General features: G+C 38.2%; 3 protein-coding genes across 4 annotated transcripts; 1 reads left to right on the top strand and 2 right to left on the bottom strand.

Moving 5' to 3' along the window:
- Nucleotides 1-26,288: 26,288 nt before the first annotated feature.
- On the bottom strand, nucleotides 26,289-37,339 carry LOC111148814 (mitochondria localized glutamic acid rich protein). The gene is made up of 4 exons (XM_022505632.1): nucleotides 37,258-37,339; nucleotides 32,885-32,988; nucleotides 28,794-28,887; nucleotides 26,289-26,737 (listed from the first exon to the last, which is right to left on the bottom strand). The coding sequence occupies exons 1-4, from the start codon at nucleotides 37,337-37,339 to the stop codon at nucleotides 26,289-26,291; spliced, it is 729 nt and encodes a 242-aa protein (XP_022361340.1).
- A 7,634-nt stretch (nucleotides 37,340-44,973) lies between these two features.
- On the bottom strand, nucleotides 44,974-56,050 carry LOC111149131 (NADH:ubiquinone oxidoreductase subunit C1). The gene is made up of 5 exons (XM_022506066.1): nucleotides 56,004-56,050; nucleotides 50,381-50,631; nucleotides 49,737-49,840; nucleotides 46,758-46,837; nucleotides 44,974-45,133 (listed from the first exon to the last, which is right to left on the bottom strand). Exons 2-4 carry the CDS (start codon nucleotides 50,445-50,447, stop codon nucleotides 46,778-46,780), a joined length of 231 nt encoding a protein of 76 aa, XP_022361774.1. The 5' UTR covers nucleotides 50,448-50,631; nucleotides 56,004-56,050; the 3' UTR covers nucleotides 44,974-45,133; nucleotides 46,758-46,777.
- A 269-nt stretch (nucleotides 56,051-56,319) lies between these two features.
- LOC111149127 (N(alpha)-acetyltransferase 15, NatA auxiliary subunit) lies at nucleotides 56,320-138,832 on the top strand. Of its 2 annotated transcripts, none has more exons than XM_022506061.1 (20): nucleotides 56,320-56,548; nucleotides 89,438-89,522; nucleotides 91,841-91,945; nucleotides 95,213-95,370; nucleotides 96,181-96,315; nucleotides 97,562-97,715; nucleotides 101,901-102,020; nucleotides 103,367-103,462; nucleotides 103,613-103,719; nucleotides 105,986-106,058; nucleotides 108,706-108,875; nucleotides 110,051-110,203; nucleotides 110,728-110,856; nucleotides 111,968-112,181; nucleotides 120,299-120,492; nucleotides 125,244-125,352; nucleotides 127,489-127,587; nucleotides 133,302-133,445; nucleotides 134,616-134,713; nucleotides 136,407-138,832. In XM_022506061.1, exons 1-20 carry the CDS (start codon nucleotides 56,495-56,497, stop codon nucleotides 136,605-136,607), a joined length of 2,598 nt encoding a protein of 865 aa, XP_022361769.1. In that variant the 5' UTR covers nucleotides 56,320-56,494; the 3' UTR covers nucleotides 136,608-138,832. The 2 variants fall into 2 exon arrangements, with proteins under 2 accessions (XP_022361769.1, XP_022361768.1); XM_022506060.1 differs by having other exon boundaries at nucleotides 56,413-56,548; nucleotides 133,299-133,445; nucleotides 136,407-136,905.
- The last annotated feature ends 5,347 nt before the right edge of the window (nucleotides 138,833-144,179 follow it).

The raw sequence follows: 144,179 nt of genomic DNA, 5'->3' as shown, positions 1-144,179 counted from the left end.
TATCTTTATCAATTGTTAACATCTCTCTCCCCCTTCCATTTCTCCCTCTCACTCTTTCTCTTAGAGATATTTCTTATTCTTATGCAAGCTCAGCCATGCATTTAAAAGAACATTTATTATATCTTATCCCACATTTCTAGATATTCTATGGTAAGAAGTTTTTCAAGTTATCTGGTCAACTGTACTTCCAGAAATGGAAGTCCTAAATTTATCAATTTGTATTCTGTTTTTCAGAGAGCATCACACAACTCTTTCATGGTTCCACAAGAATAATTGGCTGTAAATTTATTATTTATAGTCATCTGTAAAATAATTAAAAATAATACATTATTTCTTCAAAAGTAATAATTGCATTCAACTTCTACCGTGACTTGTGTGATAACATCCTTCTTCAGTCTCTTACATGTCTACTCATACTCTCTCTATATATTTAATTTTATTTTCATAAAAACTTTGCCCTTATTTTGCTCAATTAAAAAAAAAAAAGACATTTGGAACATGCTGGATATGGAAGAAAATCAGCAAACACCAAACTGCATCATGCTGTATTTCTGATGTGGAAAAGATGGAGGGCAGCACCCCGGGCAGAGGGACTTGCATATACAACAGGCTTGTGAAAGAAAGAGGCAGGGCACATTTCCTAGGAATAGAAAGTAGGACGTGTACTAGAGCACAGTAAACGAAAGGAATGCAATTAGACTGAAGAGGTAGTTGGGGTGACCCTCAGGACGTTGAAGATAGTATTGTTGAAGTTGCTAAGCTACTAGTTTAATCGAACTTGGGTTTGAAAAGATGACTCTGACTGCATTGGGAAGAACAGCCTAGAAGGCACAGGAATAGGTATGGAAAGACCAGTAGAGACTATTATAAGAGCCTTAGTGAGAACTAATGGCTAGGATTGGGGTGCTGGAAAAAGCTAAAGAGACAGTAGTCAGGTCATGATCTTGCTAAAGTGATGAGCAAACCATTTTCAAGGGTTCACTTGGTCCTCTACCAGGGTGAAAAATTGGCTGACAATGAGAAAACCTCCTGCTGTGGAAGCGGTGGGGGCTCCATGCTTGGATCTCCTTTCAAGGAAGAACTTGCCCTTCAGCTGCAAGGAATTATTCACCTCAGCCACTCTCTTCCTGGGCAGCCCCAGCCAATTAGCGTACATGGCAGGGTTACCAGGACTGATCATTTCTGCCCAAACCTGGGCTCCTCTCACGGACCAGGGGCTCTGTGTGGATTGGCTGAGACCTTATCAGATCTGCTTAGCCCTGAGGCCCTCCCTATGCTAACCTGCGTCCTCCCCCTTTATCTTCCACAGACTTTATTCACAGATAGATCTCAGTCTCATTATCTGCTTTCCACAGGACTCTACTAATCCATCTGCTAAATAATGAGGTTACAGATAGCTGATGAAGGACAGCTGACCATCTTATGACGTTATCACCATAAAGGCCAGAGCTAGGCCACAGCTGACTATCTGCTAAATTTTCTCAGAATATTGGACAACGAGATTCTCTCATGCATCCAACGAGTCCTGCATGTAGTTTTGAAGTAGATACTCAGAGATGCAGAATGCAGAAGAGACAGTCAGGCCTTATCTTTTCTTCAGGCAGAAGGACAGGCTATGAAAAAAAAAAAAAATCACACAGTTCACTGTGAACTGTGTGATTGGTTTCCCACCCATAATATTATTTAACACTATATAACCCAGACTTGTGAAAATGTACTTTTGAGCCTCGTTGTGAAAACCAAAGGTGAGAATTCACACCTATACTTGGGATGAATTTTTCTCTGAAAGAAAATTATGTTCCTACTGTCACTAAGCCTGGGAAAAAATTGGTTCAGGGACAGAAAGCCGCTGAGGATTTAGAGAGGTGGGCTAAGGCTCAAAGGAGAGAAATTCTTCCTCTTCTCTTTGGGACTTAGCAGGGTCTGGGAATTGTTGGGTCTGGATTCTGAGGCAGAGCTACGGAGATTAGAGTGCTGTAAGCAGGTTTGGTGGGGACAAAGCAAGCTGTCCCAGATTAATTACAATAGCGTGGGAACCAAACAGGGGTTAATGTAGCCAGAGGCTCTAGACAGATCTGGGATTGAGCTGTAGTTATAAGTTGTTTTCAGGGTTGCACTCCCTCCTTGAGCCTCCAGTAAAACCATGGCTTAAGTTGTGCTGTGCAGAGTTAGTTAAAAGTTTGTGCCTACATTTGGGCAAAGGCTATGAAAGGAGCACCATTCCCAGGCCGTATGCCCATGTGAACCTCATGCACAAGGCAAGTCAGAATTTTTTTTTTTTTTAAGATTTTATTTATTTATCAGAGAGAGAGAAGGAGAGAGAGCGAGCACAGGCAGACAGAATGGCAGGCAGAGGCAGAGGGAGAAGCAGGCTCCCTGCCAAGCAAGGAGCCCGATGTGGGACTCGATCCCAAGACGCTGGGATCATGACCTGAGCAGAAGGAAGCTGCCTAACCAACTGAGCCACCCAAGCGTCCCGGCAAGTGAGAATTTAGAGGGCCCAATGAATGATATCCCCGTCTCCTGCCCACACGTGGACCCAGCTGAGAGAGATGGAAGAGTAATGCAGGAGAGGAAAAACATATCCCCTCTACTGCCACTAAAAGCGGCTGAAGGATGTGGACTAGGTGTGTCAGCCAAGGGGTGACCTACCACGCCCCGCCCCAACCCTTCCCCCGCCCCCCGAATTGAATTTACCTACCTCATCATCTGCGGTGCTAGACAGATACACAGAAGAGCAGAGAGGATTGTGTGTTCTCTGCAGGCAGAGAAAACTCAGAAAAAGAAAGAAGAACTCCTCCCCTACTCTCCAGTCAAACACCTCAGTCCTCCTGTAGGGGTCCGGAAATAAACGAGGGCGGAGAAAGGTTAGGAGTGTTAGGGAACCAGAGCAAGAGCAACCAGTCCCCAAGTAGTATGCAACAATGAGTGTGAAGGCTAATAATTTCTGCTCAGGGTGTATAAAAACATTTGTTTCCCAAGCAGATCCAGCCTTGTCTGTCTTCTACATCCTGTACTCCGGTTGTTCCCTCTAGTCTTTGTTTTACATCTCTTTCCCGTTCCACCTCTTCAGTGCTCATTGCTTTCTGTCTACCCTTAAATCTCCAGTGTTGCACCCAGGAGTAGGTCTGCTTCCCTTAGGCAAAATTCAGGCTGTTAACTTTATTTATGTATTTCTGTATTTATTTATTTTTAAAAAACAATTTTTAAAATGTTATTTATTTGCTTGTCTGAGAGAGCACACAAAGCAGAGGGAGTGGCAGGCGGAGAAGCAGGCTCCCCTCTGAGCAAGGAGCCTGATGCGGGACTCGATCCTAGCACCACAGGATTAGGAATTAAAGGTAGCCACTTAACCAACTGAGCCACCCAGGCATCCCCAGATCATTAACCTCACAACCTAATGCTTCATTATCAAACCTTTTGAGTGTTTCTAGCTATAAAAAGCTCCTATCTATTCTTTCCTATTAGAAAGAACTGACCAACTTGTACTAAAGTAGTAGCTTCCAACACTGGTCTATAACAGTCAAATCTTTTTTCTTTTCTTTTTTTAAGATTTTATTTATTTACTTGACAGAGAAAGAGCACACACATAGCAGGGGGAGTGGCAGACGGAAACAGAGGGAGAAACAGGCTCTCTGCTGAGCAGGGAGCCCATGCAGGGCTAAATCCAAGGACCCTGGGATCATGACCCGAGCTAAAGGCAGACACTTAACTGACTAAACCATCCAGGTGCCCCAAATCTTTTCTTTTTCTTTCTTTTTTTAAAGATTTTTATTTTATTTTACTTTTAAAGATTTTATTTATTTATTTGAGAGGAGAGCACACAACGGCGGGAAGGTGGGGGGTGAGGCAGAGGGAGAAGCAGATTTCCTGCTGAGCAGGGAGCCTAAACTAGGGCTTGATCCCAGGACCCTGAGATCATGACCTGAACCGAAAGCAGACACTAAACCAACTGAGCCACCCAGGCACCCTTTACCTGTCAAATACTGAGATTTATCAAGACTATAGTGAGGCAAGGACAATGTAGTACATTTTTCATAAGGCTGAGTTAGTTCAAAAGATTCTGCTCTATTCTGAAATTTTATGTTGAGGGACCACATAAATAAATTTTTATATTTATTAAATGTTGGTCATTGTTAACCTATGGTATTTTAGAAAAATGGCCTTAGTTGAGAAATTAAAAGTTGACAACCCTAAGTTGGTGTCAAAATTTTTTTTAATTGTACTGAACTGGGAAATGGCTAAAGTCCTATGGTTTGCCAATTCTCAGGGACTTTTTTTTTTTTTTTTAAGATTTTATTTATTTATTTGACAGAGAGAAATCACAAGTTGGGAGAGAGGCAGGCAGAGAGAGAGGGGGAAGCAGGCTCCCCACTGAGCAGAAAGCCTGATGCGGGGCCTGATCCCTTGAGCCTGAGATCATGACCTGAGCCGAAGGCAGAGGCTTAACCCACTGAGCCACCCAGGCTCACCCCTCAGGGACTTTATAATCTAAAACTTGTACTGAATAAGCACCTTGACCTGACAGAATCATAGAAGTAGCAGGCCTGTCCTAATTTAAATGGCAGATGGGGTTGTATGCCAGGCAGAAAATGGAGGAAGCCAGTAGAACTGAGTAGATCTGAGACCAAGGGAAGGTATCTCAGAGAGGAAGAAACAGTACTTAACAGTACCTAAATCAAAAAACCAAAGATCATGGAAAATAGGCTTGATCAGTTTGGCCATCCATGTCTATTGGGGGTTGAAGGCATGAAGGTAGTTGCTGTTCCTCCTTCCCACTTCTTAACAAATTAAGAGTAAACAAGAGGAATTCAAAACATCAGCTTTATTAAAAATAAAGTAGAGAATATAGATTGACCCCTACTCAGAAATAGAGTTCCTTCTTCCTTCTTTCACCGAATCTGCAGAATGGGCCTACCTGTGGTACTGCCTTTAGACCCAGGTGAAGGAGAGCCTCTTCTTTGGGCCCCATGCTTTGGAGGACCACACATATCACAAAAACACAAAAATTTGTTAAAGACTTCCTTAAGTGCCTCTGCCACGTGGACCGCAGGGTTCAGTGTTCTGGAACCCGTATCCTAAGGATCCACCTTGTAACACACCATTCAGGCCCCCGGGAAATGCTTCTTCCCATCTCTTGCCCCATGTCTTCTAAACAAAAGCCAACTGCTTCTGAGTGCCAGCAGCTCGGTGTAAGGCCACTGGTGACATTGGAGATAAATGCTCTGTGCTATGGAGAGGGTTTGAGTGACAAAAGTCCTTATGTAATAGAGAGGACTTGTCAAATTAATTAACTTGTCAACTCCTTTTTCTCAACAGCGTGAATGCAGTGCAAAAAGTACCGGTTTTCGGTAGGACCAAAAGTTTGTTTTTCCTGCTTTTACTCCTCTTCTAATTTGTGCCTCTGAAGCTATTCATGAACTGGTGTTTTTTTTGTAGTAGCTCTACATGGCAGCTGAAGAACATTTTGCGATAGAAAACAATGTATTTTCTTTTTACATTTTTGAAGTTTTAGTTTTATTTTTATTACTTATTTTATTTTATTTTTACAAATTCGAGAGAGAGACAGCATGAGCAGGGAGGAGGAGCAGAGGGAAAGGGAGAGGGAGAAGCAGGCTCCGCAATGAGCAGGGAGCCCAACACAGGACTTGATCCCAGGACCCTGGGATCCTGACCTGAGCTGAAGGGAGATGCTTAACCAACTGAGCCACCCAGGCATCCTCTATTTTTACATTTGTATGTGTATGGGTAGTATTTATTCCCTAATGTCACATAATGAAATCATCCTACAAGATAGTGTCTTAAAACATCAATAATGATTTATTATGGGGCACCTGGCTGGCTCAGTCAGTAGAGCATGTGACTCTTAATCTCAGGGTCATAGGTACAAGCCCATCATTGGGAGTGGAGCCCCTAAAATAAAAAAAAAATAATAATGATTTATCTTCTCTTACCATTTCTGATTATCAGAAATTTGGGAGGAGTTTGGCTAGGCAGCTCTGGTTCTTGGTGTCTTATGAGGTTGTAGTCAAATGTTGTCCGGGGCTACAGTTATCTGAAGTTGACTGGGTCTGGAGGATCGACTTCCAAAATAGTGTACCCACATATGTGCCAGGCTGATACTGGCTGTTGGCAGGAGGCCTTCATCTTGACATGGGCTGCTTGAACATCACCACTTCATGTCTGCCAGCTTCCTCCAGAGCAAGGAGTCCACGGGATCAAGGCAGAAGCTTCAGTGAGTTCTATGACCTGGATTTGGAAGTCATCAGCATGTTTTCAGCCATATTCTGTGGGTCATGCAGACCAACCCTGATTCAGTGTGGAAGTAGACAGCAAAATGGTATGTATACCAGGAGATAAGGATAACTGGAGGCCGTCTTAGAGCCTGACTACTGCATAGGTTTAGATACATGTGTTAAGCGTGACATGAATTTTTAAAAAGGACAAATACATATTTAACATTAAAAATGTGACTACGGAAGCCCCCTGTTATTCATAATTTCATTTTCCCCGATTTGTTACCTACATTGAACCATGGTCTGGAAACACATGATCTTCCTTCTGACACATCCTCAGAAGGCCAATGGTAGCCTATGCTCTGTCACAATGCCTGTGTCATTCACCTCACTTCATCTCACCACGTAGACATTCCATTATCTCACAAGAAGAAGGGTGAGTATAGTACAATAAAATATTTTAGAAGAGAGAGACCACATTCACATAACTTTAATTATAGTATATTGTTATAATTGTTCTATTATTAGTTATTGTTGTTTATCTCTTACTGTGCCTAATTTATAAATTAAACTTTATCATAAGTATGGATATATAGGAAAAAGCATAATATATATAGGGTTTGCTACTATCCATGGTTTCAGGTGACTTCTTGGAGGTCTTGGAATGTGTCCCCCATGGGAGGAAGGGAACTACTGTAGTTTTATTTTCCTAGAAATATTTAATGTCACTTAATTAAATTTTTAAAAGTAAAATTAAAACTTTAGCTTTTAAAAATCATTTAAATCTTAAGATGTAATAGTCATTCATTATAATTAGCATTTTGTTTTTTCTGCCTTAATAGGTAATTTAAGATATTTTACAAGAAAACAAAACTTTTTGAAACAAGATGGGATTGGGAGGGAGACAAACCATAAGTGACTCTTAATCTCACAAAACAAACTGAGGGTTGATGGGGGGAGGGGGGTTGGGAGAGGGGGAGTGGGATTATGGACATTGGGGAGGGTATGTGCTATGGTGAGTGCTGTGAAGTGTGTAAACCTGGTGATTCACAGACCTGTACCCCTGGGGATAAAAATATATTATATGTTTATAAAAAATAAAATTAAAAAAAAATTTAAAAATTAAAAAAAAAAAGAAAACAAAACTTTTGGGGAAGATATGTGAAAATAATTAAACTTTAATTTACAGTTTTTTATTAAAACACTCAAATTTTGTATATTTTGAATGCAGTTAGTTTGTTTTTTTAATCTTTTAGATCATAGGTACTGTTTTCACAAGTTTTGTGAAAATCTTGATTAAAATGGCATAATTAGTGATTTGCTAAAACTAAGACCAGGGAAATAAATATAAAATATTTATGAATTATGATTGCCTTTATTTTATACTCACAATAGAACACCCAGATGTGCACTAATTAAATTCACTCATCTTTCAAATTTTGCCTATTTTTAGTCATATTTTAGTCATATTTCAATTTTGTCACTCTGAAGGGATATTTTTCAAAGCAGAAGGATAAAATAGATTTTATTAAGCTTTTTTTTCTGCTTGACTTATAATCTATGCATATGTAGACATATGGTATGTGGGGCTCCATTTGAATTCTTGCCCTGCTTTGATGACTTAGCCTAGGAAACCTACAGCCCTCCTGCGCTAAAGTATAGAGGAATGGAACCTGTCCAAATCAGTTTATCATGAGGGGTGTTTTTGGACTGACAGGCCTAAGAGAGAGAACACACCTATTCCTTGCTTTTGTGGCAAAATAAACAGTATCTGCTCCATGGAACTTGGCCAATCATATACGTCCGCATTGAGGGGACATAAGCATCTCTACTCCCCACAATACCCAAGGAGCTCAAATCCGCCAGTCCAGGCATGTCAGCAGGAGTCTCCTGGTGGGGAGCTCTTACTCAGTGAGGTGAGTGGCAATGTTGGTGGTGGTCCATCTAGACTCTAGCAGGAACCCAGGTAAACTATAGAGGATGGAGGCCCAGTCCAGTCTCTTGAGAAGAAAAATGGCAGGGCACCTGCATCGCTCAGTCGGTTAAGCTGATTTCGTCTCAGGTCATGATCTCAGGTCATGATCTCTCAAGATAGAGCCCCACATCAGACTTGTGCTGGGTGTGGCTACTGTTTAAGATCCTCTCTCTCCCTGTCCCTCTGCCCTTCCCCCATCACTCAAGCTCTCTCTCTTTCTCTAAAGAAAGAGAGCCTCTAAAGAGGAAGAAGAAAAGAAAACATGGCAAAACCTAAGCGTGTTTTGAGTATCCCAATCCAATATATTCATAATAAGGAAAGATTGCACTTCTGGCAGAGGATCTTGGTGTCTAAAGCATATATTGTAGCAAACGTTTAGGCACACACATCCTGGGGAAGCATGGTGGGTGATTAGGAAAGGGGCAGCTTAAATGACAGACACTAGGGCACCCGAATTCAACCTGGATGTGTGGGAGTGGCAGAAGTGTAGGGCTGACAACAGAATTAAGCCCAGATACCACCTGTGGGTAAAAATGAGCTCTATTTTATTTTATTTTTAACATTTATTGATCATCTTTTTTTTTTTTTTAAATACTCTCTACTCCCAACATGGGGCTTGAACTCAGGACCCCAAGATCAAGCATTGCATGCTCTGCACACTGAGCCAAACAGGCACTCCCAAAATGAACTTGAGGTATATTTTCTGCCTGGGTCAAGACTATCTCCGAAATTGGGAAGCCCATGCTTAAAGTGTTGCACCTGGAAAGCAAGGATTATGGAGAATCAGTAGTTGACTGCAGGGGAGCTATTTCTGAGTAGAAAGTCTTTCAGCACCCATCACGTACAACATTCAGATTACCCACTCCCACCAAACATGAAATAAATCAATTTTGGTTGCTGAGTGATGACAGTATGCCGGAGAGGTACAAGCAGGGCAAGGGATGGGAAAACTGCAGAACAGTCTCCCTTAGGATCAGTGCTCGATGGTGTCTTGAACTACAGAGGCAGTGGTGGAGATGGAAGGAAGGGGGATGATCTGATAGAGTAAAGGAGGGAAAGTGCTGAAAGAGGAGAAAATTACCAAAGCAGAATCCTTGGGAAGAAAGGTGGGGATAAGAGCAGAGCACAGGGAGGGCTGACTTGGGCATTTATTTTAGTAGGAGAGTAGGCAGAAAACATGGGACAGAGGATACACAAGATTTATTCAATTCCTACTATATCCCAGGACAGTTCAAGGGTATGACCTTAACTCCTTTAGTCCTCCCAACAACTCTATGAGACAGGTATTGTTATCATCCTCATCTTACAGAAAAAGAAATTCAGTCACTGGGTGGGTAAGTTGGCCCCAGTGCCCATAAATAGCAAGTAACAGAGTTGAGATTTGAACTTGAGTTGTTGGCTTCACACTTGGAGCTCTTAACACCAATAGTAAATCCCTGCACTTGGGGAAGCTGACAGGTTTGATGGTGGGAAAAATTGCAGGAAATGAACAATTATACCTCCCAAGAAATTTGCTTTATAAAAGGCCTCCAATAAACAAAAAATAATATTTCTAATCCCCTAACATAGTGCCTCCCGCTTAGGAGTATTTGAAGAATCCAGGATGTGTTCGACTAACCAACACAATATCCTTTTTTCAACTTGGCCACTAGGGGGAAGAGTGGAGTATGGGAAAAAAAAAATTAGTTATCTTCACAGATTCGCAATGGCTGATAATTGGTGTTAGTTCTTTTCCTAACATTAGCAGTATATAAAACTTCTTTTGTGTTTTTTACTTATAAGAGATCATTTTCAAGTAAGACTCATCTTAGAATCCATAAATGTTTTTTTCCACTTTGTAATACATATGCCATATATATATTTATGCTAAGTGAAAGAAAATAGGCACAAGAAACAACATAGTGTATGATTCCATTTATATGAAATGTCCAGAGAAGGCAAAGCTCTAAAGACAGACGTAGATTCGTAATTGCCCGGATATGGGCTCAGAAGATGGGGGCTGAGAGTGAGGGATCTTACTGAGTGACAAAAATGTTCTTAACTGATATGGTGATGGTCACATATGTAGAATAGTAAAATAACTGTACAAAAAATCATTGAATTGTACAATTGAAAGAGTGAATTATGTGATATGTAAAATATGCCTTTAAAAACTGTTGAAAAAAAGAAATGTAACATTTTATGAATCGAACAACAACAAAAAACCCCACGAATTCAAAATGATTAAAAGTATAGGTTTATGTATGCATAGAAATATCTAGAGTCACTCTTAGCAGTGATTAACTCTCGGAAATGCTAGTACAGGGGCACCTGGGTGGCTCAGTCGGTTAAATGTCTGCCTTCGGCTCAGGTCATGATCCCACAGTCCTGGGCTCGAGTCCCGCATTCTGGCTCCCTGCTCAGCAGAGAGTCTGCTTCTCCCTCTTTCTGTGCCTGCTGTTCCCCCTGCTTGTGCTCACTCTCTCTGTCAAATAAATAAAATCTTAAAAAAAAAAAAAAAAGAAATGCTATTGTAGGGGTGCCTGGGTGGCTCAGTTGGTTGAGTGTCTGACTCTTGATTTTGGTTCAGGTCATGGTCTCAGGGTTATGATATCAAGCCCTGCATCAGGCTCCACACCCAGCAGGGAGTCTGCTGGCGATTCTCTCTCTCTCTCTCTCTCCCTCTGCCCCTCCCCACCACTCTTTCTCTCTCTGTCTCTTTCTCAAATAAATAAATAAATCTTTAAAAAAAAAAAAAGGAAAGCTATTGTAGGGGAAACCTGGGACCTGTTTTATATACTCTGTCTTTCTGTATGATTTGGGGGGTAATAATTAAAAATTTAAAAACTAGTTTTTAAGAGATGGGAAATTAAGATGCAAGAAATGCAAAGGAATTATAATTATATACCTAATGATATATATATATATGTAATAAACTTTAGATAGTCGAATGTGACTTATATTTTTTGTGTTTCTGCTTATTTTCTTTTTAAAGATTTTATTTATTTATTTGAGAGAGAGAGCCAGAGAGAGAACAAGCAGGGGCAGCAGCTGAGGGAGAGGAAGAAGCAGGCTCCCCACTGAATAGGAAGCCTGATATAGGACTTGATCCCATGACCCTGAGATCATGACCTGAGGGAAAGGCAGACGCTCAACAGACTGAACCACCGAGGTGCCCCTCTGTTTATTTTCTAATTAAAAAATGATTACATATTACTTTTACAGTAAAAACTGGAAAGAGTTTAATTTAAAAGCCAGAAAATACTGAGATAGCTTTTTTTAAAAATTAACTTCAGCATAGTATTTATTGTATTTCATATGTAACAGAGCACTTTTTAGCTCCACAAAGGCCTGGGGCTTAGTTAGATTAAAACAAACAAACAAACAAAAAAACTGACTTTGAGTTTATACCCTATCTAGTGAAGTTGAAAGGTATTCTCTACTCATTCTTTTTTTTTTTTTTAAGATTTTATTTATTTATTTGACAGAGAGAGAGATCACAAATAGGCAGAGAGGCAAGGAGAGAGAGACAGGGAAGCAGTCTCCCCGCTGAGCAGAGAGCCCGATGCGGGGCTTGATCCCAAGACCCTGAGTCTACTCATTCTTATTTGAATCTACAAATTGGTATAGGGATGGTAGGAAAATACTAATGTGAGATTAGAAGTTGGGATGTAGATCCTTTCTTTGAAGGTTCACACGTATTAGTACATGTCTGATGGCTGTGGGGAGCCAGATAGGAATCAGGTAAACTATCAGATGGTTGAAATGGAAGAGGAAAAAAAATTTTGTTTTAAGATTTTATTTACTTGAGAGAAAGAGCATTGCAAGAGAGCAAGCAAGAGAGAGAGCACAATCAGGGGTGAGGGGCAGAGTGCGAGGGAGAAGCAAACTCCCCACTGAGCAGGGGAGCCTGAAGCGGGGCTCGATCCTAGGACACTGAGATCATGACCTGAGCCAAAAGCAGGTCAAGCTTACCTGCCTGAGCCACCCAGGCATCCCGGAGAAGAAAAAAATACTTAAGAGGACATTTGCTAGAGAGGAGGGACAATCTGGACTGATGACCCAGAACTTTGTGCAGTTTTTGTCCTGAATCACAGGAGGAAATGTTCAATTGGGGTCCGGGGGTAGTTGAGACAGGAATTACTCCCTACCTAGATACTGTTAGAAAGTCTTGAAGAAAATGTCAACTTGTGATGAATTGGAAGAAAGAAATGTGCTGAGGAGGACACTTTTTTTTTTTTTAAGATTTTATTTATTTATTTGACAGAGAGTGAGAGATCACAGGTAGGCAGAGCGACAGGCAGAAGGAGAGGGAGAAGCAGTCTCTCTGCGGGGCAGGGAGCCCGATGGGGGGACTCCATCTGAGGACCCTGGGATCATGACCTGAGCCAAAGGCAAATGCTTAACCGACTGAGCCACTGAGGTGCCCTGAGAAGGCCACTTCTAAGAGTAACACCAGCACAAAGTGCCTGGAAGAAACACTGAGCCCCAGCCATGCTGGTGGAGACCTGTACCAGAGACATGGAAACAGAACAGGGCACCTGGGCTGACATGAATACTCCTTAGAATATAAGACTCTCGGGGCACCTGGGTGGCTCAGTGGGTTAAAGCCTCTGCCTTCGGCTCAGGTCATGATCCCAGGGTCCTGGAATTGAACCCCTACATTGGGCTCCCTGCTCTTCTGCTCCACAGGGAGTCTGCTCCTCCCTCTCCCTCTGCCCCTCTCACTCCTCCATTTTGCCCTCTCTCTCTCTCTCAAATAAATAAATACTAAAAAAAAAAAAAGAATATAAGCCCCTTGAAGATTTTTGTCTGTGTTGGTGTGTGCTTAGAACAGCACCTGGCATGTAGTAGGCATGCCAGAACTACTTACGCATGATGGATGAATGGAAGCGTGAACATACGAGTGGGAGCCCAGACGGACCTTTGGTCTGTGGTGCTGCTGTGGTTTCAGCCCACGACAGATGTTCGGGCAGGAAGGCCAAGGCTCTGGAGGCCATGGGCAAGGGCAGGCAAGGTCTGGAAGTCAGTGATGCATGGGTCACGCACGATTGACACGCAAAAGGAAAACATCTCATCAGCTCATATTTTTATTTATTTATTTATTTCTCATGAGCTCATATTTAGAAAGTCAGGAGTGACGGTCTCTGTCATCCCTCAGAGATTTAACTGACCCTCCTAGCTCATGAGTACTCTCCTTGGACCTGTGACTCCTACCCAAGAGAGCGATCTTGCAGTGTACAACAGAGATGGTTCTAGACACAACATATGCCAAGTTTCTGAAACAGAAATGATAACTTTGTGTGGTCCAGAAGCACGGTTGTAATCTTGCTTAGAGTTTTGGTGGGGGGCGGTTTGGGGAGAAGTGGAGAGAAGGTGGAAAGAATGTCAGGAAATATGCTTTAAATTCATGATATTTTTTAAAAAAGAGGATCTCTGAAGTGAGTCCCATTTACAATTTAATGGTTACACTGTAGATGTATGTGTTACTCTTCCTGGAAAACGAAGACCTAAATTCAAAAAGTCTAATAAAATGCCTTATCATATATCACTCTCTTTTGAACCAAGAAAATGCCCCAGAATGTCATAATTGTCACAACATGTTAGTGCCTTAGAAAAATGGGAAACTTCTGACTGGAAAGCAGAGCAACGTAAAGCAGAAGGCTTAGCTGAGACACAGCAGTCAGGAACATACCTGACTAATGGGAAGAAGCCTTGCCGTAGGGACTGCCGTTCTCATTATGTAACATCCACATTAAAAAAAAAAAAAATTAGTTCATGTGAAAGCATGCAAATGCCTCAGGCATGAATATGGCAGTAACTGTGCAAAGGGACCAGAAAAGCAACGGTCCTATCCGAAAATGTCCCTCCTCTGTGATTATTATGGTTACATTCCAAGACGATAGATCGCCAGAGAGCGTTGAAATTCATCCAGCAGACACACTCGCATCCGATGTAACGAACAGTAATGGTGCTGACAGGAGTCACCTACAGACCCTAACATCTGAGACTCTGAACAGTTACCTCGACCTCCTCTCACCAGGAAGGCCCACTGACCCCAGTCTCCACTTCTTCATCTGGCCAAGGGTACTCACCCTTCAAAACTAAGGTGAGCAATCATCTTTGCCTGGAAGCCCTCCGTGACCACTGTTTCCTTTCCCAACTTTCATAGGCTCCCAGAGCTACTTTAACACCATGTGTCATATTAGTTTTACAGCCCATTTTGTCTGTCTTTCTCTCTGACTAGAATGTAAGCTTTTCCATCTATCCAGGAGCCTGCTGTGATGTCGGTATCCTGGTAGGTCTTTCAATAAATGCCCATTAATAAATGTTATTCATTGTCTTGAAACGTAGTGAATGGATTTGGCCAAATAAAAGTTATTGCTTTGAGAGCTCCCCAGCAGCAAGCCCTGATACTGCAAAGCTTTTCGTTGTTCATTAAAAGAGAAAAAAATTAAGAAGCACTGTTGAGTTTTCTTTCCATTTCTTCTCACCAAAAGCACAGTAAGAATTTACTATGGCTTTCTCCTTATACTCAGAAAAAAATTGAAAACTGAGAATAATCACCTTTCTTTTCCATTTTCAGTGAGGGCTCTTGCTGTGTGGCAAGCATGACTGGCAGGGATTGTTCTGGAGAACCTGGACCCTTTCCTTCTCTTCCAGGTTCAGGACGGCACATTCTCCATTCCCTCCTGACCACAAAAAAGAAGAATCTAGCCTCAAATCTGTAACACCTATCGTTAATGAGAAAAGTTGTTCTTAAGTTTCCATTTGACAGAGAAATACAGATGTGAGGCAGCAAAACCACGGGTCTTTGAACACTTGGCTTATCACAGAACCTGTAACAGTTCCCAGAAGGGAATCCTAGGAGAGCATTTGGCCCTACAGGCCAAGCAACCTCAAAATGGAGCTGGAAGATTTTACCATACAATCAAGTGACGGATTTTTAGTTTTCAGTCCAATCTTTTTAATCAATTGTAAAAGATGGTGTGTACTTTCCTTGGAATATTTTAGACAGGGCCTTTTAAAAGTATTATTTGTTCTAAAGTCAGGTAAATCTTCCTTTATCCCTAACCCCCATTTTACATATCTGAAAATAAAGCAGGAAATTACTTCAAGAAAACCCCTGGCAGAAAATAAAATATTTTCAAACCATTCAGAGGAAAGGAATTTTTTTAAATTAAAAATTACCAAGGGGAGAGGGCAGGAAGCAAGTAATGTCTAATTCTTAATGTCCTAAAGGAGGGGGATCGGGGGGGACTATTATTATCCATCATAATTAGGCACAATTTATCATTTGTGCCTGGGAACACACTGGGACCCCCTCTGACCTCCTACAGACCAGCAGTCCAAAGAAGGTGAAAAGGCAGTGTTTTGTCTGCATTTTCTGTCCATGGAGAATACTTTGGCTGTCACCGGCAGCTTGACTTCCACGTCTTTAGTGACTGTGGAGGTGCTTAGCTGGTTTCATCTTTTCCAAATATGGGGGATACAGTAGAGAACTAGAAACACCTTGCAGAAATGCCATTCATTTGTGCAGTCTGGGTATCTCTTTTCTGGAGACAGAAAAGAATTCTATGACTTCGACTAAGTCCTAGAATTTTGAGAGGTAGTGTATCTCGTTCTCATTTAATTACATTCTCATTACTGTATTTCTTTTCTATGTTGAATATATGCATGCTCCTTTAAAATTAAAATTACAACTGAAGTCAGTGTAGTGAATGGTTAACTTTGAAGAAGGTTTAAAGTATTAGTAATGTTTGTATTTAATAAAATTACTCACAAATCTATAACTATTGCTTCTTCTTTCTTTCGGGTTTTACATTTCCTCACACGGATTTTCACAGTGTGGATGTGATTTTATTGCAAGTTACTCTATTTTTGGAAGTCCATATAAATATTATAAGCAAATAACAAATATAAAACTATATTTCCTTAATCATCCTTAACTAACTTTGAGTATACATGTATCTTGGCACCTTTCTGTAAGCTGTGGAGGAAGGCTAATGACACATTTTGTATCCTTATGTAGGTTGTAACTCAAAGTCTCAGATAAAGAGTGACATCCTCTTATATTATTTATCTTTCATAAGTCAGGTATTACCTTTGTGATGCTTTCCCAAGCATCACATTGTGTTATACCAACAATCTTTTTCTAAGTGGCCCTTTCTTTGACATTTTCTTGAGACCTTATACTTGAGAGTGTGGGTTTTGTTCTTCAAGCAGAGCAGAGATAACTAGAATACAAGGGGAACTAATTCATAAGCCTGGCCTGATTTCCCTCATCCTTTACCTGCTAATTACATCTACATACATATGAAGAAGGGAGGGGTGCCTGGATGGCTCAGTGGGCTTAGCCTCTGCCTTCGGGTCAGGTAGTGATCTCAGGGTCCTAAGATCAAGCCCTGCATCGGGCTCTCTGCTCAGCAGGAAGCCTACTTCCCCCTCTCCCTCTGCTTGCCTCTCTGCCTACTTGTGATCTCTCCGTCATATGTAGAAAGAGACAGATGCAGAGAGGAACATGTTTTCCAATTTTAATTACAACAATTATATATTAGTGTGTGACACTAAGCTCTAAGAAATTGACAAAGAATAAATCAACAAATACATAGCATAATATATGATGATATATGATAAATATAAAATGCAAGTTTATTTTATTTCTTATGGGGATAATATTGAATGGAAGAACAGAAGTAGATTAAAGGGAGAATATAAGTTACTTTCAAATGTACAGATGTCCTCCAGAAAGGCCAAGAGACAGAGAAAGGAAAGGGAGACTGTGGAAATGATTTTTACAAAATAAGGGAAAAAAATTTCCCAGTGGAATCAGGGACTGTGAATCAGCACAGAAATAATAGATAATGAAGACCATTTGGGCAGAGGGAAAATGCTGGAGCCTGGAGTCAACACTTTGAACTTCATTTAGAAGAGTGCTATAGAATTTTTGAGGCCTGAAAGACAATAGATGTGACACATTTGAGGGAAGGGTTTTAAGATCAGTAAGAAAATAAACCTAGAGTCATTTACATTGATAAATAAAGAACGGTCATACCAGGGCACCTGGGTGGCTCAGTGGGTTAAAGCCTCTGCCTTCCGCTCAGGTCATGATCCCAGGGTCCTGGGATCGAGCCCCGCATAGGGCTCTCTGCTCAGCAGGAAGCCTGCTTCCTCCTCTCTCTCTGCCTGCCTCTCTGCCTACTTGTGATCTCTGTCTGTCAAATAAATAAATAAATAAATCTTTAAAAAAAAAAAAAAAGGGTCGTACCATGTTTATGGAAGGAGAGCTCTGAGAAGGTCAGAGGAAGAAACTGTATTTAATTACTAACCGTAGGCAAGGGGAAGAAAATGGTCAAAATTCCTCAGAAATTTGGTCTATGATGCATGTTACTTTTTGGTAGGACTCACAGACACTGTCGCATTACAGAGTCTTGGATCAGAGGCCACATCTGCCTGTAGGACAGGGTCTGCCTAGAGGTTTTCAGTCTCCTGACAGCCATCTAGCTTGAGCCCAGGCCCCTTATGACACCAAGGATTCTGTCTTCCTCCATTCTCACAGGTACACGGATCTCAACTTTTTAGAGTCAGAGGAAACTTAGAGGACATTCCAGTTCAGTCTTCTCATTTAACAAGTTAGCAAACCGAGGTCCAGGGAGGATGTAGGATTTGTTCAAGCCCACAGCTGAACACTGAAGGAGGGTAAAGCCCAGGCTCCCAAGGTCATGGTAGTGCTGTATGCCACATGTATTCTTTTTTCTCTCTTTCCTTTTAAAGATTTATTTACTTATTTGAGAGAGAGAGCTCGTGCCCACGCAAAGCAGGGTGGGGGCAGGTAGGCAGAGGGAGAGAGAAAATCTCAAGAAAGAAAAGAATCTCAAGAGAGAAAATCTCAAGCAGGCTCCTCACTGAGCATGGAGCCCAGCACCGGGCTGGAACCCAGAACCCCGATAGCATGACAGAGCCAAAAGCAAGAGTCAGTTGCTTAACTAACTAACCCCAAGTGCCCTGTGTTCTTTTTTCTGTAGCAGAAGAATCAGTTAGCTAATATTTTTCTAGCTTTGGAAAAGAAGAATAAGGTGCAGTGAAACACAAAGCAGTGAGGTTTCTTACTTTTAGCTCACATTGTAATTTCAAAATATTTTAAACATACAAAAAATATACCAAATAGTATAATGAATACACATCTACCCACTATCTTGCTTTGAAGTATAACATTTTGCCATTTTTGCTTTACATTTTTGCACCCCCCAGATTAATCTTTTTATGCTGTTTTGTAATGTTGTATCTAAGGTATCCTTCACTGGTCTAAAACCAAAGAAATATTTTCTCCCCCCAAATACTAAATTTTTTCTCTCATTTTACAATTATTAATCCAGGGGTGTCTGGGTAACTCAGTCGTTAAGCATCTACCTTAGGCTCAGGTCATGATCCCAAGGTTCTGGGATCAAGCCCCACATTGGGCTCCCTGTTCAGAGGGAAATCTTCCTCTCCCTCTCCCTCTCCCATTCCCCCTGCTTGTGTTCCCTCTCTTTCTGTGTCTCTGTCAGATAAATGAATAAAATCTAAAATTTAAAAAAAAAAATTAATCCAGGGGCAGCTGGGTGGTTTAGTCGGTTAAGCATCTGCCTTTGGCTCAGGTTATGATTCCAGGGTCCTGGGATCAAGTCCCACATCAGGCTCCTTGCTCCACAGGGAGGCTGTTTCTCCCTCTGCCTCTGCCTGCTGCTCCGCCTGCTTGTGCACTCTCTCTCTCTCTCTCTCTCTGCATATCAAATAAATAAATAAAATCTTAAAAAATAAAATAAATAAAATTATTAATCTACTTGGAATTTTTTGACTATAGGTTGTAAGGTGATGGGCTAATTTTGTTTTATTTTTAAATTTGGATACCCAATAATCCCTGCACCATTTAGTAAAGAGTTCATTATTTCCTCACTGATTTCTTTTTTTTTTTTTTTTAAGATTTTTATTTTTATTTTTTTGGTAAGCAATCTCTCATCCTATGTGGGGCTCAAGCTCAGAACCCTGAGATCAAGAGCTGTCTGCTACACCAACTGAGCCAGCGAGGTGCCCCCTCACTGATTTCTAATCAGTCATAATTCTTTCCATCCTACGTGCAGCTTATTTCTCAGTTCCCCATTGTTTTCCATCGGCTACTTGTTTATCCGTTCACCTAACCATCTTAACTGCTATAGCTTTACAGCTTTTTATATCTAGTAGAGTAAGTTCCCATACACACCATGTTCTCCCTGTCTTAACCATATGTTTTTAGCCATATATTTACATAAGACTGCAAACGATGGGGACTTGACACATCCCCATGTTGACATTCCACACAGTCCAGATGATGGCCAACTGGGTGCTCTGACAAGAATATGAGAAATTCTGTTTCCAATTAATACTGAGTTCTGAGGAAACAGGAATGTGACTTTTAGGGAGAAGCAGAAAATATTACTGCAACCCGAATAGCCCATAGGTAAAAAAGAGTTATGGTGGTACTGGGAACCCTGCTTCATTACTATTATATTCGTGGGTAAGTTTTGTTAAGCGTGTTGTCACTGGACAAGAAATGTCTTTGCAAGGATTTATATAAGCTCTCATGTCAATTTCATTATCTTGATTTGATTTTTGAGTGAGTTTTGAGGAATAATGTGAAGATAGTTCTGGATGTTTCTGTTCAGCTTTCCGCTGAGGAGAAAGCCAGTGACTGTCATGAAGAGTCCTGTTTAAACACTTGGGGAACAAATTCTTCAGGAGCAGTGAAGCTAGAGTAATGTGAGGCGGCACCTGTGATTGCACTGGAATCTGCCTGCGGCTACAGTTCTCATGTAAATTGATTAATGTGGCGATGCTTGTTCTAAGGCCGCAAAGGCTTCCGGGAGGACTGTGAACCCAACCCCTCTGCTCATTCTCTTTAGACTATTAACAAAGACATGATGGGAAATTGTCTACATAGAAGCCTGAGCAAGATATCTTATAAATGAATGCTTTGGGGGAGGGGGAATACAAATGGAGTAAAAAATCCATTCAGAATAACAAGTGGGCTTTGTACTATGAGAAGAAAGATGTAGGCTGATTTCTTTATGAAAAAAAACACACATTTATATTTGAGAATTTCTTCACTCCAGTTTCCATACAATCTGAGAAAATTTTGTATTTACCGTAGAAGCTACAATTATTTTAGTCAAATTGACCCTCTGAAATTTTCTCAAGATTTACTTCTTGGAACATATTTATGAAATTGCTGTTTTGAGGGGCACCTGGGTGGCTCTGTCAGTTAGGCCTCAGACTCCTAATTTCAGCTCAGGTCATGATCAAGGGATCATGGGATTGAGCCCCATTTTTGGCTCCACACTAAGCGAGGAGTCTGCTTCTCTCCTCCCTCTGCCCATCCCCTTGTTCTCTCTCTCTCTCTCAAGTAAGTTAATTAAAAAAAAGAAAGAAAGAAATGGCTGGTTTTGTAGGTCAAAATGGCCAAATATCAACCATTCATAGAGGTCAATTCTATATACCCAGCCATAACTCTCTGAGCTTCATGATTTCATTCAACAAACATTTACTGAGGGCCCTAATATGGTCTTCTCTTCTTAGGCAATTCCCATTCTATTTGGAGATTCTAAAGTGTAAACAAATAATTGAAAAACAGAATGATAAAAGCAATGATAGAGAAGGTACAAACTGACACAAAGGAACTTATGAAAGATTCAGCTCAGTCCAGTGAGGAAAGGTGTTGCAAAGCCGATGGTGTTTGAGCTGAGTAACTGGAAAGCAGCTGGGCCAGTTGAAGAACTGGGAGTGTCTTTCTAGGTGGAGAGAACTACATGTACAAATCTTTGAGGCGTAAAACAAGATGCCAAGTTCAAGTAACAATGCTGTTAAATCATGTAGGCTCTTTGGGTCAAAGCTAAAGGCTGCAGGAAAATAGGAGTACCGACAAAAGATAAGAATGGAGAGAGGTTGAACAGGTGTGGTTTGTGGTGGGTCTCGGAGTAGAATATTGACTGTGAAGTAATATCAAATTTAAATGTCCTCAATTAGATACTGGTGGGCTAGTGAAAAGCTTTAAACTGGGAGGCAACATGCTCAACTTATCTTTCAGAAGGAAAACTCTGTAAATGGAATGATAGGGAGACTCACTGAGGGGCTACAGATATGAGGAACTGAGCTAAGGTGACAGTTTGGAGACTGTATGGTGATGGAAAGGACTTCGAGGAGTGAAAGGTGTGATGGCGGTGAATTCAAAAGAGCTTGGTTTCAGAATATTTTCTACCATTTGAGTTCTTTTTAAAAATGTTACATTTTCCTGGGGTATCTGGGTGGCTCAGTGGGTTAAGCCTCTGCCTTCAGCTCAGGTCATGATCCCAGGGTCCTGGGATTGAGCACCACATCTGGCTCTCTCCTCAGCAGGGAGCCTGCTTCCCGCCCCCGCCCCCCTCTGCCTGTCTCTCTGCCTACTTGTGATCTCTGTCTGTCAAATAAATAAATAAAATCTTTTAAAAAATGTTACATTTTCCTTATTGAATGTTTTAATTTGAGCAAAATAATGGGTTAAGCCTTTGTAAAATCTGCCTAAGTATCTTTTTTATTTTTTTTTTAAGATTTTATTTATTTATTTGACTGAGAGAGAGAGAGAGAGCACAGCAGGGGGAGCCGCAGAGGGAGGGAGAGCAGGGAGCCCAATATGGGACTCGATTCCAGCACCCTGGGATCATGACCTGAGCCAAAGGCAGACGCTTAACAGACTGAGCCACCCAGGCGCCCCCTCTAAATATCTTAATAATAGAATAAAATCACTGAATGATTAATTCAATTAATTATCATCTAACTGAAAGATTAATTTTCTTTTCTTTTCTTTTCTTTAGACAGAGCACCATGCACAAGGAGGGGTGGGTGGGTGGGGGCAGAGAGAGAGAGAGTGGGTTCGAGAATCTTAAGCAGCATGGAGCCCCACTGGGGGGTTGATCTTACGACCCTGAGATCATGACTTTCATGATCTGAGCAGAAACCAAGAGTCAGGCACGCAACTGACTGAGCCACTGAGGCGTCCCTGGAAAAATTCATTTTAAAAATCAGTTTAGAGGTGACTGCGTGGCTCAGTCAATTAAGCATCTGACTTTGGGGCAGGTCATGATCTCAAGGCCGTGGAATCAAACTCCATGTAGGGCTCTTCTCCGTGCTCAGGGTGGAGTGGGCTTCTCCCTCTCCCTCTGCACCTCCCCCTGCTCATGCTCTCTCTCTCCCAGATAAATAAATAAAAAAAAAAAAATATTTTAAAAATCAGTTTAGTTGGTCACTCTATGTGGCTTCTGCTTGAGACATAATAGATAAAACTACAGTCTACAAATCTTCCTCTCCAAAAAAACGTTCTTTTCCTAGTTCTGAGGGAAAGGATTTCTGATGTGAGAAAGGATTTTCATTCTTAAATGGGAGTAATAATGCCTACAATGTTCTCATCTTCATGTCACCTGATAAAGGAAAAAGCTAATTTCTCTTCATTTTCTTCCTCCACCCCAGAAACCACCATCCATAAGAAATAATCTCAGAAAATAAAAGGTAAATTTTACATTAGTTTAATTATTAATTTGGGCAGTGATTACTTAAAATTATACATCCATATGAAAAATTTGAATAATAATACTTAACTGGCCAAATTCCTCCCATTTGTTCATGAAAACTCACCCCAAAATAAAATCTTTTTCTAGAAATTTCTTTAGAGAGAACTTCAACTGAGGAAAAACATTATATAAATGTGCTTTATTATAATGGACAGTATTGCTTCTGGTCAACAGATGTTATCTGACAGGACAAATACTTGGCACAGAAATTACTAACACATTCAAAAACTAATCTTCCCTGAATTCAGCTTTGACTCAGAAGCTGGCTGTGGAATACACTGCATTAGAAAAATCACATTAAAAAAAATAGAGTAGTTATTTCATATTATTCAAGACTGCTCCATACATTTCTTTCAATAGTGAAAGTAGTGTTTAAATTTCAGGGGCATGTCGTTGGTTAAAACATATGTTGTGTTTTTTATAAATTTAGTCCTCTTTTATATCCCTGTCTTCATCAAAGAGAACTTGGTTATCTGATTCTACTGCCATTGTTAATCTTTTGTAATTGGTTTCATATTCCAAGCCCCACACTCTATACCACTTTGACTTTGTTAAGGTATATTTTTAATTTTATCAAAATCAGCCAATGATCTAATAAGAAAAATACTGTTTGTGAAATACTGTTGTTAAATTTTCATCACATTGGTTGTTAAAGTTTAAAAAAGGCTAATAAAATATAGTTTGCTTTTGGACTTGAGAGCTGCTGTTTCAAAAGGATGTTTGTTCTAAATAAATACTGGACTTTAAAAGGAAAAAAAACCTTTCTGTATATAGTCACATTTGGCATTGAGTAGTTCTAAAATTTTTTTCAGAAAAGGCAACAATTGGCCAGAAGGTAAAGCTGGACAAATTCTGGATCTGTGGGGTACAGCCCATTCTTTTCATCATCCCTGTTGAAGAATGTGACAGGCAACAACACAAAAGCTAGTCTGCATCAAATTCAAAGTTAAGCTTTATTTCCTAACTATCTTAACTACGTATTGCTGCTTACAGTGCCCCAACTGCAGGGCTTAGTACACAACCCTCTGATTTGCTCACAATTTTATGGATCAGCAATTTGGTCTGGGTGTTCAGCTGGCCGGTTCTTACTCATTCTTGCTTGGGATTTCTCAGTTGCAGTCGTCTGGCATGGTGGCTGAAACTGGAGGATCTAGGATGGCCTCACTCACGTATCTGGGGTTAGCGCTAGCTAGGGATGGGGCCCCTCTCTCCATAAGGTCTCTTATTCTCATGGAGACCGTACAGTAGTCTCAAGGTTCCAAGCAAATGAGAAGTCTCACAAAATCACTTCCACAGCATTCCATCCAAGCAAGGTACAAGGCAAGTTCAAATTAAAAAAGATGGAAAAATAGTCTCCACCCCTTGATGGAAAGGGATATAAAGGCCTACTTCATTGGAGTGTATGTGGAAAGACTATGTGACTGTTTTTTCCCAGTCTACCACACTAACAATGGCTCAAAATTCACAAACAATATGGAAAAGGATCGATTATATAAAAATTAAAGAAAAAATCTCTTGTACCACAAAAACACCATAAGTAAAGTAAGATGAATGACAAACTTGGAAAATAATTTCAATTTATATCAAAGTTTGCTATCTCTAGACAGAAAACTTTCTTAAAAATAGAAAAGTAAAGGACTAACAACACTATAAAAAATGCATTGAAGGGGCACCTGGGTGGCTTGATTGGTTAAGTCTCTGACTGATTTCAGCTGGGGTCATGATCTCAGTGTTGTGAGATGGAGCCCTGAGGTGGGCTCTGTGCTGGGCATGGAGTCTGTTTATGATTCTCTCTCTCCCTCTCCCTCTGCCAGCACCCCCACTCTATCTCCCAAAATTAAAAAAAAAAATGCGTTGGAGATATGAACAGAAACTTTGCAGAAAAAGAAATGTACATTGCCCTTAACCAAATGAAAAAAGGTTCAACCTCACTCTTAATAAAGAAAACACAAATTAAAATCATGCTGATACAAGTTTTCATCTATCACATCTATCAAAAGTCCAAATGTTTGGAGTGCCTGGGTGGCTCAGTGGGTTAAAGCCTCTGCCTTCGGCTCCGGTCATGATCTCAGGGTCCTGGGATTGAGCCCCACATCGGGCTCTCTGCTCAGCGGGGAGCCTGCTCCCCACCCCCCCGCCTGCCTCTCTTTCTACTTGTGGTCTCTCTCTCTCTCTCTCTCTCTGTCAAATAAATAAATAAAATCTTAAAAAAAAAATCCAAATGTTTGACAATACACTCTGACAGGAAACAGACACTCACATACATTGTTATTTTGGGAATACAAAATAGTATGACTCCTATGCAAGGGCTTTTGCAATAGATAGCAAAATTACTTACGTATTTGATCTAGCAATCTCTCTTTCAGAAATCTATCCTAGTGAAACACTGGAAAAATGCAAAAAGACATTTTGCAGAAGCTTATTCAATGCAGCAGTATTTGTGATTGCAAATAAGAGAAACAACTCAAATGTCCATCAGTAGGAGACTGTTGAGTAAATCATAGTACCCACACATGTAGCTCCACGCAACTGTAAAAAGTAATGAGAACTAGGGGAACCTGGGTGCCTCAATCAGTTAAGCATGTGACACTTGGTTTCAGCTCATGTCGTGATCTGGGTGTTGAGGGATCCGGCCCCAGGTAGGGCTTTGTGCTCAGTGGGAAGTCTGCTTGAGATTCTCTCTCTCCCTCTGCCCTTCCCCTCCCCCTGCCCCGCCCTCTCTCTCTCTGTGTCAAATAAATCTTTTTTTAAAATTATTTATTTATTTATTTGACACAGAGAGAGAGAGAGAGAGAGATCACAAGTAGGCAGAGAGGCAGGCAGAGGGAGAAGGGGAAGCAGGCTCCCCGCTGAGCAGAAAGCCCCATGCAGGGCTGGATCCCAGGACCCTGAGATCATGACCTGAGACAAAGGCAGAGGCTCAACCCACTGAGCCACCCAGGTGCTCCAAAATGTTTTTTTTTTTTTCATTGTTCATGCAATGCTGTGTGTATGTTAATCTACAATAAATATTATAACCTATATTTTATATTATACATGATCTTTAATACTATAGACTATAGATTATACATTAGAATTAGTGAATAAAAACAGAAGCACTAATGACTTTCCAACTTTATTTAAATGAGTTCAAATCAAAACTCAAGAATCTAGATTAACATACATTAAGGTACAGGTATAGCAAAATTAAAGTGAATGCAGATTGTACAGAAAGCTCAATTCCTATGATATAAAACTGAAATACAAAGATGGAACTCTGTGAGCTCTTTACTGAAATGTCATATTCTGATCTCAGAGAGCAGGAAACTATTCACACCCATAAAATCTCAAAGTCTCTCAATCCCCAAGTCTATCAGTAGATACCAGAAATCTTCAAGTTTTCTAGCAAAGAAGCCTGTCCTAAAACTATGATGACTGAAACTACAAAAGCACCTATCAGACACGATGGCATTTTTTTTGGCTAAAGGGTCGGTCAGCAAGAGATTAGCCTTGAGCCGGGGCGTGGGCGTCGGAACCAATGCTGGCTTGCTCCTGTAAATCATCCCCAGCAGAGGATTCTGATTCAACGGGAGGACTCTCTTCTTCTCGTTCAGCATTTCCACCAGCGCTTTCCTTGTCTGCTGTCCCTTTATCATCATTTCCCGCAACAGCTCCATCCAGAGGGGCACTCTGAACCTCTGGGGGCGCTTCGGCGCTGGCTTCTGCGGTGGTGCCCAGCGCGGCCTCTGTCGCCTCTGCCCCCACTTTAGCACTGACCGCGTCGGGCTCCCCGGCAGTGTCCTCCACATCCCCGGGACAGGCTGAAGCCTCTTCTACCGCTGCAGCTGTAACATCTGGACTATCTTCCGCATCTACCTCCAGGACTTCCAGGGCAGACACTTCACAAACGTCTGAACTTGCTTTCTCCGCTCCCGCCACGTTCTCTTTTTCACCTTTAAGATTTAGTCCATTAACCAAAGGGTTAATTTAAAGAGCATGGGAACACAGCGGAGGTCCGCGAAGTCATTTTTAAAAAAAAATTTTTTTTATTTATTTGACAGAGAGAGAGAGAGAGAGAGATCACAAGTAGGCAGAGGCAGTCGGGGCTCGATTCCAAAACCCTGAGATCATGACCCCAGCCGAAGGCAGAGGCCTTTACCCATAGTCACCCAGGCGCCCCGCCGCCCCCCGGCCGCACAGTCATTTTTTAAAAATGAGACAAAGCTATCTGTACTGATATGAAATGCTCTTCAAGGTAGGCTGTTAAATGAAAAAAGCAAGAAAAAGAGCAATGTATACCGAATGGTACTATTTGTGCTAGGACAAAAGGAGGTAAGGTATACCCAGATAGTTTTTCTTAGCATAGACTCTCTAGGAGGATACAAAGAAGCTGGTATTATTGATTCGCTCTGGGGAGGGAAAATGGGCATCTACTTTTTCATAACCCTTTTGAACCTGCTAAACTTTTAAAAATTTACAAAAATTATTTATTTAAATACAAGGAACATGAAAATAAACAGCCAACCTTTCATGTGAAGTAGCATGGAAAAACAGCCATCTTACTAGTTGATGACTGAGCAATCACTATCCTCTTTCAACCTCAGTTTTATCATCTGTAAAATGGGGAAATCGATAATATCTGCCTCAAAGAGCTATTGTGAGGACTGACTAAAATTATGGTATGACAAGGGGTTTAAAACCAAAAGTGCAGCGGGGTCTGGGTTGTTCAGTTGGTTAGGTGTCCGCCTTTGGCTCAGGTCATGATCCCAGAGTCCTGGGATCGAGCCCCACTTTGGGCTCCCTGTTCAGTGCTCTCTAACTCTCTCAAATAAATAAATAAATAATTTTTTTAAAAGATTTTATTTATTTATTTGACAGAGATTACAAGTAGGCAGAGAGGCTGGCAGAGAGAGAGGAGGAAGCAGGCTCCCTGCTGAGCAGAGAGCCCGATGTGGGGCTCGATCCCAGGACTCTAAGATCGTGACCTGAGCCAAAGGCAGAAGCTTTAACCCACTGAGCCACCCAGGCGCCCTAAATAAATAAAATCTTAAAAAAAAAAAAACAAAAAAAAACCCCAAAAGTGCCAGGCACCTGGGTGGCTCAGTAGGTTAAGCACCCAATTCTTGGTTTTGGCTCAGGTCATGATCTCAGGGTTGTGAGATTAAGCCCCTCAGTGGGCTCCAGGCTTATCGGGGAGTCTGTTTGGGATTCTCTCTCTCCCTCTGACCACCCCCCCACAAATAAATAAATAAATAAATAAATAGTGTTATGGAAATGCTGAGTTTTATTATTATTACAATCAGCTCTCTCGTGATTCTATTCACTAATATTTATTGATAATATTCCATTTCTTAATATTGTCATGACTAAAAGGTTAAGATTGGTTCATAAGTAGGTAGTATCTGTCCCTAAATAGTGATCATAGTAATCGATAATAATGGCATTATAATTGAGATGAAAAAAGTATTCAAAGCAAGCAGTTTAAGGCAAAAAATATACATTAAGGTGAAAATGTAAAGTTTGTGTTCTAGTAGTTGCCATTTTATCATCAGATCAACTCAGGGACTTAATAGACATGATTGATTGTACTAATGTCAAGTGAACTTTGGGCAAAGACACACGGGCAATTTTAGCCAAAACCGAAACAAAAATTAGTTTAATGATTTAAAAAAAAAATAATGAGGGAAATGAGCTGCTGAGAGAGACAGATACTAAAATTATGCCCACCTGAATGGAAGCCCGAGTAGGGGAAAAGTAATATTATCAAACAAAGATCCAAAGTCACTGGTCAGCAGTACAAATGTAAAAAGTTTCATTTATCTAATGCACTCATCCAAAACATATAACAATATTCTTTAGGTTTTGGTTGGCTTTCCCTTTCTGAATGAACTTCTGCCCAAAGCCATTCTGTCAAGTTAGTAAAGAAGCCGAAAGCAAATAGTGTTCATAGCTAGACTAAGATCATGGAAATCAGTGTCTCAAGGGAAAAAAATAATAAATCCACTTTACCTTGAAGTGGATGTAACTCTGCTTTGTTTTTTTCTTTCAAATTTGTTACACGTTCCATGTGTTTGGCTTGCTCTGATGTGATCGTCCTGTAAGTCTGAAAGTAAATGTGTGCTTAAGTTTCTTTCTTGAGCTCTAAAATTCAACATGCCAATTTCAAAGTTTTATATAATTCAAAGAAGAGAAACCAATGTACACCAGCATGCTTTTGCTTCTCCTTTGGAAATTTTTGCTACTAAGTGGAACACTTTACAAAGGAAAGAAACAAATGCTCTAACAGGAGTCAAAGATAACAGAAAAACACACCGGCAGATACAAAGATGAAGACAAAGAAGGAAAAACAAATCATGCTAGAACCAAAATACTCTGACAAGCATTTAGAGATATCCCCTGGCATTTATCCCAGAGAAATGGCAAATTATGTGCACACAAAAACCCGAACACAAATGTTCATGGTTGCTTTATTTGTAATAGCCAAAAGCTGGAATCTGGCTGGGGGGTCCTACAACAGGTGAACGGTTAAGCAAACTGTGGTACACCCATAACTTGGAATGCTACTCAGGATTAAAAAGGAATGAACTCTCAATACAGGTATAACAATTTGGATGAATCTCCAAGTAATTATGCTGAGTGAAAAAAGCCAGTCTCAAAAGGCTGTATACCTCATGATTCCATTTATGTAACATTCTTGAAATGGAAAGTTGTACACCTAGAGAACAGATTTGTGGTTGCCAGGGCTAAGAAGAAGGGAGGAGAGGACAAAAAAGACTGAGGGCAATTATAAAGGACTACACAAGGGATCCTATGTCCTGACAACAGTAGTGAATACATGAATCTACACGTGACATGACTGCCTGGAATGAAATACAAATGTGTGTGTGCATGTGCGCGCACTTGCGCATACACACAAAGTGCAAGTGAAAGTGGTGAAATATGAATAAGGACAGTGGATTTTATCCATGTCCACTTCCTGGTTGTGATACTGGGTTATCACGATAAAAGATGTTAATCACCAGAAGAAATGAGGCGAAGACTCTGTGAGATCTCTCTGTATTAGCTCTCATGACCGCATGTAAAACTCAACCATCTCGTAACCAAAAGTTTGAAAAAAATCTTCCAAAACAGCATATCTGTAGACCCTAATGAAGATTCCTTAAGTAAGCTAGGGTTTTTCCTTAAAAGCAGAACTATGACCTGACCATCGGTTATTTCAGAAACAGAATCAGGAATAAAGCTTAGCAGTAGGATTATGGATTTTTAAAATTTGCATTTTATATATGTGTTCTCTAAATTTTTAATAACCAAAACCCACGTATCTTATTAAAAATTATACTTTGCAAATTACAAACCATTTTAGAGCATGTTAGAATTAGACTGTGAAAATGGAAAATCTATAACCTCAGGGGTGGAAATGATACCGAAGTGGCCCTAACAAATCCGGCAGAGTTTGGTGAATTCAGGCTTGAATTATCTGGGTTTCAAAGGATCAGCAGGAATGATGGTCACCAATCTGGATGAGAGCAGGGGATACTTTCCTGGCAGGGTGGGAGCTCCTGAGAGCTTAAACCACTATGCTGAGTCGACATGCTCCACACTCAGTACACGAAAGCTGAGCCTGGGCAGAGGTTCACGTTCCTGAAATGGCCATCCCAGCAATTACAGCCCAAGGAACATGCTTTTTTTTTTGTTCAAGGGACTAAAACACAAGATGAGAAGAAAGGCTAGTTCAGGCAGAATCGAAGAGATGAGGATATTGGAATGATTCACACTCACGTGTAGCCGAGAGAATTTAGTTTTCCAAATCAAAGGTGGTCATACACAGAGTAGAAAAAAGGCCTATCAGAAGAGGCCTTTGCACAGCCTCAAATCTAGACTTCAAAAGTTATTTCCAAATGATATCACTCATTATATGTAAGTGTTTAAAATATCTCACAAACATCTCAGATCTTCAAAAAACTGATATGACCTGGGCCTGCCTCAGAGTCTAAGAGGCCCTTATTGTAGAAGATTTTATGTGAAAATGAAAGACTGGCTGGTGACCATCTCTGGATTCCATTCAGATAAATCTAGTAGAGAACTTATTTTAGTATAGGACAAAGGGAAGTGGGGGGGGGGCTTGAATGCAGGTTTTCAAGTGTCTCACATTCTGCATTTCCTCCTAACAAAGAGCCTAAGATTCTTGGGAATTGAAGCTTCTTACATTCGAGAGTCAAACCACACATTCTTAGAGGTGGAAAGGGACTTGGAGCTCATGCTTTGTCCAACTCCCACTCCCATTGAGAGAGAACAAGGCCAGAAAGGGCTCAAAGGACAGTCATTTTATAACCTTCCTGTTTACGATTGCTCTTGCAAAGACAGATTGGACTGGAGAGATTCATGTCTGGTACTAATAAGCATAATTATGGGCATAGTGAGTTCCAGATGAAATTCCATCTATTCAGTTCCCCCTAAAATCACATGGCCCAGTTCAATCTCTGTTTCTCCAATGGCCTACTTCCAACAATAGTAGCTCTGGGCAGTGAATTCAACATTAAGCAGTAGATGGTAGAAGGAAAGGAATCTGGGTATGAGTGAAAGCTGGTGGATCAGTGGAGGACGATAATATAAGTGACATATTTGAAATTTCTGGTTTCTTGAGGCTCTCAAAATTCTGAAGATTAGGATAAGTTATTTTGGTTTGGCCATCTACATACAAACTGCTCCTAGTTATGCCTAAAAGTCCCTTTATGCATATCTCTGTAGGGTCAAACCAAAATGTAGTGACCCTTGTGTACTCTTAGGGTTTCCGAAAATTTTATATTTATTTTCCTTTTGTTCATAATGAAGATTAAATTTTGATTTAGAAAGTTTATGACAAAATGGGAAATGATTCAATAGACTTATTATTACTTATTTAATGAACAAATATTTCATCACTTTAGCTCCAAAATCATACTATCAAAAGCTTCATTTTTCGGTGATTACCTGGAAGGAGTGGGTAAAACATTCTTTTAACTTTGCATATGTCTATTTTGAATTTTTAAAAATATATTAATAAATATTACCATTTTAAAATAATGAATGTATACAAAGATATATAAAACTAATAAAAACCATGGAGACAGTACAAAGATTTGGGGAGGGAAGAGTGAATACATGGAACACAGGGAATTTTTAGGGCACTGAAACTATTCCATATGATACTATAATGGATATATTGTTATACATTTGTCCAAACCCATGAATCCTAATGTACACTATAGACTTTAGTTAAAATGTATTGATATTGACTCATCAGTTGTAACAAATGTACCACACTAATGTGAGGTTGTTGATGGAGTATTGAGAGGAGATATGAGAACTCTATACTTTCTGCTGATTTTTCTATAAATGCTCTAAAATGCTCTTAAAAAAAAAATAGTCTATTGGACACTGGTGGCTCAGTCAGCTAAGCTCAGGTCCTGATCCTGGGGTCCTGGGATGAAGCCCCACATCAGGATCCCTGCTCGGCAGAGAGCCTGTTTTTCCCTCTCCCTTATCCCCTCCCCACTACTGGTGTTCTTTTGCTCTCTCAAATAAATAAATAAAATCTTTAAAAAAATAGTCTATTAAGTTAATCTTTCAAAACAGTTCTTGTTTAAATGTTAATAATAGTACCTACCTTATAGAATTGCTGTAATTATTAAATGAGCCGTGAGTCTGTCATATGATAAACACTCATAGGTCGACTATTACTATTTATAATAACATCATTTTAAAAAAGATTTTATTTATTTTAGAGAGAGAGAGTGAGAGCATGAGAGGGAGGAGGGTCAAAGGGAGAAACATACTCCCCGCCCAGCAGGGAGCCGGCAGGTCTCAAACCCAGGACTCCAGGATCATGATCTGAGCCAAAGGCAGTCATTTAACCAACTGAGCCACTCAGGTGCCCCTAATAATGTCATTTTTACTGGAAGTCATCGGTACTTGGCAGTGTATATTGTGTAAGAAATGTTGATTTCCCACCATCTTGTATATTTAATTAATCTCATGTCCTGACTTTGATAATGTTTTGAGTTTTACATAGGTCATGAAATATATGAATTCCTGAACATCATGGTTATTTAAACACTTACATAATATCCACCAGCACTGACCGTGACACCTACAACCAGATAATAGATCATATTTGATCCAGATGATCCAAACCATTTATTAGATGACATCCAGCGAAGAGATGCTAGGAAAACAAGTTGAAACACAGTTAGCTCTACCACTTAAGCAAAACTATTTAAAATAATTATACCTTTAAAAAAATTTCCCCTTCGGTGAACTATTAACATCAAGTGATTTTTAGCTTAAGGGAATACAGTATCACAAGGTAGGGTAATAATTCCATTTGACATTTTCCCAATCTCATTTGATAAGTACTTATGAAGCCTGTCACCTTCGTGCTTAGCATCATGCTTTTCTTGGAAAGAGTGCAGGCATGAGTAAGGAGAAATGACAAAAGCACTGAACAGTTTTAACAGTCCAACAAGATGCAAAAGAAATCCATTTGCTGTATGTACTCCACTACAGGCTTCAGTGGAAAAGATTATCTTTACAAAAATTGAATTAAATATATCTGAACTGAAACTTACATGTTAAGTAAAACAGGTTGAAGCCCAACACATTTCTACAAATCTATAATACAAATATCCTATGTAGACAGAAATCTTAATTTTTCTAACAAAAGCCTTTAAAGATAAGCAGATATAAGCTTGTTTAGGACAAGATGTTACAACATGGTCATGTATGAAGGAGAAGTACAATTCTGTACAAACCAATAGAAATAGGGTACTGTATTATTACGTCTAAATACATAAAACTTGTAAATGTCATACGCCCTCGGATTGAAATTTTTAATAATAGACTCAGAGATAGAAAAAGCTTAAAGTTCATATAGCTCAAATTCTTTATTTTCAAGATACAAAAAAAGTAGAAACATTAATTTATTCAATCAACAAAAAAAGGGCTGAGCGCCTACTATGTGTTTGGTCTTATCAGAATCATTAAGGATAGAACTTTGAACAAGACATACAAGGTCCTGAGCCTCATGTAGCTCACATAGTTGAAGGAGGGAAGAAATGCACAAATAACTGAAATGCAGTGCGACAAATGCTGGAACAGAAGCAACCAGAAGTTGCAACAACAGCATGAAAATTCAGTGAAAAACCTTAAGGGACCTGTCATAATTAAAGAGACATCACCTGGGTTTTGAAGGAAAGTAGAGGAGACTGTCAGATGAATAAGGGAGAGAAAATTGCACCAGAAGCAAAAGGCACAACACATGCAAGGTCAGGAGAGCTAAAAAAGTGCAAAGTAATCGGATGTGGCCTGACACACAGGGTGTGCATGAGGACTGGGGAGAAGTTGTTTTTTGTTTTTTTTTTTTTAAAGATTTTATTTATTTATTTATTTGACAGAGAGAGATCACAAGTAGATGGAGAGGCAGGCAGAGAGAGAGAGAGAGAGAGGAAAGCAGGTTTCCTGCTGAGCAGAGAACCCGATGCGGGACTCGATCCCAGGACCCTGAGATCATGACCTGAGCCGAAGGCAGCGGCTTAACCCACTGAGTCACCCAGGCGCCCCTGGGGAGAAGTTTTGATTCGCAGTTGCCCTAATTACAAATCTTTGTATTAGCAATACTGGAAAGACTTCCTGTATGTGTTTTTAGTTTATATATAAACAATCATCTCTTGGAAAAAATACTTTTTCTGCACCAATGTAGCCAAAGAGGTTATCTTAAGAGGGTGGCTTTGACCTGTAGTGGGGCTTTTGTTGGTTTAAAAGTACATCTGTTACTAAACAGGGAATATATAGCTTCTGTAGTTGTCAATCAGACATAAATATCAAGAAGATTATTTTAAATAGGAAGCAATAAAGAAAATCATCAGAGATGTAAGTAAAGACTTAAATACAATTATGACAATTAAAAGAGCAATGAGGGGTGCCTGGGTGGCTCAGTGGGTTAAAGCCTCTGCCTTCCGCTCAGGTCATGATCCCAGGGTCCTGGGATGGAGCCCCACATCTGGCTCTCTGCTCAGCGGGTAGCCTGTTTCCCCCTCTCTCTCTGCCTGCCTCTCTGCCTACTTGTGATCTCTGTCTGTCAAATAAATTAAAAAAAAAAATCTTAAATAAAAATAAAAGAGCAATGAAATGGGAAATAAATATTTAATAAAGATTAATTAGTTAAATTTGAGCATATCGATGTAATGTGAAATAGATATTAGAAGTTTTGCAGGAAAATATTTGCTTACCTGAGAAAATATTTACAATATAGTAAATGCAAATTTATAGCAAAATAATCTATACAGGGCTATCTCAGTTTGTGGAAGCAATGTGCACAAGAATAAAATGCAAGAGGAAGAAAGTTCTGGAACATTATATATACTAAAATGTAAATGGTGGTATTCTCTGAGTGGCAGGATTACAGGTGACCTCTCTTTTGCCTGTCTGCGTTCCTTCCAATGATCTATTACAAACCCCAATTATTTACTCATCAAAAAGTTACATTTTTAAAAAGCAAAAGCCTGAGAACACAGTTTGGTGAGGCACAGCTAAAATTTTACTCTTCAGTTCATCAAAACAGAAAGTACCAACAAAAAGGTCAATTAATCTCCATGACTGAAGCCAGATTCCCGGTCAATAATAGTTCTTAAAATACATAAACAAATCAATGCTACGAAAAAAGTAATTAGATGAAAATGAGAGAAAGATCAGGGCTGCTACAGCCAGTACTGCTAACTACCGATTTAAAATGTCTAACCTGCTTTTCTTTTACCCCAAGTTGGGGAAGAAATTATCTGAAACGCGTCGCTGCAAAAGAGGTGTGTGTGTTTATGCGTGTTTGTGCCTGAAGCCGATGGTGCATGCGGAAGATAACGCCAAAGGCCACGGTCAGGGGGCTCATCTTTCTCCCCTCCCCACCCCCAATCACAACGGCCTCGTTATCTTCCGAAGTTTAAAATTAATGGGTTCTACTTCGTCAGTGAAAAAATGCTCTATCATACTCAGTATAAAAATCGAGGAAAACGAAGATGCCTTATTCTGTTATCGGTGAGGCAATGGCTTCCTACCGGCTTTTTAAGAGAAAAATAAAGCTATCTGGACAGACCTTCCTTCCCTCCCACCGCCATCACCACCACAGGCCTAATCAAAGTGGGGGGTGGGGTGGGGGGAACTTGGCCCATGGAATCTTCCGCGGCAGCGTTTCTTTCTCTGTCGGCTCCAATGCACGCTCTGGGCTAAACTACCTCACAAGCCTTAGAAAGTGAGGCCAAGTGCTGGGAGAACTAAGAACTTTCCAAGAGGTTGTCTAAGAGCCGCTGGGCTAAGCAGGACGGCAAAGACAGGGGAGACGAAGGAGGTCTGCGAAGGAGCCACAGGGGCAGAACTGCACAGGAGCGCGAAGCCGGCCCGCAGCAGGGAGGGAAAACACGCATGCCCACACTTATTAAGCCCCTACAGTGTTCCAGGCACTATAGTAGGCGCTTTTGTATTTTTCACGTTTTAGTTAAGAGGCTTCCAGCTTGGGCGCCTGGGTGGCTCTGTTGGTTAAGCGACTGCCTTCGGCTCAGGTCACGATCCCACAGTTGCAGGATCAAGTCCCACATCGGGCTCCAGGCTCCACGGGGAGTCTGCTTCTCCCTTTGATCTTCTCCCCTCTCATGCTCTCTCTCACTCTCTCTCCGTAAATAAACAGAATTAAAAAAAAAAAAAAAAAAAAGAGCTTCCAGCTTGAACTGCAACTTCCCCCTTTAGGAAATTTCCGAATACTATCCCTCTTCCCATGCATCGCCAAATCTAAAGGTGACAGATACCGGGACGGCTGGGCGGAACAGGTGGATAGCTCCCGGTTTCTGCGCAGCCCCAGCGAAAGTGCTTCGAAGGTTCCTAGAGTTCCGGCTGCGGAGCCCCGGACAAGCCATAAGTTTATTTACTCAGGGGCATTTAGCCAACATTTAGTGGGCCCGCACTCCCTCCCGCGCCCTGCCTGGCTCCATCGTGCCACCCGTTCCTCTGTTTCCTCGTGAAGTTGGAGAGCGCACAGGTCCCTATAATAATAAAAGGAGTAAGCTACGCGGGAGTTAGCCAGCCATTTTTCTAAGCGCTTTTAACGGCATATTAACTCATTAAAACTCACAACCATTATTGTCCCCATTTTAGAAATAAGGAAACAGGTGAAATCCCTCGCCCAATCAAGATTCGAACCCACGAAGCCTAGTCCGGATTCCGAAGCCGCTCTAAAAAGGTTGCCTACTATCCAAGGCTTGGAGAACTTCGGGGCGTCCTCCCCGCGACTTTCCTCCATTTCTCCCCTAGCCCCAATCCCAGGCTTCTGCCCTCGGACTGGGTTTGTCCCCCCCACCTCCCGGGTGCCGGCGGGCGCGGGGACCCCGGCCAATCTGCGCGCGAGACGCCCGTCCTCTTCAGACTTGGACGCCGGGGCCGGCGCGGTACTCACCGTCCTTCTGGAGCGGCGCGGGGCCGGGAGGCGCCCTCAGGGGCAGCGCCAGCGTCTTGGAGACCGCCCTGCGGAGATACATTGCTCCCGCTGCCCGCAGCGCTGCAGACTCTGCTGCCCGCTCGGGCTGCGAGGCGCCGGGAGCCGGGGCGAGCTCCGCCCCGGGGAGGAGCGCGGACCCCTGCCCAGCCCCGCCCGTGTGCCCCCGGGAGGTGGGGACCGGTTGTTCGCCCGCTTCTTCCTCCCCCAACCTATTCTCCCGACTCTGTTGCTCTCTCCCGGGTCCGAGAAACTAGCTGTACGCGCCTTCTCAGAAAAGGGATCGGGAATCGAGAAGTCACCATCACCTGCCGAACTCCGGCGAATAGGCTGGAGATGGTTTAGGGACTTGCATCGTGAATAAGATAGATATGGTTCATCATGTCGGATGTAGTCTGAACCCATTTTAAGTCACACTCCCCGTTAGCCTTCCTAGGAATGGAAAAGGTAGTGGAAGTTTCCGGGAGGTGGAATGAAGAGAGGAGTAGCGTCAGCCTTCCGTTAGCGCGCTGGGTGATGTTCAGAATCGTAAGAAAATCCCCAGGAATAGTTGACTCTCTAGGCAATTCACTGTTACAAAAACTTAAAATATAAACTCCTACTAAATACTGTACATTCCTGTATGGGTTGTGAAATTAGTATTCCCACATGAACTAAACGTGCTGAATTATTAGTTTCTTCCCCCAGATTTCAATTTCTTGCTTCATGGTGGCTACAGGAATTTGTCATGATTCGAATATGGAAACCAATAGCATAAATTATTGGTTTATGCTTATCACATTGTCTAAATGATTAATTTTAGAAGGCACGTTTCCTCCTATAATAATCCCTCATATGTGTTTGGCACATGATAGTTTATAAAGCACTTGCACATACATTATCTCTTTTAATTCTCCTTTCAACCCTCTGAGGAAGATGGTAATTATTACCTTTAGCAAATGGTTTGGTGGTAGAGAGGAATGTCCAGGAACCAGATGGTCATGAATTAAAAAATAAAGGACATGATCATAGTTCTAGTTTCAAGTTCTCTTGGCATGTTACAGGCACATTTGCACATTTGCTATGTGAATAGACACTGCTCAGAGGTCCTACTTCTTCTTTTTTTTTTTTTTTTAAGATTTATTTATTTATTTGTCAGAGAGAGAGAGCACGGGCAGGTAGAGTACCAGGCAGAGGCAGAAGGTGAAGCAGGCTCCTCGCGGAGCAAGACCCTAGGATCATGACCCCAGCTGAAGGCAGCCACTCAACTGACTGAGCCACCCTGGTGTCCCAGATGTTCTGCTTCTTGCCCAAAAAAATGTATGTTAATATTTCACATACTCTCACTTGAAGAATACAAAGTCAATGTTCAGAACTGGTTTTTTGAGGGGTGCCTGGGTGGCTCAGTCAGATAAATGTCTGCCTTTGGCTCAGGTCATGGTCTCAGGGTCCTGGGGTCAAGCCATGAATGAAGCCTTCTGCTCGGTGCGGAGTCTGCTTCTCCCACTCACTCTCCCTCTGTGCTCTTTCTGTCAAATAAGTAAATAAAACCTAAAAAAAAAAAGAGAGAGAGCTAGTTTTTTTTTTTTTTAATATTCAGAGTAGCTAGCTATCCTTAGTGATTAAACACTTGAATAAAAGCAATTAGGTAATCCGTAGTTAATGAGTGATCAAATTTTGATTTCCAAGCACTTTCCTGAAAGTAGCAAAATGCAGGTTAGTGCACTTACTACCTTCACCAACATTGAGTATATATCCGCTGGCAACTAGAGATTAGCTATCTCCCTGGGGTGTAGGATGTTTAACGGACTGCTAGCAGCTAGGACCAATGGACAAATAATCCAAATCTGCCTTCCACTATGGCTCATTCGTTCCCTGGTGTACTTGGGGATGAATTTTTACTTGGCTGTCAGGGAGGGAATAGTCAAAGGCAGTAAATGCATTTAAATGAATTAATGCATGTATTATACTGTTATTTAATGTGTTAGAAGCTCCCCTAAGAAGGATTCTTTCCGAGTAAATATTTGTAAATGAGGGTGGCTCTTGGGACACTGTTCTAGGCTCCTTTTCAGAATTCAGTTGTATGCTCTTTTTGAGTATAGTCTGAGGTCTTCCAGATCACCTCTAGGCTGCATAGTAACCACTCAATCTCAGTCAGTTAAACTCTAAGTATCTGTCAAAATGCTTACAAGATGCTAGGGACCATGCTGGATGTTGGAGATTAGTTTATTATTTATTTCACAAATATTTATCGAGTATCTATTATGTTAGGCACTGTTCCAAGGCATTCTCCAACGAACAAGAAAAAATTTCTGCTATCACACAGATATTATAGTGAGACATGGAACCAACATCTTTTCTCAGAGGTAGTTACCAAGTGATCACAAAGAAATCTCTGATCAGATATTAATAATAAATGTAATCTAATGCCTTTGGGTTATAACCAAACTAGTTTTAATAATGCAACTGATTGGTTTACAGGAGGCAAGAATAACACACATATACAGGCCTTCAAAAGCTTTTCCTAAAGTATTGTCTCATCTATTTTCGTACTTTATCCTCTTAACAATCCCAAAGGATATTGGATAATGCTGATTATCCCTCTATCACATATGAGAAAAACTGAGGTAGTATAGCACAATAGTTAAGATATGAGTTTGGAAGCCAGATACCTGATCTATTTTACTGGTCTGAGTAAAATGTGGACAATTCCTTTATTTATAGGGCTGGTGTGAGATCTAAAGCACATTAGTATGAAATGTGAAGAGAGATCCCCTAGATCCCCAAGATCCCCTAGATCCCCTAGATCCCCAAGATTCTGACTTCTGGCCCAAGCTGGAGCTCAAGGCTCCTTTTACCATATTCTGCTGCCTTTCAATGCACACACGACAAGATCCATCACATTCCACTCTCTTATCATATGGTAAGGTCTAGGGGGGAGCCTATCATGTCCTCTAGGTTGGATGTGGCCATGCCAGCGGGGAGAGGCAAGAAATGTAAGTTAAAAAGCGCCACTCTCCAGGTCCTACTCATCTTAATTAAAAGCTCCATGCCCCTCATTTCTTTTCTCTTTTTTTTCAAGTAAGCTCTGAGCCCATCGTGGGGCTCAAACTCACAACCCTGAAATTAAAAGCCTCATGCTCCAACGACTGAGCCAGCCAGGCGCCCCAAACTCAACGCCTCTTGGATCAAAGGGAATTTTCTACCCACTCTACAGCTCCTGTAGAATATGTGGTTTTCCATTTCGATGACCAACTCTTCACATCTTGATGAAATGCTTCCCATGAGGACATGCGAGGACATACCCATGGGTTGTCAAATTCACTCTGTGGCAAGCTGTTTCTCCCAAACAAGAAAATTTTAACATAGGTATTTGCTGTAGAAGACTGAGAAGCTCAGACAATGATTTCCCAGCTGTTGGTCATATTGTTTCTAATACTGCCCTTCAGCACGTCCTTGACATTTTTCTTGGTCTGGTTGGGAAAACAAGAATCAAGGGTCAGGGATAATTTGGCTTATCTAAGATGGACTCCACCTAATTGTGATCGCTGACAAAGAAGATATCAGTCTTGAAAACATATTGTAAGTGTCCTCTACTGGCAATATTCATCATGCTTACTGAAGGCTTAAGTCTATAAATTAAAAGCAATTTTCAAAGACTGATTTCCTGCGCTCCACCAAAAGTTAGAAAAAGCTTTTCTTTTTTCTTTCTTTTTTAAGATTTTATTTATTTGAGAGAGAGAGAAAAAAACACAAGTGGGGGGAGGAGCAGAGGGAGAGGGAGAAGCACACTCCCCGCTGAGCAGGTCCCAGGACCCTGGGATTCTGACCTGAGCTGAAATCAAGGGTGAGATGCTTAAACAACTGAGCCATCCAGGTGCCCCGCAGCTTTGTTTCTCTTAACACTAAATTCTCAGAGTATAATCTGCACAAATTTGGACAGTTTAGGACAACAGAAATAGATTCTCACAGTTTGCGGCACTCAAAGTCTGAAATCAAGGTGTCAGCAGGGCCACACCTGCTCTGAAACTTGTAGGGTAGAATCCTTCCTTGCCTTATCTAGCTTCTGAGCTTGTCGGTAATCCTTGGCTTGTGGATGTATCCCTCCAATCCGTCTCTGCCTCTATCACTACCTGGCAGTCATCTCCCTGTGTGTCTGTGTCTCTTCTCATTGATATACCAGTCATATTGGATTAAGGATCCACTCTAGGCCTATATGAGCTCATCTCAACTAATTACATCTGCAACTACCTTATTTCCAAATAAGATCACATTCTGAGATACTGAGGGTTAGGACTACAACATATCTTTTGTGGGAACACAAACCTATTACTTCCTATACTTGCAACTGGATTTATATAGCCTGTTTTTTCCATGGAAACAGTAATTTAGGGGCACCTAGTGGACTCAGTCAGAAGAGCAAGCAACTCTTAATCTCAGGTTTGTGAGTTTGAGCCCCACACGAGGTGTAGAGCTTACTTAAAAATGAATGAATGAATGAATGAATGAATGAATAACTAAATGACTACCTCATAGTTACTAGATCTGAAAAAAAAGGCCACCTTATTTTTTTTAAAGCTTTTATTTATTTATTTGACAGATAGAGATCACAAGTAGGCAGAGAGGCAGGCAGAGTCAGAGGAGGAAGCAGGCTTCTCGCTGAGCAGAGAGCCTTATGCGGGCTTGATCCCAGCACCCTGGGATCAGGACCTGAGCCGAAGGCAAAGACTTTAACCCACTGAGCCACCCAGGCACTCCAGGTCTACCTTATTTTTTAAAAAGATTTTACTTGAAAGAGAGAGAAAGTGAAAGAGAGAGCATGAGCAGGGGGAGGGGAGGGGCAGAGGGAGAAGTGATTCCAGGCTGAGCAGGGCCCCAGGATCACTACCGGTCCTGAAGGCGGACACTTAACCACTGATCTCCCAGGTATCCCTGATTTTGATCTGATAAAAATCTTGATTGTATTTGACAAAGGATTTGTCTGCATCTTCTTTTTTATGTAAACTCTCTCACATTACTAAAGAAACCATAATCTGACCACAGTTCCTCTTGGGAATTTAGAATTAGAATGAGTGTGTGGTCCAACTGCACTCTTCAACTTAGATGTAAATCTAGGAACTATTGACTATGGCCTCTTACAATGTTGATTGTGCTGGAAAAGAAAATTGTGTAAAGAAAACAGACAGCAGCGCTAAGAGCAAGAGTCTTGATAACATTTGAGTTCCAGACCCCTTATTACTGGGCCCAGGTGCATTCCTGTTCTCCGTGTCTGTTACTCTGTATCCTTGTAACTTTTTTTTTTTTTTAGCTTCACACATTTTGAATTAGGTTTCAGTATTTATCTTAGAAAGCATTTCCACCAGTGCCACTATATACATGACTCTAGGTTACTCAAAGAATAATCTGTATCTGTGCTATCCAATAAAGCAGCCACCAGTTTCATGTGGATATTCAAATTAATGAAAATGAAATATCCAAAATGCAGTCACATTAATCCCAGTCCAGATGCTCAATATCCACATGAGATGAGTGGACAGCAGACAGAACATTTCCATCAATACAGAAAAGCTTTCTTAGACAGCCCCATCCTCAGGAATGGCTCCCCCTAGAGTCACACGGGCCTAGTCAAGATGAAAGTCCACACAGGGTAGCTATGTTTGCAAGGCCTGACATACAGTTGATATTGTTTATAATTTATTTCCTACTGAGGTTATCAGTTTATGGAATCTCAAGTGTCTTCGAGTTTTCAATTCCCTTTTGGGAGGTGTATTTTATTATTATTATTATTATTATTAACATATAATGTACTATTTGCCCCAGGGGTACAAGTCTGTGAATCATCAGGCTTACACATTTCACAGCACTCACCATAGCCCATACCCTCCCCAATATCCATAACCCAGCCACCCCATCCCTCCCCACCACGCCCCCAGCAACCCCGGGAGGTGTATTTTTAAATGTTTCTTTTAGTGGAATGTGCCTTGATTTGGGAGTTGATACCTGACTTCTCGTTTTCTGTTACTGTGTGAAGACATTAGTTCCCTACATTGCCACAACAAAGTTTTAGAACACAAATTATTTATTTATTTATTTATTTATAAGCACAAAACACAAACTGATTCTCTTACAGGTCTTTTGGGGGGGGCGCGGGGGTGAGAAAGCCAACACAGTTCTCACTGGGCTAAAATCAAGGTGTCAGCAGGACTGTGTTCCTTTCTGGAGACTCCAAGTGAGAATTTAACTTTTCCACTCTTTGGCTCTTGGCCCCTTCCACCTTCAAAGTTAGCAATGGCCAGCTGGGTCTTTTTCACATCACATCACTGACACACTCTTCTGCCTCTTCCTTCCACTTATAAGGACCCTTGTGATTTTATTGGGCCCAACCAAATAATCCAAGATAATCTCCCCCTTTAAGTGTCAAATTTAGTGATTAGCAAACTTAATTCCATCTGTAATCTTAATTCCCCTTGGCCATTTAATCTAACATATGCACAGATTCCAAAGAGTAGGCAGTAGTCATCCTTGGAAATATCAAGACTCTTGCTCTTAGCGCTGCTGTTTTCTACCACAGTGTTGTTGGGCAAATCACTCTTCAGCTCTGGTTTTTGCATTTGTTTAATTAATGAGATTGGTCTGTACAAGCCCTCAGGTCCTTTCCAGCTCTATCAGCTAGAGCTCCAAACTAACAAAAGTTTATGGTAACTATTATAGCTGGCTTTTCACTGGATTTGCATTAAATAATTACTCTGAAATACTGTTAATTCTGATTTTATGTTCAGAAGTGACTTCCAAAGATATTAGGCCATGAATCTCCCAAAGCAAGTGCTGGCCACAGCCCCCAAGTCACAAAACCAATTATAATGCAGTAAGTCTTTCCACTTAACATCAGAATGGAGACATAAATAATGAATTTTCAAATGTGTGGTACACTAAGTGTTTAAATCACAAGTGAATGAAATGGCACATAAATAAATTTGATGCACAAGAAAGCCCCCCCCTCAAGAAAGGCTTTTGATGAAGGATAAATGAAATCTATTTTATTTTGTGTCTATTAATCTCCTCTCCTCTTTCCCCTTTTCCTAGGAGTTTGCTAAGTCATATTACAAAAAGGAACAACAGACTGCTACAGTAACTGGTGAGTACAAAAGTCATCCACATGAGGATTATTCAAATTCAAGGAAATGGAGTCAGAACAAACTCTAGTAGGAAAAATAAAGGAATCATCTTTCCTTTCTGACTTACCAGAATGGCTTCTCTAGAAGGAAACAGTATTTGGGTTCTTTAGTATTTTGAGTAATAAAGTAGCTCTATTAAAAAAAAAAAAAAAAAAAAAAAAAAGTAGCTCTAACACTCTGACAGACTCAAGATTATTTGGAATAGAAATTAAAAGTTGATATGGGGGGGGAGTTGATATAAAGAACCAATCCTTCAGCAGTGATTTTTTAAACATTTTTTTAAAAGATTTTTTGTTTATTTGACAGACAGAGATCACAAGTAGGCAGAGAAGCAGGCAGAGAGAGGAGTAAGCAGGCTCCCTGCTGAGCAGAGAGCCTGATGTGGGGCTTGATCCCAGGACCCTGGGATCATGACCTGAGCTGAAGGTAAACACTTAACCCACTGAGCCACTCAGGTGCCTCTACATCAAAATACTTCTAATAATGCACTTTAGAATTCATTTCTATATAGTCACAACATATATAATCTGAAGAATACAGAAGTATTTTTATTTTTTCATTTAATGATGCAAAACACAAATGCTGATTTGACATACATTCACATACAACTTTTTCTTTCACGTTTACAACTCAACAGATTGGTGAATCCAAAGGAACTAGTATAATCACTATATGGAACATACCTATAATGAAGAGAAAAAAAAATTAAAACTATAGCATTAACTAGCAGAAATAATATTAAAATTAGACCATTCTGAATAATTCACCTAGAGCATCCAGAAAAGTCTAGAAAACAAATTCACAAAGAGTAACAACCCTTCATTTTATTTAAGTTTTAATAAAAAATATTTTATGTGACCTATAAGAGAGTAGCAAAAGCATATCTATTTATGTTTATCTCTTGATTGGCTGATTCAAGTAGTGACAGCAAGGTGCTATTAATATGAAAAAAGAAATGAAAAATTTGGATAATCAAACCCTAAAGGGCTGAGTTAGTCAACCTAATCCATGAAAACTGAGATTTATAAGAGTGATTTTTCATTTTACAAAAGGATTAATATAGAATTTCCTTAAAAGGATTTTCAGAAATTTACTATGTGTTTAGATACATATATATTGGCATATAAAATAAATTCATTCCTTTAAATCACAGGGCATGCAGAGTATCGTATCTTGTTCACAACTAGATTTTAGTATGAATTGTCCAATTGGGTGTTAGTTGTAGTGACAATCACAATGAAGTGGTCACACAGTAAAAGATTTACCAATCTATTACCCTTATACATTCATCCATTCTACAAATATTAAATTATCAGTAGACCCAGGCACTGGGCAATTTGCTGAGTACATTATGATTAATAAAATAGGGTTTCTGTTCTCATGGAATTTACATTCAGGTGTTGTCTATGGCAAACAGATATTAAGAAATACATACACAAATAATGGTAATTTGTCTTTAGTGTTATGAAGTCACTGTGTAGAGTACCATTAGATTTACAAAAATGGTATGATTCTGGTTTTATTCTTTTTTTTTTAAGATTTTATTTTTTATTTGAGAGAGAGACAGTGAGAGAGAGAGCATGAAAGGGGAGAAGGTCCTAGGGAGAAGCAGACTCCCCATGGAGCTGCGAGCCCAATGCAGGACTCAATCCCGGAACTCTGGGATCATGACCTGAGCCAAAGGCAGTCGCTTCATCAACTGAGCCACCCAGGCACCCCCCCCCTTTTAAAGATTTTATTTATTTCTCAGAAGGAGAGAGAGAGAGGGGAGAAGAATAGTGTGCGCTCACGTGCACAAGGAGGGAGAACAACAGGCAGAGGAAGAAGCAGGCTTCATATTCAACAAGGAACCTGATGTTGGACTCGATCCCATGACCTTGGGATCATGACCTGAGCTGAAGGCAGATGCTTAACCAACTGCGCCACTCAGGCATCCCGATTTTGGTTTCATTCTTAAATACAACTTTCTTTGAACAAACTCAAAGCATAATGATTAAAAATGATGCTTAAAAAATGATTATACTGAGAGATGCTTCAGCTAAGGTATTAAAATTCATAAATTTGTCAGAGACAGGATTATCAGTGCTAAAAAGTATAAACTCAATAGGGGCGCCTGGCTGGCTCATCTGGAAGAGCATGCAATGTGATCACTGGTTTTTGGTTTGAGCCTGACGTTGGGTGTAGAGATTATGAAAAAAATAAACTTAAAGAAAAGTATAAACCCAATAAAAAAACAAAAATACATTATTTAAAAAGAGATCAAATTAATTTGCATAATTAATTAACCCTATAAAATTGCATACTTACCATATTAGTATTTCAATAGTTTATTCCAACCCATTTCTTCTTTTATACTCTAAAACATCTTCATTATGTTGTTTGATGAGCTAGAAGTAGGTAACAATTAAAATTAGAAATATAATCTTCCTGGCAACTTAAAGAGGCTAACCAGTGATACTTATATTTGGTATAGAAGAGGTATATAAGAGGAATAAGCATAGATTAAAGGAACTACAACTATTCTAGGGGTGAGGGAGGGCACTCAGCCACTGGGATCTGGATTTACTTTTTTTTTTTTTTTTTAAAGACTTTAATTGTCAGAGACAGAGTTAGCAAGCATAAGCAGATGGAGCAAGAGGCAGAGGGAGGAAACCACACCCTGCTGAGCAAGGAGCCCAATGTGGGGCTCAATCCCAAGACCCTGATATCATGACTTGAGCTGAAGGCAGATGCTTAACTGACTGAGCCACCCAGGTGCCCCTCTTTCCCTTTTTTTTTTTAAATAAAGAGCTTTTTTTTTTTTAAGATTTTATTTATTCGTTTGTCAGAGACAGAGAGAAAGGGGACACAAGTAGGGGGAGCAGCAGGCTGAGGGAGAAGCAGGCTCCCTGCTGAGCAAGGAACCCCATATGGACTCCATCCCAGAACCCTGGAATCATGATCTGAGCTGAAGGCAGATGCTTAACCGACTGAAGCACCCAGGTGCCCTGGATTTGCTTTTCTAAACAATTTTGGAAAAGCAAAAAAAAGAATTACAGCTATTCTAGTTAAAAAGAAAAGGCTAAGAGATGCAAGTCCAAAAACTATGAATGGCATATACTAGTTCATTTCTTTTTTTTTTTTTTAATTTTATTTATTTATTTGACAGGCAGCGATCACAAGCAGGCAGAGAGGCAGGCAGAGAGAGAGGAGGAGGAAGCAGGCTCCCCGCTGAGCAGAGAGCCCAATGTGGGGCTCTATCCCAGGACCCTGAGATCATGACCTGAGCAGAAGGCAGAGGCTTTAACTCACTGAGCCACCCAGGTGCCCCATCTTTTTTTTTTTTTTTTTTTAAAGATTTTATTTATCGATTTGTCAGAGAGAGAAAGCACAAGCAGAGGGAACAGCAGGCAGAGGGAAAGGCAGGCTCCCCGCTGAGCAAGGAGCCCAATGTGGGACTCCATCCCAGGACCCTGGGATCATGACCTGAGCTAAAGGCAGGCGCTTAACCGACTGGGGCACCCAGGCATCCCCGTACTAGTTAATTTCAGTCTAACATACTAAATTTGAGAAGGCAACCCTTAGAAGTTTATTTATGTATATGTTTATGTATTTACTTATAAGATTTTGTTTATTTATTTGATACAGGGAGAGACAGAGGGAACATAAGCAGGGCGAAGGGGGAATGGGAGAGGGAGAAGCAGGCTTCCCGCCAAGCAGGGAGCCCAATGTAGGCTGGATCTCAGGACCCTGGGATCATGACCTGTGCCTAAGGCAGATGCTTAACAACTGAGCCACCCAGGTGCCCCACCCCCCTTACGAGTTTAAATTCGTGTTCTGCCAAATAAATTATTTCATTCAGTGGGTAATTAATGTAATAGAATAACTTACCATAGAGGAGCTAAATCAGCACTGCCAACCAGAACTGAATTATTAAATGAGGTCTAGACTGATGGCTGGAAGTGTTATACTTCTAACCTTGGAAGTTTGATACTGTGAGTGACCAACTCCATCCCCCAACTATATGTGTATTAATTAGATGTCATAGGAGATAGATACTTTCTTAGAACAACTGTCTGACAGAATATGCAACCAAAACAATGGTTGAGATGGGGTGACATTTGCTGCAATCAAAGATCCAATTTCAGAGTTCTCAACAGCAATCAAGTTTTTTCTAGGAAAATTTTGTATTAAAACTTCATCATGACAAATATTATTTCAAAAAGGATTACTGCTGTTGTCATGTTGTAAATGACTTTTAACATCTCTTACTCCTTATCAACATCTCTTACTCCTTATCGACTTTTTTTTTTTGAGATTTTATTTTATGTATTTGACAGAGCACAAGCAGGGGGAGCAGCAGACCGAGGGAGAGGGAGAAGCAGGCTCCCCGCTGTACAGGGAGCCCAATGTGGGGCTAGATCCCAGGACCCTGCTATGACAGGAGACAAAGGCAGATGCTTAACGACTAAGTCACCCAGGTGCCCCATCAACAAGTCATTTCAATGAGAAAATCCAAAATAAGAGATATAAGAACTGGAGGTGGGAGGCAGTGGAGAAAACCCTTAACACATTAGATACAAAACAAAAAAATTTAAATACTAATCGAGCACACAGACTTTGAGTCAACTTCAAGAAAATTTATCTACAGAGAAGCAGTATTTCACAATGGTCTATAGTGTCATTCTAAGTCAGGGAGAACTGGGTTTAGCAAACTAATTTCTCCAAGCGTTTTCTTTATCTATAAAAAGTCAACAATAATAGTACCTACTACACAGTGTTTTTGAAAAGATTAAATGAGTTTCTACATGTAAAGCATTTGGCATACTCTAAAGACAAAAAAAAAAAAAAAAAAGGCTGCTACACACTAAGTACAATTTCCAACAATGTATTTACCCAAACACTGATTAAAATCTTATGTTTTGGAAGTCTAGTGGGACTTAATTTGTATAGCTTGTCCAGTGATGATCTGTTCCTATGTCATCTGAAAAAAAAAGTGTCTTCATAAAACCCAACCAGTCTCCAACCTCATTACCAAGTAAAGGACAATCAATAGTAAAGTTGCCCTCCATCACAAAACCATTCTCATTAACCATGAATGACCTAAGTTTCCGCTGCTTCATCATATTTTCTCGATGCTGCTGAAATCTTGAATATTTCTTTTTAGTCTTTGGGATTTCCCTTATGTAATTAGCAATTACATAAATATCCAATTGAATGGGAGATTTGCTCAGCAACAATCTCACACTGACATTTATGCTCCCCAGTGTGTTGGGGTCGCACGACATCAAGGGAGTAAAAACTCACATAGATCCACAAGAAGACGGAGGTGCCCAAGGTCAGTCCAACTTTCAGCCAGTCAGGTTTGTCATGTGGCGGATCCCGAACGTAGAACTTTGATCGCGCTGAAGCTGAAAGGGGACAGTGTCTGTAAATCGATAACGTATCGCCTTGCAGTGAAAAACCTAACACTTACGTGTATATTATTGCATTTAATTCTCCCCCCCCCACCCCCCCGCCAAACAGCTCCCGAAACAGGTTCAGAGAGTCAAGTTAACTCGCCCTGAGCCACCGGCACAGCCAGACCGAGTCGCCCCTGTCCTCCAGGACGCCCTCAAAGCCTGGCGAACTGGCTTTTGCAGAGACTCAGATGACTCCCGAGTTGGCGGGAAGCGGCACCGAGAGGGTCTGCGGGACCCAACCTGCAGCGGGTTAGGGTGGTGGGGAGGACCCAGAGTCCAATCGTAGAGACTAAGAGTTGTCGGCACTAAGAGGGTCGGCGGCGCGTGATGGGGAACCTAGAGTCGGAGCTGGGATTTAGGACGTAGGCCGGCGAAGGTCACACTGCATGACGGGCCCGGTCCCAGACGCCTGCTACCCCGCGGGCTGGATTCACCCTGAGAGTGAGAGACGGGAAGGTCGGGTCGGCCTGAAAGAAGAGGGACACTCACAGCTGCTTGGGAGCCTAGCTGGAGCCAGCAGCTTGGAGAACTGGCGCAACAACGCGGGGAGCGCCATCTTGCTAGACACGGCTCCGCCTTTCCGCAACCCCGTCTCCCCTGGAGTCGGTGTCCAGCCGAGCGCCCCCTTGCGGAACGAAGCGCGGGATTCGCCAGCTGCGCAGCCGCGCTAAGTAGAGATGTTAACTTGAGAATCCTGGTTATTGCCTGGTACTCTGGCTCTCTTGGTCTCAGCCTTATGTCTGTAAAATGGGGTTTGGGAGGAAATGATCAAAGGGGGAAAGGAGTAGTTAGTTTATTCACTTCGCTGTCCCATGAGAATTTCAGGCACCTACCCCAGGGATACTCGAAAGATTTACTAAAATCTTGCTACATGAGCCAGAAAACTGAAAATGAATGAGGTGTGTTGAGTAACCGCCAGCACTTTGAATTCTGTGTTTCAGACACTGTACATTATGCATCCTATGATTTACATGTATCATCTCATTTCATTTTCAAACGACCGTTTGATATACCTTATTATCCTCAGTTTACAGCTAAAGCTCAAATAAGGCAACTTGCTCATCCAAGGTGACATAACATATATTTGAAGAGACTTCCCACAGTTCCCCAAGTCTGTTCACATGCACTATCACAGTAAAGCTTCACAATGCTGTGAGGAAGGGAGAATCTTCGTGTTTTGGAAGTCCCTGACCGGCTCAGGCTCAGGATCCCACAGCTGGGAGAGGTGGGATTCAGACTGAGGTCTTCTGACCCCAGATCTAGTGATTCTTGTTAGCCCACCTAACAGACTTGGACAATCCCCTGAGGCCACGAGCTGCAGAATAGGATTCAAAGAGTCAAGTTGAAAAAGCTATTCCTGTAGACCATATTTTTGCTTTTGATTTTTAGGCAAAGTACTTAATCTCTCTACACCTCAGTTTTATAGCTGTAATGTAAAACCTAACCTCTATGGTCCTTGGGAAGCTTAGAAAGTGTCTGGTAGTTGCAAACAACTTGTTTTTGTCTACCAAAGACATTGTACTGACAATTGAACTGGATTTGTACATTCACTTGTCAATTCAATCTGATGTCTAAAGACCATGTAAAAATATGTATTTAAGTAAAAGAAATAAAGAATTTTAATATTTTAATCCTTTAAACTTAAGGCCATTTAGGATAATTTTAAAAGCACAATGAATGTTAGTAAATCGTTTTTCCCCACTCTATATTTTTTCTTTAAAAAAATTTTTTTAAGTAAGCTCTATGCACAACATAGGTCTTGAACTCACCACTCCATGATCAAGGGTGGCATGCTGTACTAACTAAGCTAGCCAAGTGTGCACCCCATATTTTCCTTAGCATTATCACTGGGGAAAAAATTTAACCAAAAATTATTGACCAAAGAGTAAAGTAACTGTACTGTTTTCTGGTTCTTTTTTACACGCAACTGATGACTAACTGGATTGCTAAACTGTGAATCACATTATAGTTTGTAACCTAGTTTGAGCCTTCTGGACTTATGCTCAAGTAAGCAAACCACCCAACTAATATGCTGAATCAGTTGTTGGTTCTCAACTTCTTGTCCACTCAGCAACCTGACAGTTGAATATTCTTTCTATGTCATCCCTTGGAAGCTTGTCCTAACACAGCTTTTGCTAGTATCCAACAAGTTGAAACAGAAGCCATATTTAGTCAGAGCATACAGAACCAGTAAGCAAATTACTAATTTCGGTACTGCTGTGGGAAAAAGGCTGTTTTCTTCTTTTGGTCCCTGTATCCTCTTACTAGTGTATATTTTGGGAAAGTGATGAAATATAAGCACATTCCTCTCAGCATGTTAGAGCTGATGGAACCCTACACTTAGAGTAGGCAGCTGTAGGTGAAACTCCATCTTGAGAGGAATCCTGATGAAGCAATTCCAGCCAGGAGCTAGTAGCTATGGTATTTTGGTAGAAGTTGCTACATGACATTCATTTAAGCATTTCCAGAATTTGAATGCTAAAAATTTCTTTATGACCCAGGCAAAAGGAGAGAAGATTTGAGTTAGCAGCCAGAAAACCACAGTTCTAGTCCCAGATTTTTCCTCTAGGCAACATCTTACTCAACTCACACTTCTCATTCCTAGGGAGGGTTAAGAAGAGCAAAAGTTGAAAACATAAAATATAAGATCACTACATATATGTTTATTGATTTATGATGCATAAAAATATCATACATCAAATTTGGGAGGATCTGGAGAGGGATGCAGTTCCTGATATAGTTGCAAAAAATTTTAAAAAGATTTTATTTATTTATTTGAGAGAGAGAGAGAGAGAATGAGCAGTGAGGAGTAGCAGAAGGAGAGGGAGAAGCAGATTCCCCACTAAGCTGGGAGCCCAACACAGCAATCATGTGGAGCTCGATTCCAGGACCCTGAGATCATGACCCAAGCTGAAGGGAAACGCTTGACTGATTGAGCCACCCAGGCGACCCAAGTATCTATCATTTTTTTTTAAAGATTTTATTTATTTATTTGACAGACAGAGATCACGGTAGGCAGAGAGGCAGGCAGAGACAGAGTGGGAAGCAGGCTCCTTGCTGAGCAGAGAGTCTGATTTGGGGCTCGATCCCAGGACCCTGGCATCACAACCTGAGCCGAAGGCAGAGGCTTTAACCCACTGAGCCACCCAGGTGCCCCGATATCTGTAAATTTTTATTTAAAGAACAATCAGAAGCAATAACAAAATGTTAACATTTGTTAAATCTGGGTGACAAATATATAGACTTCTTTAATGTTGTATTTCTATAAAATTTAAATACTTAATGATTAAGGCATAAAAGTGTCAATAGAGAACATCTTACATATATGGACATGGAGAATTTTACTCTACATATCCCTCTTGTAGAATTAAAGTTCTGAGGTTGTTTATTTATATATTTATTTATGGTTACTTTTTTGGTGAAAAGACATTTTGGCAATAGTGATATGCAAATATTTAGGGTAAGATGAATGAATGAAACATCATCCTCATCATCAACATCATCCTCATGGTCTGTCATCATCCAGCCCTGGATATGTTAACTTCCTGCATAGCTGTCATTCACAGCATATGGGTTAAATAGGATCTGTTTGTCAAACAGTGGTGATCTACAAGAGCAGATATTTTATTTTTGAGTTTAGGCTATCAAGGCATGGACTGTATGGTCCACCTGTTATCTATACATGCATTTTAACTAGGAAATGATTCAGATAAATGATGATGCAAAGTAGTAGTCACTGAGTCTTTTTTTTTTTTTTTAAGATTTTATTTATTTATTTGATAGATAGAGATCACAAGTAGGCAGAGAGGCAGGCAGAGACAGGAAGGGAAGTAGGCTCCCTAATGAGCAGAGAGCCCAGTGCAGGGCTCGATCCCAGGACCCTGGGATCATGACCTGTGCCGAAGGCAGAGGCCTTAACCCCTGGAGCCACCCAGGCGCTCCAGTATTCATTGAGTCTTAAAAATTTATTTGTTATCAGCCAAAAAGAAGATAACATTTGCCCAACTATATTGGTGGCTTATCTATTCAGGTACTCAGCCTTTGGTGGGGACCACTGTTTGCTTCAAACATCAGAAATTTTCTTCCCTCAAGGGGAAAATAGTATATTATTCAAAGGAGAAATTTAGAAATTTAGAAAACCTTAGCAAATAATATTTCTGTAGGAACTTTTGGATATGAAGCCAGATACCTGGAAACCAAAGTTAGTAGTGAAGCTAAAATTATCATTGTAAGTTAGATAACTTTTCTATTTCTTTTTTTTTTAATATTTATTTATTTGACAGAGATCACAAGGGGGCAGAGAGGCAGGCAGAGAGAGAGGGAGAAGCAGGCTCCCCACTGAGCAGAGAGCCCCATGCGGGGCTGAATCTCGATCCCAGGACCCTGGGATCATGACCTGAGCCGAAGGCAGAGGCTTTAACCCACTGAGCCACCCAGGCGCCCCAACTTTTCTACTTCTTAATAACTGTGCTGGTTGAAAGCCGGTTGAAAGAAAGACCTCTTGGGGGCAGTGAAGTTCAAAGATTATCATTGAGTGACAACTGTTTTTATGAATTCTATGTTTGCTCTTAATTTTACTTAAAAAAAAAAAAAAAAAAAGTTAAGGTTAAAATCTGGCCATATTCCAAAACTCAAACATGGTTTCCTGTGGATACAACTTTTTTTAGTGAAACTTTTGAACAAAGATAACAGAATTCGAACAAATTGCAGGATTTGATTCATAAAACCTTACTTATGATCCAGGCAAAGGAAGAGAGAGCAGGCATTTGAGATAGCAGCTAGAAAACCCGAGGATTAGTCCCAGATTTTTACAATGGGAAACATCTCCCTCACCTTACACCTTCTAGGAAGGGTTAAAGAAGAGCAAGAAGAAACAGTAAACTATCTGGGTAAATACATTTAAAAAGAGCAAAGTTGGGGGCACCTGGGTGGCTCAGTGGGTTAAGCCCCTGCCTTCAGCTCAGGTCATGATCTCAGGGTCCTGGGATCGAGTCCCACATCGGGCTCTCTGCTCTGCAGGGAGCCTGCTTCCTCCTCTCTCTCTCTCTCTGCTTGCCTCTCTGCCCACTTATGATCTCTCTCTGTCAAATAAATAAAATCTTTAAAAAAAAAAAGAGCAAAGTTATTGCACATATAATGCAATGATTCCTGATTCAGAGAATGCTACAGACAGAATCCAGCATCTGGAGAGAGATCATAAAAAATAATCAGGTGCAAAAATGGCTCATATGAGGGAAAAATTGTAGATCATCAATGGAATGCCAGCTTTAAAATAGTTGTACTGTCAATTACCAAAAAATAAAATTTTTTTTTTTTTTTTAAGTAGGCTCCATGCCCAACTTGGGGCTTAAATTCACCACCCTGATATCAAGAGTCATATGCCCTACCGACTGAGCCAGCCAGGCGCCCCTTTACTGTCAGTTGTTAATGAAATTACTTATACATAAACTCATATGTGGAAAAGGTCCACTTCGGTATCTAGTTTCATCTTGTCTACTGCAGCGGTTCTCTAGTATCCTTCCCTGATACTCTGTTGTTCAAGATTTGAGGATTTCTGGTGATGGAGAGTTCAACACTCGCAACATTAAGCACTTTAGCCATCTCCGGGGGAGTCAATGTCCCTGAACTCTACTCCAACATGGCTTAAACAGTCGTGAACCCTTCATTGTATGGACTCAACACTGAAATAAAACACATTTAACTTTCAGATGCTTCTTTGGCAGTGCAAATATGGCACTTAGGATACGGCTCTTTCCCCGTTCACCTTAAGTAATAAACTAAATCACCGATCCTCCAGCCAGCCAGCCCATTTAATTGGTCAAACTCTTTCACGGTTTTCAAACTCCATGAACCCTCTCTTTTTCGTACAGGTTTTCAAGTCCCTCCTGGGGTGAAGCCTTCATTTCCCTTTCGCCTCTGCTTTTTAATTAGGTACTTGATCCACGATCAAACGCAGAACTTCTTGAACACCTTCACTTTAGCACTTCAGACTCAAAGTATGATCATACAGGCTACGAGAATCTACCCAATGAATGAAAGGCCGCTTCGGCATCAAACAGCAGAAAAGCTATTTGCGAGTGGGAGGCTGCTGGAACAGCAGTTAGGGACTCACCCCAGCTCTTCTCCCAGAGCCTGCAAGACTCTCCGCGACTGAGGGATGGGCGGGGCCTGCCGCGACCCTCTCGGCCTCCGCCCACCTGCTGGCCTCCAGGTTTCCCAGCAAGCTCTAGGACAGAGGAGGTGGGGAAAGGAGGTCATCGCGCCTGCGTGCTAGGAGGTGTGACCCGGGTGGGAAAGCCCTCCGCGTCCGCCATTTTGGCTGCCTCTGTCGGTCTGTTCAGTTACCACGTGAACCGCCGACGGAGACCCGTGGGGGGGGGGGGAGACGGCGGCAGCGTTAAGTGAGAAAGGAAAAAAGACAACGAGGGGAAGGGGGGTGTCGGGGTTGGGTGACGCGGTGACACTCGAGGCCTGGTGGTGGCGGTGGATCGGGGCAATCAAGGCTGAAGCGGCCAGGGGACGACGACGGCGGCGGCGGCGGCGGTCGGACAAACAGACTGACCGAGCCGGGCGGTGGCGGGAGCAGCGGGAGGAGCCGGAACGATGCCGGCCGTGAGCCTCCCGCCCAAGGAGAACGCTCTTTTCAAGCGGATCTTGGTAAGTGTGAGACTCTGGGCAAAAAGTGGGGAGGATTTAGCCGGTACACGGGCCTGTCACCCCTAACCTCGGCCCGGCGGGCACCGGGCCACCTCCGCCAGGAAACCCGCCTTCGTACTCCTAGTCAAGCAGTATGCATCTCCTCGTCCCTTCCCTGTGATTCCCACTTCGCCCCGCGCGCCCCGGGCCACGGGCTTCATCCTCCTGTCTCCACGCTTCGGAGGCCGTGGTTCCGGAGTAGGCCCCGTTTTCCTAGCTCCTAGACTGCGGGTTTTCATCCGTCCCGAATGAAGGGAGGACAGGCCCGGCCTTTAGCCGGGAAGCGGGCAACACGGGCAGGAGTAGCGACCGGGGTGGTGCAGGAACACTGCCGGTAGGTCGCGGTGGCACCCTTGTAAGGAACAGGTGGTGCGGATGCGGCACAGCTCATTCATTGCCCAAGCGCGGCTCTCCCCCCATGGTCCGTCCCTCCCTCTTCCTCTCTTGATATTCACCTGTCCCCGCCCGGGCCCCGGGTCACTGAATGACCTGGAAGGAGGGAAGGAAGGGATTTAGTAGAGGAAAAGAAGCTTTCTAAACGACTGCCTCCTTGTAGTTAGTTTCATACTTGAGTCTGCAGATTATCGGCCTTTTCTCCTCGTTTCTGTATGGAGAAGGGACATTTATTTCTTAGTTTCCGAGCGGGAAACAGCCCCACCCCATACCCTACTCGGGAGGTGGGGCCCACTGCGAGGGGGCGGTCCGGTTGGAAGTGAAAAGTTTATGGAGTTTCTGGTTTAGATGTTCTAGACGCGAATTTTCTGAGACTGAAGTGTATTAACACTGATGCAAAAATTTAGCAGCAAAGGCAACTTAAGAACTTTTGAGATTGATTTTATTGACGCGAGCTCACACTTACTTCTTACATTTCAGATGTGTGCGGTTTGCATTTTTAATACTATAAAATACAGTGATGTTTGGAGGGACTGTTGACATTGTAAAATATATCTTGTGGCCTTGGCGCCGTGATTAATACATCATGGCACATTTTTAGTTTGGCATTTAGTGTGTGGGTTGCCCCTTCATGCGAAGATTTCTTTATGAAAGAATTAGCTGACAAACTTAAAACTTTTAAAAAACTTGGAGTGTATGTATGAAAGTGTTAGCTGTTTTCCCTTGCAATTTTAATTTGCTTCAATTATTTGAAAAGTAGACCAATTTTGGGGATCCAGTCTTCTAGAAATAGAAAGGAGTAATCCATGTTGAACTAACTTTGATTGTACAAAAATATCCATATGCTTTACAGATTTAGTCAATTTATGTTGAAAAACTTACCAGAAAGTCACATCCAATACCAAGTAATTTTTCCTTTGAAATTCTTATTGCCATTTTTGGTTTTAGGAATAACCAGGGTAGATGGAACTCTCACATAGTTTTAATAGAACAATTCATTTGTTTTTCAATCCTTTATTCATTTATTTATTTATTTATTTTTAAAGATTAACTGAGGGAGAGAGCGTGAGCATGCCTAAGAAGTGGGGAGTGGGAGACAAAGGTAGAGGGAGAAGCAGGTTACCGCTGAGCGGGCCTAGATCCCAGGACCTGAGCTGAAGGCAGGAGCCCAACCCACTGAGCCACTCAGGCATTCCTACTTTTAAATCTTTTAAAAGACCAACTGGTGTGTCAGTTCGACTGTAACATACTTTCAGGGTAAAAATGTGTCTTAAATCTTACTCCTTAACTTTTTCTTTTTAAAAATTCAAGCAGAAAAGTTGAGAGAAGAGTACAAGGAGCACTCATGAATTCTTTACCTTAATTTAGTATGTAACGTTTTGCCAGATTTGCTTCTTGCTCTTCCAATACACATAAGAGTAAATAGCAGGCATAATATTTAATCCATAAATGCTCCAGCAATAAGGGTATTTTCCTGTCTATCCGTAATATTGTTAACAGTCATTCCCTGGTACTGTGGAATATCCAGTTCATATTCAAATTATCCCAATTGTTAGGGTAGCAGTTTTTCAAAAAAAAATCAGACTTTTTATTTTGAGATAACTAGATTCACATGTAGTTTTAAGGAATAATACAGAGATCCCTTGTACCCTTTACATAGTTTCCCAGTGCTAACGCCTTATAAAACTGTAGTTCAATATCATAACATTGATATACTCTATCAATCTTATTCAGATTTCTTGAGTTTATTTGTACTAATTTGTGTGTGTATTTAGTTCTATGCAGTGTTATCGCAATTGTAATTACATAACCTCCACTACAGTCGGTATACAGAATGGTTCCATAAGCACAAGGATCCCTCTGTTGCCCTTTTAGAACCACACCCTCCTACCTGCTTTCTATCCCCTTTACCCCCAAACTCTGGCAGTCACTAACTGTTCTGTTTCCTATTTCTATGATTTTGTCATTTCATGAATGTTTACTGAAAAGAATCATACAGCATATAACTTTTTAGGATTGGCCTTTTTTTTTTTTTAAAGATTTTATTTATTTATTTGACAGAGATCACAAGTAGGCAGAGAGGCAGGCAGAGAGAGGGGGGAGCAGGCTCCCTGCTGAGCAAAGAGCCCGATGTGGGGCTCAATCCCAGGACCCTGGGATCACGACCTGAGCGGAAGGCAGAGGCTTAACCCACTGAGCCACCCAGGCACCCCGGATTGGCCTTGTTTGTCCCAATTTCCTTGGGACACATCCCAGTTGTTGGGTGTATTAATACTAGTTTGTTCCTTTTTATTGTTGGGTAGAATTCTGTGATACAGGTGTACCACAGTTTAACCATTCATAGAATAGCATTTCTTCATTAATCATTTTGCACATTTTTTTTTTTCTCGTGATAGTGGGGTGGGGCAGAACTTTTAAGTTCATTGCTAAAATCGAAGTGCTAAAGGATTTATTATGATACAGTATATGCAGAAGAAACGTGAAAATTACTAAAGAGAAGGGGATAGAGTGTTCTTTTTGTTCTGTTACGTTAGGAATGAAGAAAACTTTGCGAACCAAAAGTATAGTTAGTATTTGCTTTTTCAAAATTCCTTCTGATTCCTCAGTTTTTATGGTATGTTAGCCCTTTTGATTTTAAGACCGCCAATTCTGAAAAGTTGGGCATACTTAATGCCTGTAAACCAAGTGTTGCTGGGTTGGTAACTGTTAAATCATTCCAGTAGTATTCACTTTTTGAGCTGCTACTTTGTTAGTTGTACCATACTTGTTTGTAGTAAATTCCTTTAGGAAATGAAGTTCGTTTTGTATTTTTAAAATATTTGAAACCTCAATTTCAAAGTAATGAAATATGTTTTTGCCTTTATTTTTCAAAGGAGACCCAGAAAGTTTCTGTAGTGGATTTTCCTGGCTTGTTCTAGTTTAGTTTTGATATTTAAAATTCAGTTTTGAGGGCGCCTGGGTGGCTCAGTCAGTTAAGTGCCTGCCTTTGGCTCAGGTCATGATCCCAGTGTCCTGGGATCAAGCCCTACCTCAGGCTCCTTGCTTAGCAGGGAGCCTTTGTCTCCCTTTCTCTCTGCCTGCTACTCCCCCTACTTGTGCTCTGTCAAATAAATAAAATCTTAAAAAATAATAAAATTCAATTTTGTTGCATATTGGGCCCTTTTTTCATGTTACTTAACTCTTTTCTGACTGAAGAATTGTTATAAATTGGTCAGAATGTCTACAAAATGTGTCTTGTGTGTGATTTGTCTAGAGAAAGGGCAGGCCATGAATTTAATGTAACATATAGGAGTTTACTTTAAACAAGAGTTGTGTGTGTTTATCAGGAGTGGGGTTTTTTTTGTGTGTGTGAGATTTTTGTTGTAATTATACATGATTTTAATGATTTGGAAAATTAAGTCATTAGAAAATTGTGACTTTGCCTCCTCATGATGCTATTTGTTTATCTAAATAGTTTGAGAACAGTACCAGATCTCCATACCACTTTTTTAGGATCTAGGTTAAGGGTAGGAGAAATGAGTTGCTGGAGTGGAATGAAATTCACACCTTTTTAGATTTTAGTCCACTTGGACAAGTTGGGTATACCCTGATGCTTTGCAGTCAAGTGTTGCCAGGTTGGTGACTGTTGCTGCTGCCGTTCTTTTTTTCTCAGGAGTTAATGTGAGTTATAAGGGCAAAAAACCTGTGTTGGGAGCACTTAAAATAGTTTACATCATTAATCTGTTTTGGACTTTTGCCTGAATGATTTATGTTGTTAGTTAAAAATCTAGAGGACAGAATTTTTCTTTCCTAGAAAAGTGGCAAGAGAAGTTAGTGTAGCATGGTGATAACATTTGTGATTTACTGAAAACTTACCATTTGCACTGCACAATAGAACTTTCTGTGATGATGGAAATGTCCTGTATCTGCCTTGTCCAGTGTGGTAGCTGTTAGTCACATGTGACTGTTGTACACCTCAAATAGGGCTAGTGTGATTGAGGAATTCAATTTTTAAATTTAATTAAGTTTAAATTCAAATAGCCACATGTGGTGGTGTGTGGTTGCCGTTTTGGACAGTGCCCTTTGTGGATCCTTCTTTATTCTTGAAACTTCCCAAGGTGGAGACATTTTTTATTAAGAAAGCAGACTGAGATTAAGGTTAACACTTAGTGTTAGATTCAAGAATCAGTTTTTTTTGTTAGCTCAGGGCATTTGTACCATACCTGCCTAGTGTTTGTCTGTTTGGTGGTGGTGGTGTGGGGTGGGGGGTTTGGTTGTAGGTAGAGGGAGTTAGGTGAAGGTGTTGTAATAATTGTAGGTGACTAGATGTATTATAGGTACCTACAGATTGTAGGTAAATTATTTCATATGATTTATTGCATTTGGGAAGAAGTGCTCTTTTTACAGTAATACTTAGGTTGGATTTAGTTGCAGATGAAATTAAGATTAGGAATTGTCAAGAAAATTTCCATGTGTACATGGAAGGTCTGTTGATTTAAATTTCTATGTAACAGTTGTAGTTTTGGCAACTGAATGTGGACAGTAACCTTGAAATTGGTTTTAGTGTGCTTTGGCCTGCCCTGCATGTGTTCAGAATGTAACAGAGAAAAAAATAAAGAAACGGAAACAAAGTTTTACCTACAGTGAAGTCATTTTTCTTTTTCTTTCTAAAAAATTTTTAATTTATTTGAGAGAGAGAAGGTAAAGCAAGTGAAAAACATGAGTAGGGGAAGAGGGGCAGAGGGAGAGGGAGAAGCAGGGCTGAGCAGGGAGCCGGATGTTGGGCTCAATGCCAGGACTCTGGGATCAGGACCTGAGCTAAGTCAGAAGCTCAACTGACTGAGCCACCCAGGTGCCCCTGAAGTCCTTTTCTTTTGTACACTGTAGGTAATCAAATGTTTAAGCCAGAATAAATTTCTTCCTGGAAGTGTACTAGAAAAGGAAATGTAAATTTGCTATGCTGTACTATATATTTTTTTATTTAAAAAAAAATTTTTTTTTGTTTATTTATTTGACAGAGATCACAAGTAGGCAGAGAGGCAGGCAGAGAGAGAGAGGGAAGCAGGCTCCCCGTTTAGTGGAGAGCCCAAAGTGGGGCTCAATCCCAGGACCCTGAGATCATGACCTGAGCTGAAGGCAGAGGCTTAACCCACTGAGCCACCCAGGCACCCCTATACTGCACTATATTATAAAATACGCAAAATGCTCTTTGTAAAAGTCTGTAAAAATCTTAGGAGAAAAAAAACCTTTCCTTAATGTGGTGAATTCATGGTTTTGTTTGTTTGCATTTATACTAATGCCCTAAATCCTTTCTGGAATGGGATGTAAAATGAATAAACAAACAAAGAGATGTTTTTATTTAAATGACAAAGCATATGTGTTTGTACGTGTGTGGTTTTTTTTTTGTTTTTTGTTTTTAATTTTTAGGGGGGTGGGAGAGAATCTTACTTAAGTAGGCTCTATGCCTAGCATGGAGCCAGACATGGGATTGATCTCAAGACCCTGAGATCCTGACCTGAGCTGACATAATCAGTGGCCTGACTCTACCACCTAGGTGCTCCCAAACATATTTTTTAAATGGTTTATTGTGTTAGAAACCTGAAGTGTCTCAAAGTGATTCTTTTGGTTGGAGAGTAGGTTAAAGTACTTGTTTATGCAGATTATTTGGAGAATACTTTGGTTAAAAAAAAAAAGAATTGAGCACAGTTTAGTTTTTTTTTTTTTTTTTTTAAGATTTTATTTATTTGTCAGAATGAGAGAGAGAGCACAAGCAGGGGGAGCCGCAGGCGGAAGGAGAAGCAGGCTCCCTCTGAGCAAGGAACCCAATGTAGGCTGGATGGCTCAATCCCAAGACTCTGGGATCATGACCTGAGGTGAATTCAGGTAGACGCTTAACTAACTGAGCCACCCAGGTGCCCCCTGCAGTTTAGTTTTTAATAGTAGGAGATAACACTTTATGTTCAGAAAAGCATACAGAACTTTAACAGGGAATTGAATTTAATGTTTGATTCTGTGGATATTTTAAAGGCTTGCAGTCTTGGGTCATTATTGGGGATTATACAAACTAAGTTATTTGGTGATAATAGAATTGCTATCCCAGCTATTACTTTGAAGCACTGGTTAAAAGACAGTTTCCGCAGAGGCAGGCATGGTGCCCTGTGTGGTTGGAGGACTGGAGAACTACTGGCCAACCTGCTTTAGCTAAAGGGATCTCTTTGTTTAGTGTGCATTATTTCCTTTAATATTTGTGCCTCTGACAATGCAGTTCTCACAGAGCATTGAATCAAATATATCGTCTTTGTACCTGAAAGTGGTTTTGGACATAAAAAGCCAGGTTATATAAGGGATCATATGCAAAGGACTATTCAGAATTTTCTCCCCCATCAGATACCTGCATGGCACATTTCTTCTTTTAGAATTCTGCTCAAATGTTCTCTAAATGATGTGTAGAGGCCTTCCTTCACCAGAAGTCTTCCTCAGCTCAATCTTATTTTCTTCCTTACTTTATGTCTTTCTATATCATTTTATTACCATATGACATATATGTGTGAGTAATTTATCACATGTCTTCTATAATTAAAATGTAGGTTTTATGATGATAAGACCTTTTTTCTGTTAATTACTATACCCCCATTGGTTAGAATAATGTACCATAATAGACACTGAATAAGTACTTGTTGCATAAAATGAGTGTATAAACAGTAACAAGAGAGAAAGCTCTTTGGATTATGTTCTTATATAAAGATTTTTGAAAAAAGGGAGTTACTGGGCCTTGGCATTGAAGAGTACATTGTTACATGAGGTAATGGTAGGATATCAGGCAGAACCTGTATTACCCGGTAAGACCTTAGAAGTTTCATTTACAAATGAATCATAGTATTAGTTTGTTTACATGGCCTTTCTCCAGTCACAGTATAATAAGAGGAAATTTTATTGTTTCTGTTTTGGTTGTTTTAGCACTGGAGGAAAAAATGGCATCTGGATTAAATGAGGATGTTTGTCGTGAGGAGCCTGCTGAATCAGATAGTAAGGCTCAGTTATCTTTAGTTTCAGAAAGCTCTGTAACTGATTCCAACAGACATTTGGGGTTGAGGACCAGTGCATGTGATATCATAAAACAGGAAGGGACATTTTTGTAGATTAAAGTTGCTTTGTAAGTGTTTTGCAGAAAATCTAAAGATCAAGTTGAATTTTTGGAATTGGAAAGGTATGCTGGGAGGCTGGTGTGGCAGAGCAAGCCGCATAGCTAATCATTGAGCCTAGCCAGCCATCAACATTCACATCTAAATACAACTTTGCTGTCTATTTATAGGCAGTAGCCCTACTGAAGAGAGAAAAACTTAAGATTCTTAGTGAAAAATAGTTTTGAAAAGAATGTCACTTGCCAGTGCTGATGGTGAGAAGCTCCTGTGAAGAGGTTTAAAAGAGTGTTGGTTCTTAATATAAATATTAGGGTTTGGTGAGGAGGGAATTTTATGCTGTGATTGTATTCTTGACTTTGGGGAATTTCCCTGGAATATCAGCTGTATACCTAACATCTAAGCTGTTTTATAATGCAAACTTGTGTTGAAGTTTTAACTTTTGAAAAACTAGCTTAACTTGTTACATATGATTTTTCCTCCTTAGGTAAGATAGGAATTATATTGTTCCCTGCTAATTTGGAAATAAAATAATTCTTTAAAATTTTAATTTAATAAAGCAATTTTTTTTGACTATTTAAAAATAAAATAAAAATTGCAGTATAGGGGAGCCTGGGTGGCTCAGTTGTTAAGTGTCTGCCTTTAGCTCAGGTCGTGATCCCAGGGTCCTGGGATTGAGCTCTGCTTTGGGCTCCCTGCTTAGCGGGAAGCCTGCTTCTCCTTCTCCCACTCCCTGTGCTTGTGTTCTGTCTCTTGCTTGTCTCTCTCTGTCAAATAAATAAAATCTTTTTAAAAAAATTGTAGTATAGAAATAAATGATGGAAAGATTAATGTTTTTGTTGCCTGATATGCTCTATTCCACTGAAATTTTCTTCAGTTAGTATAATAGGAACACATTTTCAGTTGAGATAATTTGAAATTTCTGTCAAAGCCTACTGGGGAAATTACAATCTTAGTTCAAGCCAATGATTTTTTTTTCTTTTTTCTTCTTTGAGTAAGCCCTAGGCCCAACATGGGGTTTGTACCACCACCCTAGGATCAGGATTTGCATGCTCTACCCACTGAGCCAGCCAGGCACCTCTAGCCAGTGATATTTTAAAGATTTTATTTATTTATTTGACAGACAGAGATCACAAGTAGGCAGAGAGGCAGGCGGGTTGGGGGTGGAGGGGGAAGAAGCAGGCTCCCTGCTGAGCAGACAGCCTGATTCGGGACTCCATCTCAGGACCCTGGGATCATGACCTGAGCCGAAGGCAGCGGCTTAACCGACTGAGCCACCCAGGCGCCCCTAGCCAGTGATATTTTAAATCTTGAAGATTCCATTATGTAGGAGATTATTTAAATATTCCTGTGTTATCTGTTAGAATTATTCTATCTACATGTGTTGGATATCAAAGGAGAAATGAAAGTTTGCTTTTAAAAGTATAGACCTAGAAAAAAAACCCTTAAGGTTTGTTGTTTACTTCCACACATGGTTGTTCCAGTTAAAAAAATTTTTTTCTCCTTACAGTAATGGCTTCCACTTAATATGATACTCTTTATTTTTCAGAGAGATCTCGTTGGAGATTACAAGATCATCTTTGAGTATCATTGCTTTGAAACTGAGTCAGAATCTTTAAGAAGAGGGGAAATGAAGTAAACTGGCATTTATTGAAGATTATTTTGAGCCAGATTTTATGTTAGGCTCTTCTTACACATGAGCTGATGTAAATAAACCTTGCATCTCTCCTTTAAGGAAACTGTAATAAGTATAGCTCATACTTACGTTATTGTTAAAAGTAGATTTCTGATTGCTTTATATAGAGTCACTTGCGCTGTATCAGGACAAATGGGTTCCTGAAAGTCACTGCACTATGCAAAATCATGCAATAAAAACCACAGGGCTTACGGAAAAAATGGGGTTAGGCACAACACTCAAAAAAATTTTTATTAGTGAGGGGCACCTAGCTCATTTGGTTAAGTGTCTGCCTTTGGCTCAGGTCGTGATCCTGAAGACCGGGATCGAGCCCTGCATGGGCTGCCTGTTCAGCAGGGAATCCCCTTCTTCTCCCTCTCAAATAAATAAATAAAATCTTTTTTTTTGTTTTTTAAGATTTTATTTGACGGAGAGATCACAAGTAGACAGAGAGGCAGGCAGAGAAAGAGGGGGAAGCAGGCTCCCTGCTGAGCAGGGAGCCCAATGTGGGGCTCGATCCCAGGACCCTGGGATCACGACCTGAGCCAAAGGCAGAGGCTTAACTCACTGAGCCACCCAGGCACCCCTAAATAAATAAAATATTAAAAATTTTTTTTCATTAGTGAAAAAAGCAAAGGTAAGAACCAAATTAAAATGATAGCACAATTTTTACACATGTTAAATGGTTAACAAATACATAAATATCATAGAATAAATACTGTATTTTACCATGGAAAGACCAGAAGTTTGTGGGAGTGTCAGAAGGACTGCAGCTTGTGGATTGTTTTGAAGTAATGGAAGGAAAGTTACCTAAAATCTGAGGGAAAGTTGTAACACTAGATAGGGATGGGTGTGGCTCATAACACAGCCAGAACTGATGAAGCTAGTAGGTGTTTGAGGTGTATGTCTGTCCTCTACAAGCCTATGTGGTTTGTCTCAGCTGAGTGCAGTTTTCTTTGTTCACCTAGTATTTCTGATGGACAAAATCTCACAGAAACAATCACGAAATTTGAAATTTAGTGTGTTCAAAATACTCCTTACTGTGTCAGTGATGTTGGAACAAACATGTGTTTTCCAAACAAGCATTATAGCAGAACGGACTATACATTATCTAACTTTGTGTTATAGTGATCACACAGCCTAGGTTTGGGTAACTCTTCTTCACTCTGGCATGTGATTATTTGGATTACTAAGTTAGAACTTCTTGCATTTAAGACCTGAGATAGTGTCACATTCTTTGCCATCTTAGTTGCCACTGCCACTGTGAAGACTTAAACTTATTTCAGTGTTTTTCTTGTTAAAGAGAAACTTTGTCCCAGAATATCAAAAGTTTCAGGCCAGTTCATCCTAAAGATTTTTTGTGGGAATATAGTATTTTAAAAACAGGAAACAAACAGTACACATTTCTTAAATTTGTGTTTTGAAACAATTTTAGTGTTGAGTAGAGGGAACCTGATGTGGAAAGAAAAGCATTCTGGAATTGAATCCTAGCTCAGCTTTGTTTTATTCCTTACTATTTTTAAGACTCAGTTTGCCTTACGAGTAAAAACAGATAAAAGAGTACTTTTCTGACACACCTCACAGGTCGTGTAGTGAGACACATATGAAAGTGCCTGGCAAATGGTTAAGCATGTGAATTAGTACTTGTTTTGTTGTAGGTGTAGTGTATTAAGAACTTCAGGGGGCGCCTGGGTGGCTCAGTGGGTTAAGCCGCTGCCTTCGGCTCAGGTCATGATCTCAAGGTCCTGGGATCGAGCCCCGCATCGGGCTCTCTGCTCGGCAAGGAGCCTGCTTCCTCCTCTCTCTCTGCCTGCCTCTCTGCCTGCTTGTGATCTCTGTCTGTCAAATAAATAAATTTAAAAAAAAATTATTAAAAAAAAAAAAGAACTTTAGTTTTTTTATTGATTTCCTTTTTGTTTTATGTTATCTTTATGTGTCTTATATTCTGTTTGATATTTTTATTTTGTTTTGTATATTTTTTGGTATTTAGGTAGGTTTATATCTACTTAGTTACCTTTATATTTTTACCTTTGAAAAGTTCTCTTAATCCTCTTTTTTTTATTTAGGCTTTTGCTGTTTGATTTGTTAGCTGTAAATTAAATCCACTGATTCTCATTTTCTTACGTATGAGGCAGTGAATGAGCTTATTCTGCTTTACATTTTTTCCCATGTCTCTTTTCCTTTGACATTTTAAAGTGATTTTTACTTGGTTGAGAGTATGTAATTTTATGTACTGTTCTTTCACCCTCATCAATACCTTTGTTTTAGATTTAGTTCTGTAAGTAAATATAGTTTATATTCACAAGCAGACCGTTAGCTGAAGTTTTCCCAATCATCCCTTGGTTGGATAAAACTCATTGTACACTAGACGTTCCTCAGCAGTGCTTATGGAAATCTTTTAAGTTCATACATGGCTAAACTGTTTTTCTGTAGCCTTGATATTTGAAAGACAGTTTGGCTGAATGTAAAACCTTTGATGTATGTCTTAAGTTTTTTTGAAAATATTGCCCTCCTGTTCTCTAGCTTGTATATATTGCTGATGCCACTGTGATTTTCTTTGTGGGTGATTTGGTCTTTTTGGAGATCTGAGGAGTTTTCCTTATATCATTTTACTAGGATTATGTCTCTTTGTTAACTGTTCTAGATAAATTTTCCCTGGTATGTGGTTTCAGGTACAATTAGAGTTTGTTAGTTCTCTTTTATTCTCTGATAATCTTTGCCTGTTTGATCTCCTTTTATTTTTTATTTTTCCTTGGATTCTTTTCACATTTATTTGTTTTTCACTTACTTGAGAAGCATTCCTATTTTCTATCACTTTAGATCATATATCTTGAAGTTTAGTTTTCATTTCTGAGATGCAGTTGTGTTTCTCTTGTTTCTTTACTTCAGTCTAGTCTGTACCTGTACCTGTTTTATATTTTCCTATTATTATTAAGAAATAACTGATATAGGGGCATCTGGCAGGTTGTGATGGATTTTACTAGACTAACGCTTAGACAATTTTATTTTTTATTTATTTCTAATTTTTTTAAAAAGATTTTATTTATTTGAGGGGGGGAGAGAAGGGTCAAGGGGAGAAGGAGAAGCGGACTCCCCGCTGAGCAGGGAACCCGACTCGGGGCTTGATTCCAGGATCCTAAGACCATGACTGAAGGCAGATGCTTAACCAGCTGAAGCCACTCAGGCGCCCTTGGACAGTTTTATTTTTGGACTGAGGTTTGTGTGGCTTCCTCAGTCTCTTAATTCAAGAGAGCACCCTCTTTTGTTGCTACAGTGAATCGTTTTTTTAAATAATTATATATCTCCCAATTGTTCTATCATTATTTTAGTAGAGTCTTCATCTTCAGTGGTTTCTGTCTCTGTTACGCTTTCAAGTGTCAATTCCTTCTTCTAAGGTGCCTCCTTCTCCCAGAATGCTATGCCTTGCTAAAACTGTCGTCTTTGATCTTTTTTGTTTTTTAAGTTTTTATTTAAATTCCAGCTAACATACATTGTAACGTTAGTTTCAGGTGTACAATATAGCGATTCAACACTTCCATACATCACCCTGCACTCATCACAAGTATACTCCTTAATCTCCGTCACCTGTTTCACCCATCTTACCCCTCTGGTAACCATCAGTTTTCTGTAGTTAAGAGTCTGTTTCTTGGTTTGCCTGTGTTTTTCCCCTTTGCTTATTTGTTTTATTTCTTAAATTCCATATGTGAGTGAAATCATATGGTATTTGTCTTTCTCTGACTTATTTTACTTAACCTAACATGCTCTACCTCCACCCATGTCATTGCAAGTGGCAAGATTTCATTCTTTTTTATGGCTGAGTAATATCCCATTGTTCCCATTGTGTATACATACCACATCTTGTTTATCCATTCATCATTTAGTGGACCTTTGGTCTCTTTCCATAATTTGGCTATTATTGATAATGCTGCTATAAACATTGGGGTGCATATATCCCTTTGAATTAGTATTTTTGTATTCTTTGGGTGAATGTCTAGTGTGTAACTGCTGGATAACTTTTTAAGATTTTATTTTTAAGGGGCGCCTGGGTGGCTCAGTTGGTTAAGTGTGTGCCTTCGGCTCAGGTCATGATGCAGGGGTCTTGGAATTGAGCCCTGACATTGGGCTCCCTGCTCAGCAGGGAGTCTGCTTCTCCCGCTTTCCTGTCCCCCACCATGCTCTCTCTCACTTGCTCTCTTTCTCAAGTAAATATATAAAATCTTAAAAAAAATTTTAAAAGGGGACGCCTGGGTGGCTCAGTTGGTTGGGTGGCTGCCTTTGGCTCGGGTCATGATCCCAGCGTCCTGGGATCGAGTCCCACATCGGGCTCCTTGCTCAGCGGGGAGCTTGCTTTTCCCTCTGCCTCTGCCTACCACTCTGTCTGCCTGTGCTCATGCGCTCGCTCTCTCTCTCTCTCTCTCTCTCTAATAATAAATAAAATCTTTAAAAAAATTTTAAAAGATTTTATTTTTAAGTCATCTTTTTTTAAGTAATCTCTCTTTTTAAAGTAATTCCAACACTGGGTGTGAACCCACAACCCTGAGATCAAGAGTTGCATGCTCTACAACTGAGCCAGCTAGGTGTCCCTATTTTTAATTTTTTTTTTTTAAATGGGCTCCCCATGGAGCCAGCATGGGGCTTGAACTCAGAACACTGAGATCAAGAGTCAGATGCTTAACCAGTTGAGCCACCCAGGCACCCCTATTTTTAACTTTGTTTTTTAAAGATTTTATTTATTTGAGAGAAAGAGCACGCATGAGAGAGCACAAGTTGGGTGGGAGCGCATGCAGAGGGAGAAGCAGACTCCCCACTGAGCAGGGAGCCTGATGTGCTTCATCCCATGACCCTGGCATCATGACCCGAACTGAAGCAGATGCTCAGCCAACCGACTGAGCCATTCAGGTGTTCCTGTTTTTAACTTGTGGTGGAGTCTCCATATTGTTTTCTACAGTGGCTACCAGTTTGCATTCCCACAGTTAAGTGCAAAAGGGTTCCCCTTTCTCCACATCTTCGCCAACACCCGTTGTTTCTTGTGTTGTTGATTTTAGCCATTTGGACAGGTGTGAAGTGGTGATACCTCATTGTAGTTTTAATTTGCTCTTCCCTGATGGTAAGTGATATTGAGCATCTTTTCATGTGTCTGATGGCCATCTGTATGTCTTTGGAGAAGTATCTTTTTGTGTCTTCTGCCCATTTTTAAATTGGATTATTTGTGTTTTGGGTGTTGAGTTTTGCAAATTAATTATGTATTTTGGATACTAACCCTTTATTCATATGTCATTTGCAAATATCTTTTTCCATTCACTAGGTTGCCTTTTTGTTTTGTTGATTGTTTCCATCACTCTGCAGAAGCCTTTTATTTTGATACAGTCTCAATAGTTTATTTTTGCTTTTGTTTCCCCTGCCTCTGGAGACATATCTAGAAGTTGTTAATGCTAATGTCAAAGAAACTACAGCCTGTGTTCTCTTCTAGTATTTTTATGGTTTCATGTCTCACATTTAGGTCTTTCATCCATTTTGAATTTTATGTGTATGGTATAAGAAAGTGGTCCAGTTTCATTCCTATGTATGTTGCTGTCCAGTTTTCCCAACACCATTTGTTGAAGAGATGGTCTTCACAGACTTTAAAGCCTTTCTTCTTGATGTCCAGTAGCCATTATTCTCATCCATTGTGTATCTAAGTACTTTCTTTCAAGATGGGGCCTTCTTCTGAGTGAATCCTAGGTAATATTACATATATTCAGTCACCACTTTGGCCCTGTTTTATTGCTCAGTTCCTGTGGGAGCTTCTGATCTTGGGTGGCTATGCACATATATGCAAGCTGGAATATTTTACTTATCTCATCTTATGAAGCTGGCTTTGGGTGATTTTGTTTACTCTCTTTCTTGGCCTGTGGTTTTTGTGAGGATTTGTGGAGTGTTTAGAAATTAGTGGGCAGCCTTTATGCTATAAAGAGTTTAGTTTTGGTTTTATGTGCTATGCTTGTCAATAATGGTGTCTTTTTTTTTTTTTTTAATTGCAGTTCAGGTTTTATACATATAAACTGAGTAATTGATTATACTTCTGTTTCTGTGTCTTCATGGCCACTCCATTGTTTCTCTTCAGACTCTCTTGGAAGTATTTATTATTGAAATAATTACAATGTTCTGTTATATAGTTGACTATCAAATGTGTATGTACTTATGAGTTTTACTGAATTTTGTCCTATCTCTAGCATTAGAGCTCATAGCTAACAGCATTTCTTTAGCAGAGTTCTGTTCGTATTAAGCAGAATCTGAAATCTTCAACTTTTTTCTCAGGTGATGTAGTTGAATACTGAGAAAAAAAAAAAAAGATGTAAGATAAAACACATTTTACAATGCATTAACAGTGGTGTAGTATTCAGAAAGCAGATGGTGATTGTCACATTGAATTCCGCTGCTAGTGAGACCATATCAGATTTTAACTTCTGTGTCCAAAATTTAAGAAAGATATAGACTCCCTCAGGCTGATATGCCACAAAAATATTGGTGTAAAATTCCTACAGAACTTTCTTTGTTTTATTCTGAGACTGTGTATTTGTTACTTTAAAATACTGAAATGCCTTTTGTTTTGTGAAATAGTAAATACAATTTAAAAAAAAATGGTTTATTTAGAAAAATAAAATTTACAAACCTCATTTAAATGATTCTTTTTCTTTTTTTAGAAATTTTACTAGTTTTGAAAAATTATACAAGTATGGAAACAATACTGTATTAACCTCAGAGAGTGGCCCAGGTTGTTAAAGGACTTAAAACTTTCTTTTTTTTTTTTTAAAGATTTTATTTATTTATTTGACAGAGAGAGATCACAAGCAGGCAGAGAGGCAGGCAGAGAGAGAGAGGAGGAAGCAGGCTTCCTGCTGAGCAGAGAGCCCTATGCGGGGCTCGATCCCAGGACCCTGAGATCACGACCCGAGCCGAAGGCAGCGGCTCAACCCACTAAGCCACCCAGGCGCCCCAGGACTTAAAACTTTCTTAAAAGGAACAGTTAAAGAACAAGAATGGTTAGCCTGAAAGAGAAAACTGAACTTTTTTTTTTTTTAAGATCTTATTTATTTATTTATTTATTTGACAAGAGAGAGAGACCGCTAGAGAGGAAATACAAGCAAGAGGGAGCAGCAGAGGGAGAGGGAGAAGCAGAAGCAGACTTCCCGCTGAGCAGGGAGCCAAAGCGGGGCTTGATCCCAGGACCTTGGGAACATGACCTGAGCTGAAGGCAGACGCTTAACGACTATGTCCCCCAGGTGCCCCAGAAAACTGAACTCTTACAGAGCTAAAATCAGTAAACAGAAGGTAGAGTGAGATTTTGGCTCAGTATATCTGAAAACATTTTAATAGAATGAGCTGGCAGCACATAGGAGCTATGTGACCACTTGCACCAGATGATGTTTAGGGTTTCTTTTGACTAGAGACTATAAAATAGCCTTGACTTGTTAAGTCTCTCTCTCAGTGGATCTTAGTTTCGTTTTTTTATTGTAGAAATAAGAGAAACATTAAAAAAAATAGTATAAAACTAGGAGGAGAGAAGTCATCCTTAGGATTTCTTTTCATGGTGCTTGTGGTTTGTCAGAAATTGTATGAGAAGGACAATATATTGTCTGCAAATGGAAGTAGCAACTAAAATAATTTTGGGAAAGAAGATAGAGGTAGAGATCCTATGTTGTTGTTTGGTTTTTAAAGATTTATTTATTTATTTTAGAGAAAGTGCAGCAGGGAGGGTCAGAAGGGGAAGGAAGGCAAGTCTGAAGCAGACTCTGTGCGGAGCATGGAGCCCAACTTGGAACTTGATTTCATGACCCCGAGAACACAACCTGAGCCAAAACCAAGAGTTGGATGCCTAACTGACTGTACCATACGGGTGTCCCTCTGTGTTTTCTTTTTCTCTCTTTTTTTAATTATTTTTTTTAAACAAAAATACTTGATATATAATCCCTCAGGGTGCAAATTGTATAGAAGGGTGAATTGATTTTTGACCTGATAAGTTCAGTCTAATTACTAGACTTTTAGTGTTGTAAATGGAGATTCTTTTTAGATTTTAGTTATTTATCAGAGAGAGAGAGATGTGCGCACAAGCGGGGGGAGCAGCAGGCAGAGGGAGAAGCAGGCTCCATGCTCAGCCACCCAAGGGTCCCTCTGTTTTCTTTTTTTAAAAAAAAATTCAAAAGTCAAAGTATAATATACAGTAACATGCACGGGTCTTGAGTGTACTGTTTTATTAGTTGTCTTGAGGGTACTGTTCTATTCATTTTGATAATTGCATATGCCTGTGAAACCTATATGCCCCTTTCAAGATTAGAACATTTCCATCATCTCAGACCCTTCGTTCCCCTTGATTGTATAATTTAATTTAGCTTCTGCTTTCATATTCCTCTGTGCTCAATCTGGGTTAGGTATAAATATTGTAATCTGTAACTGATACCACTGTGCTTTATTTAAACTTAAATTTTTTGTTTTGTTTTGTTTTTTAAAGTAAACTCTACCCCCAATGTGGGGCTGGAACTCAGAGCTCAGGAGTCACATGCTCCACTGACTGAGCCAGCCACGTGCCCCTATTTAAACACTTAGATTGAGTGCTTATTCAGGTGCTTTATAAAGTTTGTATTCAGTTCTTACCTAAACCCTGCATGGTGGTTGATGATATAGTTGAGGCTATAGTTAGGCCGGTGATACAAGCTGTTATTTTCAGTGGCTGCTAGGATTTGAACTCTAGACCATTGTTGTCCAATAGAATTTTTCATGGTGATGGAAGCATTCTACATCTGAATTTCCAAGACATTAGCCACTGTTCACATGCGGCTGTTGAACACCTGAGATATGGGTAGTGTGAGAGCTTTACTGAAGAATTTTAAATTTTTTTTTAAAGGGAAAAGGGGGGAGGGGCAGAGGGAGAGAGAAAGAATCTTAAGCAGGCTCCACATCCAACGTGAGCTCCATGTGGGCTTGATCTCACAAGTCTGAGATCATGACCTAAGCTGAAATCAGGGTCAGATGCTTAAGTGACTGAACCATCCAGGTGCCCCTTAAGAATCTTAATTTTTATTTAATTATTGATGAACTGAAATGTTAAATGGCTACAGCTCTAATCTCTGACTCCTAAAGGCTTTATGTGGTCTTTCACCATATCTTTCTGCTCTGCGGAAGTAGAATCACTAAACTAGCTCCAATACACTGGCACTAAGTGCTAGTCAGGCTTCTGGTAAGTAAATAAACGCTTCTTCTTCTTCTTTTTTTTTTTTTAATTTTTTTTTTTAAGAATTTATTTATTTATTTGACAGAGATCACAACTAGGCAGAGAGGCAGGCAGAGAGAGAGAGGAAGAGAAGCAGGCTCCCTGCTGAGCAGAGAACCGGATGGGATGTGGGGCTTGATCCCAATGACCTGAGCAGAAAGCAGAGGCTTTAACTTACTGAGCCACCCAGGCACCCCTGAATAAACGCTTCTTGATTTGATTTTAGCATACCTAAGACTTGTTTTCTTTTTAACTTAATTGTGAAAAATTTCAAACATGTGAAAATAAAGAAAATAATATAATGAGCCTATCTCCTAATTTTGACAGTTACCAACTCTGGTTCATTCTTTTTCATCTGTGACCTCTACCCCTTAGACTATTTTAAAGAAAACCCAGGCATCATTTCAACATGGTTGACTTTTTTTTTTTTTTTTTTAAGATTTTATTTATTTATTTGGGAGAGAGAGAGAGAGGAGAGAGGTCAGAGGGAGAAGCAGACTCCCTGCTAAGCAGGGAGCCTGATGTGGGACTCGATCCTGGGATTGCAGGATCATGACCTGAGCCAAAGGCAGTTGCTTAACCAATTGAGCCACCCAGGTGTCCCGCAACATGGTTGACTTTTAAAGCCAAGTTTGGCTTTTATCATTTAGCTTGATTTGAAGCTACGTTCTTTTCAGTTTAAAGAATGAAATGTTTCTTGGCATTAGCTGAAGGAAAGCAGTGGAAGGATATATATAATACTAAAGAAAATCATGTAATCTTAATGCCAAATCTAAATTGTATGTACAGTTTTTGCCTAGTTTCTTTATTTGCCCTGTCATAGTTCCCACTTCTAGGGAACTGTTTTTTCTGTAACAAGGATTCAGAAAAGGTTGATGAACTTTATTTCTGCAATAGATAACCTTAGATAGTTTCTCTGGGCTTTTCACAACTTGTCTAGTTATTCTGTTTTTGTTTTTTTTTCCCCCCCAAGATTTTATTTATTTATTGAGGCAGAGAGAGAGCGAGAGCTCACACAAAGGGAGAGGGAGAGAGACAAGGAGACTCCCTGCCAAGCAGAGAACCCTACATGGGGCTCAGTCCCAGGACCCTGAGATCATGACCTGAGCAGAAGGCAAATGCTGAACTTACTGAGCCACCCAGGCACTCCTTGTCCAACTATTGTATTCTTTTTTATTTATTTACTTCTTAAAGATTTATTTTGGAGAGTACTTGTGCAAGTGGGGAGAAGGGCAGAGGGAGAGCATCTTCAAGCCGACTCCCCATGGAGCACCATGCCCCATGTGGTGGCTCAGTCCCACAACCCATGAGACCACGATCTGATCCAAAACCAAGCACCAATCACCCAACTGCCTGAGATACCCAGGCACGGCCAGCTATTCTATTTATATAAACAACCACCTGTTTGGAGATTTCTTAAGAGCCTTCATATTCATTTCATTTTATTATATATATATTTGAAAGAGCATGCAAGTGGGGAGTATGCGGAGGGAGGGAGAGAGAGAGAGAACCCTTGGCAGGCTCCACACCCAGCATGGAGCCCAATGCAGGGCTTGATCCCACAATCCTGAGATCACGACCCAAGCCTAAATAGAGAGTCAGACACTTGCCTAAATAGAGAGTCAGACACTTAACCAGCTGAGCCACCCATGTGCTCCAACCTCCTTCATGTTAGTCAAATTAGAGATCATTTTCCTAGGGAAGAATAGTGGAATAATTTTCAGTATTATGACAAAAGTTCTGTTACTTAACATCATGAGTTTGATTTGCTATGACCTCATGGTACCATATAGTGCTTCACCTCAGGCATTGGTGGCTGATGAAATGTGCTGGGCCACCTAGCGGATCCCAGAGGATCCCCTCTTCCAGGATTCCTCTGGCACAAGTGCCTAAGGCTATGTTCATTTTTTTAAAAGAGTCTTTTTCTCTGTTCTTCAGATTGGATAAGTTTTTCTTACTGATTTACCAGTACACTGATTCTTTCCTGTTATCTCCATTCCGGTATTGAGCCCATGTGATGAGTTTTCTTATCTTCCCAAAAGGAGTGTTGGAAAGTGTTCAGTAATTGCTTCCTCTGGTATTTTTATAGTAGCTAATTTAAAGTCTTAAATCTCTCCCATCTCCATACTTGCACCCATAAGTTGTCTTTTTCCTTGCAAGTTGAAATTTTTCCTGTGTCTTTGCATGCCATATAATTTTGAATTTTATCCTGGACATTTTGAATATCAGCTTACCAGAATCTGGGTCTTATTGAGATCCTGTGGAGAATGCTATTTTTGTTTTAGCAAATCTGGTTAGGTTCAAGCTGCAAGTTTCAACTCTTTCTTTTGGCTATGGTTGTAATATCAGTTCAGTTTTTAAAATTTTTGTAGTCAGTTTTAAAATCCTGTATGTGCCACCATGTAACTAATCTGAGTCTTGGACAGTGTATCTTTTAGTTCATTTCTCAGTCTTTGGTGTCATGAATAGGATCAGATCCATCCATGTATGTGCAGTTTAGGGTTGAACCATGGAGTTCATAAATGCCTATAGGGTTGCTTTCTCTAGTTCCTCCTTTTCTGTGATATTCTTGGTACTTTCTGTTTCCCTGAGTCTTCTCTTTTCATCCTCTAGCTAGAAAGCTGGGGTTCTAGTTAATTCACTGTACTCTGCACTTTTGTGATAATGCCTGTGTCTGGCTAGAGCTTAAATTCATTGATCTCAAAGAACTAGTTTTGGTTTCAGTGGTTTCCTCAGTTTTCCTTCTTTTTATTTCATTGATTTGGCTCTTAATCTTTTTTGTTTCCTTTCTGCTTGCTTGAAGTTTAATTTGCTCTTACTTTTCTAATTTCTTAAGGTAGAAGCTGAGGTAATTGGAGACCTTTTTTTATAATACAGGCTTTTCTTTTGTTACTTTTCAGCAATTGGATTGTGATGTGCCTCTATTCTCTTCCCATCTTTTTTCAGTTTATCTTGCTTGGGGTTTGTTGAGATTCTTGGATCTGCCGATTTAGAGTTTTTATCACATTTGCAGGTTTTTTTTTTTTTAATATTTATTTATTTGACACAGAGAGAGAGGGAGAGTGAACGTGAACGAGCACACAAGCAGGGGGAGAGGGAGAACCAGGCTCCCCACTGATCAGGAAGCCTGATGAGAGGGGCTCAATCCCTGGACCCTGGATCATGACCTGAGCTGAAGGCAGACGCTTAACTGACTCAGCCACCCAGGTGCCCCAGATTTGCAGGTTTTGTTTTTTTTTTTTAAGATTTCATTTATTTATTTGACAGAGAGAGATCACAAGTAGACAGAGAGGCAGGCAGAGAGAGGGAGGGAAGCAGGCAGGCTCCCTGCTGAGCAAGAGCCCGATGCAGGACTCGATCCCAGGACTCTGAGATCATGACCTGAGCCGAAGGCAGCGGCTTAACCCACTGAGCCACCCAGGCGCCCAAATTTGCAGTTTTTTATATTTATCCCACTTCAGTCTTTATTTTCTTTTGGTGTTCCTGTTACATGTATGTGTTATACTTTTAGACTACTTGTTGTAGTCTATGTAGACAGTGTTATTCCACAGGTCGTTGAGTGTGTCTGTTTTCTTTCCTGGCTGTCCCCTTCATTTTCCTCTTTTAGCTTCCATTTTGGATCATTTCTGTTGCATGTTTTCACATTCATTGCTGCCACTTTAAGTTCTCTCAGTGGTTTTATGTTCACTGTACTGGCTTCAATTCACTGCAGTGTCTAATATTTTAAGCCTATATGATTAACTTTTCACTTTTTGGTATTTTCTAGTCTACAATGTCCTTTTTTTTTTTTAAGCTTTGATTTTTCTTGTTTTTTAAAAATTTAAAAAAATTTTATTTTTAAGTAATCTCTGTACCCAACATGGAGCTTGAACCCACAACCCCAAGATCAAGAGTCACATGTTTCACAGACTGAGCCAGCCAGGAGCCCATCTTTTTCTTCTTCTTCTTCCTTTTTTTTTTTTTTTAAAGTTAACTATCCCCAATGTTGGGCTTGAACTCTTGACCCTAAGATTGAGTCACATGTTCCATTGACTGAAGCCAGCCAGGTGCCTCCCCCCACCACAAAGTTTCCATTTTTCTATTGAGTTTTTCTGTTTTCTGATTGGGTTCATGTTTTCCTTTCAGTCCTTTATTATTACCTAATAGTTAACTGGTTTAAATCTCTGTTACTTCCATCATCATTATTTTTGAATTTCTGTTGATTTTTTTTTTCTCTATAGGTTGTGGGTCACAATTTTTGCTTTTTCACCTTTCTAATAATTTTTTTTTTCATAATATTAGGTATTAACAGACACTAGGACATTGAACGTCTGGCTACTGTTGTCTTAGTAGAATTTTGTTTTGACAGACTGTTAATTTGCTTGTGTGTCAGCTTCTCTCCAGGGCTTGTTTTAAGGCTTTAATAAAAGTAGATCTAGAGGGGCACCTGGGTGGCTCAGTGGGTTGAAGCCTCTGCCTTCGGCTCAGGTCATGGTCCTAGTGTCCTGGGATCGAGCCCCACATCGGGCTCTGTGCTCTGCAGGGAGCCTGCTTCCACCTCTCTCTCTATCTGTCTGCTTCTCTGCCTACTTGTGATCTCTGTCTGTCAAAAAAAAAAAAAAAAAAAAGTAGATCTAGATTAGCCTTATTCCTAAAGTGTTGGCTTTCTAGGTCTCTACTGAATCTTGGAGTATGTAATGAAGTCTCTAACTGGTTGTTAGGAACTCCGATGTCTCCTCCCATCCATGTATGAATGAGCACCAGTAGTTATTCTGTTCATGCTAGTTCATAGTTGTTTTTGCCTAGCTTCTGTAGAATCTTTCAGTCAACCCACTTAGCTTAATATTTGACAGAAGATTCAGGGGTGCCTGGGTGGCTCAGTCAGTTAGGCATCCAGCTCTTGATTTTGTCTTGGGTCGTGATCTCTGCCCCTTTGTTTGCTGGCTCTCAAATAAATAAAATCTTAAAAAAATACATTTGACTGAAGTTTCCTGCGCAGATTTCCAAAGCTTCATCTTTGTATAGTTCTCTCCGGTACCCTGCCCCATAAATACTAACTATTGGAGCACTTTCTAACTCAGATTATCTGTTTAGATCAGTGAGATTGCCATGTTGTTTGCTCCCCACCCCAACCGTATCCCCCCCCCCATTCTACAGTCTGGAAAATGCTTCTAGGCAGAGAAAAGGATTTTCTTGGGGTTTACCTTGATTCCCTTCTGAGATGACAACCTTGTGTTGGCTCTCCAACATCTGAAAACAGTTATTTCATATTTACTTGTTTTATGCTTAGCAGAAGTTTCATCTTTTTTCTTTTTCTTTTTTTTCCAGAAGTAGTATTTGTGCCAGTTTTTCCTATACATTTTGGAAGCAGGAGTCTCAGAGTATGGTACCATCATTTAGCACATTTTTTTAATTTTAATTTTTAATTTTAATTTAATTTAATTTAAATTTTTTAAAAGATTTTATTTATTTATTTGATAGAGGTCACAAGTGGGGAGACAGAGACAGAGAGGGGAAGCAGGCTCCCTGCTGAGCAGAGAGCCCGATGCGGGCCTCGATCCCAGGACCCTGAGATCATGACCTGAGCTGAAGGCAGAGGCCTAAACCACTGAGCCACTCAGGCGCCCTTTAATTTTTATTTTAATCTATTAGGACCATTTATTCTATTTTTTTTTTTTTTAAGATTTTATTTACTTATTTGACAGAGAGAGACAGTGAGAGAAGGAACACAAGCAAGGGGAGTGGGAGAGGCAGAAGCAGATGTCCCGCCAAGGAGGGAGCCTGATATGGGGCTCCGTCCCAGGACTCTGGGATCATGACCTGAGCTAAAGGCAAACACTTAACAACTGAGCCACTCAGGCACTGTGACATTTTTTTTTTTTTTTTTTTAAGATTTTTTTATTTATTTATTTATTTATTTATTTATTTATTTATTTATTTATTTGTCAGAGTGAGCACAGGTAGACAGAGTGGCAGGCAGAGGCAGATGGAGAAGCAGGCTCCCGCTGAGCAAGGAGCCCGATGTGGGACTCGATCCCAGGACGCTGGGATCATGACCTGAGCCGAAGGCAGCGGCTTAACCAACTGAGCCACCCAGGCATCCCCAGGCACTGTGACATTTTACTCTATTTTAATTATATCCTATTTTGCTTTACCTTTTTTTTTTTTTTTTTTTTTTTAGATCTTTTTACTTATTTTTAGAGAGAGAGCGAGCACGAGTTGGAGGGGCAGAAGGAGGAGGGAGAATATCAAGCAGACTCCACACCCAGCGTGGAGCCCAGCATGGGGCTCTATCCCACGACTGTGGGACCACCATCTTTGTCAAAACCAAGAGTCAGAGGCTTAATCGACTGTGCCACCCCTTTGCCTCATGGTTTACCCTTTCTAGAGCATAGTGTTAGTATTAAAATTTAATTCCTAATGGAAGGTAATAGTCTCAGTGTTCTACTGTTTTTGAAACTATTATGTCTAATTTTGAATTAACATATACCTGTGTTATAGGTAAGAGAACAAATAGAGCACTGTGGTATTCATTCCATACCAAGGGAAACCCTTATAGTTCTGGAATTTCAAGAACTCCCAAATACAAGAGTTTTAGAGATAGGGTTGTAGACTGCTTCTATTTTTTTTTTCTTAAAGCAGTCTCCACACTGGGCTTGAACTCACAACACTTGAGATCAAGACCTGAGCTGAGATTAGGAGTCAGATGCTCAACTGACTGAGCCACCTAGGCACCCCTGTAGTCTTGTACTTTTATTTAATTGGATGATTCCACTGTGGAGAACTTAATATGTCTGTCTACCATGTTGTTTTTTAAAATCTATTTTAAATGAATTGAATATGAAACTTTTCTTCAAAGTATACTGTATGTGGTATTTTGCGTCTTTCTTTTCCTAAGTAAAAGTTCCTTAGAAACTTACTTTCAGCCTATGGGATTGGTTAAGGCATTAAGAATCTTGTCATGTGGCGCGCCTGGGTGGCTCAATCGGTTAAGTGGCTGCCTTTGGCTCAGATCATGATCCTAGCGTCCTGGGATCGAGTCCCACATTGGGCTTGCTCTGCAGGGAGCCTGCTTCTCCCTCTGCCTCTGCCTGCCTCTCTGTGTGCCTGTACTCTCTCTGCTCTCTAACAAATAAATAAATAAAATCATTAAAAAACAAAAAAAAGAATCTTGTCATGATGCCTGCCTTTTATATAGTTCTGTAGAATTAATTTAGTGTTAGTGTTACATAGGATTTTGAAAAATAAGCAGATTTTTTTCATTTTGTACATCTCTTTTTGAATGGTTCAAAAAAGGACTTTTTATATATTTTATATTTGCTATTGCTTTTTCTATTAAACTAGGAATACTACTTGCATTTGTAAAGAGTGAGCTGTTGTAGAAGTAGTGCTTTTAGGAGAAAAAGAGACTGGGATTCATATCTCTTAAATACACATTGATTCTTAAGTATATAGAGATGAATTCTTAGCAGTTTTTTGGAGGAGTATGCCATTTTGAATTATTTTTACAGGTCACATTGACAGCAATCATTGGTTTAATGGCATTGAGTATAATTTTAAAATGGAAGACTGTCAGAATTCATTAATTGAGAACATAATCATTAGGAATTGAAACTTAATTATTGGTTTGAAATGTGATAAAATAAAAAGCTAGGTATAGTATTACCACATTTAAAGAAAGTGGAGTTTTTAAATTTTCGTTCGGTAAACTGAATTATTCGGAGGAATTATCCAGTTAATCTATGTTCATTTTTCTCACCTTACTTTGGCACTTCTGTCGCCCTTTTATTTGACAATAATAATAAAAAAGAAACCAGGTGAGGCGCGCTTGGGTGGCTTAGTCAGTTAAACCTCTGACTGTTGGTTTCAGCTAAGATCTCAGGGTCCTGAGATCGAGTCCCAAGTTGGGCTCTGCACTCAAAGGAGATTCTGCTTGAGATTATCTCTCTTCCTCCATGTGCCTCTCCGTCTAAAATAAATCTTAAAAAAAAAAAAAGTAATGTTTGGATTTGATTAGAAGGTCTATTAAAAGATTATAGGCTTTTTAAAATTTTTTAAAGATTTTATTTATTTGACAGAGAGAGAGCACAAGCAGGGGGAGCAGGAGAGGCAGGGGAGAAGCAGACTCCTCTGCTGAGCTGGGAGCCTGACTTGGGGTTCTGTCCCAGGACCCAGGGATCATGACCTGAGCTGAAGGCAGACGCTTAACGATTAAGCCATCCAGGCACCCCAGCTTTTAAAATTTTTATTTAGTTTTTAAGTAGGCTCCATTCCCAACGTGGCACTTGAACTCATGACCCTGAGATTTAGTGAGTCACATGCTCTACTGATAGAGCCAGCAGGCACCTCAAAACTATAGGCTTTTTTTTTTTTTTTTTTTAAGAGAGGTAATGCAAGTAGGGGTCAGGGGTTGGGGAGAGAGGGAGAGAGGGAATCTTAAGCAGGCTTCACACCCAGTGTAGAGCCCAATGTGGGGCTCGATCTCAGGACCTTGAGATCATGACCTGAGTCAAAATCAAGAGTCAGACGTTTAACCATCTGAGGTACCCAATTGTTCCCCCCCCCAAAAAAAAACTATAGCCTTTAATAACATTTTATGTTAATAAAATTTCTACATATGATGGAAAGTGCTTTCATCTGGGCCTCAGAGGGCCTAGGATGTAGTCTAAATTTTGCCACTATCTAGATAAATTGCTTGTTTTCTAAATCTTACTTATACAATAAGGATTAACCCTTTTATTCCTAGTTTACAGGAGTATCATGAAGAGTAAATGAGAAGTTAGTGTGCAGTCCCTTTGAAAAATGTGGTGCTGTGAACAATGTAAGGTATTTTCAGTAAGACCAAGAAAAAAGCAACTGGAATCCCGAGTATTTTAAGTTCAACTATACAAAACAAAGTCACATTTTGCATATCAAGTAAGAATATAAATATCTAGGGGTGCCTGGGTGGCTCAGTGGTTTAGGCCTCTGCCTTTGGCTCAGGTCATGAACTCAGGGTCCTGGGGTTGAGCCCCACGTCGGGCTCTCCACTCATCAGGGAGCCTGCTTCCCCTCCCCCCCGCCTACTTGTGATCTCTCTGTCAAATAAATAAAAATCTTTTTAAAAAGGGAATATAAATGTCTATAATTTTTATATGCTTGTTATCAATTATACAGGTTCACATTTATACTGTGGGACAGTGGGCTGTTCTATAGTTTTTGAACTAAAACCTTATTAAAAAATCAGAATGTTAATAGCAGTTCTCTCTGTAATGGGATATAGCTAGCTAGCTTGCTTGCTTTCTTGCCTGTCTGCTTTCTACAGTGGCCTTCTATTTCTTGTGTTAGAGGTTTTCTTTAAGAACCTTTTCTCTTTTTTCTTGGGTTTTTTGTGTTTGTTTTTGTTTTGGTCTGTGCTACACTAAACTGTAGTAGAAAGGCAGTTATAATGGCTAGGTGTAATGGCTCTGAATCCAGATTGTCTGGTTTAAATCTTTTTTTCAATCATTTTGTAGCTGTGTGACCTTGGCCAAATGATATAATCTCCCTGGACCTCAGATATCTCATCTAAAATGAGGATAAAAAGAATACTTACTTCATAACATTGTGAGAATAAATGAGTTTTCCTTGTAAGGCATTTAGCACAGTACATGGCATTCAGTAAATGTGCAGTAAGTATTAGCTGTTAGTACTGTTTTACGTGTTTTTTCCTGGCAAGTTTTCTCCAGGATTTAAGGATTCTTATGCTCAGCAAAGTACTTAAGACTACGTAACTAGTTTATTATCTGAAGTCAGAGCTATTTGATTCCATAGGTACCTCTTTACTGTTTGACTAATTCTTGAAGTAAATTTTTCTATTCATAATGTTACTAGTCTGTAAAAATTACCTACAAATTTAATTCTAGGATTATGACATAGTGGCCACACTTTATATGATTTGTTTACTTTACCAGAGAAGACCTTTAGTACCATATTTATTGTATTGGCTTTGGTAAATTTAAGCCTTAGGCATAAAGGCAATTTTTTTTTTTTAAAGATTTTATTTATTTATTTGACAGAGATCACAGGTAGGCAGAGAGGCAGGCAGAGGGTGGGGGGGAAGCAGGCTCCCCGCCAAGCAGAGAGCCTGATGTGGGACTCCATCCCAGGACCCTGAGATCCTGACCTGAACCGAAGGCAAAGGCTCAACCTCTACTTAGCCACCCAGGTACCCCATAAAAGCAATTCTTTTTTTTTTTTTTTAAATAACACTGCCCATTACGGTTTTGTTTTTTTTTTTTTAAAGATTTTATTTATTTATTTATTTATTTGACGACAGAGATCACAAGCAGGCAGAGAGAGAGGGGGAAGCAGGCTCCCCGCCGAGCAGGGAGCTAGATGCAGATGCGGGGCTCGATCCCAGGACCCTGGGATCATGACCTGAGCTGAAGGCAGAGGCTTAACCCACTGAGCCACCCAGTTGTCCCCTTGACCAATTTTTTAATGAGCTATCTTTTTGATACTAACTTAAAGGAGTTCTTTATATATTCTAGATACAGGATCTTTGTTGGGCATTGCTTATGTCTTCTCTGGTTTGCCTTTTTTTTTTTTTTTTTTTTTTTTTAAAGATTTTATTTATCTATTGTGAGAGAGGGAGAGCATGAGCAGGTGGAGAGGCAGATGGAAAGGGAGAGGCAAACTTCCTCCACTGAGCAGGGAGCCCAATATGGGGCTTGATTCCAGGACCCAGGATCATGACTCAAGCTGAAGTCAGATGCTTAACTGACAGAGCCACCCAGGTGTCCCCTGGCTTGCATTTTATTAATACTATGTTAAACATTTAAACTTACCTGTTTAAGGGATAAAGGAGCCTGTCAACCCAACCTATAATGAAGATATTTTAAAATGGTTTTGGGGCATCTGGGTGGCTCAGTGTGTTAAGCCTCTGCCTTCAGCTCGGGTTGTGATCTCGGGGTCCTGGGATTGAGCCCCGCATTGGGCTCTTTGCTCGGCGGGGAGCCTGTTTCCCCCTCTTTCTCTGCCTACTTGAGATCTCTCTCTGTCAAATAAATAAAATCTTTAAAAAAATGGTTTTTTTATGGAAGTTTTATTGTTACACCTTTTTCATTTAGATTGGTGGTGCTTTTAGGATTTTTCTTTTGTAAAGAAGGGTTGTTTGGCTTCATGAAGTTTTACCCTACATATTTAAGACTTGGTACTCAACAGTTTTTAGCAACAGATGCATGGGGACTCTGCTTGTCTACTTTTTCTATCTTTTTTCTCTATATTTCAGTTTGGGTAGTTTCTATTGCTGTGTCTTCTTTTTCATTTTTGCTTTTACATTTTTTTTTTTTTTTTTGCTTTTACAATGTCAGTACCTTTAATCTGATGACATTTTCATTGTATAATATTATATTTTGCACCTCTAGAAGCACTGTTTGGTTGTTTTTTTATATGTTCTGTTTCCCTTTTCTCATGTTTATGTTTTTCTTAAACTCTTGAGCATCTACTTGTCTTGATATTTTTACCTCATTATTTCATCATTTCTCTTATTTCTCCTGGTTATGGATCATGTTTTCTTGCTTCTTAGCTTATCTAATAATATTTTGTTGAATATTGGGTATTTATGAATTCTACATTGTTTTCTGTGACTTAACTGTCTTTAAGAGTGTTGAACTTTGGTAATAGCAGACAGTGAGGGTACTTGTATATCAGCCTAGGACTCTGCTTAGAGTGGGTCTAGAGTACACTTATTCTAGGGTTAGTTTTTGTCTTCTGCTGAGTAGACCTTTTTGCAGTATTTACTGAATTCTGCAGGTGTTCAGTGAAGATGCCATTCTGGCTATTTGGAATTCTCAGTACCATGTGAACCCTGAAAATTCTTGAACTTACTGCTTTCTGGTCACTCTTTATTTATTTATTTATTTGACAGAGAGAGCACAAGCAGGGGGAGCAGAAGGGGAGTGAGAAGCAGACTCCCTGCTGAGCAGGGAGCCCAACTCAGGACTCGATCCCAGAACCCTGGGATCATGACTGGAGCTGAAGGCAGATGCTTAACCATCTGAGCCACCCAGGTGCCCAAGTGTCCCACTTTTGATCAGCTCTTGATCTAAAGTCCCATGTTGGGCGGCTCCACACCGGCCATGAAGCCTACTTAGATAAAATTAAAAATATAGGGGTGCCTGGGTGGCTCGATGGGTTAAGCCTCTGCCTTTGGCTCAGGTCATGATCCCAGGGTCCTGGGATCTAGCCCCGCATCTGGCTCTCTGCTCAGCAGGGAGCCTGCTTCCTCCTCTCCCTCTGCCTGCCTCTCTGCCTACTTGTGATCTCTGTCTGTCAAATAAATAAATAAATTCTTTAAAAAATTAAAAAAAAATATATATACATATATATATAAAGAAATAAATTTTCAGAAAGGTAATTGAAGAGTTTAAGAACAATGCCCTTAAAATGGTCTTTGTATATATATAGTTCCTGGAAAATATTGACACATCAAGAGTGTCCCTTTTAACTAGTGTTTACATTATTTATTATTATAATTATAAATTATAGTTGGTTATAAATAATTACTATAAGAAGAATATACTTATACTGTAATTAGGCTTTCTACTTAGTAAATAGGAACACGAAATTTAATTAGTTATGTTTCTTTGACTACATATGGTTGATGATAGCCCTAAGTTACTGCTTCTGCTTTCCCTTCTCTCTTATCCTCAGATAACGCCTGCCAAGTGTATAGTTGAGAGTAGGGAGATGGGGTAGGGAATTAGGAAGCTCTTATAGAGGACTAATGGTACTAGAGGATGGAAGTATGAGTGAAAGAAAGCACCCAAGATAAATAGGGTTTTGGGTTGTTTTTTTTTTTTCCCCTTCATATCTGGTTGGGTGAGAAGAGATTCTGGGAGGAAAATTCAGTTGTGTTTTGGATATATTAAGTGTGAGGTGAGAAATAGCGAAGTAGAGATGATGAGTACATACTTGGTTATAGAACAATTCTGTAGTTGGCCCTAGCATTGAGCTTAAGCAGTTGATTTCTTTCTACACATTTTTTTTCTGCTTTGATTTTTGTCATCATTTGCATTAAGTCTCCCTCCCAGATTTTGAAGATACTGTTTTAAAAGTTGTGAGTAAAATTTGCTTAAATTTATGACGTGAGTTCTGGTGTAGATCATTACATCTTTAAGATGCAGGCTTTTCTCTGTAACAAGTAGAATGGTTTAAAAAATAATTATTGGGGCACCTGGATGGCTCACTCAGTTAAGCATCTGACTCTTGTTTTTGGCTCAGGTCTTGGTTTAAGTGCAGTGAGTATAGGTTCTGCACTGGGGTTCACGTTGGGCATGGAGCCTACTTTAAAAAACCACAAACATTAAAAAATAGTAATTATTAGTGAAACCACACATTGATACCTGAAAGTCAGATAGCACTAAAACATTTATGATGAAAAAATATGTCCCCCTCTTCCATTTTACACTAAGACCGTATTTTTCTTTCTTATACAAGTCCTTTATTTCTCCTAGAGTTAATACTTGTCTCATTTAGTTGCCTGGTTTTCTGTAGACCTATTGCTCATTTTTCCCAAATGTGTCTGTCATTTGCTTATGAATAATAATTTCCATATTATGAAATCTATGAGTTCCATTTTGTCCTTACTGGAAATCTGTGTCATGGTGGCCTTTGGCTTCCTTTTTTATTTTGGAGTGGTTGTTCTCTATTCTTTTTTCTGCATTAAATTTATTTACTAAGTGCCATGTTGTCTTTTTTTGTTTGTTTTCTTTTAATAGCTTCATAAGAAAGAATGCATAGAGATAATATTTTAACTTTCTCAGAAGCCTGTGTCATTTTCACATACTTGATAATTTGGCTGGCTTTAGAATTCTAGGTCAAAACTTGATTTCACTCTGAATTTTGGAGGTTTTCTAGTTTTTAGCAGAATTGCATTGTGACTTTGGAATAAAAGTTCAGTGACATTCTAATTACAGATCCTTTTTATGTGCCTTTTTTCCCCTCTCTGGAAGTTTTTAAGGACCTTTTCTTTATTTCCAAGGCTTTGAAATTTCATTATGATCTGCCATGGTATAGATCTTTTTCTTCTTCTGCATTATTTTGCATGTACTTGTTCGTTCCTGTGGCTTGAGAGATTTCTTCCCTTCAGTAAGAAGAAAATAATACTTTATAATACAATTTCCATACGTTTATTTTCTTGCAGATTTCATTTTTCTATAACATTTGCTGGACATTTTGGAGTGAGCTAATGATTTCTTATTTTACCTACTCTGTATTCTCTTTGTCTTGCTTTTACTTTCTATATTTGAATCTTCTGTATTTTTATTTTCTTACTGGAATTTTAGTGGAATTTAGGAGAATATGGAAATAACATTTGATCATTCTGTTGTATTTAGCAATCAAAATTTTAGGATTGAATTTAAAATTGTTTGCATTTCTTGCTGAACCCAATTTTTTCTTTTTTGTTTTGACAGAGATGTTATGAACATAAACAGTATCGAAATGGGTTGAAATTCTGTAAACAAATCCTTTCTAATCCCAAATTTGCAGAGCATGGAGGTAAGTATAAATACCATAGACTAGTAAGTATAAGTAAATAAAGCTTTGCTAACATGTCTGGCTTCACTTACTTGGGTAAGTGAAGCCCTAACTATCTCAGCTGCCCTAACTATTTTTCAGACAGAATGGACCTCTCCAACTCTTGTGTGAAGATGTTTTAATACTTTAGTTTGAATTTAATGTCAAGAAAACTGTGACACATTCTACTTGATTTCTGGTTTATTCCCGTTTTGAAGATTAGTGCTGTAGGAAAGGCAGAGGAAATTAACAGGGACAGATATGTTTAAATTTAATAAATAAGCTCATTTAAGATATTGACAATTTTGGTTTAGAACTTACGTTGAGTTGGAAAAATTTGATGTCTTACATTACACTTACTCAGAAAGTGTCCATTTTGTCCTTAGCTTATGAGCTGTCATCTTTTTATTCAGCATTGTATCTTGGGTTTTCAAGACAGTCATGTTTAAGACTTATTTGTGTATAGTAATGTTCTGAAAATTTACATATACCTTTTGCCTAGGTGAAGGTAAGATTGGACAGTGAGATGTTGGTAGGGTAAGAATGTGTGGCTGAACTTGCGAAGACACATAGGAAAGCTAAGCTTTTGCAAGTCTGATTTGTACAGTTAGGAAACATGGCTCTTCAGTAATTAGATAATCTTTTAGTATTGAAGAAGAGGGAGAGAGCAATAGTTCTTATCGGCTCTCTTTACTCCTGTGTATTTTTACTGTAATAATAAAATTGGAGGTGGAAAGCAGGGGGAATAAAACCGTCTAAATTGGGGCACCTGGGTGGCTCAGTCAGTTAAGCCTTGACCTTCGGCTCAGGTCATGATCCCAGGGTCTGGGATTGAGCCCCATGCTGAGTTCCCTGCTCCACGGGGAGCCTGCTTCTCCCTCTTCTCTGCTTGCCTCTTCCCCATTCATGTGTTCTCTCTTTTTCTGTCAAATAAATAAATAAAATCTTCAAAAAAATATTCTTTCTGTTAGAGTGATGGTATGTTGTATGAAGTGCCATAATTTAATTGAAAGTATTTTAATAGTACATAAAATGATGGTTTGTCTTAGACTCACTAGCAGTACAGGGCTTCATTAATTAAGGTACTTTTAAGATGTTTGGTAAAACTTGTATGAATAGATTTTACATATTTGACAGCAAAGAACTATTTTATACTGTTCGCTACCTTGCTAGTTTGGCTACTTGCCAAATATATTTTGTTTGCTTCCTTTTCCTTTAAAGTTTTATATGATTTATAATGATTTGTACTTGATCCCCTCACTTTTTTATTTCCTTAACTGTATTTTTCGAATAAATGTTGATTTTTTTTCCTCAGGGTAATACCTTTCTTTTAATCCTTACTTTTTATTCTTAATTAATTCTTCTATAAATTATAAATTTTAGCCCTAAAATTTAAGTAAATCATAATGAGTATTTTTTATTCCTATATGCTTCATAACATGCATGTTATAAAATTAGGAATCTTTTTTTCTTTTCCTTTTCTGAGAACTTAGTATTTCCCTGAACTCTGTTAATCTTTTGATTGTGAATGACAGGTGCCTGGCATTTTCTTTGTTGTGTATTTGGTAGTAATCCCAAAGAATCATTTAAAAATTTATGAAAGTCAATTGTTAGATAATTTATGTGAATTGTTTAACCATTGAACAGTGAATTTTTTTTTTTTTAAGATTTTATTTATTTATTTGTCAGAGAGAGAGCGAGAGTGAGCACAGGCAGACAGAGTGGCAGGCAGAGTCAGAGGGAGAAGCAGGCTCCCCGCTGAGCAAGGATCCCGATGCGGGACTCGATCCCAGGAAGCTGGGATCATGACCTGAGCCGAAGGCAGCTGCTTAACCAACTGAGCCACCCAGGCGTCCCTGAACAGTGAATTTAATTTTAATGTAACTTAGGTTCACAGAAATAAAGTCTGTTTTAAGGTAAAGTTTTCCATACTTTAAGGTAGTGATTAATTACATGAGGTGACCCATGGAATTCCCTTGAAGAACAATAATAGAGTCATTGTATCTTGTTAGCATAGGAATTACCAGATATCCATGCATTTTTATATCTTTTTATTTAGAAAAGATTTCTGGGGATGCCTAGACTATAGAAATGTGTTTCTTCTTGGTTTGTCAAATTTTAAAGTGCTTTAATTCTGTAGAAGTCTGAAATTTTTCCAAGTAACCCTTTTGAAAGTTTAAATTCTTAGGATAATGTAACATTTGTTTTTCAGATTATAATTACTTTTTTGTTAATTATTTTTAATGTTTAATTACTTTCTTTTTTCTTCATTTTCTTTCTTTCTCTTTTTTTAAAAATAGAAACCCTGGCTATGAAAGGATTAACATTGAACTGTTTGGGGAAAAAGGAAGAAGCGTACGAATTGGTTCGTAGAGGTTTGAGAAATGACTTGAAGAGTCATGTGTGTATCCTTTTTGAGATGTTTAAGGATTGGTTTGGGATGTCTTAAGCTAAGATAGCAATTTGAGAGTCAGAAGTCTTAGATTCCTCTTACTGTGTAATTCCAGAGTTTTAAATTGAGTAACAGCTGTCACCTTGAAACATTTTTGTGTACCTCCCCTGTTCTCACATTACTTCTATTCGGATACATTGGACTCACCTTGTAAAATACCATAGTCCCACCTTATCCGCAGTTTCACTTTCTGCAGTTTCAGTTACCGGAGCTCACCTGCCGTGAGCTCATCTGCACATGATCCTTCTGATGCACTGTCAGGTCAGTAGTGGTATTACCCGACATCACAATGCCTGCGTCATTCACTTCACTTCATCTCATCACGTAGGCATTTTATCATCTCACATCACAAGGAAAAGGGTGAGTACAGTATAATAAAATATTTAAAAGAGAGACCACATTCACACAACTTTTATTACAGTGTATTGTTATAGTACTCTTTTGTTATTAGTTATTGTTAATCTCTTACCATGCCTAATTTGTAAATTAAGTTTTATCATAGGTGTGTGTAAAGGAGAAAACATAGCTGTATGTAGGTTTCAGTACTGTTGATTGTTTCAGGCCGTTTTTGAGAGTCTTGAAACCTATCTCCCACAGATGGGGGTACCATATTTGCGAAAGCTCTTCCCACAATTACGAATAAAGTAACACCCTGGAGATTTCATCATCATTATAAATTTAGAAAAATAATATACAATAAGAATAATAAAGGGGCAGATAGTATACTGATGAAGAGCACAGGCTTTGGAGTAAGCTTCCCTTAGGTTTGAATTTCACCTCATCATCTTTTTGTGATCTTAAGACTTAGTTTCCTAGTGTATGAAATGAGGATAACCATATCTATCTCATTGTGGTGTTTTGAGGATTTAATGATGAGGTAGATGTTTAACATAGTTTCTGATAATCCCAAGGTATTATACGAGGTAAATTTTAAGAGACGTGTGAAGTTAGGAGCAAATACAAATGTCTGAAGGAAGATAGAGAAAAAATTGTGGGTTGCTCTTTTTTTTTCTGCATAAAATTAATATTTTTGTTTTTTTAAAAATTATTTTTATTAAAATTAGGTTACCTTTTTTATAAACCATTTTTAACAATATTTCTTTACTTATTTTGTGAGCTGGCACAATTTTTAGTGCTGAGACATTTGAATTTCAGGTGTTTACCAGACCTCTGGTAAACTACAGATGAAGAAAAGTTAGGGATTTTGCTGTTGAGAGATTTATAGTCTGGTGAAAGAAGGTACTTACTGGAAGCATATATAGGAACATGTTTGAGTATTACATAAAATGTTACAGCTTGTTCAAAAATTATAACTAATCCAGTAAATCAGAAATGAGTTGGGAGTAAGCGGAAACTCTAAGGTTATCAAAGGACTAATTAGTAAGACTGTTGTACATACTTTTTCATCCTTTTTAATGATTACATAGTGTTCTGTATGTATTTATTTGTGTTCCTCTTGATGGACATATGTTTCTTTAAGTTTTTAGCAATGTTAAACTCCTTAAGTATAAATTTATAGGAGTTTAGAAGCAGTTAAAAGATAGTTGCAGTGCTTGAGAGGTGATAAAGTCCTGAAATAAAGGTGATGGGGGCCAGATTATGGAGGGTAGTGCCTTAGGCTTTTAAAAACATGTACTAGCCAAATGAGAAGATTGTGTTAAGCTTTATTTTGTCATTTATAGTGTGAAAGCAAGGATTTTTCAAATAAAGTGTATGGTATTAAATATGTTTTTCAGTTAAATTGCCATCCTGGACATTATGTATTTAACTGACTCTGTTGAGGATCATCCCGGGCATAAAAGTTGGTAGATTGAAAAGTTTAAATCTGATCTAAGAGAGAAACACTACAAGTTTCTAGAAAGGGAAGTGAATTATTTTCTTTTGATTTTATGTTTTTTTTTTTTTTTAAAGAAAGGTTACTCTGGAGAGAATAAAAGTAGAGAGAGACCGAAGGTAGGAAGATAGGTGACTGTGCAGTAATCAAGATCTGAAGTGAAAAGGACCTATTAGGGGAGTGGAATTAATTTACATATTTTCCCCCTTTATAGCATTTTTTACAACCAACTATAGTTTACTTACCTGTGCCCTTACTAGCCCTTCAGATTTTTTGAATGCAGGAAATAATCCATTTCAGTCACCTACACCCTGATTATTAAGATTTTTTTTTTTTTTTAAGATTTTATTTATTTATTTGACAGAGATCACAAGCAGGCAGAGAAGCAGGCAGAGAGAGAGGAGGAAGCAGGCTCCCTGCTGAGCAGAGGGCCCGACGAGGGGCTCCATCCCAAGACCCTGGGATCATGACCTGAGCCGAAAGCAGAGGCTTTAACCCACTCAGCCACCCAGGCACCCCTATTAAGATATTTTAATTATTTGCTAAATGAATTTTTATCTTACATGTGGTTTTTATCTTCTGTGTATTGACTTTCAGGAACTTTGAACTGCACTAAACATTCTATACTAAGGATATTGTTAGCTAAAGAAAATGTACATGATGTAAAATAATTATATGTCATGTATATACCAATTCCCTCTTTTTCTTTTAAAAGTAAGGATGATTCCAGGGGCACCTGGGTGGCTCAGTTGGTTATGCATCTGACTTTTTTTCTTTTTTTTTTTTTAATTAAATTTTATTTTATTTTATTTTTCAGTGTTCCAAAATTCATTGTTTATGCACCACACCCAGTGCGTCTGACTCTTTTCTCAGGACTCAGGGTCCTGAGATCCAGACCAGTGGTGTAGAGCCAGCTTGGGATTCTCCCTATCCCTCTGTGTACCATGCACATCCCATTCCCTCCCACCCCCCCAAACTCATGTGCGCATGTGCACTCGCTCTCTCTTGCTCTCAATAAATAGATAATTCATAACATTTATTGAGCATTTACCTTGCACCAGTCTTTTCCATTTAGTTATGAAACTGTGCTGTGTAAACTTTCTGTTTACATTTTATAATTAAGGAAACAAAGCAAGACTAAGTAACTTACCAAGGTCACAGCTAATAAGAGTCCTTTTTTCTCTGGTGAGTGAGTCCTTTTTTCTCTGGCTCAAAAAGCTGGGTTGTTTTCTAGAGCGTTAAACTTCTATCTTTATATTCTCTCCCTTTTTTTTTCCTTAAAGCTTATAATTTTATAAATAGCTGTAGTTTTCTGAGTTTCTTGAGAAATATTACTGGAATATTATTTCTTGACTTGTAGGTTGTGTCCTTAACTAAATCCTTTAGGTTGGCATGTTTATGGCCTTCTCCAGAGGTCAGACAAGAAATATGATGAAGCCATTAAATGTTATAGGAATGCATTAAAATGGGATAAAGACAATCTTCAAATCTTAAGGGACCTTTCTTTACTACAGATTCAAATGAGAGATCTTGAGGGTTACAGGGTAAGTAAAATAGCCATTTTTTTTTTATTCTAAGGGGAAAGTAGTATTAAAATATTTAAAACTTCTGTGAGTACTTACTGAAAACAAAATTTTCTGTTTTTAAACAGAATTGGATTGACTCTTATTCATCTCCTTCTAGTAGTGATTGTGTATATGTTATGACTAGACTAAGCAGATTTTTAAAATAAATTATTTTACTGAGGCAGAATTGGATTACTGTGTAGAATGGAGTTAATTCAGTGAAAATTAACATTGATGTTCCTCAAATAGGCAATGCCTTAGTCTGCTGTTAACGTGTAAATACAACCTTTAGTTCTCACATTTTTCTGGAAAGCGTATTTGTTTCTTCTTTTTACCTCTGCTGAGACTATTCTTTGTGCCTGTATTTTAACCCTTAAATCAGTCTATTAATTCAAATCTATAAAGTTCATGTAGTACCTGCTCAGTTGTTTTCTATAGATCTTAACTCCGTAGTTGGGCCCTATATTTTTAAAAAATGTTTTTCTTATGTACTCTTTCTCATGCTGTCTTTCTCTTTTTTAAAGTAGTTCAGGAATTAATAAAGCATATTTAGTCTTAAGTTCTAAAACAGTTACAAGATTATCTTGGAAGCTCATTGTACTTCTTACCAAATATTGTTTTGCTCCTATAAAGCTATACAATATGGGTGTCTGTAGCTATTTTCTGTTATTATTCCCAGTGTTGTGTTGCAAATTACTCAGCATTGTTGGATAAATTAATATAATCTTTTTAAAGAACATTTGCTTTCACTGTAAACCTAAGAAAAAGTGGTTTTTTTCCCCCTTAAAGGAAACGAGGTATCAATTACTTCAGCTTCGCCCTGCACAGAGAGCATCATGGATTGGTTATGCTATTGCTTACCATTTATTAGAAGATTATGAAATGGCAGCAAAGATTTTAGAAGAATTTAGGAAAACACAACAGGTAACAACCAGAAGCCAGACCTAGTAAACTGGGTCTAATTCTAAGTATAATCATAAAAAAGAAGTGCATATAGACTTGCAAATTTTTTATTTTGAAATAGTTTCAAACTTCAAGAAAAGTTGCAAGACTAGTACAAAGAACTCCATATATGAGTTCAGTCACATTAATGATAATACTTGGCACATTTACTTTACAATTTTTATTTTTTTTACAATTTTTATTATTTACTTATCTTTTTAAATTTTTTTCCTGAAACATTTGAGAGTAATGCAGACACCCTGATATTCTACTCCTAAATCTGTTATGTTAGTGTGATATTTCCTGAGAATAATTATTATCGTTATTAACTCTATACATACTACAATATAAATTATCAAAAATTAGGAAATTTAACATTGATAGACTGTTATTATCTAATCCACAGCTCATATTAAAAATATATTAATTGCTCTATTTATATCCTTTCTAAGATTCCCCCCATTAATGGAATCATACTTTGCATTTATTTATCATTTCTTTGCAGTCTGATTTAATCTGAAAATTTCGAAGACTTTATCTGTATTTCATGACATTGAAATTTTTGACGAGTACAGCAGGTGCTTGTGGAATGTCCATCAATTTGGATTTCTTTGATGTTTCTTCATTATTAGAAATAGTTAAGAATTTGGGGGAGGGAACTACAGGAGTTATATTTACTCCTTCTCTGTTCATCACATTGAGAAGTGCAGAAGGTTTTTTTGTTCTGTTTAATTACTTGGTTAGGGTGGTGCCTGCCGGCTTTTTATACTAAAAAATTGTTATTTTTTTCCTCTCTGTATTTAGTAAACAGTTTGAGATTTTATGAGTAGCCTGTTCTTCATCAAACTTACCACTAGTTTTAACATTCATCGATTGTGATTCTTGCCTGAATCAACTGTTCTATGATAGTTAAAAAGTGGTGATTCTTTAACTCTCTTACTTTTTCTAGATTTGTTATTTGACATTCTACTCTTAAGTAAGAGCTTTCCTTTCTCCCCTGTTTACTAATTATATGTAAGGACTTAAGGATTCTAACTTTATTCAGTTAATAAGTTAATACTGTCATTTTTTACTTAGTTGCTCTCTAGACAAATGTTTAAGACTTTTTAGAAAATGAATTTTGTCAGTTATTATCCTTTGATTTCTTAAATGTATTTTGAGTGTTTAAATGGTTTTTTAATATGAAAACAAAATTCTTACTGTTAGTATTCCTTATATCCATATATAGACATCCCCTGATAAAGTGGATTATGAATATAGTGAACTCCTTTTATATCAGAACCAAGTTCTTCGGGAAGCAGGTCTCTATAGAGAAGCCCTGGAACATCTTTGTACCTATGAAAAGCAAATTTGTGATAAACTTGCTGTAGAAGAAACCAAAGGTATTTTAAAATTTTTTTATTTTTATTTACTTATTTATTTTAAAGATTTTATTTATTTGAGAGAGAGAGAGAGAGCCTGTGCGTGCACAAGTGTGGGGGTGGGGGCAGAGGGAAAAGCCAACTTCTGCTGAGCAGGGAGCCTAATGTGGGGTTCTATACCAGGACCCTGGGATCATGACCTGAGCCAAAACCAAGAGTTGAACACTTAACTGACTGAGCCGCCCAGGTGCCCCAAAGGTATTTTTCTTTAAAGGATATCATTTATGCTAGTATTTAGTTATGACAAAGAGCAAGACTAAAAAACTAGTTGCTGCTGATAACTGAATATAATTCAGCTTTTTGGTGATAGAAAATCTGTTTCTTGCTCATACACACTGAATAATTTGTAATGTTGGAAAAATACACATTTAAACAATGGATGTTTATATAGGAAAGAATAATTGTAAAAAATAAGATTAAATGAAGTGACTCAGGATATTTTTCTTTAAAATGTTTTTGGCTTGAAAATATTAATAGGGTTTGATCAAAATACAGGAGGTAATTGCTTAATTTTATAAGGCAGGAATTAATTTCTTAGGAACAGCTTATTAGCAAAACTATTGCTATATTGACAGTAATATTTGTTGATAGTCTTTACTGAAGTATATATGGGGCAATAATGAGGTCTTTCTAGTTTATTTGGATGTCTTTCTGGACATAGAATATGAATTGAAACCAGACATTTGGCTTTATGTGTTTGGATTGTGATAAGAGGGATAAATCCCTCAATAAAGCTCTCTAATGCTGCCATTTATTAGAAGGCTGAAAAAAGGAGTCTCGGTTTTAAAACTTGAGGACCTTATTATGGAAAATGAAAGAAGAATAACCAGTAACTGAAAATAGAAGTACTTTTCTAAGAATTACCATCTGAAATATCTCTTTGCCTGGGTTAGTCCAGGGAACTGATAGTTGCTGGTTTCAGATTCCTTTGGCTCCTGTTGAAGTTGAACACTAAAAAAGTACGGTACTTGGTTAGGTTTGAGGTTGGTGTTGAGGAGCATAACTACCATGACTTCCAGTGCTTTGATGAAACCTCCGATGCGAGGCCTTCTGGCCAAGCATCTGTGATTTTATGTTGTTGGAGCCTTTGTTGTGTATCCCTGGGGGTTGCAGCTTTCTCTAAGTTTGCTGTGGCCGAACCAAGAAAGAAAGCATATGCAGATTTCTACAGAAATTATGATTCCATGAAAGATTTTGAGATGAAGACGGCTGGTATCTTTCAGAGTGCAAAGGGATTTTGGAATGTATAGAATTGCTTTGGGTTGAGTTCAGTTGAAGTTTGTCACTGACCTGTGTTCCTGAACTATGAAGCACGGATATTGGGTTATGGAATTGTTTGTCTTGAAAAATAAACAACTAACAAATACTTTGGACAGTAAAAAAAAAAAAAGAAAAGAAAAAAGTACAGTACTTGCTTACATAGTGGATGTGACCATTATTTGCCAGATGAGCTTTCAGCAGAGGATACTGCTATTGGCAAGAAAAAAAAAAATGGAAGTCTGTACCTCCGCTGGAGCTCATTTGTGAGCTATAGATCCAGAAGAGCCGATTTTCCTTTGAATTGATCATTCTGTAACAATCTATTAGTTAAAAAGGAAGGGTATTTCTGACTTCATGGGAAGATCACAAGCTTGGAAAAAAACTAGTTTGGATTTCTTTATTGGCTACTATAACTAGCTGTATGACCAGTCACAAGGCTTGGACCTTTGTTTCTTTGTCAAAATACATGCTAGTTTTCAAAATACTCTTAAGTACCTCATTTCATTTGATCACTTTGATAATTATATTAGCAAGAAAGAATGACAGATCAAGTTAGGTGAGGATTCACAATTGATCAGTGGATTTTAGGAATTTGGAAGTCATTGGTGACCTTAACAAAAGCATTTTCTGAACATCTGGAAGGAGGGTGAAAAAAGTTAAACAAATTAAGTAGAATTAAATGACATTGGAAGTCAAGAAATTAAAGATAGAATGCATGGGTGACTCATAAAAGGAGTTTTGTTATCTAGGGAAACAGATAAGTGGGGTTGTGCTAGATGAAATAGAATACAGAATCAAAAGGTTTTTTTACAGTATCTGCTTAGGCTCACTGGAGAATGATCCAGTAGAGACAGAATATTTGATACAGCAGAGAAGATGTGATCTAGTGGATAAGTTGAAAGATTAGCTTTAGATAACAACATGAATAGTTCACAGTAGCAAGAGAGGGTAGAATATATAGGCAAGTAGATATATAGATGTAGTGGGTATTTGGGAGTTCCTTTCTTATTGCTTCCATGTTCTCAGTGAAATAGGAAACAGCCATCATTTCATTCCAAAAAGTATGTATTGATAATTACAGTGAGTCATGATGGGGATGGGGTATATAAAGAGAATAGAAAGGAACTGAGAGTAGTAGAACATTAATCTTTGGAAATTCCAGTAATAAAGGCATTGTTAGTGGTCTGAATAATTTGCAAACTTCTGGAGTGGGTGAGAGGGCATAATTAGCAGAAAGTTTGTTTCATTGTTGATTCTTAAACCACCGGTTCCTTCTACAAAGAAGAGGTGGGAGAAAATTAAGGAAATGTTGGGTGGGTATAGTATAGGTGAGAAAAGTTGCAGGATTTTTTTGTTCTCAGTGAGGTAGGCTTTTGATTAGTAGAGAGCAGGTTTGTCAACCTTGGCACTGTTTTGGGACTGAGATGTTGGGGGTGGAAGTTTCCTATATGTTGTAGAACGTTTAACAACATCCCTAGCTTCTACTTACCAGAATACCAGCAGCACAACCCTATCCCTTACTGTGATAACCAAAAAATGTCTCCAGATATTGACAAAAGTGCCTTTGGCTGAGAGCCACTGATGTTAAGAATATGGGCTTTTTAAGCCAAATTACTTGGATTCAAATCCTGATTCCAACAATTAACTATCTGAAAGTCCCTCAGCAAGTTTGCTTATGTTCTCTCTGCTTTAAAATGATGAAAATAATGTTTTTTTTTTTAAAGATTTTATTTATTTATTTGACAGAGATCACAAGTAGGCAGAGAGATTGAGAGAGAGAGGAGGAAGCAGGCTCCCTGCTGAGCAGAGAGCTGATGAAGGGCTTGATTGCAGGACCCTGGGATCATGACCCGAGCCGAAGGCAGAGGCCTTAACCCACTGAGCCACCCAGGTGCCCCCAAAATAATAGTGTTTTGAGTATTGAATAACTTAATGCATGTGAAACCATTGAAAGTTACTGGCACACAGTGAATACCCTGTGTTTGTCTTTATTGTCTGATGAGAGCAGAGCATGCAAGGGTGAAGTTGTGGTTTGAAAATAATGCCTTTGGTGGATGGAAACCCATTAAAGATAAGGAAACGTGTACCTGAGCAGTGTTTGAAGCTCATTTGACTTTGGAACTCATAGATTTCTAGTGAAACTGGTGTCTCTGTCCATTCTTCTAATGACGTTTTGTGAGAAGGTGTGTAGCAAGCAAACATTTGGGATGATCTAGGCCTTGAAATTGGTAAATAAGGGAGCCTTGTGTTTTGAGACTGATTTTGATATTTGGGTCTCTCAATGTCATTTGGGGATGAGATTTGTTGTGCAGCTCAGAGAAAACCAGCAATGAATCTGTGACTTACTGAAGGGTCTGAAGGAAAAGGAATGGTTTTTCTCTAAGATTAGTGAGACAGTAATAAGCTAGACAAGACAGTGAAGCTTAAAGCAAGATAGGTGCCCTATTTGGTAGTTGGAAGAGCTAGAAAAAGCAGGTTTTGAATGTGGCCATGACTGCAGGCTGCTATAGCTGAATCCTTTTATAACTTATTTGGAGATCATAAGGTTAGAGTGTTGGATTTGGTCAATAATTCAGATACGAAATTGTGTTATGTCAGGCATAATTAAGTAGTAGGTGGGTGGCTTGGTAACTGTGTTTAGTGAATTTGGGAATAGCCTGTAGTTAGACAGATACCTTAATCAGTCGAGGATGTGGAAAGGATGGCATTTCTACATAAGAACTTCAAAAAGAGACAATAATATGGTAGTCTTGTTGAAGGGTATTGGAAATTTAGGATGATACCGAATCCAATTCCCAACATTGGAGAGGCTTTAAGAGAAAGTTTAAGGAAAAGTTAAAGTTATAATCAGAAGATATCTAGTTAATTTAATTTGTTTTTCATCAGGGGAACTTCTGTTGCAGTTAGGTCGTTTGGAAGATGCAGCCGATGTTTATAGAGGATTACAAGAGAGAAATCCTGAAAACTGGGCCTATTACAAAGGTCTGGAAAAGGCACTCAAACCAGGTAGTATTAAAACTTTTAAGTTTTAATTGCACCTTTTGTTGATAAGTATTTTATTAACTCATTGAAAAGCATAACTTAGAAAAATAGTCGTTAAGAATTGATTTCAGGAAAAAAAAAGAATTGGTTTCAGAATCTGAATACAAAAGTCCAGTAGCAAACTTCAATTTAATATGGGAGAGTGAGCATTTTCTGAAACTTCTCTTCCACACATTTATAGAAATAGTTGAGAAAAGAATTCAGAAACAACTTGCAGAAATTCACAAATGGCATGGCAGCTACAAAAATTGAAAGGGAAATTCCTACGGATAGAAATGTCTCCTTACTTACAGAGATATCTCCCTAAAGGAAAGAAACAAGCCTAACTTCTGTGGCCACAGCAGCATGGCCTCCCAAGGGCATATGAATGTAACCAAGCTGAAAGAGCAATACTGTTTCCTATGTGGAAAGAGGGACTAAATTTCCATCACTCAAATGAACTTGGGTCCAGAGAGTCTCCCCACAACTTCCCTTCACCCTCTCCCATGAACGGGACCTACTTGGGAGTACAGACCCAGAAACATGTCATCTACAAATAAGGTCCTTAGCCATGATGATCTGATTTGAGGCTGTCTCCTTCAAGACTGGAAGTGAGCCATTACTGATACATTGATAAATACAAGAGAAACCTTATAACAAGGAATATTTTACTACTCTGGAACACTATCACGGGAATGGTTATCATTAGTACAGCAAAAGAGAGTAAATGGAGGAATCTAAGATGAAAAAAGGGAATTGTAGCCATGAAGTATGAAGTTTTGAGAAAGTACCAATTAGGAATTTAAGAAATGAGAAGCCTACTTCTCGACATAAAAGTCTTAACAGATTGAATGGAAGAGAGTCCACAAGTGAGGAGAAATTAGTGAACTGGAAGACTAAACCGAGGAGAGCTCTAGAGTAAAAGAAAATATAAAAGAAATAAGGAAAAATGGAAGATGAGGGGATAGATCCAAAAGTTCTGTAATAAAGGATAGGCTGAAGAGAATAGTAGAGAAGCTATGGAAACATAATAACCAAGGTTTTCTTAGGAATAAAGTAAACTCTGAGTCCTTAGATTCTGAAAGGTACCTAAAGCAGAATGGATTAAAAAATTACGTATTTTAGATGATTATAGATATTTAAAATATGAAAATATTAGGAAAAAATACTCTAAAATGATTGGTGTATTTGGGTGGTTATTTGAAATTTTCTTTTCACCTTCAACTTTTCTGCTTAATAAGATTTATATATATTTGGAGAAATTTATAATTTGTTAGAAAAAACATAAAAGTTATAATTATATATAGAAATAATTTTTTCTTTGTTTGCAGCTAATATGTTAGAACGACTAAAAATTTATGAGGAAGCCTGGACTAAATATCCCAGGGGACTGGTGCCAAGAAGACTACCGTTGAACTTTTTATCTGGTGAGAGTAATTGCAAAGGAATGAAAATGATGTTAGGATTTACAGTTTGTTTTCTTGGTTTTAGATATATGAATATGCATATTAATATTAAAGTATGCATTTTAGAGTTGTCTGGGTAAATGCAAATCAACAGAATTTTTTTCTTCCAAGGTGAGAAGTTTAAAGAATGTTTGGATAAGTTTCTAAGGATGAATTTCAGCAAAGGTTGTCCACCAGTCTTCAATACTTTGAGGTCATTATACAAAGATAAAGAAAAGGTAAAGCAAAATACCATTTTTCCCCCCACTATCATTTCTTTGCTCAGTATTTGGAATTGTTGATTCCTGATTATCTGTGTACATGGTACACATTTGGTGAATCTGGTATCTGTTTTCCTATCTTGCAGTTTAAATGCTTCTGTACCTCTTTATTTTCCTATTTTCTCTTTTATTTCTGCTATTTACTTTGAGTCTGTGTAGGTATGGAAAGTTCGTAAGGTAGTGATTTCTTCAGTACTTTCTCTAATCCTTGTTCATGGTGAAAGTTAGATGTGATTTTTAAACTAAGGTTTTGCTTAGTAATCTTTCTCCTCCTTTATTTGGTGGAAAGAAAATTCTGTCAGCAGTTCGTTTGCTGTCCCAGTAAGTTAACTTACTCTTTGAGCTATGTATAAAAATGCTCAAATTGCTTCTTAAGAGGCCGTTTTAATTTTAATTTAGATTATTTTGCTTGCAAGTACAGTGACATCAAGACATGTTGGTTGACTAAATAGAAATCAGTTTACAGTGAAGAATCAGAAAGATGGGACAAATTGAACATGCTGAACACTTGAACCTAAAGCACAGAAGGTGTGCTTATTTTCCAGTCTTTTGTTGAGAGGCCCAAGCTATGGGCTTTATGATGACTTTCACTCTTTTTTAAATTGCATAAATCACATTCATAAAATGTGATCTCTTGTTTTCAGTATCAATATTATGGGAACTGGATGCTTACAAAGCAATCTTGATTATAGAAGCCTCTTTATTAATGATTTTCCCTTTTGTGGTTGTATCATTGAAACCTTAATTTGTTAGAAGTATCTAATTTATCCTTGAGTCTTTCCATGGTATTCAACGTAAAACAGTTTTTGCTTTCATTCTCATTTATTGTTTGCATAATATTGAATTCTGTAATGATGATAATAAATGGAACTGATTCAAACAGGTTTGGGAAAACAAAACTCTTAGTAAGCAGGTAGCTCACCTTGTGGGAGCAGAAGAACATGGGCACACCAGAATAACCTAGCTGTGACCATTCAGTCCTCACAATTTTCTGAGGTAATGGAGAGTGCTGGTGTTAATCTGTTGAGTCGGTTAAGTTGAGGTCATTTAGGAGAGCTTCTATAGTAACAAATCCATTATAGATGGATTAAGTGAGGAAGGGAATTAATAAATTAAAAGTGTTCACAGATCTCTTACAAAGCCAGGAGCAAGTGGTATAGTCATGACTCAGAAGAAACCAGAACCTGGACATCCACTCACTATCCTGGATTTCAGAAACCCACCTGCTGTTCTGTTTTTACTAATGCTTTTCCTTGCATTTTAAAATCAAGAGTTGATGGTATTTTGTACTTTCGGAATTTCTCTTTTCACATAGTTTTTAATTTTGATTCTTGGAGGGCAGATGTTAACTGTGGGTGTTATTTATGTGAATTGAGATAAAAATGAACCAAGGTAAGAGTCATCTGTAGTGTTACCTATAGTATTACCTCTTTTTAGCCAACCTTTTCCTGATTTTTAGCTTGATGCAAATTTCCTCCTTCCTAGAAGGGAAAGAAGTTGCCAGTAAGTTTCTAGAAAGTTACATCTTTTTTATTTTTTTTTTTAAGACTTAATTTATTTATTTGAGAGAGAGGGAGAGAGCATGAGCAGGGGGAGGGGCAGAGGGAGAAGAACAAGAGACTTGCCAGTGAGCGCAGAGTCTGATGTGGGGCTTAGTCCCAGAACCCTGAGATCATAACCTGAACGAAAATCAGGAGTTGGGCACTTAACTGACTGAGCCACCCAGGCACCCTGAAAGTTACATCTTAATACCTTCAAAAATGTATGGCTTACTTGCTTTTAAGGTTTTGTTTTTTTTTTTTTTTTTTAAGATTTTTACTTATTTATTTGACAGACAGAAATCACAAGTAGGCAGAGAGGCAGGCGGTCAGCGGGGGGGTGGAGGGAGCAGGCTCCCTGCTGAGCAGAGAGCCCGAAGCGGGGCTCGATCCCAGGACCCTGGGATCATGACCTGAGCCGAAGGCAGAGGCTTTAACCCACTGAGCCACCCAGGTGCCCCTGCTTTTAAGTTTTTATCCTTAGGTTAAGAGGTTTGTAAAAGGGTGTGTACATGAGAGAGAGAGAGTGAGTGTGTGTGTGTGCGTGCGTGCGTGCATCCACGCACACACACCAGTTTTTGGAATGTTGATGCAGCTCTTTAAAATAATAAATAACATTTTGTACAAGAATGGTGGCTGCATGTATATATATTTTATTAAAGTGTGCTTATTTGTTTGTACTCTAGGTGGCAATCATAGAAGAATTAGTAGTAGGTTATGAAACCTCTTTAAAAAGCTGCCGGTTGTTTAACCCTAATGGTAAGTGCTCAAGTTTTATGTTTTAAAACATCTTGAAATTTTTAATATATTACGAAATTCTTAATCAGAAGGTCAGTATATTCATTATTTAGACAGTAAGCTTAGTATATTTAAACTTTTTTTCTTTTTAAGATGGAGATACATTAATTTGCACACTGTGTGAAAATATTTGGCTAAGAAGAGAATCGTATTTTACTGGAAAAAAATATAAAATTTAAAACATCTATAAAACTAGACTTAATCATACAATGATCCTCCATCATTTACCCATCATCCAGTTTTAATAATTTTTAACTCATGGGAAAACATATTTCATGTATATTCTTACCTGCTTCCCTCTTTTCCCATGGTATTCTGAAGTAAAATCTCAAACCCAGTCACATCATTTTATCCATGACTATTTCAGTAGTCTAAGATTATAACCATAATATTATCATTACACTGAACATTAATACTTTGTTAAGATCAAAGAAAAAAGTCCATGCTTAACATTTCCAGTTGTCTTAGAAATGTCATCACCCTCCACACCCCTTGTCTTTAAAGTTTGTTTGAATGAGGATCCATATGAAATCTGTGCTTTGAGTTTGATATGTCTCAACTCTCTTATAAAAAATCCATAGGTTTTCTGTTTGCTCTTTTTCCTGCAATTTATTTGTTTAAAAAATTAGTTTTTTTTCTAAAGTTTTTCCATAGTCCATATTTTCTTGAATGGATTCTTATGGTGTTGCTTAACACGTTATTCCTCTGTCCTCTGAATTTGTTGTAAATTGGTAGTTGGATGTAGAGCTGTGCTGTCTAGTATAATAGCTATCAGGCTCATGTGACTATTAAACTTTTTAAAATTAAATAAAATAAAAACTTTCCTTAGTTGCAGTAGCCACATTTCAGGTGCTGCTCAGTAACTGTGTAAAGCCAATTCCTACTACCATATTGGCCAGGGCAAATACAGAACGTTTCCAAACTTGTTTAAGCTTTTCATGGACAGGTCTGAGTAGAGGATTAATAAGATCTACTTTTTTTTGTTTTCCCCTTTTAAATATAGGGGGTGGACAAGGTTATTTCTTGGCGGCGGGGGTGATAGTATATTCTTCCATCAAGAGGCATTTAGTGTTTTGTATGTTAGCAACTGTCAGGAATTACAAACTGGTGGTAGTCTATCATTCATCTTCTATTATCTTACAAGAGAAATTTCCCTTCATCTGTTACCTGTTTATCCAGTATTTTGGTTTGTATAGGAAAAGCAAGGTAAATGCTGCTTCTTTCCCCTTTATCTCCTACTTTTTGTTGTTTTCTTTACTAGTTTTCAGAATAATGGATTCATTTAGTAGCATCCTTCAAAGATGCCAGTACACATTTTAAAGGTATTATGAATTCATGGGTTTAAACATACTTGATGTTTTAAATCATTGCAGTTTCGAATGGTTCCAGCCTTCACATACCATGGTGTAGTAGTTGATAGCTTTTTTGCAGTTTGGTATGACAAGATATTCCAGTTTATCTGGTACACTGCCCATAGCAGACCTGGAATCAATTGTTATTCCAAAGGAGCCCTGGTTCTTATAGTGGGAAAGCCCAGTATGGGACCTGGGGTGCTCATTGCTATTGGGTTGATCATTGTTTCTAGGTCTCAGATTAATTTTAATAATACTTTTTAGAAGGCGTTACCATGGTTTCATTGGTTAATCATCATGATGTTCCTTTGATTATCAGCATTTTCCTACATATTTTACAAATGTGGAAGAGGTTCAATGACATGCCCAAGAATATGCAGCACTTTAGTTGCAGATCTATCAGATCGGGAGTTGGTGAGTTCCACTCCTATTGTTTGTCCACTGAGCCATCCTGCTTTTACTAGGATAAAAATAAGCAATCTATTGCTTTCTTTGAAAGCAAATTAACAGTTCTTAGATTTTAGATATTGGTATTAAAAAAAGTATTTTATAGTGTGTGGGTTGTATATTTAACTTACACATTTTCTTGTGAGCGTATAAAAATTATGAAATAAAATGTAGAGTAAGCATTTTTACTTATCTCAATTTTGGGGTAGAGTTTTTATTCAACCTAAATTACGCATCATTGCATATCAGCATAATATTAGAATATATTAGTATAATCACCCAAAACTCAACCACATCACAAGTATATTTATGTATAGTTGAGTACCTTAGCTAGAAACCCAATTAAGCAGTCAGGCGTTTTTGTTTTTTTTTTTTAACCTCACATTAATGGAAAATCAAAGTTTCTTCTGATACCTGTTTCACCCCTCATAAATAACATCCTGATCTTTATAGTTTCATAGTACTAGCACAATTTGTCTCTCCCCCTCCCCATTCCTTTCAGTTTCTTTTTTAGGTAGTTTTTTTATATCTTTGATCTCATTTATCTGCCATATTTATTATATAAAGTCTTTACTAAATTCAAGGTTTTGTGTTAGGGGCTATAATGATACAGAACAGACAACATGGTCCCTTCCAAAGATCTTATAAATTTAAGGATGGTTTTGTAGCTAGATACATAAATAAATGGTTCAAACTACTTTTCCGTTTTAATAAAGATAAAGCCATTTGGAGGTGGGTACTCTATTAATATATGTAATGACTAATCTTGGTTTATTTCCTCTCCCACCCACCTCCCCCACTTTTTAAAGATGATGGAAAAGAGGAACCACCAACCACATTACTTTGGGTCCAGTACTACTTGGCACAACATTATGACAAAATTGGTCAGCCATCGATTGCTCTGGAATACATAAATACTGCTATTGAAAGTACACCTACATTGATAGAACTCTTTCTTGTGAAAGCTAAAATCTATAAGGTAAAAATCCCCCCCCTTTTTATAAGGTAATGAGTCTTATAAAAACTTCTTTCTATAATTTGTAGATTCTGAAAGCGATAATTAAAATGATACATTTGATGGCTCGTAAAACCTGGAATAAGTATAGAACATTTCTCAGTCTGATTACTTTTAGATTTGTCATGGTCATAATTTACTCATTTTTATCTCTGTATACACGCAGATATACATACATGCATGTGGTTATTCAGATATGTGGTTATTCATATTACATATTCTTATATAAACACACATCTGGTTATTTTCTTGGGTTTAAGTAATAACAGTATAGTTACTTGAAAGTAATTTGCTGCGACATGTTTGTTTCTATTAATATTGGAGTATGATCATGATCAGTATCTGGTAATCTCAGTGAAATAAAACTGAAGATTTTACTATTTTACTTGCCTTCTTAACTTCTTGGTCTTACTTGAAAATCTCCAGTCATATGTTTTAGCATCATCATAATGTTGGCTCTTCTTTTTCTTAATACAAATACAAAGTAGTAATAATAGGTCTTAGGGAAGAGATTATAAACTTACAGTTTCTTTACCAAAAACTAATAAAATTAAGAATTATTTTGAAAGCACTTTTCAAAGCCAGGTTTTGTGGCTTTGACAGATGGACTAGTAATGTAAATTAAAACACATCGTGGAACGTCTGGTAATAGGCAGTAATGTTTCCATGATTGCTTTAGGCCACCCTAAAGGCCATATCTTTGCCTTTTTTTTTTTTTTAACTTTTCAATATTGATCAATAATTTTTTAAAAAATAAGCACTTTTATATATTAATAGAATTTCCCTGGTATTCAACCATGAACCCTTTTATGAACTGTATGCTGTTCTGACTTAAAGATTTTAATTATTATTTATTCTTAAATTCAGCCATTACTTTTGGGTATTTGTTATGTGCCAGACATTGATACAGGCAGTGAGATATAACTGTAAACAAAAACAAGTCTTTACTGTCAGAGAGCCTGTATTCTACATGGCCAGAAAAGTATCAAAATGTATGCGTCTGCATTGATTAGGGTCTTAAGATCAGTCAGAAGAATACCTTTTTTTCTCATTTGTGTTTTAGTTATTTATCAGTAGGTAACTAATTACCTGCATGGTAAAATTAGCATACTGACTGGTTTATTTTGCTTTTCTATAAGCATGCTGGAAATATTAGAGAAGCTGCGAGGTGGATGGATGAGGCCCAGGCCTTGGACACAGCAGACAGATTTATCAATTCTAAGTGTGCAAAGTACATGCTAAAAGCCAATCTGATAAAAGAGGCTGAAGAAATGTGCTCAAAGTTTACAAGGGTTTGTACATCTAATGTTCTCATGAATAGTTTATACTTGTATATTTTTCAAAATTTGTTTTTAGTATTTTTAGTATGAAAATAGGATTTTAGCTGAATTGCCATAGGAGAAGGAAACTGAAATCATTATTAGTATAAAATATAAATAAAATTTTCTTTTTAGTTGGTTGTGGGTTTTTAAACTCTGATTTATATTGATGTATGTTCAGATGAATTTTTTTTTAGGGGTGAAAGGAACTAATGTTAAGACTGCTTGCTGGGTGCTAGTGTTCTCTTACTTATGTTACTCTCGAACTCCAGTTATGTAGATCTTTTGATTATTTACAAAGATACATTTTTTTTTCAGTGATTAGAAATATAATTCCACTTCCTTACCCATAAGTGTTTCCTCTAATTCTGAAAATGGTTAGAAAGATAGAAAGTGATTTTGAAAGAATTCGTTTATCAGTTGACCATATTTTCCTTCTTAAATTCTATGATGAAGTGCTGTATTTGGTAAGAAATGGTCTTATAATTTTCATACAGGAAGGAACATCAGCAGTAGAGAATTTGAATGAAATGCAGTGCATGTGGTTCCAGACAGAATGTGCCCAGGCTTATAAGGCAATGAATAAATTTGGTGAAGCACTTAAGAAGTGTCATGAGATTGAGAGAGTAAGTACTATATATATATGAGTTTCTCATTTTTTTGTTATATTTTGAAGGTTTTGAGAAAGAAAAACTATAGTTTTTCTTCTTTATAATTCACAGCAAGTGATTTCTAAGTATCAGTGCCCACATTTCTACGGTTTTTTAACGGAAATGTTATAGACCACATTTTCATCAGACTTGCCCATTATCTACTCTTCTGGCAAGAATTCATTTGAAAAACTTGATAGAAAGTTTGTAGCTTGGCTATTTTTATTGATTTTTGAATGTTTCACATTGCTGCTCCATCTTCAGTAATGCTAAGCTCATTAAGTTATCCTGGAAAGCTGTTTGTTTCAGGGGTTGATTGGTGATGCAATATATCTTTGATCGTCATAAAGTATAAACTTTGAATCCTTTTTACAGTATTTCTGTAGCCTGTATAATTCCACATTTTCTGATACATGCATTGTTTTCTTAGTCCTCTTCTGATTTATTTCTATCATGAATGGTTAGTTTTCTTTTTTTCTGTTTTTCACAGATAAAAATAATTTATATAATTTCATGCTGTTCTCTTACTAAGCTCAGAACCCCAGAGCTAGTTGAATGTGTTAGGTTCTGGTTACTCGACTGAAACGCTAATTGATTTCTCTCCCACATACCAGAATAACGTTATGTAGGATTCAAATTTGTATTTTTAGAAAAATTGCCAAATACTACACATAGTCTTTGCAGGTTATTCTAAATATAAAAACTGAATGTTTAATGTGCAAATGTACTACATCATTATGTGTATTAATTATGTTAATTAGTTGATTATGTTAATTAATTGATTTGTCATGCTAGCTTTACGTATGATTAAGGAAGGAATAAATACATATATTTCAAATCATGTGTTTACTTTTCATTCAGCAAATAATTCAGTGCTTGGTGTATGCCATATATTGTGCTAGGGGATGGCCAGTTGTATTTGCTTATTTGATATGCAAAGTATTTATATTGGATGATTGTAATTTTTAATACATTTTTCTTTTACTAATTTTTTCATGCATAGAAAACAAGTAATTTGGAGTTTGATTTCTATAGTTTTCTTTGACATTGTTTTATTTCAGTATAATAAAAGAGATAATTTTGTTAGCATTTTATAGAAATCACTGACGACCAGTTTGACTTTCATACATACTGTATGAGGAAGATTACCCTTAGATCATACGTGGACTTACTAAAACTAGAAGATGTACTTCGACAACATCCATTTTACTTTAAAGCAGCAAGAATTGCTATAGAGATTTATTTGAAGCTTCATGATAACCCCCTTACAGATGAGAATAAAGAACATGAAGCTGATACAGGTATAATCCTCAAAGATATCTTATTATTTGCTGTGGTGTATATATGCGTCTTTGTATTTTTGTGTAGCATAAATTTTTCTTGAGATTTTTAGTAGGCACCTTGTGGGAAGATGTTATACATGCTTAGAAAATGATCAACATTTTGTGGATTTCCCTAAGCAATAAAAGAAAAATACTGTTTATACTTTAAAAAGTTAAGCAAGAATTTAATTTGTAACTGATCATTAGCTCTTAAGAAGTTGAATTTTATGAGTTTAACATTTAAAATCTGGTTTACCCTGTACTGTAAATTGCTAAGTATCATTAGTGTCGGCACTCTACATTAGTGTTGGCTGTTAGTATATCTAGTTAGTCTTCTTTGTAATATTTATAATTAACCTACTGAAAGTTGAATATTGCTTAAACATTAAAAGCCAGCTTGGAATCAAACTAGTGAAATTGCCTAATGATTTATCATTTGGCCAATTTTTAAAGTGCTGTTTTTATGCCATGATGCCAGAATGTATCGTCTTCCTTAGATAATTATTTGGGAAGGGATCTCAGAATAAAAATGATACAGGCATGTAGAAGGAAAATGTGTGTCAGATTTTATTATTCATTCCTGAGCTTATTTTTCTTCCGAAGTTATGGTTGGTTGTTTTCTGTTTCCTTCTTCCTGTTAAAGACCTTTGGATTCCTTTTGTTAATTTTTATTAAAATTTAAAATCATAAATTAAAACCTTGTATAGATTTCATTTGACCTTCTTCCTGTTGTTGCTTCTTTAACTAGAAAGCAAATGCCAGTAAGAATCTACAGAACAATTTGCAGTTGAAGCTGAGAGCTGTGATCCTGTGGCTTCTTTTGTTTACCTTTCTGTTAGCTCCTCTTGCCTTTCTCCTCTTCTTCAAATTATACAAATGATATGCAATTAATTCTAGTTAGACAAAGTTAAAACAATTCAGAAATACAACTAGCAAGTGTGAAAATCCCCTTTTACCATTCTTCGTACCCATAGATAATCTTTCAGAAGTTATCCCTGTAAAAGGTTCAGTTGCTTTTGTACAAAATTACATATTTGTTTTATGTGTATGTAAACTCCAAACACATATTTCAGGGCAGTTCTTTGAGTTTTTGGTTTTCATTGTTTTTTAATTTTAATCCCATAAATGAGTGATGTTCTCTCCAGTATTTTACAACTTAGACTTGTTTTTTTCATAGTGTTGCTCCATATCTGCATGTAACCTATTACAGTCATCAGTCATTTTATTTATTTTTTAAAAAATCTTTTTTTTTTTTTTAATTTTTATGATTATTTATTTATTTGACAGACAGCACAGGTAGGCAGAGAGGCAGGCAGAGAGGGCAGGGGAAGCAGGCTCCCTGCTGAAGCAGAGAGCCCGATGCAGGACTCGATCCCAGGATCCTGGGATCACGACCTGAGCCGAAGGCAGCAGCCTAACACACTGAGCTACCCAGGTGCCCCATTTTAAAGGCTATGTAGGAACCCGTGTGGGGTTTTTTTCCCCGCTCACCATTACAGTGCTATAGTAAATGTCCTTGTACATCATTTTGTACTTGTTTATTTAGCATGGATTGTTGGAAGTGGAAATTACTGGGTTAGAGTATGAGAATTTGAAATAGTGTCAAATTGCCTTCCATAAAAGATTCATCAGTTTTTATTATCACAGACACTATGTTGAGCTTATCTTTTACTTTTTTGCTAACTCAAAAAATTATCCATCCTTTACATTTTCACTATTTTGGGGAAAATACCTGATTCATAATCCCTAGATTATTTAAAGATTTATTTATTTATTTTTAGAAAGAGGACGCATGTGGGCACGCTCGTCGGGGGGGTGGGGCAGAGGGAGAGAAAGTCCTAAGCAGACTCTGTGCTGAGTGTGGAGCCTGACACAGGGCCCTATCTCACAACCCCAAAATCATGACCCAAGCTGAAATCAAGAATCAGACACTCAACTGGCTGTGCCAGTTAATTCCTAGATTTTTAAGAATGGAACATCTGTATATATTTTTATGTGGCCTTTGGCTTTCTTGTGTAAATTGCCTGTTCATGCCTTTTCCCATTTTATTTTTCAACTTGGTTTGTAGAAGTTCTCTGCATGTTTGGGACTTTGATCCTTGTTTTTGTATTGTAGAAATTTTCTTCCTGTTTTACTTCAGTCTTAACTTTATGGTGGGTATCTTTTATTATGGAAAAGTATTTTTATGAGACAAAATTTCTTTAGTCTTTTGTGACTTCTAAGTCTTGCATAGAAAGGCTTTTTTACTTCAGAATTTAAAATATATTTTAGAAGTATTTATCTTCTGTGTTTCCTTACAATATTCTGTTATGTTTACAATCATCTGTAGTTAATATTTTAAAAGATTTATTTATTTATTTTGAGAGGGTGGTGGAGGGGTAGAGAGAGAGGGAGAGAGAGAATCCCTAGCAGACATGGGGCTCCATCCCATGACCCTGAGATCATAAACCCAGCCAAAACCAAGAGTTGGATGCTCATCTGACTATACCACTCAGGCACCCCTCATCTGGAGTTAATTGTTACATAATGATGTGAAGTAGAAGGTAGCTTATTACCCCCAAATAGACTGCTGGCTCCTCAACAGTATTTATTGGTACATTGTCATATTCCCCACTGATTTAAAAAGGGGCATCTGCCTGGCTCAGTCTGTGGAGCATGCAACTCTTAATCTCTGGGTTTTGAGTTTGAGCCCCACATTGGATGTAGAGATTACTTAAAATTTTTAAAAATAAAATGCCACCTTTATCATGAACTAAACTGTGAAATACAACGTAGTGGGTTGTAGGTGTCTGGTTCTAACATACATCAGAGCTGCTTGTAAAGATATTAAACTGTGGTGTTGACATCAGTATACAGGATTCTATTATGATCTCTTTGTCTCCTTAAAAAAAATCTAATACTATGTCTTTAGAATTTTCTTGCTTTTATATCAACTTTCTTTTATATTTGAACTGTAGAATTAGCTTGTCAGAAAGTTTCTTTTGGAGTTTTTAATTTGAATTGCATTTAAGATACAGATTACCATTTGGGGTAGGGATATCTTAAATAATATCGCATCTTTGCATACTAGAATGCATTGTATCTCCTATTTGTGTTTTAGTGTAATTGTCATATAACTTTGGCGAATTTACTGTTAGCATTATCTCTACATGTCTCTTTTTTTTCCCATTACAGTATTCTAAATGAATATTGTTGTAGTTTTTGTTGGTATACTTATTGAACTCTGATATTAAGCTTAATAGTTTTTTCAGTTGATTTTTAAATAATTTTCTAAGTAAGCAATTAATCTGTAAACACTGGTAGTTTTCTTTCAGTATTTATACCTCTCTTTTTCATGCCTTATCGCATTGGTAAAGGTTGCTAAAAGTGCTAATTAATGGAAGCAGTAGTATGCTTACTGCTTTTTTTAACTTTAGACTTAATGTTTCTATGGTCTGCCATAATGCCTGCTGTTTGTAGTAAATATCTGGTAGTTACCCTTTATTTGGTTGAGAAGTTGTGGTGTTTTTATCTATTTTCAGTAAACTTAGAATCTTACTCGTGTGGCCAGATTTCTTTTATTTTGCCTTATGTGAATGTTGATTTGGCTGTATAGAGTAGTCTAGATTTGGGTGTTATTTGCTATGTATACACTTCTGTATGCATATACATACACATACACATACACATAATTTTTTTTTCATGATAGTGCAATATTCCAACATAGTAGAGTTCTCCTCTGGCTCCTCCTAAGTGAAAATTCTGAGCCTTTATTTTGTACACACAAGTAGTAGGTAATTCATGTAAAGTTGAGACACCGTGCTTATCCAGATAACTAGTGCTACATTAAGTGAAACAGGATTTGAACTCTTAGTTTCTGTATTAACTTCTGATGTGATTATTACTTTCTCTGTTTTTGTGAGGCAACTCTGTTATTATGAGTTAGGTGAGTCCTTTCAAGGCAGTGGTAGATAATACAGAATAAGATCACAGAATAGCCAGTGGGCCAGATCCATACTGCAGTTTGATTTGATAAATAGAGTTTTATTGGGACTTAACTTATGTTTATGTATTATTTATGGCTAATTTTGTGCTACAACAGCTGCGTTTAGTTGCACCAGAGACCCATGGCTTACAGAGCTGAAAATATTTAGTATCTGACCCATTACAGAAAAAGATTATTGACTCCTGGTATAGCATAGTGGAAAGAAAGAACCCAGACTTTGGAGTCAGAGTGAAGTGGATTTAAATCCTTGTTCTACCTTTTATTATTAATCTTGAGTTAATATTTTTCCTCTGATACCTCAGTTTTCTCATACATAAAATAATATTATACTCTAATCCATGAGATTATTGAGGATATTAAGTAAAATGTATGCATGGTGTTTTACAAGTCATTAAAAGGTCTGAATTCTTGTGGTTATTCATTTATAAATGTCTTGTATTTCCAGAATGTAATTTTTGGTCCTTGTTTAAAATTTTCTTTCTTAGTAGTAAGGGCTGCTTTACTAGGAAAAAGAGAAATGGGTATGTATTTATTTTTGATGGTTGTTGTCTATTGACACATAATAAATTTCCCTAAATTTAGCAGCTCAGAGCAACCACTTTCATAGTTCAGGAATTTAGAAGTATCTAGGTTGTTCCAGCTCAGGGTCTCTTATAAAGCTGTAGTTAAGTTGTTGATGGGGCGCTGGGGGGGGCGCATCTGGGTGGCTTAGTTGGATAAGTGTTTCTGCCCCTTTGTCTCAGGTCATGATACCATGTCCTGGGATTGAGCCCCACATTGGGCTCCCTGCTCAGCCGGAGTCTGCTTCTCCTTTTCTCTCTCCCACTCCCCCTGTTGTGGGCTCTCTTTCCTTCTCTCTCTTTCAAATAAATAAATAAATAAAATGTTTAAAAAGAAAAAGGTTAACTGGGGCTAGAAGATCCATTTCCCGGATGGCTTTCTCACGTGGCTTTTGGCAGGTGACCTTAATATTGTTAGTCTCTCTAGAGGATTTCTTCAGTTCCACGATACATAGTAGCTAGCCATGAGGGCAAGGAAGAAGCCACAACACTTTTAACGTTCTGTTCTCTTGACATAACACCCCATCACTTCCTACATGTTCTGTTTGGTGGAAGTGAGTCACCAAGTATAACCTATATTTTAGTGGGAGAAGAATCAAACAATTTGTAGACATATTTTTAACTGCTATGTTCTACATTCTGGACACAAATTATTTACATTATTCTTTTTTTCCCTTTTTTTTTTTTTTTTTTTTAATTTTATTTGTTGGATTGAGAGCAAGAGCAAGAGCAGGGAATCCAATGCGATACTTGATCCCAGGATTCTGGGATCATGACCTGAGCCGAACGCAGACGCTTAACTGACTGAGCCACCCAGGCGCCCTATTTATATTATTCTTACATGCAGATTACACTTGCCCCTTTCGAGGCCTTCAGAAGTCTCATTCCATTACAGCATTAACTTGAAGTCTAGTTAGTTATGTATGTATATGAGGTACTGGTGCTAATGTGATTTCTTGAATATGGTTCTTTAGTATAGCTGGTATAGCTCTTCAAGTGTAGTTCTTGATATGAAATCCTGTGCCGGGGCTCCTTGCTCATTCTCTCAAATAAGTAAATAAAATCTTAAAAAATCCTGTGCCAAATACATTTCCAATATAAATTGATTGCAAAGGAATATTCTTGGTCAAAAGTGGGTGGTGAAGGGGAAATGGAAGGAACACAGGAGTTACTCGTTCTGTCAGTTCTCAAGTCCAGTTGAGGATAGCAGTTCTTTGATGACGGCTCATGATGTAGGACTAATTCTCTAATGGTTCCTGGTTCTGTGCTCTGGTTTTTTGGTTCCACCTTCTGCATTTTCTTTCCTGTTCTTAAAAGTTAGCATTTGTGGGGTGCCTGGCCAGCTCACTTGGAAGAGCTTGCAACTCTTGATCCTGGTGTGGGGGTTCAAGCCCCATGTTGGGTGGTAGTGTGATTACTAAAATTAATTTTTTTTAAAAAGTTAGCATTTGTTTGCAACTGAGTAGTTTTTCAGTTTGCTTCCAAAATTTGGGGGTCTTTTATACTATCTCTATTCCTTTCAGTCCAAATTTGCTGTTTCTGCCCATAGAATTCTCTTAAGAACTCTATGGATTTTTTGTGAATTTTATTGGAAGCCACATGCACAAATATCATTGTCTATCTTGAGTTTTTGCTGAGAGGACAGCACCCTTGAGTCTCTTAGAAGCTCTGTTGTTTGAAAGGATCAGTGAATCATACCCTTAAAGTTTTTAAGAGAAAAGAGCCTTTTGGGTGACCGGTAGCTGAAGCACCATCTTTTGAGTTTCAAAGGATTTTAAAGCCAAACTCTGCTTTCCCCGTTGACATATTTTCTTGGCAGTTCTCTGAATTTGACCTTTGGTTAGGAGCCATTTCCAAAGAGGCTGAGAATTTTGAACACTGTCAAATCCTTCTTCCATTTGTTTCTTTCTCTTGCATTTAATTACAAGCTGCAAGAGGAATCAGGTGCTACCTGAACAACCTTTTTTTTTTTTTTTTTTTTTTTTTCATTTTGGAAATCCCTCTAGCTAGATCACTCAGTTCATTTAATACATTTTATGATGTTACTAAATACATGTTATTAAACTTTCTGCCTCTGTGTATGACATGTTTCATTTGTAGCCTCTTCAAAATCCAGACTCTATTAAATAGTCTAGGGTCCTTTGAGCTTCATTAATACTTTTTTCCATGTCTTTCCACCTTTTGCCATGCTCTGGAACCACAGTCAGTCCTACATTTTAGGTTTTTATTGCAGCAGCACCCCACTTCCAGGTACCAAAATTTGCCTTGGTTATCTATTGCTGCCTAACAGATTGCTTACACAGAGCTTTAAATAGCAAACATTTATTGTCTCAGAGTTACTGTGGGCCAGGAATTCAGAAGTCACTTAACTTGGCTGTAGGATTTTGAAAGATGTGGGTTCTCTCAGGAGATTGAAGTCAAGATGGCAGCCAAAGACTTCTGAAGGGTCGATTTTAGTAGGAAAATTTGCTTTCAAGATGGCTTACTTTAATGGCTGGAGGCCTTTTTTGGCCACATGTGTCCTTCCATAAGGTTGTCTGTGTATCTTCACAACATGGCAGTTGGTTTCTTCTGAGTGGTCCAAGAGAAAGCAAGGAGGAATCCACTGTGCTTTTATGTTCTGATCTTGGATGTCATACAGTTTGATTTCTAGCATATTCCATTTGTTGGAAGTGAGTTAAGTATAGCCTACAATTAAGGAAAGGGGAAATAGGTTCCACCTTTTGAAGGAAAGAGTTTATGGGCATATTTGAAAATCACCACCGTGATAGTATACTCTAGAATGACCTTACTCATTTCTCACTAAGTATTACCCAAATAAATACCAGTTGCACACGTAACTTTCATATTTATTGCTTGAAGACTATAGATTTTTTTACTTTATTATCTAATATTTATGATTTTCAGTCTTTCTTTTGAGACACTCCATAGTTTGTACCACAAGAGCTATTGTTAATTTTCAGTGTCGAGCTTTTGATTTACCATATAGTTATTATTCCATGAACAAATATTTGAATATTTTCTGTATATTCTGCTAGTATTCTGGTAGGCCCTGAGAATACAAATTTATGAATAAGACAGGGTCTCTTCACCAAGAGTTCACAGTCTAAAAGAGAAGCACATGTATAAATGAAGTATTGTGACAAGTAAATATATATGTCATAGTAGCAGCACTGAGTATAGAGAATGAATAACTCACAAGGGTAGAGAGTCATGACTAAGAAAAAGTGTAGTCTAAGGCCGTAGAAATACGAAACAGCTTGTTAGATTTCTAGAACTGCAAGTATAAATTGCTGGGGGAACTTGCATGCTCTTATGTTTTGCTATGATTGCGACACCAGGTCTCCACCTAGTTTCAGAACATTTTTTTGAAGGGATCACAGTGTTCTCTAGCCATTGTGGAACCATTAAATGGCAAGGTACACGTAGGCACATGAACTTGTATAACATGTCATATTTTGTCTGGGAGTTTTAATGAGAATGTTAAATTAGTGATTGATCATTACTAACCTGATTAATATGCTTTTCATTAATTAACATATTGCCTACAGCAAACATGTCTGACAAAGAGCTAAAGAAGCTACGGAATAAACAAAGAAGAGCTCAAAAGAAAGCCCAGATAGAAGAAGAGAAAAAAAATGCAGAAAAAGAAAAGCAGCAGAGAAATCAGAAAAAGAAAAAGGATGATGATGATGAGGAAATTGGAGGTCCAAAAGAAGAGCTTATCCCTGAGAAACTAGCCAAGGTACTTAATAATAGTGTTGAGCACAATTGAGTGAAATTTTGTGACCAGCTATTGTCATTTTATACTGTCTTATTTAACTAATTTGATTATAGATTTTAGAGTGAAAAATCATTTTAATTTTTTGTCTATTTTCTTTCTCTTTCTCCTTTTCTTTCTTTCTCTTTCTTTCTTTCTTTTCTTTCTTTCTTTCTTTCTTTCTTTCTTTCTTTCTTTCTTTCCCTCTCCCTCTGTCTCTCCTTCCCCTTCTTTCCCTCCCTCCCTTCCTTCCTTCCTTTGTCTGTCTGTCCTTCTGTCTTCCTATCTTTTTTTCTTTCGTGGAATAATGTTCCTGATCCAGAGTAATCTAGTATGGTATAGTGGAAGGTTTGGGCTTTTGAGTCATTCTGATCTGGGTCCACATATCAGCACTTATACTTCACTGTGTGTCTTGGACACTTTGTCTAACCTCTCTGATGGTATTCTCTTGTATAAAATGGGACTAGGAAAAAATCCCTAATGTTAGGATTAAAGGAACTTTATGTGCAAAGAATGAAGCATCTGTTAAAAGTGGTAACATGCAACTTTTTTTTTTTTTTAAAGATTTTATTTATTTCTTTGACAGAGACAGATCACAAGTAGGCAGAGAGGCAGGCAAAGAGAGAGGAGGAAGCAGGCTCCCCGCCGAGCAGAGAGCCCGATGTGGGGCTCGATCCCAGGACCCCGAGATCATAACCAGAGCCGAAAGCAGAGGCTTTAACCCACTGAGCCACCCAGGCGCCCCCATGCAACTTTTTATATCTAGACCAAATTGAGCTTATCTCTCACCAGTGTGTCAGTTTACGGTATTTCTTTATTGGACTTTGTGATTTGAACCTAATCTCTCTAAAAGCCCCTAAATATCTCCCCCAACGCCAAAAATCATATCTGCCGTTATTAACTGTTAAGCTGAAACCAAGGTATGCATTGTCAGATGAGCCATTTTGATTAGTAACATATACATGCAGTTTTCTTCTGGCCCTTGGTGTTGGGCTACTCCATGTGAAAATAATTGCATAGTTTATTCTGTTAAAGCAGTAAATACAGTACGCACATTGCACTAGTATTAGCCTCACTAGTAACTAAAAAGTCAAAATCAGCTGCCTTATAACTAAGAAAAAATACAATACCTAATAAGTAGAGTTGAAAAATAGTTTTAGGATCAAATCAGAGCAGATGGACGATAATATCTCATAGCAGTATTGCTAAGAACCATAGGGAAATCTAGCTTGGATTTCAAAGGATATATTGACATCTTTTCACAAGTAAATGTATAACTTCTAGGCACAAAGATACTACCTTTTTATTGTTGAGAGTTTATTGGAAGAATATACAGAATAGTGAGGAAGCACAGAAAATTGACCTTTTAGGCCTCATGGAGAATTATAGTTATTCAAGGGTAATATCAGCTTTAAGAGCTTTCCATCTTTATGCTCAGCTTTCTTTATTACTACCACTTTTACCACTGTCACTGACTGTGTGCCACCACCATTTTTTCTACATGCTTTCTCTATAGCCCATAATTTTTCCTAATGACTTTTCTTTGTAACACTTCATATCTTCCATTATACTTCTTAAAGAGAGGATCTATTTGGATTGCTTAGTTACTAATAAAGGTTACTTACCCCCACAGAGCAGAATTTTATACCAAGCCTCCTTATAGACTATTGACCTTGTGTCCACCGTATCATAACTGCTTTTAGGCCAGATACCAAGTTATAGTCTAATTATTTATAGCTAGAGATTTATAGAGTCTCAGAAGAAAATAATCCTTATAGAAATTGCTTTATTTGGAAAGAGCCCAGTGAAAGGTACCCAGTTTCATAGGCTGCCATTTAATACATACTATTCTTGCCTGTCAGGCACATGGCACACTTCTCTTCCTAGGATAACTACCTCCAGGATGCCCCCTTCTAATAGCATCCACACTTACTTAAATCCCCAGTGTGGTGGCAGCGCTAGATTACACCAAGCCATCATAATAAGGTTTGGCATTGTAGGCTGTTTAAAAAGCTGCTTGTCAAATCTGGATTTACAGTGTCTAGATTCTGATTTTTTGTGATCCTATATTTTATCATTCTTAATGTTATATCATTCTTAATGTTATATCATTCTTAGTGTTATTAATGGTAAATTTAGTGTCACCAGTTCAGGATTTTATATATGTAATATAAAATAAAAGCATTATTAAGTTAGCAGTAATTCCACTTAAAGAAAAAAGGAAAATAGAAAGAGGTTTAGTGAGTTTAATATTCAGTTAACTGAGTATAGACCTGAAGTCTTTGTTTCTCCAACTTACCATGAGGCAGTAATTTGTATTTATGAATTTCCTCATGTACCACCTATGCCATGTTCCTCCTTGCCTTCGGGTAGTATTCATCTCAGCTGGATTATTTTTTTTCTTTCTGTGCACACATACGTTTCTCCTTATCAGTTTATTCTTATTGTTCTGTCTGTATGGGGTTTAAGAGTTTTAAACTTTCTGTTGCTGCTCTGGGAGTATAGGGAGATGTATTCCTATACAACATATTGTAATACAGATTAGACTTCACATCAGCTTATAAATTTAAAAATCGCGTATGATCAAAACTGCCCTTGCAAATCTCTTTCATTGCCCATCAACACAATGCAGTCCCATTCTGTATCTCTTCCAACTTAAGTAAATTCAGATCTTCATGACTAGATGTAAGTTTGAGAGACAAAAATGAGTATGCATAATTCTGGCAATTTTCATCCAGTACTCCACTCAGTGAACACAGGACCCTAGCTGAGTTTGAGACCAAGGAATTATGACTACCATTTGTTTAGTCCATGTCAGTTCCTGTGTGCCTCTCCCAGTGTGAACATTTTGCTATATTGAGTCTCATTTTGGTACTTAATAGGGTTGTCATGCACAGAATGCAAAGTTGTGAGAGAGAGAGAGATATTTATTTCTATGCATCTTGTCTTCTTTACAGCTTTAGGGACTTGATGGTACTTTTTTCTTTCTTTCTTTCTTTTTTTTTTTTATCTTAAACACTGATTTTAGAACTCAATCCTGTTGATAGGCTTTTGTATATATAACTTCATATTTCATTTTGTATATATGAATATAGAATGTAGGTAGCTTTATTATGGTTATGTACATAACCATATGTGCATGGTTTTGTCAGACAAAATGATAAAAATCTTACCTATACGAGGCACACAGAAACATGTGGGGACAACAGGTCCAGATTTTTTTGTGGTGGCATATGTTCTTCTTTATTAGGATTGCAGGCAGAATTTCTCTTTTCTTTTTCTAAGTTTAAATACTTAAGATTTCAGTAAGTATAATGCTCATATTGACTTAGCTTCCCTATATTCCTTGTTTCCATTTTGTGACAGCAGCCATATCTCCCTGGTAGTAAATTACCCTGGTCATTACAGTGATCCTCATTTCAGTCTGTGCTCTGGAAGTCTTAAAAAACTTGATACAGCTCCATTACAGTTTCAGTTTTCAGTTCTTTACCTTTCCCTGGTAGACCTTTCTCCTCTGTATACCACAAATCCCAAATCAGTAGAACATAAAATTGTGGAAATAAGAAGCAAAATATATACAAATGTATGAGAAAGGCATACTTAGGAGGTCTCCTCTCTCCCTGCTGTCTCTTGGTATCTACGGCTCGTAGACTGACAGTGCCATATAGTGATTTCTTATTTAGAGCATGTGTCCTTCAGAATAATGCCAGCTGCCTACATGCTAGTGTAAGTGTAAAACTCCTAGACATCACTTTCTTGCCTATGGTGTTTTTTATTTCTTTGTTTGTTTTGTTTTTAATGCTGTGAAATAATTTCCTTAGCCAGAATCTGTGTTGGTAAAACCACAATTACCATATTGGTAGAGGCATGTTGGATTGTTATGGCAAATACAAATTCCACCAAGGATAAATCTTACTACCTCTGTGATGAGACAAGGCAAATACAGGCATGGATATTCAGTGCCTTTCTGATAAATATGGTATTCCTCTCCAGCCCCATCCCAGTCTACAGAGATGAATTTTTTCTTAGATACTCAGTCTAGGAGTGTAACAGTAACACAATTATGTAGTAAGTATTTCCTGTCCAGGAATTACTACAAGTATATAATTAATATGACATCTACATAATTAATAAAGGGTGACAGAGACAGTTCAATAAATATAAATCTTCTTAAATGCTATCTCACCATTAGTATGGCATTGGAATAAATATGGATTCTATAGAATTTGTATGAGAACAAAGCAAGATAGAATAGATATTTTACTGCCTTTAATAGCTTGATCATACTTTACTTTGAATTTAAAAAGAATGTTGACTCATTCTGTAATATTCTCTCTGTCTCTCTCTCTCTCTCTCTCTCAACCCCTCTGCATCCTATTTAATATTTCTCTTCTGTCCTCCCCCCATCCTACCCCGTGGCTACCTTACCTGTTCATCTCACTGTCTTTCTTTGCCTGGTTCTGTTTTATCTTTCTTTTTACTTGTTGGATAGTTTCTATCCAGACATAATGTATTATATATGGTTAAAAACCTGTGAAGAGTTGTAGAGTTCAAATTCCCCTTCCTTTAGATTATGGGAAGTTAAAATATGACAGTATTTCTGGGTAATGGGTAAGTGATTTTTACCAAAAAGAAAAAACCCAGAAAGTGAAGTGTTTTTAATAAAATAAGGTCACATCCTTTTCCCCCTCCCCCCATCTTGCTTCCATTTGTATAATATCTTTTATTTTTGTTAGGTTGAAACTCCATTGGAAGAAGCTATTAAATTTTTAACACCGTTGAAGAACTTGGTGAAGAACAAGATAGAAACGCATCTTTTTGCCTTTGAGATTTACTTTAGGAAAGGTAGGCAATTAGGGTATAGTGGCCTTGACAAAATTGATCACTGTATTTCTTAGATATAGTCACCCAAATCCAGTGTTCTCACCACCGTAGGGTTTTTTCCCAATGTAGCTTCTCACAGAAATGCCTGTTACATGTGTACGATATTGTGGGTCTCCTAGGACATTAAAATCAACAATAGATATACATACATAACTAAGATTAAGGTCAGATACAGTAGTTACTATGTATAGGTGTGAATAAAATTAGTTAATGATACAGAGCTTTGATTAGTGCTTGATACAGAGGGAGCACTGAATAAATGTTGGTTATTATTAACTATTGCTAGAAGGTGTGGTGCTTTAGGTGTATCTTGAAAAATGGATATTTCTAAAAGAAGATGCATGGAAAGGAAGAAGATGCATTAAGAAAACACACATATGCTTAAATAAGGTTGTCTATATTGCCTGAGTCAGGTAAAAGATAATGGAACGTCTTGGTTGTCTTTCTTAGAATGCCTAGACTATATATAGATACTAAGACTTTGTGGTATTGAATTGCTATAATCCAGGTAGTTCATTAAAAAAAAAAAAAAAAAAGTATATCATTAAGGTGACGCATCCTGAAGGGAAGAGAAATTGGTTAGTAAGATCTGACAGAAGGTTTTTGCTCCAAGCAGTGTAACTGTTCTAAAAGAGATTGAATAAAATGGTACCTCTATAGGGTATCCATTAAAAAATCAAGTTTATCCAAAGTAATTAATAATAATGTTGGGTAAAGGTTGCTATATAGCATTGCTTGGAAATAGGACACAAAACTATAGTTTGGTTTTAATTTTTATTAAGATATTTACATGGGTATGTAAGATAGAGAAAGGGCCAGGAAGAAATAGATAAAAAAAATAACAGATGGTCTTTTGATGGATTTGAGTGATTACAGTGGTTTCCATTATATTTCAGTTTTCCAAAATGATTGTGTTGTAATTTGGAAAAGAAATTTAATAAATAGTCCAGTAATTTAGAAACTTTTAAAGAAAAGTTAACACAACTCCCCTTTTTCTTTTTCTTTCTTTCTTTTCTTTATTTAGAGAGAGCATGGGAGCTGTGTGAGGGTTGGGGGGAGAGAGGGAGAGAGAATTTTAAGCAGGCTCCATGCATGGAGGAGCCCAGTGCAGGGCTTGATCTCATGACTCTGAGTTCATGACCTGAGCCAAAATCAAGAGTCAGACATGTAACCTACTGAGACACCCATGTGCTGCAATACAACAAATGTTCTTAAACAGAATCCTGAAGTATAAAAAAGCTGTTCTCCTTAAAGTGGGGAAGGGCAATCTGAATTCCTTACAATTGGCTTCTTGGTTGTGTTCTAACCTCTGAAGGGCTCTTCAGCATTTGGAATTCACTGTAGTTGTGTGATAAGGCAGTATTTTTAGCTTTCTGAGTGTTGGAGTAAGGGAAAAAGAAATGTCAGAGGAGCCTGGAATTTTGAATTTTGTTATTTGGAGAATGGTACCAAATGGGGAAGTCTTAACAAAGAAGTGGTTTTTAGTTTTTAGATGGGACTTGGAAGTGCAGTGAGTAATCAGGTGAAATTTCCATTCAACAGATGGAAACACTAATGAAGCTTGGGAAACATGGGGGTGTGAGTGTAGGGATAGTGTAGAAAGATGAGAAATCACTGAAAACATAACCTTAGTGAATATCGTACCTTTCGAGGAGGAAGCAGAACCAGGGATTGATTAGGAGAGGACACTCAAGTAGGAGGGAAACCATTTCATCTGAATGTCACAAAACCCAAGAAAAGAGCTAGTCTGAAGTATAAATAATGAAGTTTTATAAGTAGTGCAGAAAATCCATTCTATTAAATTAGGAGGTTAAGAAATGGCTTAAATTTTGTTTATATGGCATGAGTTCAAATATCATTGAATGCTATCTAAATTTTTTGTACTTCATTGAACATTTTTTTCTTAATGAATATTGTGTGGAAAATATTAGCTAATGTTCTAATCTGAGGAAATCATTTGCTTCAGTCATGTTGCAGTTCACATATGATTGACTCTAAATTAGTTTCTCTATTTGTAATTCTCTAAATTAATCCTCCAAAGGAGGGCAGCTTATTTTATCAAATGATCAAAATATATCTTACTTTTTCTTTTTATAGAAAAGTTTCTTTTGATGCTACAATCAGTAAAGAGGGCATTTGCTATTGATTCTAGTCATCCCTGGCTTCATGAGTGTATGATTCGACTCTTTAGTGCTGGTATGTTTTTGTTTTACATTACTTAAGTATTTGATTACAGTAGTGGGTAGTGACTGTATAAGTGCTCTATTTAACTTTGTCATAAACTCAATCGTTTTAAAGCTGATGGATTTTAAATTAGCTAAGGGGAAAAGCAGGATTCTTTTCTTTGTGATGAAGGTCTTTAAGTCTAGAAATGTTACATGATTTTGATATAGAATTGTTCAGTCCAGATATTTGAGAATCACCTTTGTTCCTGTTTCTAAAAAGTTACATGTAAGTTGAAACTTTGAATCATACTCATTGTGTAAAGCTTTTTAATAAATTGTTCTAAAATTGAAAAATCTCGTTGAAATTGACTAGCTACCTCCTTGCATATCTATTTTCAGAATTCCTAGAGTCATAAAATTTTTGTTACTAAATATAGATTTAAAAGAACTTTAAGGTAGTCACTACTTTTCAAATATTTTCATAGTAAGATCCATATATTACTTTTAATGTGAAGTAGAACTAAAGAATTTGAGAATGTAAAAGGTAGAATTTTATGCTAATTATTTTTCATTTTATAGTTGAGAAATCTAGGACCTTAAAAGATTAAATGACTTAGTCAAGGTAACACAAATAATTAGTAATGAAGCAGGAATGAGAGCTCAGGTCTTCGTATTATTCTTTATACTAAAGAGCTATACATTTAAAGTAAAGTATTCCTGTAGTCAAGTGATGGTGGTAGTTTTAATTTTTAAGTGACTGAATCTTTATAATAGAACAATCTGCAAATACTGTTAAATTACCTATCTCGTTGCTGAATACTCAACATATGAATCCATACATATTTAAATAATGAGAGTAAATCAGGCATCCCAATCAGTCTTTTGAGAAATGCTAAATTGTCTTGATTAAGAACATTCTTTTGACTTCTGAGAAAAAATAAAACCTTAAATTATATTTATGCTTGTCAAAAAAAATGATTCCTGTTCTAGACACTGAATCATAGAACGTTTCTCAGATTCTTAAATTATGAAATTAATAAATAACATAACCGCCTTATAGAAAATAGAAGAAAGAATTGCCGTATTTATTTATTTATTTATTTATTTATTTATTTATTTATTTATTTTTTAAAAAGATTTTATTTATTTATTTGACAGAGAGAGATCACAAGTAGGCAGAGAGGCAGGCAGAGTGAGGGGGGAAGCAGGCTTGCCGCTGAGCAGTGAGCCCAATGTGGGGCTCGATCCCAGGACTCTGGGATCATGGCCTGAGCTGAAGGCAGGGGCTTTAATCCACTGAGCCACCCAGGCGCCCCTATTTATTTTGTTTCTAAGATTTTATTTATTTATTTGACAGAGATCACAAGTAGGCAGAGAGGCAGGCAGAGAGAGAAGGGGAAGCAGGCTCCCCGCTGAGCAGAGAGCCCGATGCGGAGCTCGATCCCAGGACCTTGGGATCATGACCTGAGCCAAAGGCAGAGGCTTAACCCACTGAGCCACCCAGGCAGCCCAGAATTGCTGTATTTAGGGAAAATAAAATTTCTAGTCTTTTTTTTTGTATTAAACTTTTTGAAATTGTGAGTCAGAAGATGAAGGCCAAGAGTAATGGTCTTAAATCCATTCCTGGTTAGGATGGAGTGCACTTAAGCTGTTTTCAGAATTAATATAAACACTTTATTCTCTGTAATCAGCTCTTTCCTAAAATGTAGTAAAATAATACATAAAATTCTATGGATTTGGAGACTAACCTTTGAAATAGGAATTAAAAGTGGCATATCTGAATATATTTACTTACAGTATGTGTGTGGATTGATGAACATACGACTGTTTCCTTGGAACAGTTCTTTCAAGAATTAAAATGCTCTTGGACTTCAGAAGAACAAAGTCAGGATGGTCCTGATGTAAGAGTAGAATTATTTTGTGTCCCTGTTAGCTATACCCGTTGCTCCAGATGTTTAGCTGACAGCATTGTCAGGAAGAGAGTTACATAATAATTTTGATTTTGACGAAATTTAGACAGTTAAGTGATAATTTGGAGTGATAAAGATGCACTGTCTCTTTAAAAAGCCTTCAAGAATTGGGTAGACTGCTTACTACCTCTGTTAAAAACAGGTGTGTACTGTATAAAAATATCTGTGAAACTACAAAGGCACAGAGTAGGGGCATCTTTGATATACCCCACAGGGTTCCTTTAACTAATATATTTGGTACTTAAAAAAAAAAAACACTAACTTTGAAGTAATTTTTCAAGAACACGTTTGTCATGTCAAGTTATATTATACTAACTCCTTCTTCACAAAGAAATTCTCATAGTAACACCTTTCTGGGAAGTATGGGGATAAAAAGGTGCATCAACACCTATTTTATTATAGAAACTTCTCCAAGTAAATATACTCATTTTAATCTGGTTATGAGTACCCTAAAAATCCTCCGAATATTGTTATACTACCAATGTAATTAGTATCTGCTACATAGTAATTTACCATACAGGTCATCTTCCTTTCCCCCTTTTAATTATGAAGATGATTTTCAAGTTTTGTTTTTTTTTTTAAGTTGTAGGACTTAGAGCAACTTAAACTACTACATTCCTGCTCGTGCTAAGTAAAAGATAGGACCTTAGGTATTCAGTTGTTTCATTATTCACTTACATGCTTTTAAAATCACTGGTCATCTTGTTCTACAATTAATCTTTTGTCTTTTCCTCTGTCATTTGTACAAAATCCTTTTTTCTTTTATTTGCAGATTATTTTTCTTCTGTACTAATGTATTTCTCTCCTAAAAACTTCATTAATACTCATTTACCTACTTTACTGTTTTGAGTGGTAATCACTTTTAGGTTGTCCTTTAACTAGTAGTGAGTAGTCTTTAGCTTACACAAAATACGAGCTTTTTTTTTTTTTTTTTTTTAAGATTTTATTTATTTATTTGCCAGAGAGAGAGAGCACGCACAAGCAGGCAGAGTAGCAGGCAGAGGCAGAGAGAGAAGTAGACTCCCTGCCGAGCAAGGAGCCTGATGTGGGACTTGATCCTAGGACCCTGGGATCATGACCTGAGCCGAAGGCATCAGCTTAACCGACTGAGCCACCCAGGTGTCCCGAAAATATGAACATTTTTTACCCAAATTATAAACGAAAATGCCAGCTAGTCTGGGAATCCAGAGAAATTCTTTTTTTTTTTTTTTTTTAAGATTTTATTTATTTATTTGACAGAGAGAGATCACAAGTAGGCAGAGAGGCAGGCAGAGGGTGGGGGAAGCAGGCTCCCCACTGAGCAGGGAACCCGATGTGGGGCTCGATCCCAGGACCCTGAGATCATGACCTGAGCCGAAGGCAGAGGCTTAACCCACTGAGCCACCCAGGTGCCCCAGAGAAATTCTTTTTGCTAAGAATCAGACCCCTTTTCAATGCGACTATTAACCATTGATGATTACTAACTTAATTTAATCTACTTTAGGATGAATCAACCATTATTTTAATTTTAAGATGTTGAAAGACTCAAATCAAAAGCCTCTTAGAGAAGGTTTTATTACCCTTCCCTCAATCAAGTATTGCTTTTCCGTGATTCACAAGACATTGTTCAATCAGAAGTAGCAAGGGAGATAAGTAGTCTGGGATTTTTTATTTTCCTGAGACCTCAATATTTTTTGTTTTAATCACTTTCAAAGGATTTTTAGATTGATCCGGCAGCCCACTAGTCTTTAGCTATAAAAGCTTATCTAATAGATTGTGACATTTGAGGTTGCTCCTTTCCTTTAAGATACAGATAAAATTGCATTCTATAGAATTCCATACAACATTCTTAAGTTGTACTGCAGCAGAGTTTTGTTGTTGTTGTAATTAGTATCTTCCTGGAAATTACAGTTCCAATCTACATAACACAGGGGAGTAAACAGAGTCAGCCTCAAACATTTTGTGATTTAGTGACAAATATTTTTGGAAATAGCTATTAATGGAAGTTGGAAGTTACATAAATATTTCCTCTTTATATATCCCGAATATATAGATTTTTTAATTGTGTGGGCTTTTTTTTTTTTTTTTAAAGCAGTTTTGATTTTGCTGGGAAGATTGTTTTAATCTGAGGAAAACACATTTAATAAAGAGCATAAAAACATGAAAAGCTTAGCTTCCACCTGTAACCAACTGTAATGTAACTATATGGTTACTTTCCCATCTTCATATAGTGTCCGGAAAGCACTTAATGCAAACCAACAAAGTCCATGGAAGTACCACATTTTATAGAAAACCTGTGGTTTTGACATAATGTTCATTGTAATGGCTATAATCTATTTTACCAACTTTTCTTTCAGTTCTCTCTGTACTTCTGCTTCCCCTGAAAATCAAATACTGATAAATTGCAAAAGTTGAAAGTACAGCCATGATGGAGCTTAAGCTATATTCTTTAATAACTCATTTAATTGGGGAAAAAAGCCCTCATTTAATTGAACCACTCAATTCTATAGAATGATAGAAGAAATGTTATTTAACCAACAAAAGTCCTATAATTAATTATTCAGGTACATAATAATTATATGTCGAATATTTCATGTAGATGTTTGCTACCCAAGATTTCATGTTTAATTTTAAACTTAGGATAGTGATCCATTAGGGAGATAATGAAAGCAGTTTAGTAAGTCATTACTACCATTTGAAAATCTAAAATAGAAATAGAGTAGAAAATACCAGAATGCATAGCACAAAGTTAGGGTTAGTGTTCTGTGCAACTTTTGCTTCACATAAGGAGTTAAGTACATAGGATACATATTCATCAGTACAATATTTGAAAAGTGACCACCATGGTTTCTAACCATAAGGAAGATATATTTTCAATCTATGACAAAAGTAATAATAATTTGTCAAATTATATATTTAGCTATTATATAATTAGCTCTTTTATATATAACCTTTCTTTACTGTGATCATTTTAGGTTAGGTATTTCCTCAATTTTACAGATCAAGAAATAAGTTCAGAGAGGTTGTGACTTGTCCCAAGCCTAGATCCATACCCAGGTCTGTCTGGCTCAAAGCTTCAGACTCTCTCTCTCTATACCAAAATAATGATGGGAAAAAAGCACACCAAAATTCAGTCAGCGTTTGGGGCGGGGGGTCAGCTTTTCCATCTCTAAATCCCAAGCCCTGGAAATAAGATTATTACTAGCATGTAGTCATTACAGGAAAATACTTTGTTGATCCTTTAGAATTTATTATATAGTGATAACTCAGTTTAAATAGCCCCTTCAAATAAAGGTCAATGAAGTCAGTCATGTTGTCTTTTAAAATTGCTAAATTTTATAATGCCTTACTTGGGTATAGAAGATGGAGGTGAGGAAAATTCTGTTGTCTTCAGCACTGCATAATTACTGTGACAATATTTATCAGGTAGGTGTCATCAAAGCCCCTACTTTACAGACTTGATTTGAAGTTGAGGGGGGCAGCCCTTTGGGCTTGGAAGGCTGCAGAATTAACATCTTTCATTGTCTGTTTTGCTTTCTGTTTTTTTCTGAAAATGAATCATTTATCAATGAAATGTCTTTGAATGCTATTAGAAAATCATTAGATTATTCTGCTGACACACATTCTTTACATTTATATAATAAGCTCTTTAAATGTTGGATTATAAGTAGGTTCATCTAGTTTTTACATATAATTGCTGTATTTCATCAGACTCTTCCACGTAATTTTTTAACTTCTGCAAACTGTATCAGAGTATCTAACTATTAATTGAGTTTGTTTTTAATTTGTTCAGCAGTGTGTGAAAGTAAAGATTTACCTGATACAGTTAGAACAGTATTAAAACAAGAAATGAATCGTCTTTTTGGAGCAACGAATCCAAAGAATTTTAATGAAACTTTTCTAAAAAGGAATTCTGATTCATTGCCACACAGATTATCAGGTAATCACGTTATTTTCTTTTTATCTTAACCTTCTAAAACAATTTCAGTTTTTATCGTAATGGATCAGTGACAAGGTTACATATTTCTCGTGGAAGAGGTATTGCATTTATCTCACATTTTAGTCTTATGAAAATAGGCAGCTTAAATATGCTTCCTATAAACTTTTAAATCTTTTAGACAAAATTATTCCTGTGCAACAAGGTCAGTAGTTTTTCCTGGTTCAGCATTGTCTTTACAACAAAGCAAGTATACTGCATTTAGCTGTACATTACATATAGTGAAGGTGGGAGGAGCATTCTCTTTTTTTTCCCTTTCTCCCTTCAGTGTGTTCTTAAAATTCACTTGGATGTGACCATCATCTTTTACTTCTCATGCTTATATAAGATATTAAACTAAACAATGCAGAACACTAGAAACCTTTTCACAGGCGGGGGTCCATGCTGGCAGTCCAGAGTCTGGACTTGATGGGACCGTGTGGGTAGTGCATTAGTAGGATGCTTTTAGAATACCTGGCTAAGAATGCAAGCAGCTTTGTATGCGTTTGTGGAATTCTGAATTCAGCTTTATGGCCCATACCATCAAGGTTGGATATCTCCCTCCCACATCCCCATCCCCATCACATTTTGCAGAGTGTTCCCCTCAGCTCCAAATTATGTTCATTTTATTTTATTTTATTTTATTTTATTTTATTTTTAAAGATTTTATTTATTTATTTGAGAGAGAGACAGTGAGAGAGAGCATGAGCTAGGAGAAGGTCAGAGGGAGAAGCACACTCCCCATGGAGCTGGGAGCCTGATGTGGGAGTCGATCCCGGGACCCCGGGATCATGACCTGAGCCGAAGGCAGTCATCCAACCAACTGAGCCACCCAGGCGTCCCGAAATTATGTTCATTTTAAAAAAGAAAACTATCCATGGTTCCGCTGCACAAACACAACTATTATTAGAATATTTTATTTCTTCATAGTTTTTTTTACTTTAATCCTAGTTTAAGCTATTTTTGGTCTATCAGGGTTTTTTTAAACAGTGTTTCAAATGACTGTTCCTATTTTTCTAATAAAGTGCCTCACTGAGTACACATATATGTTACATTTTATATTTGAATGGATAGAGGATAAGATGCTGATTTTACTTTGAAATAAAACAGATTTTCTTTTTACTTGTCCTTTAGCTGCCAAAATGGTATATTATTTAGATCCTTCTAGTCAGAAGCGAGCTGTAGAGTTGGCAACAACGCTTGATGAATCCCTCACTAACAGAAACCTCCAGGTAAAGAGTTTCTCATAATCTCTGTTAAGAGTACCTGATTACTTCTCTGTTTCTCTTTTAATGAGAATTTCTCTTTTTACGAAGAGAATAATTTTTACCAGGGTAACTGTTTTTTGTTATTTATGCATACTGTTTACCAAACCATTATGAATACATATCAGAAACTAACCTTATCTTAAATTTATGTACGGTTGTCTATGTGTGCACACACACATAGCAGACTACCTGGCATTCAAGAGCTAGTTCCACATCTGTTACTTATTTTTTTCTAGATATATGTTTTAGTAAAATCATATATTCCATAGTTAATTTTAGATTTCACTTCATTCATATCTGTGCATTTTTAAAAAAATTTATTTAGAGTGTGTATGTAAGTTGGGGAGGGGGGTAGAGGGGGAGGGAGAATCCCAAGCAGGGCAGCTCAGTCTCACCACCCCGAGAACATGGACCTAACCCAAATCAGGAGTCAGATGCGCATCCGACTGAGCCACCTAGGCGCTGCCCTATCTGCATTTTTGAGCAAGCAGTGGTCTCTGTGAGGCTCTTTTTTTAAGATTTATTTACTGAGAGAGTGCACATGCATGCACACAGGAGTTGGGAGGGACAGAGGAAGAAGACAATCTTAAGCAGACTCTGAATGATCCCCATGCGGGGCTGGATAGTACCACCCAAGATCACTACCTGAGCTGAAACCAAGAGTCATTCGCTTAACTGACTGAACCACCCAGGCATCCCCCTCGGTGAAGATTCTGACATGTTGAAGATGCATATGCCAAGGGTCAAATTAAAACACTCATTTCATAACTTGTAATGTAACATGAGATTAAATAGAGTAAAAGACAAATAGATGTCTTGCAAAATACAGATTCTAGTTTAGACTAAAAACAAAGGACATAGTGTTACTTCCTGTGATAATTAGCCAGACAAAATAAGCATTTGATATATTGCTTTAATAGCAAATGAAGTAAATACCTTCCAAGAAACATTTGACTTTTTGATTGCTAATATTTTAATACATCATTTGGATTAGAACATTTCTAGAGTGGCGAAGTTGATGGATACTATATATCTGCAAACTACATAATGTTTTTTTAGGTGAAAAGATAAAACATAGGAAATGCAAGTCAACATATAAGATATTTTAAAATATAAGAAGATACACTAAGGGGTTTGGTTGAAACGGTTGTCAGTTTTTATGAACAAATTTTTCTTGTGTATATGCCCTTTGGTTTGAGATTTCCTTTCCTGCTTCATTAGTAGAGTACTACAATTTGAATACAAGGATGAAAAACAATATTTGATACTGCCAACTATCTCTAAGCCTCTTAAAAAACAAAACTGTGGAAGGTGTAAGTAACTGACGTTACCATAGAAAGTTTTGCATTTATATACAGGGCCAGCCTGGGCTGAGGCAGGGTTTCCACCTGTGTTTGAGCACTTGCTCAGAGTGAGTGGGTCTTTAAATGCAGCACCCTGCACACTTTGCTTGCCCAACAAAATTCATCCTTTTGTGTAAACGCTGCAATTCCAAAGAAACTAATTCTTATGGGATATATATGTGCAAGTGAAATGCTTTTGTGTATCTTAAATATGTGTGTTTTAGAAAAATCTGTGGATAATGAAATGTCTAATGAATTCACAGTACAAACTTCTTCTTTGACAAGTTATAACATGACCTTTTCTCTTTCCTTAGACTTGTATGGAGGTATTAGAAGCCTTGTGTGATGGTAGCCTAGGAGACTGTAAAGAAGCTGCTGAAGTTTATAGAGCAAATTGTCATAAGCTTTTCCCCTATGCTTTGGCTTTCATGCCTCCTGGATATGAAGAGGATATGAAGATCACAGTTAATGGAGATAGTTCTGCAGAAACTGAAGAACTGGCCAATGAAATTTGAACATCATTAAACAAGCAATTGGAATGACTTTGGACCATATCTAGTGTATAATATTTTTGTCACGCACCTGCTGCATTGCTCTAACTTACACAGAATGAGAAGAGTAAATGTTCTTGCCTTCAAATAGTGTTTTACGTTTTTTTATCCTGCTGAAAAATATATATAAAATATCTAACATATTACAGGATATAGGTTCAGTTTCTTAAAAAATTAAAAGCTGCTAAAATTGAGGGATTAAAAGAAGATACCTTATTCTATTCCTACCTACCCACCCATGTTTTTTAACTAATTTATATAAAATCTGGAGGCTATTACAGCTAACAAAGCAGGTGTGTGGCAGAAATATTACTTTAAAATTTGTCTTGTGAGATTTTACTCTATCTCAGACAGCAAAAACGCTGTTTTAGCACTGGATTCTTTCACTGAGCACAAAGAGTTGTTGGGGCTTTAGCATCTGACTGATTTTGTTACGGGGTTGATTCTGACCATAGGAAGTATGCAATGTGAATCACTATTTACAGAGAAACCTACAACAGATGCTTGATGTTGTAGAAGCTGGGACATATAGATACCAAGCAGAACTATAAGAAACCTAGAGGGTGTTCAATACGCTTGTTGTGTTTCCAAAATTCACTGTACATGATCAGTTTGGTGTTCTTGTACCACAGTTTTTAACTGAAGGAACCAGTTGGAACAATCTCAATTTTAACTAAAACTTGAAGAACTAAAATAGCAATGCAAACCTTTCAGCATTGTTTTGGCCAAACTTGTTAAAACTGTAATGCAAGAACCAAATGCACTGTGATGTGGCACCAACTAATTAGCACGCATGAATTTTTTCACCCAAGAGTGAAAAAAGAAAATCTACCGTGGCTTGAAGTTAAAGAGCAGAACTCCTGACTACCATTCTATGACTGATCAAGAGACTAATAGTTTAAAACCTCAGCAGGCCTTGTTCACGATATGCAGAAAAAAAGTGCTGCAGTTTAGATACCTCTGGAATTTTTCCACAGTGTCACAGGTTTGTAATACTTGAAGCCCTACATTTCTAAGAATATATTTCTTGCTCAGTCGTTTCAGGCAAGCCCAAGACTTTGTAATTTTTAAAGGGCCCAAGATTTTTTTTTCAATAACAGACCAGCTTCTTTTTCCTGCAGTTACAAATGTAATTTCCTTTTTGTTGTCAAACATAAGGTACCAAATATGATGCAATAAATTGTTTTGAAAAACAGTTGTGTGAATATTTCAACTAATCTGTGTTGGGCTTCTGTGAAAATACACAGGTGGAAACAGAGGTGCAAGCCAGAGGCAATGTAATGTGCTGTACAACTAGTGCTGATGGGAGCGTTTAGGATGGGCCAAGTGCCGATGTCAGGGGAACTCCGTAATGCGGGTGTAGTGCCTCTCCTGCATTAAGATTTCATCGAGGGCTAGGATGGTGGCAGGTACTATGAATGTAATTCCTAACTCATCATTTGAGAGGAAAACTGAATAATGCGATTTTGATGGAGAAAACGAGCCTTAAAATGTTAAACCTATATACTGAGATCCAGCCTCAGGCTCAATATTCTCATTGCGTTTGCAAGATCCGAGCAAATTAAGTGACTCAATTGTATATATAATTGACCTTTTTGTGGTACTTTAAGTTTATAAGACGTATATTCTAAAGGGAATTTTCAGGAGACCTTCTGCTCCTACTGACTGAACAGTTGTGCTAAACTCAACCTTTCATAGTACGTGACCTGCATTCCGCGTCCCAGTCTAACGAATTAGTGATGTAAAGAGAAGTACAAACTGAACTCCAGTGCTTTGTTATGTTTTCTTAACTGGCCCTGTCTCAGGAACATCTTAACAGATGGCAAAAAACAAACAAACAAACTTTTTTTCAACTTCTCCTATGAGTGGCAACTGAAGTTCTTATTGTTGGGAAAGAACACTAGTGCTACCTCTGCCACTACTGAGGTGTTGGGAGGAGGCACCAGCCATATAATAGGGGTATATGTGTGAATTATGTTTAAACTCTACTGTATATTGAAATGAAATTCATATATTTGTCTTGATAATGTTCAAATGATGTAGATTGTCTTAGAATGAAAATTCATAAATACTCAGAACTCTTGATGCAGATGCCACCCGTGAGGAGCTAAATTCCTAACATGTATATTGTACTCCAACCCAATTTTACTGGAACTATTGAATAAATATTTTATTTTCTTTCAGGTTTACTTGATAGTGGATACATTGTCTGGTGTCAGAAGATCTTGACAGGGTTCATTTTATGTCCAGACAGCAACCCTAAAGCATTGTACTGTACTGTCTTGCTCTGAGTAGTATCAACTGGATCATCTCACATTTGCCTCATTCACTCTATTAATTCCAAATGATACTGTGGGGGAAAACAGGGTTAGAAAAACAAGTGGGGGGGAAAATGCAGTGATGTTGTATTCTAAACAAGTGCCTTATGTTTATTGCTGAGAACTGGTGTTACCAACCCTTTTCAGAAGAAAGGGTCCCTTGACCTGTATTAACATAGGAAAGTAAAGTTATTTTTGTTTTTCTTTATATTTACTACTCTTGTCATTTCTCATTTAAAAATTAAATTCCGACTAGGTTAGTTTACTCAGCTTTAATTAGATGGTTGAGTCCTACATTTTCAACATTTTTCTATATTTATTATGCACAAAGTGTGATCTATAATAGTATGGCTAAAAGTAGTCCCAATATTAGGGAATAGCTTTTCTGTGGGTTTTATCAGGCCCTTGTTTTCCAGTGATGTTTGTACTCCATGGTGTGTTGCTGTTAGAGCTGTGAAATTAAAGCTGTGATTGTAAGAGGAGGCCAGAAATTGTGGTCTAGTTTCAGGTAGGTGGTGATAAATTCAGGGAAGTCTCTCTCCTGCACAATTTCTAGGAATATTCCAGTTGCCATGTGTAGAGTCTGTTTGGGAAAAGGTAAAAAGTGAAGTGTTAAATTTTCTTACAAGATGACGTGTATAGTAACTATGAGCCTTAAATTTTGAAATAACTCTAAGAAATGAGTTCCAAGAAAGACTGACCTGTCAGATGGAAGGTAGTCTTCGTGTTCTAGCTCATGCTCCACTTGAAGTTATAGGCAAGCTTTCTTGATGCCATCCAGCTACCATCTAAACTTTGTTGAATCTACTGCCGAAACTAAATTAAAAACAAAGTCACATGAAATGGCTGTATTGCCCCATAAGGAGCTGAAACCTTAGGTTTTGTTCCAATTTTGATGATTAAGAAATCTCACTACTTGTAGCAATAAAACATTTTTGGAAAAGGCCATTGTTCTTTATTGAATTGCACTTTCACCTTTTTTAGTATGCAGCCTACAGGGTGGATGTTAAAAGTATTGGTAGTGTGCAGAAGGTTTGGGAGAAAATGCTCATTTCAATAAAGCGGAAGAGTATCTTACATACTGTAGGTTATATAGCTGAGTTAACACTGCTACTACCTCCATCAAGTTCTCCTTTTATGATGACATAAAGGTAGGCAGGAAGAAAGGGAGCAGTATGGGGTAGAAAGTGGGTCTTCACGGTTTGCAGCCTCAGTTTATCCAGTTGCCTTTGAAATGACACCATCTTGGGACTGTAGCCAGAAGAAAAAATTTGGTACTGTTGATATCAGAATTTTTACCAAATTGTCAGTGATAGTCAAGCTTGCAATATGAATGTTCAGTGCTCTTCCTAGAGTGCTAGATGCCAAAAACAATATGGACTGTTTAAAGGTGGCTTGTAAAGCAAAAGTAAAGTTGGTACTTGGCAGTCTAACAAAGACTGTAATGTAGTTCTTATATTTTTTTATATTAGGCCTTGTGTCTTTTTTAACAGTCTGTATTATTTCACACAGGTGGTACAATTCTTAACTAAAAAATAGTGATCTTGAGCCTGAATATGTGATGAAAATTTTCCTGTGATGTATATACTGCTGTTGCTAAATCAGCTTGGTCTCAGTAAGTTCAAATTATCCTCTCATTTAGAAACAACATAGGAGCAAAGAGATTTGGGGAATATGATTTGGGTCCCCTGGCTTGCTTTCAGCTAATAATTACATTTGACTTCTATATCTAGTTGTGCATTGTCTTAACAAACAAGAAGCCTTTCTCCACACCATTCTGTGTTATCTTTCCAGTCCACTATAGTTTCCTAATGGGCTTTTATGAACTTGCCACTTGTTTAATCTGCAAGTTTACCAGGTCCATTGCTTAATGCTTGATGCTTCATCACAATTGAGATAGGTGCTGGGTTTTCTAAAGTGTTTTTCCAGAACTCTGTTTTTTCTTCATTAATAATGAGTAATTAAATTAGCTACCACTTTTTTTCTTTATTTCAAACTACTTACTTGCCTTCTAGTAGACAGACTACTGTATGATATCTTTAAAAATGAAAAGGGAGCCATTTAAAGAAGTAAAAAATAAACATCTCCCATATCTTATATTTGAAGTTCTGAACTATGGATATATAAAATGCAAATTCTTCCCTTCATTAACTTCTAATAAAATTTACTATGCATTAATAACAGTAGTAGAAGTATTCAGAAACGTGTTCAGCTGGCATTTTTTACTGTTAAGCATAATTTGCTTAGATATGATTTAGGGTATTCCCATTCATCTTGTGCTTCTCTCTTGGTCTTTGGGAATTTCCTCAAAATACCACAGATCATTATATTTTACTTATTCTAAGTACATTTCTCACATCTAATTTTTGTTTCTTTCCTGTAGTTTGTCAATGGAATGGTTGTGACTGGCCTTGTAGGAAGCAGATGACTGGAGGACCATCCTCTAACTTTTTCAGTTGCCTGTTCATTGTCGCATAAGTTAGCAGTGAATCTACTCATCCTTCATGTCTTTAGCAACCAGCCACCCAGGTAACATCCCATCCCGTGGAATTAAGTCACTACAGAGATTGTCATTCAGTGGTTGGTTTTCATCTTTCCAACATTTTAAAGGGATTGGTAACACACATGCCAACCACCTGTCTAGAGAGCTCTGTTGTCTATAGCCTACTGTCTCTACATTTAATCATTACAAGTAAGGAGACACTGGGGTAAGGTCTGCAATGGTTAGCTCTAGTCACATGACCTACAGCCAGTGTTCATCACAAGGAGAAGTTGTGGTCTACAGTTGATCTTAAGGTAGGCAATTTAATCCTTTTATGTCATAAATTTAACCCTGTTTATTAAAGTCTCAGGAGCACTATTTAAAACAGACAACCCTCAATACCTGGGCCTACCTGCAGAGATTCTGATTTGAATGATCTGGAGTCAGGCCTGGGCATGGGTCGTTGTCTCCTTTCCCCCATACCCCATAGTGATTTTAAGGTATAGCCAACGTTGAGGACCACTGTCTTTGAAATTTAAAATATTTTATAGTACTGAGTTTTTCCTTAGCTTGAAGAAGGAAACAACTATGTAAGGGCAAAAAGATGAACTTTCCCCCATCTTAACATTAAGGGGAAGAACTTAGGTTTGAATTTTCTGTCAAGACCTTTGCCAAGCTTCTGTCAAGACTCTTCAAAGTCTATGACAGACTTTTCCCTACTTAAATCATGCTGCTACTGTACTACCAGAGATGCTGGTATTCAAAGAAAAAAAATCAATAGTTTTATTGGATGTCATGGTAACTTGTCTTCATTGAAGCAAGTTTTAAAACATAATTGCCATGGATAGATAGATGCTTGAATTTTTGAGTGGATGAGTACCAAAGCAGAGCATGGACTTTTAAATAAGAATGGGTGCTAGAGAGTACTCCCTGGAAATCCATGCGTACCTAACCCCCAATCAAATACATGTGTTTTTTCTCCCTAAAGGACATTTTATATAAATGAGTGGATTACTGTTACAGATCAGATGTGAAAAGAACCATGATTCTTGGAAAGACAGAATTCAAAGCTAAGTCTTGGCCTGTTAGTGTAGAACCTGGAAAGGAGCTTTACATAACATGCAGTCCTATATCAAACTAAAACCTGCTTTGTGAGATCTGTTGAAATAACATTCTGGGTAGATAACCCAAAACTATCCAATCTAGTGTGGGTTTTTTTAGTAAAATAGGAATTGTTTTATAGACAAGCCTCAATTCTGTCTAGCTTGTTCTTGGCTGGTTAAAGGATTTGATAAACGAGTCTGGTTTTAATACTGTTCGTCACCATTCTTGAGTTCCTAGAGGTGGATGATCTTCCCTCACCTTTGCAAACTAGAAAATCTAAATTGTTTTGGTCTTTTCACATAGAAGCCTGGCCTTATGTGTTAGTTACTTTTCTCTGATCCTTGTGACTAAATGCCCACTTTGTGGCTTGGTACAATAGTGTGATGTAGTTGAGAACATAAGCTTGTAGGTGAGACAGAACTAGGTTTAACTCCTGGTTCAGTTCCCTTAGGCAAGATAATAAGAATTTCTAGTTCATAGTTGTTGGAAGGATTAAGCAACATATATACTGTATAGAAAATGATTAGCACAAGGCCTGACCTGACACATAGTAAGCATTCATTATAAATACTATTATTTGCAAAAGGATGTTCTTTTCTGTTTGAGTATTTGACTTGGTTATACTTATTTGTTGACTGTAGTACATTGGGCCAGCATATTCAGGAAATAGTTTATAATCTTTATCTGGATACTGACGGCTCAGTTTTTTAATTTTTTTCCCTAGTATTTTACTTCACATGAGAACTTTACATTGTTTTGCCTTTTCTCACAGTAGAATAAACCACCTGTAATACCTATATCCTTCAGTGATCATTTTGACATTCTTGGAAATGTTTACTGGTGTTAGCGAACTTGACAGATTTCTGCAGTTTAAAGTTATTTAGAAGGTGTGGAATTAGGCCAGTTCCAGTGTCCTTCCAGTGTCTATCCAGTAGTTAATGAATGCCTACTACCCCCAGGAATTGTGCTTCATATTGGAAATAGATGACCTAGTCCTTGCTCTCACATTTTTTACAGGCTAGTAAAGGAGACAGACAAATCAAGAAATGAGTGCAGCAGCAATTTATAAAGCCCTGGAGTCAGTACTCATTTCTTTTGAATGGGCTAGGAAAAGCTTGACATAATATTCCCTAGAGCTTGGAAAGATAAAGACCAGTTTCCTAGACATATAGTAGGTAGGTAGCATGTACTTAATGGCACAGATACATGAAACATGTATTCAGGGACTATGTTAACTAGTGAGAATAGAATCTAGGAAATGAGGCTGGGGCTCGGATTAAAGTGTGTTAGATTTATTAGAAGGCTCAGTTTGGCTTTGTGTAAACAGAGGACAGTTATTGAAGAAAGAGGGAAGGGTAAATGAGAGAATTCTGCTCGCATTGTGATCATGAGGGCGGGGAGAAAGATTGTAGACGCCAAAGCTAATTACAACACTCAAGTTGAGCTAATGAAGAATAGCTATCACTGAGTTCTTACTGTGTGCCGAGCAATGTAGGGAGCACTTTGCATTTGTTAGCTCATTTAATCCTTGAAGAGAACACATGATGTAGATATTGTTCCCATTTAACAGAAAACTTGATTATAATTTGCTCATGGTCACACAGTTTATAAGTGATAAAAATCTGCATTCAA

The sequence above is a fragment of the Enhydra lutris genome, unplaced genomic scaffold (genome assembly GCF_002288905.1).
Source record: "Enhydra lutris kenyoni isolate GAN:26980312 unplaced genomic scaffold, ASM228890v2 scaffoldscaffold21, whole genome shotgun sequence".
Classification (NCBI taxonomy): Eukaryota; Metazoa; Chordata; class Mammalia; order Carnivora; family Mustelidae; genus Enhydra; species Enhydra lutris.
This window is presented reverse-complemented; position numbering and strand designations above follow the sequence as displayed.

What these genes read in the sequence shown, in the direction of transcription:
- LOC111148814 (XM_022505632.1), bottom strand. Translation starts at nt 37,339, where the DNA reads ATGTATCTCCGCAGGGCGGTCTCCAAGACGCTGGCGCTGCCCCTGAGG. An exon ending in TCAGTGCTGGTGGATATTAT is followed by an intron (nt 28,888 to 32,884) that starts GTAAGTGTTTAA and finishes ATTTACTTTCAG; the next exon opens with ACTTACAGGACGATCACATC. An exon ending in AGAGTTACATCCACTTCAAG is followed by an intron (nt 26,738 to 28,793) that starts GTAAAGTGGATT and finishes TAAATCTTAAAG; the next exon opens with GTGAAAAAGAGAACGTGGCG.
- LOC111149131 (XM_022506066.1), bottom strand. Translation starts at nt 50,447, where the DNA reads ATGGCGCTCCCCGCGTTGTTGCGCCAGTTCTCCAAGCTGCTGGCTCCA. An exon ending in AGCTAGGCTCCCAAGCAGCT is followed by an intron (nt 49,841 to 50,380) that starts GTGAGTGTCCCT and finishes GTCCCCTTTCAG; the next exon opens with CTTCAGCGCGATCAAAGTTC. An exon ending in CCGTCTTCTTGTGGATCTAT is followed by an intron (nt 46,838 to 49,736) that starts GTGAGTTTTTAC and finishes ACCTACTTCTAG; the next exon opens with CTCATCAAACAACATAATGA.
- LOC111149127 (XM_022506060.1), top strand. Translation starts at nt 56,495, where the DNA reads ATGCCGGCCGTGAGCCTCCCGCCCAAGGAGAACGCTCTTTTCAAGCGG. An exon ending in TGAAAGCTAAAATCTATAAG is followed by an intron (nt 108,876 to 110,050) that starts GTAAAAATCCCC and finishes CTTTTCTATAAG; the next exon opens with CATGCTGGAAATATTAGAGA. An exon ending in TGAGATTTACTTTAGGAAAG is followed by an intron (nt 125,353 to 127,488) that starts GTAGGCAATTAG and finishes TTCTTTTTATAG; the next exon opens with AAAAGTTTCTTTTGATGCTA.